We start from the raw sequence: 144179 nt of genomic DNA, 5'->3' as shown, positions 1-144179 counted from the left end.
CACTAGTAGTTCCGCTATTGAGAAATTACAACAGTGCATTGCCACCCACGGTCTACTGGATCAGAGTTTATCGGATAACGGGACTTGCTTCACAAGTGATAAATTCAAGGAATTCACCAGTCAGAATGGAATTAACCACATCCTGACTTCTCCATATCATCCAGCATCGAATGGACAGGTAGAGCGAGCTGTTTGTTTCTTCAAATGGACCACTTCTAAGATGAAAGGTGGGTCCATTCAGGACAAACTGTCTCAGTTATTTTTTCAGTGTAGAATGACACCACAGACCACTACAGGCTTGTCACCTGCTGAAATGTTGATGAATCGTAGACTCAAATCCAGACTGGACGTATTCAAATCCAGACTGGAGATATTCAAGGATGCATTGATGAGAGGTAACAACAGCAGCAGACATACTATGATCGACATGCGAAAAGTCGCACTATATTGATAAAGGACAGGATCTATGTTCGCTATTATGGCAGAGGGTAGAAATGGATACCAGCAAATGTGCAGAAAAGGACAGGACCTTTGCCTTACCGTCGTCACCAGAACCAGATTCGACTTCGCATCAGCGATGACAGTGCTGAAGCCGTGGAACATCAGCCATTCGAGGAGAATGTTGTTGAAAAATCGTTTCCTACATCAGTAACATCATCAGACATCGATATTAAGAGTGGTACGTCTCTTTGTGATAGTCACGAGGAGACTAATATTGTTCCAGAGATAGCACCAAGCTCTGGACATATATATTATTTCCGTATTATCAGTTGTCATTGCTATTGTTTGATTTTTCCAATATTAACATTTTCACATAAATGTAATTCTTAACTAAAGGTGGAGGAACAGTTCATGTACACATATAATGACAGCGCCCATATAGCACGACGCTCGATCGATGTTCACTGTCAATACAAACTTCACTGAGTCCTTTATATACGAACTCTTGTGTGACTTCATTACAACATGATTTTCGTCAAATTTTATGAAAATATGTATTGGCTGGAATTATTTTATGTAATAGCTTATATTGAAAGTCTTTCAGTTTTGTATAGCGAGAACAGTGGAAAGTGGCAATAAAATCATCACGCCAGTCTGTATTTCTATACTGAGTACATTTTCTCAATTTTGATATTTTTGTTCTTCAATTCCCTCAGTGTTAAAGATATCATAGAAAACCCTGGCTCCTTTTTTTCTCTAACGAAGATTTGAAATGAAAAAGGAAATGCTGGTCTCATAAAATCAACATCGTTGCACATGTCTGCGTCCTGGTATTTGATAGGTATTCTTGCTAATAGTTTGTTGTAGTCTAAAAAGGTATCCTTTACGTTATTTCTGCTTCATATGTGTAAATGTTAAAAACTGTCCTGCTGAATTTATTAGATCTCTTACATACTCGACATTACTGCCATACCATTGTTTTATGAAGAATGTTGGGTATTTAAAAAGGCGAATTATGTATCTTTCTCATCCAAGAAATGTTTATTGCTTGTGCATTTCAGATTTTCTAGTCTTGTTAAATAGTTTATAATTAAAATCTGTGGTTGAAAAGTTTATTCCTAATATGTTGAAATCTGTTGTCTAATTTTATAATTTTACAGTGCTTCATTTGTGACGCAGACTGGCATCCAACCCAAACAGTTTCTTTCAATGTTTACTTTTAAGCCTGAGTAGATCTAAAGCCTTCCTTATTTACTTTTCTATGACTCCTCCGGGATGGTTGTCCACGTCGGGTCTCACTGGCCCTAAGCGGTGCATATTATCAATATCAGATGGCTTGATCATCGTATCAAGCTTATTGCTCAATATTGCAATCACTTTGGCAATACATTTCTCTGTAGACTCATTATGTCTATTTTGTTTGGAATGTAAACTTTCTAGTTGTTTATGAACTCTTACTGACTCTTCTTGATCTTGTTCATGTTGAACACTGAGAGAGCTTGTAAACCCTCTTTAAGTGCCCTATTTTCAGCTTCTAGACTGAAAGTCCGGATCTCATGTTGTTCCATCAAATTCGTCATTTTAGTGATAATTTTAGACTCAGTACTCTCTAACTGATCTCTCGAAGCCATGTTGTCAAGTTTGTCCATAATTATCTGGAGTCTGGACAGAATTTCAGATTGTGCTGGTTGTATACCTGGGATATACCCTTACACGTTGCTTGTGTTTTCTCAGCATATTTTATTTTCCTGTTCTTCAGTAACACAGTATGGTCGATAGCGGTAACTGTAGACCTGTGCAGTGTTCACCCACCCGGCGAAACTGGTTTGAACACTCCGCTAGTCTGCACAACTCGCCCTCTCCGACAGCTGACCGCACCCTTCCTGAGTTCTTACATGTCTCCCCACGTACAATTGAAGTTGTCCATTTTCGCACATATTCTACCAAGAAAAAAAAACACCACAGAAAATCTCAAAATCTAACATTAGCTATGCCTCAAAGTAGATCAACGTGGAATTTCAGCGTTCTAATGCCTGTATATCGTTTAAGTAGACAGTGTGATCGGAGCCGTTATTTCGCCTGTTACACACCTTCCCCATCTTGAAAGAAGAGTTGAAAGAGAATCTTAGGTAGTTAAAATAAAACACTGACTGAAGCAATGAAGTGCCCTGATGTCAATTTTTTTACCCTGATGCCAAATTATTGTGCTCTGATATCAAGATGACGTATCCTGATATTTAGTTGAGGTGCCCTGATGCTAAGCTCATGTATCTTAATGTCAAGCTGCCATATCCTGATGCCAAGTTGTTGCATTCTGATGTCAAGTTGCCATATCCTGATGCCAAGTTGATGCATGCTGATAAGTTGTTGCACCATGATGTCCAGCTGCCATATCCTTATGCCAAGTTGTTACACCATGATTCCAAGGTGTCTCATTCAAATGTCAAGTTTCCATATCCTGATGCCAAGTTGTCGCATCCTGATGTCAAATTGCCGTGCCTTGATGTCAAGTTGTTCCATCTTAATGTCAAGTTGTTGCACCACGATGCCAAGTTGTTGCATTCTGATGTCAAGTTGTTACATTCTGATGTCAAGTCGCCGTACTTTGATGTCAAGTCGCCGTACCCTGATGTCAAGTCGCCGTACCCTGATGTCAAGTTGCACCCTGATGCCAAGTTGTTTCATCTTGATGTCAAGCTGTTGTATCCTGGTGTCAAGTTGTTGCACCCTGATATAAAATGTTTACACTATATTGTGACATTTTATTGAGCATGCTGTACAGTTAATAGCGTTAACTCTTTCTGAATATAATACAGTTTCTAGAAATGAAAATTGAGAGAGATCACTGCGGGTGTAGAACAAGCGACCTGAGAGTCATGCACCAAATCACCAGAAATACTTGTCAACCGTCTAAATTACTCGGCCAACAGGCTTCCCAATAAATAGGAAGCAGGCATTACAATGAACGTGCATTTTACCTATCTGATGATCGGCAAATATATATAAAATATAAAAACATATCAGGCTGTTTCAGCAATAGAACTTTGGGTTTCTCTAGAAAGTTGTTATCCTAAACAGTAATGGGGAACTCAGCACTAAACACCACTTTCTAAATGATATCTACCAACTAGAACTCTTGTTTCATTTTTGTCTGATTTTGGTTATGGTTCTCCTCATATCGAAATCCATAGTCGCTCTAATACTGTCCAGCCATGATGTGGAATCAAACTCTGATTATTGATTCATTTATTCATTCGTTTCACGAAATCGGGAGACCAGGGATCAAAGGAAGTTCGGGACATATCAAAGACCAAAGCCTCGTTTGGCGCTCAGTGGCTGGGTGGGATGTCATACCTGATGTCTTCGGCATGATATTCAATGTTGGCAGCACTTTTGGCGGCTTACAAGGACTCGTCAAGAAGACACAGAATAAGCACACACACATGAGGTCATTAATCGCAAGGTCATGTACGACCTAAAACCCAAAGCATATAGACATACATATTCATTCGTTTCAAGTTCATCGTGATATGGAGGGGCTTCCGTGGCTCAGTCGGTTAGCGCGCTAAAGCAGCGTAATGACCCAGGAGCCTCTCACCAATGCAGTCGCTGTGAGTTCAAGTCCAGCTCATGCTGGCTTCCTCTCCGGCCGTAAGTGGGAAGGTCTTTCAGCAACCTGCGGATGGTCGTGGGTTTCCCCCGGGCTGTGCCCGGTTTCCACCCACCATAATGCTGGCCGCCGTCGTATAAGTGAAATATTCTTGAGTACGGCGTAAAACACCAATCAAATAAATAAATAAATCATCGTGATATGAGCTTCAAGGAGCATAACTCTGCTAGCAATACAGCGACGACAAATGCAAATCGGTCTCGGCAGCATGAGTTTGTCTGCTGAATACTCTCTACATTCACATACATGTAGAAGGTTGGTTGGTATATGTACGAGTAACTACATGTATTTGACTGAAAGGTAAAGACCATTCAGAAATAAAATAGCTGCAATTAGAAAGACCAGTCAAATGTCAAAATAGTACCAAAAAATGACAAATGTATTCGTCGCATATCTGGCTGGAGTGATGCGCCATATTATTCGATCGATGATAGTTTTTAAGCATAAAGATGACACATCAATCTTTCACCTACATAAATGAGAGTTTAATATCAGAAGTGCTTTTTGGTTGAGTATACATGACATGAATACAGCTCACAAGAATGCTAATTCACACATCCTTTTCCGATGTAACATTGCGTGTAAATTTGGAGAGCTCTATTAAAACATTCGAGTCAAAGTTTTGAAACTCCTGTCCTTCATCAAGAACGTGAAAGGGATGTTTCCAGTATAGCCAAGATAGAAAAAACTTTAATGCCAATAGGCAAAATTGTTAAGGAAATAATAAATATATTTAATGGATATTAAAGCGAGACAGTGACAAGTGTAAATTTTTCACAGGGCTTTAGATTGTATACATATACGGAGGCAACATTAAAAATTTGTATGTGTATGTATATATCAAGGTTATTCCAATGTGTAACTATTAAGACATTTCACCCTTAGCTTTTAGCCATATATCTTTCAAAACATGTATCAGACTTCTTGTGCCATCTCAGGTGGTTTGAGTGAATTAAATTGAATAGTACAGCATCATTCAATGCTCCATGCCGTTGTCTTATCGTGTAGTAAGGTACAGTAAGCCTTCAAACACAAATGTTTAAAATCATTGATCTGACTGTTGTTAAAGCTATTCTTGTTTTACGATGATGTCATCACTTTTAGAGTGAAGGAAACTGGAGTGAACACTGAATTTGGCTACTGACGAATATTCCCACCTGAAGTATAGATCTGCGCATCACACTGGTAGGAAACATTTGGTACTCAACGAACGTTAGACTGCTCAATCGGCGTCACGAGCGTCGTGGGCGGCTTATTGTCACCAAGGTCACACGAGCGTCGTGGGCGGCTTATTGTCATCAAGGCCACACGTGTGTTGTGAGCGGCTTATTGTCATCAAAACCACACAAGCGTCGTGGGCGGCTTATTGTCATCAAGGCTACACGAGCGTTGTGGGCGGTTTATTGTCATCAAGGTCACACGAGCAGAGGACGAGCGTCAATGCTTAAAGTCGAAAATTATACGCCTAAAAATAAGGACAAAGTTGAAATCCTGTTGCTGAAGATATGCAAAGATATGAATATTTGAATTCAAATACGGGAAAGTTCTTCCGTAATTTCTCAAAGCCCGATGTTTTTTTGTTGGCACTACAACGGTTTCCTTCAACCATGAAACTGACCATGATCGTAAAACTGAAAAATATCCGGAAATGGAGTTGAATGATAATTACAATTTTTTTATACATGTACTTGCAGCATGCACTTGAATCATTTTGATAAAAGACATTAGAAAATGTTAACCAACTTTAATGAATATTTCACAAGAAACTATTATTTAGTATTGTTATGTATGACTATTTAACGTCTTCGTGTACTGTTAGTCTGCGGACCTTTGTGTTATATGTTATAAGCATAACAGGCCCTGTTATATATGTACAGTGCGGACCTGGCCGAAAGCACCTTGTTCAATGCTCTGTTTATTTAACTGGCTGTTCATTGGCTGTTAAATTCTGTGTCTAAGAATAGTTGAATCCACCTGGAGCGTATATAAGCCGTGTTTTCTGTGCAGAGGGGAGGTATTTTTGCTGCATCCACTGGGAGCCAGGAGAGTGTGCGACGCTCTCGTATCGAGTCCATTATTTTGATATGAGCTGGTGATGCCAGTTTCATTTGGGAGGACAGATTTTTATGCCGACACCGTTTGTGTACCACAGTAGTACTGATGTCTGGTTTATGTGAATTTCTGCGGAAGTCACGTTTATTGGTGTTCGGATCTTGATTATGATTATACAGTGTGGACTGTGTAATTTGTTTAACACGCTGACCTCACCTGACCGACAAGGTCGTCAAGGACTCTAAACTGAAGTTTTCAGTTTTGCAAAGGACGTTCGTTCTGCCACAAGGTGACATTACTCTACGTCTCTGAACGGCTCGTTTGTGAGCTTCTGCGGGAGCTGTGACTGATCTGAAGTGGATTATACCTCCATGCCTGTATTTACCCTGTGTTGTGCTCTGCGGGTGTGACGTCATTGAAAGGCTTGACTGTTCCAGTTCTGTGTAACCTGTGTACTGTGTTCGTGTTCGCTAACCTGGCGAAGTACCTGTCTAGGACAATTTGTGACTTGTGTGGATTGTGTGTTTATCCCATGGTCTTTACGTTGGATTTCCTGGAATACATCCCTTGGGATGCAAAGGTGAACTGGAAACTTGTAAAGACCGGTAATACTGATGTGTATGTTGTTGTTGTTGTTGAACTGTCTGTAAAACTGTACGTCTCATTTTATATATAAAGCATTGTTTACATTGTAATATTGAGTCACTGAGTCTGTTTTCTGTTGCCGTTTTCAATACCGTAACAGTATGTTCTGGTACAAATTCACTGCTCATACAGATTACTTTCCAAAAAAAGGAATGATTTGTGAATGTACCACGTGATGGGGCAATGTGCAACTTATAATCCTGGAAATAATATGGCTCACCAGTACTCTGCAAAGTGAAGTAAATCCGGGAACTGGTGGGCCAGTGGCGCCCTCTACCTATTTGACTAACAATACCCACAATTGTCATACGTTATTATATTGGCTTATCTCCAATGGTGATAAAGCCCTGGAGACTAGCTCACGCATCACGGCAATCACAGACATCAGATACAGACTATGTGTAAACCTGCACGCACAGGAATGACGGCAGCGACTGTCACATTCTTATCTTCGCCATATGTGGTTGTTTAAATTCTGCTGGGTTCGTGGGAAGTCCTGCCAGTGACCTGTGGATAGTTGTGGGTCCATACGGGGTTGCTAAACGTCTGTCCGGTTTCCCCAACCATAATGCCTGCAGCGATCGAATAAGTGAAATATTGGTGAGCGTACAGCGTAAAACGGCAATCAAATAAATAAATAAATAAGTCTGCCAGAGAATCCCCAAATCAAGAGGTGTGTGCTTTGGGCTGATGAATAGGCCGACGACAGCGATAAACATAGATAACAGTGCCTATCGAAGCGGGAGAACTCAGTGAATGCTTCATCAGAGCTGAAGTGAACAGAATTCTTAATGAATATTTTATACAACGAGCTCAAATCGTTTATAGTCGCAACTCTCTATTCAGATGCATGTGTCAGTGTGGTTAAATAGGTTAGTAAAAGGAAGAATACTTTTGGCAATCCGGTTTCCTCCAACCACAATACTGAACCCATCGTAAGTGTTTTATAACAAAAAAACTTGTCAGATAAACAAATAAATAAATATCCTGTTTTATATCTACCCGGCCATCCTGCTTCGATGTGAACCTTTGTACAACGACCACTTGTATAACAGAGTCATGTTGTCTGACGTGTCTTGATTTCCCTCAGTGCATCCAGATCTAAACTCTAAGCATACCACAGTTTCAAGCCCATGAAGGTTCGTAACTTATTTATTCTGATTCGTCTGGGTAGAGTAAATGTTGCTATTTATCATTGCATCCATTATATTTACAACCATTTGATACGATTGTTTGCAGGCAGCGAAATTTGGCGCGAACGAAACCGTCGGTCGCGCAACGGTTACGTGCGGTTCAATTTGGCTAACCGGAAAATCGGTTAGGCCAACTGTCCAACGAGAACGTCCTTAGAGTCAGTGTGCATTAGGTAACTACAGATAAACTGGACTGAACAGCTTTCATAATCACAACGCGGTTAGTATGGCAACGCGTCTAACAATAGAAACATCGACTTCAGCCACAGCCAGCTGCCTGTGCTGGTCACATGGAAATGTAATCATTCATATATGCCTTACAGGCTTTGAGATAATACTCAAATTATTTATTTTGACTTATCTTTTCACGATCACGCAAGTAAATAAAACAAGGTTACCTTTTCATGTACATGTAGTTTAACTGCTACTCGAGCCCAAATTAGTCGAGTCTACCGTACAGATTGATGGAACCCTCACCGGCTGCGTTCTGATTTAGAGCACAGGCCTGTGACGCATAGGCCTGTGACGTCAAGGTCTCTCCCGACCCTGTAGCGAGTAAGACTCACACCACGTGCGTTGGAAACTACGTTAATTATCAGTAATCAGGGATACCAAACTCGCTCCCCAATACCGTAATGACACTTACTGGAAGTACTTAATGTTGGACTGGGCATATTGCAAACATATAAGCCTGTATAACGGAATTTCACGTAAAAATGTGCCACAGGAGTCAAGTACCAACCAGGCAACACACAACGTTGAAACACCGTGTGAGTGTAAAATTTCTCTTTCTTTTGTTCACCAACCTTACGGTATGAGCTGCTAGATATAGAAAAGAAAAACAAACATAACATTGAGCTGAATACTTTTATTAATGATCCAGAATGATGCCTGAAACATAAACCACGTAAACAATTAGCGTAACCGATCGGGTTGATAAACGTACGTGGCGTAACCGAATGATCGGTTAGGCGAGGCGGAAAAGACGTAACCGATTTCTGGGTTTCGCCGGCAGGCCAAATTTCGCTGCCTGGTTTGTCTTTGGAATAGGTATGAAACCAGGCAAATGAGGGTAGCACGTGCTCTCATTCTGCAGCACATGTGGTGTTAAAAACCAAACGAATAAATGAATAACCTATTATAAACTATTAAAAACACAGGAGTCAACCTGTGACGTTATTGTTTCGCTTATCAGGTGCAGTCCCATGCTCCATTAGATACATTTCTTATTTATAACCATGCTGACGCAGTGCACGCGGACGGAATGGCAAACTTGGTAGCAAGTTTGTACCAATGCATTATTGGAGAGACTCAAAATTGTCCAGGGGTCGAGGACGTGCCACAACATTCATATACATGTGGCCCGCGGCTTTTTGACTCAGAAGCAACGCTGGACTTGGCCACAGTACTGACCGCACGAATCACCAGCACAGACATAGACGTGAATTTCGTCTAACTCATGAGTGATTTGAACAACGTAACTAATGGCATGGCGGGGTCTAACCTCTTTGCCCAGTGTACTCTTTTTATATTTTGGACAGGTGAAGTAATACTGTTTATTTCAATTTATTGTTTTCTTGACGGCATGAAGACCCTGTCAGTGTTCTCGCTTGGCTTATAAGACATTTATGTGAAAAAATAGCATTAGCCAGGAAAACGAAGGCTTAAACAACCCTATGCAAGGGGTCATACTAATTAATTAAGAGATTGTAAAAAGAGATGTGTGGAAACTTCACTCGGGATGGATGGAAAAGCTAGCTATAAAAAGCTATATAGGGAACCGCTAAACATTTCACTGGCTTTTCTTTGCAGTATTACAACTTGTCCTGGGAACGTCCATGAAGTACGAATTGACGTTACATATAAAAAGAGCGTCTTGGAACACGGCTATGAGTGTTTGCAAGGCCAACGGTGGCACCTTGGTTCAAATTCTTAACAGGGAAAAATCAGACGTCATTCAGTACATGAAACAAAACGACTGGGTGGACGAACTGTAAGTATTTCCCCTTCATGGGAAAATATTCTTTGCTTATCAGTTAGTTTGACATTTACGCGGGACTTCCTTGGCCCAGTTAGAGTGCTAACGAAGCACAATAACCAAAGAGCCTATCACGTAAAAAAAAAAACAGCCATTGGCCTGTCTTACAAAAGCAGCCACAATGCAAAATGCATTTGAATAACATGATATATGACGTATCTCTTCATTATATACGATCAGGTATGGGAGTTATGCAGCAGGAGCATGTTGCAACTGCTTTTTGAAATTGGCCCACAAGAGGCCAGTTTTGTGGTTATAGTCAAGATAAAACGTTGCGACAGTTTTGTATAAAAAAGCCGAAGAATCAAAACTCTTTTAAGCAGATGCAAGTTGCCTAGGATGTTATGTCCACGACAACATTCATAAACTGAGGTTTACCAAGTATAGCGAAGACATACGTCACCATTAAGTTAAGGCGCACGATACAAAGTTGCGATAGCTTTGTAAAAAAAAAAAAAGCAAAGCCCAAGAATCAGAGGCCTCTTTTAAGCAGATGCATGTTGCCTAAGGCGCTATGCTCAAGACAACATTCATATACTGACGTGTAAGAGAGGTAAAATGCGTTTCACGTAGAGGTGGAACAGCTTTGATCTGGTTAGTTAACTTGCTTTACCCACCTGTCTTGAGATAACACCAATAATAATGTTCGCATAACAAAAGCGTACGTCACCAAAGAAAATGTGCACAAACATTAGCACTGTCTGACTGTCTGTGGTAATACCATTCACAAGTGAATTCTCTTAATTTATTTATTTGATTAGTGTTTTACGCCGTACTCAGGAACATTTCACTTATACGACAACGGTCAGCATTGTAGTAGGAAGAAACCGCGCAGAAATCGGGCAAAACTAACGACCATCCCCAGGTTTTTTTACTTGATAGATATTTAGCTCCGCATTAAATTCAAACGCCCTTGCGACACCCACGAGCCGTAAGTGTATGTAAGCTCCATTCTGGAATTTAACTGATTATTTTATAAAATAACAATTACCACAAATGTTGGGAACAGGAAATATACAATGTTGGGATGGGATTATGATGGAATTGTCGACCAGGAGTACAGTACAGAAAGCTATACAGGAAGGAGAGTAAAACCAGAGCAGCGACGACAATGTGACATATGTAAGATAGCAAATGGTCACCCGTTATCGCTGAAATTCGACCTCTTGTCAGTTTACGTCAGGAAATTGCTTTTATTTTTAACTGTTCATGTAAATGCTGAAAAAGAAGCAGCCCAGACGACTAGGAAACCAAATAATTGCAGAATTTTCGAGCTTCGAACTTATAGTTCACAAAGAACCGTTAGTTCACAAATAACCGATAGTTCACAAGGAACTGATAGTTCACAAAGAACCTATAGTTCACAAGGAGCTGATAGTTCACAAAGATCGGAGCTCGAAATAGTTTTTTTTTTTTACCTCAGATCGTTTGGTATTCACTGAAGCAATGAGCAAGTTTATTCACGCTTATTCACAATATCGTTCATTATCATAACATTCACCAACGAAGTGTTTATTAATTTTGAATATATGTTCTCAATTGAGGAATATATTCAAATGTTCCAATGTGAACTCTCGTTGTTTTAAGTTGTAATTTATTTTGTACAATATACTAAAAGACTTCAGAATATAGAGAGTAAACCCAGAGCAGCGATGACAGTGAAAATTGGCTAAATGGACACAAGTATTCGGTGAAATACGATCTCAGTTCACCTCAGGTATGGTTTGATCCCAACTGTTGATGTAAATGCTTAAACAGGAGCAAATTACACGCCTCCTAGCACCATGGCTTAAGCAAAATGAAGTAAAAACATTGGAGTGATTGTGATTGTAAATTATTAGCCGTCACTAGTCTAGAATTACTCAGTATGCTGTATTATCATCACATTTAACATGCAATCACATTAAGGCAAATATATTTGGATATGAATGACCGAAAGTGAGTTACTGTTAGCGAAAGCGACTGTAAAATCATCGGTAGATGGAATAAAATACTGGGGCTGGCAATAACACAAGTATCAGACAAACAACTCTCAATGTGGCTTTGTCGTGTGATTTTTCTTGCCCTATTCTGGTACTCAAAATGAAAGTATCTCCCTGTTGAGGGCACTTTAGGAACGGTTTTATAATGTGCATTTGAAGTTGAACCAGGTTTGAATCTTAACACCCTCTTGACCTAATAAAAAACTTATGGTATTTCACTCCAGACATTTTATTCTTAAGTCTGGAACTCGGTTTTCATGACAGATGATAGCGAAAAATCTTACTTTGCACAAAGGTTCCCGAGCCAAACTAGATAGAATTACATTCCATACATCATACATTCAGCGCACAGACACAAAATGTTTCATGTCCAGCTCGGCATAGCCATTTTTTAAAAAAATACTTGAGTGCCAGGGTTGGGCTGCTTTTTGGACCACACATTATATTTAACCTTTGGAAACTATTATTTAGTTTAATAACGTTATCACTAATGCCCACCTTAGAATTAATATCAGTGCATTTCACTGAATGAATACTATTCATAACGTTAGTTAAAGTTTTACTTTAGCGTTTGCTTTCTTTCACTTTACCATATTCTTCTTGCTCAGGGAAGGCGACTATTGGATAGGGCTATTCGACGACGACGTGCCGAATATGCGGTATACCTGGCCAGACTGTACGCGGTTGGAAGGCAATTACATAAACTGGTACCCAGGCCAAAATAACAGGTTTGTAGAACCAAATGAGCCCGAGACCGAAATGTGTGTTCGTAGCCGGAAAAATCAAGGGGATTGGCGGACCAAAGAATGTTTTGCCGCCTTACCGTTCATTTGCGAGAAAGCTACAGGTGAGTACTTCCTCAGGAAAACATGTAACGGAGTAAAACAAATATGTTAATTTATTTTCCATGTATGACTATTAATATGAAAGACTACATCATGGAGAGTTAACCCAAATTAGTGATGAGAGTGTGATAGTTAGCCAATTGTCACACGTAACCCGTGAAATCTCAAATCTTGTAAATTTATCGCAGTCAGGGTTTTATTCTGACTGTCAATGCAAATGCATAAAACATCAATCAAATAAATAAATAAGTAAAATAGTAGAAACTTTTACGTCCCACAACACCATGACTTAATTGGAATTAGGTTTTTAAAAATGCATAGATGTTAATGGCATTTTATTAGACGTCACTGGTCTAGTATTACTAAAAATGCTCTGTTGTCATCACGTTTAATAAATAATCACATGAAAACAATCCAGGGTGAGGATACTAAGACTGATGAATATAACGAATGAAATGAAACGCAGTGCATGGATACTGCGTTTCTAGTCCATCAGTCTGCTATAGACGCTTTGTTCTTTCGTCTTTTCAAGAATGATTGCATGTACAGCCCTGACTACACTCCAGATCGCAACAAGGCCACAAGTATACACCAGATAATGACTGTACACCAGAGCACAGTTATACACAAGGCCACAAGCATACACCAGATCGTGATTATACGCCAGAGCACGGCTATACACAAGGTCACAAGCATACACCAGATCATGATTATACGCCAGGACACGGTTTTTACACAAGGCCACGAATGTACACCAGAGCACAGTTATACACAAGACCACGGTTATACAGTCACGACCACGAGTATACACCAGATCTTGATTATACAACCAGAGCACTGCTATACACAAGGCCACGGGCATACACCAGATCATGATTATACCACCAGAGCACGGTTATGCACAAGACCACGAGTATACACCAGATCATAATTATACGCCAGAGCAAGGTTATGCACAAGACCACGAGTGTACACCAGATCATGATTATACACCAGAGCACGGTTATACACAAGACCATGAGTATACACCAGATCATGACTATACACCAGAGCAGTTATACACAAGGCCACAAGTATACACCAGATCGTGATTATACGCCAGAGCACGGCTATACACAAGGTCACAAGCATACACCATATCATGATTATACGCCAGGACACGATTTTGCACAAGACCATGAATGTGCACCAGAGCGCGGTTTTACACAAGACCACGGTTATACACAAGACCACGAGTATACACCAGATCATGATTAAACGCCAGAACACAGTTATACACAAGCCACGAGCATACACCAGATCATGATTATACACCACAGCACGGTTATACACAAAGCCACGAGTATACACCAGATCATAAGTATACGCCAGAGCACGGTTTTGCACAAAGCCACGAGTATACACCAGATCATGATTATACACCAGACCACAGTTATACACAAGACCACGAGTATACACCAGATCATCATCATACGCCAGAGCACGGTTACAGACAAAACCACCAGATCATGATTATACGTCAAAGCACGGTTATACACAAGACCACGAGTATACACCAGATCATGATTATACACCAGAGCACTGCTATACACAAGACCACGAGTATACACCATATCATGATTATACATTATAGCACGGCTATACACAAGTCCACGAGTATACACCAGATCGTGATTAAACGCCAGAGCACGGTTACAGACAAAACCACCAGATCATGATTATATGTCAAAGCACGGTTATACACAAGACCAGGAGTATACACCAGATCATGATTATATGCCAGAGCACGGTTATACACAGAGCCACGAGTATACACCAGATCATGATTAGACGCCAGAGCATGGTTATGCACAAGGCCACAAGTATACACCAGATCATGATTATACACAAGAGCACAGTTATACACAAGGCCACAAGTATACACCAGATCATGACTGTACACCAGAGCACAGTTATACACAAGGCCACAAGTATACACCAGATCATGACTGTACACCAGAGCACAGTTATACACAAGGTCACAAGCATACACCAGATCATGATTATACGCCAGGACACGGTTTTACACAAGACCACGAATGTACACCAGAGCACAGTTATACACAAGACCACGGTTATACACAAGACCATGAGTATACACCAGATCATGATTATACAGCAGAGCACTGCTATACACAAGGCCACGAGCATACACCAGATCATGATTATACGCCACAGCACGGGTATACACAAAGCCACGAGTATACACCAGATCATAAGTATACGCTAGAGCACGGTTTTGCACAAAGCCACGAGTATACACCAGATCATGATTATACACCAGACCACAGTTATACACAAGACCACGAGTATACACCAGATCATCATCATACGCCAGAGCACGGTTACAGACAAAACCACCAGATCATGATTATACGTCAAAGCACGGTTATACACAAGACCACGAGTATACACCAGATCATGATTATACACCAGAGCACTGCTATACACAAGACCACGAGTATACACCATATCATGATTATACAATATAGCACGGCTATACACAAGTCCACGAGTATACACCAGATCATGATTAAACGCCAGAGCACAGATATACACAAGACCACAAGTATACACCAGATCATGATTATACATCAGAGCACGGCTATACACAAGGCCACGAGTATACACCAGATCACGATTATAAACCAGAGCACGGTTATACACAAGTCCACGAGTATACACCAGATCATGATTAGACGCCAGAGCACGGTTATACTCAAGGCCACGAGGGAACACCAGATCATGATTATACACCAGAGGACGGTTATATACAAGGCCACGAGTATACACCATAGCACGGCTATACACAAGGCAACTAGTATACACCAGATCATGATTAAACGCCAGAGCACCGATATACACCAGATCATGATTAGACGCCAGACCACGGTAATACACAAGACCACGAGTATACACCAGATCACGATTATAAACCAGAGCACGGTTATGCACAAGACCACGAGTATACACCAGATCACGATTATAAACCAGAGCACGGTTTTACACAAGGCCACGGGTATACACCAGATCATGATTAGACGCCAGACCACGGTTATACATAAGGCCACGAGTGTACACCAGATCATGATTATACGCCAAAGCACAGTTATACACAAGGTCACGAGTGTACACCCGATCATGATTATACATCATAGCACGGCTATAGACAAGGCCACGGGTGTTCACTAGATCATGATTATACACCAGGGCTCGGTTATACACAAGACCACGAGTGTACACCAGATCATGATTAGACGCCTGAGCACGGTTATACACAAGTCCACGAGTATACACCAGATCATGACTATACACCAGACCACGGTTATACACAAGGCCACGAGTATACACCAGATCACGATTATAAACAAGAGCACGGTTTTACACAAGGCCACGGGTATACACCAGATCATGATTAGACGCCAGACCACGGTTATACATAAGGCCACGAGTGTACACCAGATCATGATTATACGCCAAAGCACAGTTATACACAAGGTCACGAGTGTACACCCGATCATGATTATACATCATAGTACGGCTATAGACAAGGCCACGGGTGTTCACTAGATCATGATTATACACCAGGGCTCGGTTATACACAAGACCACGAGTGTACACCAGATCATGATTAGACGCCTGAGCACGGTTATACACAAGTCCACGAGTATACACCAGATCATGACTATACACCAGACCACGGTTATACCCAAGACCACGAGTATATAATAATTATACACCAGAGAACGGCTATAAGCAGAAAGCAATAAGGCTTTCTTTAGCTCTACTATTTATAAAGGTTACCACTCATGGGATGTTACATAATTTATTGAATTACTTGAATTTCTCATTAATAACATCTATGTGGAATTCGGGGATACCATTTACCAACAGTGCACAGGTATTCCAATGGGTACCAATTGTGCGCCTCTTTTGGCAGACCTTACACCTGTTTTCATATGAATACGACTATATACAGAAATTAATATCTTTAAAGCTTGATCCTTTCATTTACCAAGCGGTATATTGATTGTTGATCTACTGGAGTTAAATAACCCTCATATTGCTGAAGCGGTGAAGGAAATCTTCCGCCTATGTTGGATTTAAAGGAGGACAACAGATAGTCCTGATGGTACATCCTTTTTGGATCTATAGCTGTATAAAGATGAACAAGGTTTCCTTTTACGCCGCCTTAACGACAAAAGGGATAATTTCAATTTTGAATATTGTAAATTATCCTTATTTGGATAGCAATAAACCAAAGGGTCTTGCATATGGCGTATACATATCTTGCCTTGTAGCATTTGTCAGATCTTGCGTTAATTGTGATGACTTTAATCTGCGTCACAAGTTGTTAGGTCAAAAACTAGTTTGTCAAGGATACTTTATCAAACGCCTTCACTCTAAGTTTCTCAAATTTTGCAATGAGTATAACAAATGTCGTTGGCAGGTAAGGACAGAGCGTTCAGAATCTCTGGCGATCTGCATTGTGATCAACCACATAGACGGCGCTGTTATCTTATGTACATATCTATCGCGTACATGGTATTTAACAACACGCGTGTACACCAGGTTATGATTATACACCAAAAGCACGGTTATACACAAGGCCACGAGTATACACCAGATCATGATTAGACGCCAGAGCACGGTTATACACAAGGCCACGAGTATACACCAGATCACGATTATAAACCAGAGCACGTTTATACGCAAGTCCACGAGTATACACCAGATCATGATTAGACGCCAGACCACGGTTATACACAAGACCACCAGATCATAATTATACCCCAGAGCAAGGTTATGCACAAGACCGCGAGTGTACACCAGACCATGATTATAAACCAGAGCACGGTTATACACAAGTCCACGAGTATACACGAGATCATGATTATATGCCAGGAGCACGGTTTTACACAAAGCCACGAGTATACACCAGATCATAAATATACGCCAGAGCACGGTTATGCACAAAGCCACGAGTATACACCAGATCATGATTATAACACCAGAGCACGGCAATGCACAAAGCCACGAGTATACACCAGATCATGATTATAAACCAAAGCACGGTTATACACAAAGACCACGAGCATACATCATGATTAGACGCCAGAAAACAGTGCTTTAGAAGAGTGCAATTACTCACACGCTATTATCGACTTGTAAAGCCAAAAAAAGTAACGTATTTCTGGAGCATATTTTCCATTTCTTAATTACTCTTCTGTTTTGTGTATATTTTTTGTTAAAAGTTGGAAATTGCGCCTCATCTGCGGAACTTAGTGGGCTCAGTGCCTACCACTTGGACAAAATTGTTTTCACAGCAGGTTTTATCACCATAAACATCACGACACGTTTGACACAAGTCTACTTACTGCTTGGGGCTTAGGAAGATCAAAAAGTTTAAAACCAATAATGCATATTAAGAAATAAAAAACACAAATCCTCGAAATATATTGTTGACGAATCATGAGGACCAGAAACATGACAGCCACGTTAGATGATCGTGTTTGACACGAAAGACATTTTATTTTTCAAAACAACTGATGTTTTTATTTTGCTCCACTAGGGAATGCACACACTCCTCGATATCCGAGATGGGAATTTCCTGTAACAAGTGACTCCTTATTCCTCCTCTGACGCATACAACACTATAGAGGACTGCCAGGCAAAGTGTTCAGAGGCAGATAACTCAGACACGAGGTGCTGGGCAGTTACTTACGGTGATGTATTGAAGACGTGCACCATTCAATAGAGCATCTAGTCCATTCACGCTCACGGCTTTCAGACGCTGTTCCCTTACATTGATCACACGGCATCGCTACGAATCTGCTATACAGGTAAACACAGCATTCGGTCTGGCTTCGTATAATTGTACTGTAGACTGTTTGTTTTAAGTTGTCGTCTATATTCAGCTGTATATATAAAGTCACACACTCTCGCTACCAAAATGACCTTTTAGGTAGTGATAACTTTTTTTGAAACATAATGATAATGAACTTTAAATCTCTTCAAATAAGCTTCATAAATATTCAGACACAAGTATAGCATGGTGGATAATGGACACACTCCAGCATACACAATAGTTGACGGAGAGATCTGCTACCCATGACACTGCCATATTTGAAATTGTTTTGAAGTTATAATGTCCTTAAAAAATAAGATCTATCTTTGTGAAATCGTGCATTCTTTTTAGTGGAGCGGTGTATTTAATTATTTTTTTACTAATTTTTGGGAAGGGATGGGGTTGATGGTTTTGTTTCTTTTTCTTCGTTTTGTGTTTTCATTCATGTCGGCATTTTTCGGCTTCAGCTGCTTGTAGATCGGGATGATATACGGAGTACCTTGTGGACGAAGAGACAATCCATCCGTGTCATGTAAGTTGGTCAGCAGTCCCGCAACAACACAACTTACGACAGGAATAGAGGTTCAGTCCACTACCCCCGAACCCGAAGATACTGGCCAATCGTCAATCAAGCCGTACATGGTAGAAAGCACGACGGAAACAGCGCGACAGAAGATATGCAACCGCCTCCGGAACAATCCACGTTCCGTGTTTTCCCATCACCCTCCACAGCCAATACCACAACGTCGACACTGTCCGAAAACTGTACTGGTTCAGCATGCACTATCATCAGTCAACAACACATTAGCACCGAGTCAGGAACTACTGCCGAATTAGGAAGTACCGCCGAATCAGGAACTAGTATAGAATTAGAAACAAGCACCCACCCAGGAACTACCACCGTATCAGAAACAACAACCACATCAGAAAACTACTGTCGCATCAAACGTGACGGAAGCCGTACAGACTACGTCAGCTGGACAAGGTAACGTTAGATTGACGTCCACAGCAATCGTTCTAGAACTTCAGCATCTTTTGTATAATTTTGTCTCTTTTCAGATTAGCTTTGTCACTGGCTGAGGGCGCGTTCAGACCATGTAATTTATATCGAGAACAGGGGCGTAGGGAGGAATTTCAAAGTGGAGGGGGGGCAAGAATCCCAGCGAAAAAGGCCTTAGAGACGATTTGCCGTATCTTAGATATGCCAATTGAGGTGTTATTGACTATTTAAACCTGCCTGAAAAAATTGAAATAGACGTTTAGCTCAATTGCTGACGCTTTTACCTGGAGAACCAAAGGTCAACAAAGAACATTGGAACAATTTATCCAGAATTCAAGATTAAATTTATGCATGTCGGGGAAAGGTTGGTGTAGATTGACTAATACAACACGTATGGAGGAGAATCGGTGGAAAGTTTTTTCTGGGCCTTGGTGGTAAACTTGCCGGCCTATAAACTTGCCCTAACTTGCTTTCGATTCTCGGTCATCCCTTTCTCGTCAATAAATATAGGCATATTATCAGAATAGCTTTGTGGGACATAGGTCAGTAAGCCCTATATCTTGAGATTGTAACAGGGGCCTGTTTGTGTTACAAGAATATATAATTTCCGGCACCTGAAAAGTGTGAGCTTTCTACGCCCCTGGAGTAGACACGTCGAACTTTACTGGTCGAATGAAAATAGGGCTGCTCTGTTTCCTTAGAATAAACCCTAAGCTGACTCTTTCTTACGTAGAGTTTATCTTCGATGTCATATTGAATTCCAGGCGGAAAATTTCATTAACTTTTATAAGTCGAACTCGTCCTTATGTGTGATATTCACTGATTCCCCAAGGCATCTGAAGTGCGCTCTTGGCAAAGCTTGCATCGGAAATCATCTTTTAACAGTAATCGAGCCATTTAATCTTTTGAATCGAACAGATTGATGCAATGTTTGCCGTGTTTCCACTACGATTTTAAAGTTTTAGTGCCATATAGGGTAAGAACGGATTCAAGCTGTAAAGGTTAGTGAAATTTTCCGTGTGGAGTTCAGTGGCATGGAAGCTGCACTCTCAGTAAAGAAAGGGTCAGATTAGTTTCGGCAACTATTTCATAAGTCGCGTTCACACAGATCGATTTGTGAAATGTTACAGATCGCATACGATAGCGTTGGTAGTATTTTTATTCGATTTGTCGAATTCGACAAGTTAAGTCGTACCTTACGAGCACTGCTCAAAAGAGCATAAAATAAAATGTATATTATCGACTTGTAAAACTGCGTTCACACAGTGGGATTGATCGTACCGATTTGTCTGATAAGTAGGAAAACATGACAAACGTTGTTTCATATAATTTGTAGAATTCCACACATTGTAGTATAAATACCGTGAGTTGAAACGACAAGGCGTATCGTGTGACTGAAAGGTTATATACTAATTAAACAGATTATACACAGGTTATATACTAATTAAACAAATTTTATTCTGCTTCTGTTCCAGTGAGTTCTCTCCCAGCCCTTCTCTGTACATGTCCTTGCTCCACTTCCTTGTCAAGTGAGGAATCAGAAGTGGTTATGTCCAGTATTTTAAATCAGCTGACTGTAGAGAAGACAAATGTGTCCGCATACAAGCGGAAGTACATCAGCGCTCCAGATGACCGACCGAGTGCGCAGGGCGTTGGATGTTTCGGGGCAGTGATCTTGGGAGTTGTCTTCTGTGGACTTATCGTTCTTGATCTCCCCATGCTGTACGAGGAAATGAAAAGTATAATTCACAACATAAGGAGAATTTAAACTAAGGAAATCTGCGGAGCCGTAAAAGGGACGTGTCGGTTTTCTTTTCTTAACTGTGCGTTTTTCATTTCTTCCACTTTCGCAGTCGGGTTTTTCTTTTTTTAAGCAGGCAACCGAAAAAAAAAGAAAAAGTCTCCCAAAAAAGAAAAACTCCCGTTGGAAAAAAAGAAAAACTCCCAGTGGAAAAAGGGGGAAAAACCCCAAAGGAAGGAAAAAGAGAAAAACTTCCACAAAAAGAGCTCGTGCTCCGACATAATAAGCCAATCGGATTACGCTTTACTTCGCGCTTTTGTTGAAACACGAGTGTTTGTGAGACTGTCATTCGATGACTATCTCGGACCCCTACATAACTAAGTCGGGCCCCGAGTTAATCAGCCAATGGCTGCGAGGCTGTGTGCAAAACGGTCCATCCTGGCGTAGGGGGAATACGGTTGATCTTGGCGTAGGGTAAATATGTACATTCTCTCTAGTTATCACAGGTAACACGGTGGAGGATAGGGCTGTCCCTTTTCAATGCAGTTTGTCATAGATGACTACATTTGGAAACGGCAATGCACTAAAGGAGCTTGGACCCTATCAGAAAACGCATGTGCCAGAAAAAGGCGGAAATAGGTATAAACGCAGACACTGGCTGATTAACTCTGGTCCCGACTTAGTTATGTCGGTGCCCGAAATAATCATCCAATGACAGTGTCACATACATGAATGTTTCAACAAATGCGCGAAACAAAATGTAATTCGATTGGCTTATTATGTCGGGGCCCGAGATCTTTTTGTGGGAGTTTTACTTTTTTTTTGCAATGGGAGTTGGGGGTTCAGTTGGTTAGCGCACTAGCGCGGCGTAATGACCTAGAAGCCTCTCACCAATGCGGTCGATGTGAGTTCAAGTGCAGCTCATCACCTTACGTAGGAAGGTCTGTCAGCAGCCTGCGGATGGTCGTGGGTTTCCTCTGGTCTCTGTCCGGTTTCCTCCCACCATAATGCTGGCCGACGTCGTATAAGTGAAATATTCTTGAGTATGGCGTAAAACACCAATCAAATAAAATAAATCAAATAAATCCAGTGGGAGTTTCTTTTTTTTCAAATGGGAGTTTTTCTGTTTTTTTCTAATGGGAGATTCTGACTGCTAAAGTGGAAAAAATGAAAAACGCACAGTTAAAAAAAAAAGAAAAACGCCATGCCCCTCTTATGGCTAAGCAGTAATCTCGATCTAGGCAAAAGTAATTAGTATAGGAAATGGTACAGGGTATCATCAGGGTTTCTTACACGGATTGGTAAACAAACAAACGAACAGAAAGTTTGATGAATGAATATGAGGAGAACTTTTGATGTGTTTTCAAGGGAACTCTTTTCTAAGGCCCAGCCACACTAGATCTACGACTCTCCATGAACCCTTCGATTCATTGCGGTCAATATCGGATGATTAACTCCGACTGAAACCCCAAAATTGTTCCCAGTCACATTTAATCTGACTGTTCGTTTCGTGTAGAACTCCTGTAGTCAGTTGGTAGCATGATATCAAAGACACTCTGAGAAAAAATTATATATCACTCATGAAGATCGTTTGCGAATCTCATGAGCGCGACAATGTCCAAAGGATTAAGATGAGTCAGTGTTTCTGCACAGATCGCAGCAGATCGGAGCTGGTTTTTGCACATGCATAAAGCTGACCTGCGATCGCTCGGATAACATCGGGATTGTGGGTGATCTGATGTGATCATTCCAAGATTTACAAAGATTTTACCTGCCATTTTACGCTCACAGGTTTCTGTCTTAACTAGTTGAAAGTCTGTGTGTGACTGGGCCCTTACATGGAAATGAGCATACTAAGTAGAATGATTATTTCATTTATCTGATTGGTGTTTAACACCGTACTCAAGAATATTTCACTTAAACAACGGCAGCCAGCATTATGGTGGGAGGATACCGGACAGAGCTCTGGGGAAACCTACAACCATTCGAAGGTTTGTGCAAGAACACTTTTCCTTGTTTAAGCTGTAAGACTGAATGTAAAGTATAGTTGTATAGTAATTGGGTGCACATGGATGTGAATTCTTTTCTAAATTTGACTATGTCTCCTTGTTTACATTCAATAATATACAGAGTAAACCATTTAGAGAAGATAATAAATTATAAAAATGCATATGCCAGCAATCGTATAAACATCTAGATTACCACGGAGATTGTTTCATAAAACAATCTCTTTTGCGTGTGTAAAATATGTTACTAAAAAGACATATATGTCAATGGCAAATCTTCATTAAATATAGCGGCAATATCATGTCTGGTCATACGCAGCTATGCTTGTACAACTTTATATCATGTCTGGTCATTAGCAACTATGCTTGTACACCGGACAGATTGTCTGGTCATATGCAGCTATGCTTGTACAACGTCAGTTCATGTCAGCTTACATGCCGCTGTTCTTATATAACGTATGCAATGGCAAATCTTCATTAAATATAGCGGAAACGTGCGGCTATACTTGTGTACTATCCGTTCATGTCTGGTCATATGCAACTATGCTTGTACAACGTCATATCATGTCTGGCCATACGCGGCTATGCTTGTACAACGTCATATCATGTCTGGTCATATGCAGCTATGCTTGTACAACGTCATATCATGTCTGGTCATATGCAGCTATGCTTGTACAACGTTATATCATCGAAATGATTTTAGGAGATCTGTGGGGCATCCTTATCCTCGAGCATGTATGCATTCAGTAGCTTTTACACAGTTATACTTCTATTAAAAATTAGCACTGGAGATTCGGTCTTTTTGTTAAAAGTACTGCTGAAGATTGAGAATAAGGCAATGGCCAGGAAGTCAGGGACTGTTTTGTTCCCTCTGCTGCAGCGTAATTATAATATTGGTGACAAGAGAATCGCTTCAAATCGACTGTCTTCTTATTTCACAACCGAGTAGCGTGATATAACACCGAAAAACGAATATGGAGCTGACTTTCATATTGACAGCACGCTATTCGTTATTCGAATAACCAATAAAGAAAAACGAATTCGGTATCTTCCGGTTGCCAGAAATCTTCGCCTATATGACACGGGACTGTTTCGGAGGCATAATGGTTAGAGCGTTCGCCTTCGGAGACCTGAGTCGGGTCATAGCAAGGGACAAATCGTACGTGTTGCTGCCTCGCTTTGCCGCTCGGCACTTAGAGCAAGGAATAGGACTGGGCTGGCTCGGTGTCAGCATAATGTGACTGAGTGAGGTGTCATGGTCGGTATGATACTTCAGTGGCGTCACGGATTCGCCCTGTAACAAGAAGACAGAGTATATGTACACACATCTAATTACTCCTCTTCGTCAAATGATTAAGTTAGACTTAGAAAAACTTACATACAAATAAACATGTATGGGGAAATCGGAGTGACATGCCTAAACCACCGCAATCTAATACCTGTCTGAGAAACCTCCGCACTGAAGGCCACAGATACTAGCCCAGAAACGAGTTTTTTTCCCTTCACTTTACAAATCTTGTATTTAAACGGTGAAGGTTGTAGGTTGAGTTAAGTTCATCTCGGTTTCGACTTGAGCAATTTTATCTTTTTAAACCATGGAATAACGGGCAATCGGGTAGTTTCGAGTTCGAATTCTTATATCGCTGAACAATGGAAAAAATTGAGGAGCTGGGCCTTTGTGAACTTAAGAGTTCCTGAAGAGTGGTCTCTTCAAATAGGGGCGGGAGTCAATGAGTGCTTGGGGTTTAACGTCCTACTTAATAATTTTTCAGTCTTATGTGCCTCATTGTTGCTGGACGGATTCCAACGCTCTTTTATCTAGTGCTGTTTCACAGAGACGCCTTACCGAAGGCAAGTAAGCCGCCTGGCCCGAGCCATTATACTGATACGGGTTGCACTATTCCCTTCATGTTAAACGCCTAGCGAGCAAGTTACATCTTCCTCTTTCAAGGTCTTAGGTCTGACTCGACCCAGGATTGACCCTGGATCTACCGCTCCCGAAACGGACGCTCTACCAACAGTGCTATCGGGGCCGGTAAATACGGCGAGAAAGGCGATCGGTAAAGTAACTTCAACAAATGTTGCCTAACATTTTTGACAAGTCACATGATACAAAAGGACTGATTTTACCTTTGGCGACAAAAGAGTTCGAACTCGAAACTCCCCAATTACCACAGCTGACTATTTTGTTCTTAAATGGATCTGTCACATCAGTCACTGAAACCATCGATTGTGGAATAATATATAACGGTGTAATTTAAAGCCAGACAGCTCTTCAAAAAGCCGTTAGTGTCGGAATATTTTGCTGTCTGTACAGATTGGAGTAAAACAATCTAAATGGTGTAGCCTGTGATAAGCCTCACATGTTCATCCCTTTACAGCTGGTGGGGCCAATACATTTGTAGTTCTTAAACTACAGAATAGCAGAAGATAAATCATGATATATTTTTCCTGAGTCTCATCCGATCACGATATAAGATATGTTTTATAAAGCAATATTATTATGCAAATAATAGTTACAAACTAAAACAATCATACAACAAGAACCAAAGAAATAAATACCGTTGCCGTAAGCCAGAAATGTTCCAACAAGCAGGAAAATCCCACATTATCCATGTATATTCAGTTAAATACAACAGGATAACCAATAATATGCTATTGAATGAACCTGAATAATTCCATTATACTAACATGGTGCTTATTTAATGAAATTTTCTCCTCAACAACAATTATTTAAAGAATATTTTGAGCTTTGAGGCATTTTATTTTTCAAAAACACTGATTGAAAATATGCCTAAAGCCGCCTTCAGACGATAGGAATTGTCGAATGAATATAGGGTGGACGATATTCCATATGATTTCTAGAATGCGACAAATAGCATGATGATGGCGCGGGTTATTTTCTTACAACCTTTGAGATACCACACAAAAGAATTGTGTTAACGACCAGCCAATTAGTAAAACCCGAGGGCTGTCAATACAACTGTGGCCAATTAGCCTGCATGCTTAATGAGTTTCTTTTTCCCAAACTCGAGCACAGTCACGAGAGACAGTGATGAGCTTAACAACAGTCTACAATAACCGCTAAACGACCTAAATAAACAATGAGCAAAACGGGTATTTTGACAGGGGAATTGAAAATGAATTTTATAAAAATGAACAAAATCGGTATGAACACTGCATGGAGAAAATCTCTGCGAGGATTAACTGTCAGCGACAAGATGGCAACTAAAAAGTTTCACAAAGTGGACTACAGAGAACTGTGGCTAACATACCTGGTTTTTGTAAGTTAGTTAGCCGACACTTTGTATGGATTGCAGGTCTCAGTGTCGGCCATTTTCTAGACCAGTTACCTCTAATACATTGCATTTAACATCATTTCATTTGTTAGCTAACTGTTAGCTAAAACGATGATGCTAGGAACAAGTAATTTGCGAGTATTTAAGCATTTATCTTAACTAAGGTAAACTGTCAAGAGGCCGTTTTTCACCGGTTATGTGCGATCATTTGACAAGTATCAACATTTGACATTGTCGTCGCCGCTGCGTTTACATAAAAAACCTGCTTGGAGTATAAAGTTTAAGCGCGAATGATCGTTATTCTTGAATCTAAGGTGCGAATTCATTCATGGGCTTGTACAGGGGATATATGGATCTCCTTAGCTCTCACTGTTTTTGTTGGCTTGCTGATAAGCTGGTCGACGACCACTCAACCTCTTCCACCATAGTGTAAACATATGGATTTCGCATGTGAGAAAGTTCGTCAGAAATTTACCAAAGGTCAATGGTTTAACCGTAACACCCAGGTTTCCTATAAAAGTATATAAATGAAAAATTATCAATAAATAATTAAATTACTCGGTGTACTGAAACCGCCGCATCAAAAGGCGAAAAGATAATCTCATATTTAACATGTTCACATTTCACTATATAATCTGTGGTTACCATGACAATAGATAGTCGAGCTTAGTCTATATAAGCTTGATATTATGTTGTAAGTCGTTCTGGGGAACAGGGAAATGTTTTTGTTTTTCAAGAATCTAGGCGTATATATGTATTTCTTTACATTTCTCTTTCATTCAAAAAGAACATAATGCACGTATGTTTTCTTTAATGACGGAAAGCCATCAGAATAAAATAGTCACGAATGTGTGTATAAGTGTCAGAGGATGTAGAGAACGTATATTTGTTGCTACCTAACAATTAGTACTTGTTTCTCGTATCAGTTTTACTAGGTGGCATTTCCTGCAATGAGGCAAAAGAGAAAACTGTATATACTCTGCACACAACGCCTGTGTCTTGGAACACTGCTAAAAGCGTGTGCTGGAGAAATGGCGAGAAATTGGCAGTCGTGGATAACGCTATTGTGTCCAGTGTTCTTCAGGATTTCATAGACACTGACTGGATCAACATAAATGTGTAGGTATTTTGAAAAGGTGTATTTATCTTTATCATAAAATAGAAACCTTGTCATCAGGCCTTCAAAAAATGTAACAACTCCTTTTTTTTTAATTAGAACAATTCATGAACGAAATGAAATGTATTTAAACATTTTGAATTCTAAAGTCTGGTCTATGGACCGAAAACTGAAATGTAAATTTTAACATTAAACAATGTTTATGGTCAGCATAGCTGTTTCTATGAATCACTTCACTGTGCATAATGCAAGAATTTTGTCAATAGCCAAAAAGTAGAGATACAAACATCAGAACGAATTCAAACATATGATTCGTAAAATTCCATTCAAATATTTAAATGGATTATTCATTATTTTAAATAAATGATTTAGTAAACAAATGACGGTAATGTTAGATTAATTTTAGTGGTATGTTGCATCATGGTCAGTTCTATTTTTAGCCCTTTTCTATAAATTCCAGTAGAAATATTTATGTATATTGCACAATGGTTGCTACGTTTTATGTAGATCTGAAAAATGAATTTGTAGAAAAGAGTGGCATATTGTTTTATGTGCAGTCTGCCGAATACATGAAATATTTGGAAACTCAGGGTTATAGGGACAAAACATTTTGAAATATGAACTATAGACATGGGAGAGGGTAATGGGTCAAAGAGTACGACAGAGAATGTGAGATATGGTTAAATTAAGTTAACCAACTCTCGTGAGACTTTAGTACTCACTGTAGTGTCAGTATGAAGCTTAGAAACAGCTTGGTTTAAAAATGCCGCACTTTATGTATTCATGATATATGTATGTGATTTTTTTGTGTCTGCAGATATGGAGGGGGGGGGGTGGAGGGGGGGATGATTATCTCAATGGCGGCCATTCAGACTGTTTATATTCACCTTGGAAACCGTCCGCAGTGAAACTCCCATTTATCTCTTCTATAGTACAGGTTAATTCTCATTCATAAATTATGATGCCATAAAAGCACACAAATGTAACGAATAACTCACCTGGAATAGAGGACCCTTACACTCTGTGGTGCATGTGATTCTGTTTATTTCTGTGGACGGTGGTCTAGTGATAAAAGGTGATTTCCTGTTATTTATTCGGACAGACAAGGCTCAGGTTTCAAACCGACCATGGACACAGAATTTTATATTCCGCCGCTGTCACCGTTCGTTGGGTTTTCGTGACAATAAACTGTCGACGACGATCGTGTGGCCGTTTGTGCGGTCTAACGCATGACGTGCATACATGTAGGTGAACAAATTTGGCAGTATATTGCCAAGGTCGGTGGTTTACACTGGTCTGAGAGAGCCTCTCACCAATGCGATCGATGTGTCGATGCGGTCGAAAGTCCATCTCATTCTGGCTTCCTTTCTGGTCATGCACGGTCAGCCAGACAGACCTTATATCCTCTCTGCGAAAGCCTACCATAGGTATTCTCACGCTTCTGATAACGGAATTCTTACGCGATTTCTTCCTCCATAGCAGTTTATGAAATGGAACAATGAGAAATGGAGGTAAACCGTGCTGAGCTTCATATGTTGCTGGTTCACTTCGGTGGTCTAATGGTTAGAGCGTCCGTCTCGAAGTCAAGCCGAGTCATATTAAAGACTTTAAAAATGGTACTTGTTGCTGTTTCGCTTGACACTCAACACTGGGAGATTAGAGCAAGGAAACAGCACTGGTTTGGCCCGGTGTCAGTATAATGTGACTGGGTTGGGTGTCATGTATGGTGTCTTTGGCATGATACTTCAGTGGCGGAAACACTTTGACAGCATGAATTCGTGCAACAAATTACAAGAAAACACATTACAATTAACACACACCTAATGACTCCTCGTTGTTCATATGACTGGAACATTGTTAAGTACTACGAAAACAAATGCTACATGCATATATGCTTTAGGGACAATGAAGGTAAGAAAGATTTAGGTTTAATGGATAGACAGACGTAGTAACCTCTTTCTTCTTCCAGCTCTACGTCCTACTGGATCGGTTTGTTTCGGGAGGCGGACCGTACCCAGCCTTCTACGTGGTCTGGTTACTGTCAAAATGGGACAAACTATCAAAACTGGGAGGCTGGAGAGTCAAGTTTAGACAACTCTGGCCACTGCACTCGGTGAACTTTACTACTGGGAAATGGTTGAGTAAATCTTGCTCTGAGAAACTGAACTTCGTTTGTGAATCTTTCCAAGGTATGAAGGGAATATAAAGACAGCATTTAATTGTACATTTTTTGTCCTAAAGGAACAAAAACACCAATTTACGAATACGTCAAATGATAGAGTGTTAAACGTTTAGTTTTCTATTTCTTTTTTCTTTTTTTTTTTTTTTTTGATTGGTGTTTTACGCCGTACTCAAGAATATTTCACTTATACGACGGCAGCCAGCATTATGGTGGGTGGAAACCGGGCACAGCCCGGGGAAAACCCACGACCATCCGCAGGTTGCTGGCAGACCTTCCCACGTACGGCCGGAGAGGGAGCCAGCATGAGCTGGTCTTGAACTCACAGCGACCGCATTGGGTGAGAGGCTTCTGGGTCAACACGCTGCGCTATCGCGCTAACCGACTGAACCACGGAGGCCCCAGTTTTTATTTCTTAAAAACTTTTTTAAGAAACAATGTATTCTACGGTAACTGCTTTATGGCCGTTGACCTCACATTAGGTTTTGACATGTTTCTCTCACAACCTGCTAAACCTGCACATCCAACATGCTTATACATATAGCGCTATGGACACATTGGAATGGATCATGAAACGAACTATTTCCATCAGAAATGCGGATGTAATGCCATTATGTCAACTGGGTCTCAACAGACCACCAGAGAACCCGATGTAATAAATACATTTTACATTGCTGTTTTACGCCGTACTCAAGGATATTTCACTTATACGACGGCGACCAGCATTATGGTAGGCGGAAACCGGGCAGACCCAGGTGAAAACCCACGACCATCCGCAGGTTGCTGGCAGACCTTCCCATGGACAATGTTTTATGGTCTTTCACCTAATACAACCATCATTTTATATATTCAAGTGGATGTGCCTACCCTTCAGAGGCAGCAGTAAAGCAAATACATACATATATAGAGAGAGAGTAAATGCAACACCGGATTCCCTAATAATGGTCGTTAAGCGGTCGAATCATGCTGTCACAATCCGGCTGCGGCTTTAAGTCAGAATGCTGAACTAACATTTTGACATAATTTCTAAACTGAAATCGAGGCATCAATAATAATAGGAAGTCGATATACGAGTACAGGTCTAGGCTCGGAAAGAGACATTCGTATACAAGTCGTCAACCATATATAATGGGCGTTAATCTTAGTTGTGGTCAATAGTTGTGAGACCAGTGTCTGAAAGACCACTGAATCCACACCACAGAAGAACTAAAAAAGTATACAAAGTAATAAAGATAATTTTTTTTATTTATTTGATTGGTGTTTTACGCCGTACTCATGGATATTTCACTTATACGACGTTGGCCAGCATTATGGTGGGTGGAAACCGGGCACAGCCAGGGGGAAACCCACAACCATCCGCAGGTGGCTGGAAAAACCTTTCCACGTACGGGCGGAGAGGAAGTCAGCATGAGCTGGACTTGAACTCACGGCGACCGCATTGGTGAGAGACTCCCGGGTCGTTACGTTGCGCTATCGCGCTAACCAACTGAGCCACGGGCCCCAGTAAAGATAATTAGTTACTTTTGAGTAATAATGCTGAGTATTTCTTTGTAGGACCTTGTACATTTAGAGAGTACAGCGGTGTTTACCTCCTAGACTCTTCGCAGTTCAAAGCTGAGCTGAGAAGTTATTCTTCATTCTACACGGAATGTACGGAGACGTTCTGTAACTCTGACTCAATACGAACAAATGGAAAAGAGTGTTGGGGTGTGGTACACAACCAAACAAAGGGAGCGTGTGTGACGTACCTAAGCAGGTCAAAAGAAGCTGTGGCAAACTCAATTCAGCGCGTATCAAAGGTCAACACTGACCTTTACTTACGGGTATGTGACGCAGGTAGGTTACCTTTAAATATTTTTACCTTTTAACTTGTAGGTATATCGGTAAAGTATCAATTAAAAATTTGTTCACAAGAAAGATCCTGTCCATTAATTAATTTATTTGTATGCTTGTTGCTGTTGAGTCTGTTTGTTTTTTTTTTACAAAGTGATAAAGTGGATTATGACGATCACTTCGGTTATTTTATCATTGTCACCTTATCTCTCACGAACCTTGTCATCTATCACATCGCCAGACTTACAGCTTTCTGACGAACCATGTCACCTTACACACCGCCAGACTTACAGCTTTCTGGCAAACTTTGTAATCTTACACACCGCCAGACTTACAGCTTTCTGGCAAACTTTATCACCTTACACACCACCACACTTACAGCTTCGCCACGAGTATATACACCTTAGCTAAATACTCCAAACAATGTAACAAGTAATGAGTTTAAAACCACGGATTCTATAGTGGTCTCTTAGAACCCAATGAGTATCAATGACGTCACATAGATTTGGATCGAACGATAGTTAGTTTAAGGGTCCCTTCGATGAATGCATCCATAACGCTGTGTAAAAATTTTGAATTCAGAATTCTGGCAGCCTGGGTGGATTAGACGACAAACACTTGAAGTGAAATGACTGGTCAATGTGATAGGAAATGGCCGTTAGATAATCCATTGATTTATCGGGCTGAAAAAAAGTTAAATCACACCTAGACGTTGTTACATGTTTATAGGCAAACTTGATGCTAGTGATTTTCTCTTTTTAGCCTTGTTAAAATCTAAGGGAAACTACAAACGATTGTTTCCAAGCCTTTATCTTTAATAACATAATAGTGCTTGTATCTTACACTGGACACAATGACGTTATCCACGACTGCTAACTCTAGCCGTTTTCTGTAGGAAACTGCGCTTTCGAAAAATACCCAAATACGTCCTTGAAGGATTCATATGATTACGAAACGAAGACTCTGCCATGGAATGCACTTGGAGCTGAATGTAAGGAATACTGCGGTCATGCGGTCAAGGACGGTATGCAGTGTTGGGCTGTAGTTGTCAGCAGTTCGTGCGTGGCATTCTTTAGCAGCCATCCAATGGGCCTGATGGATAGCAGTCATCGTCGTGCTCAGGAATCTACAACATTGTATTTACGAACGTGTGACGAAGGTAGGGCTGTCTAAATGGAGGCAATGGGGGAACAAAGCAGTCAAAACCGGTCTCATCGTGTGTTGATCCCTGTAGCACGCGTACGGTGTACGTGTGTTCACAGACTAGTTAGATAGTACATATGCCATCCTGCGTTACAACAGAAAATGCTGTGTTTTTTGTGTCTTTCTCATTTTTTGGGCAAAATTATAAACGTTCTTGTTAGGTGGTGGACTTAGCTGTTGTTTGAACAGCTCATCCCGCTAGGATATACATGTATTGCGAAAGCAATACCGACAAATTTTCCATTTTATGACACTTTTAACTCACCATTGCTATGTTTCTCTTTCTTAAAGCTGCTGGGACATGCCATTTTACTGAATATTCTAACAATATGCTACAAATACCGGCCAATATAACATATGTAACTCAGAATATTGCCCTACAACTTACCTCCAAAGACTGCCTTGATTATTGCACTTCCATGCGGAACAATGCACCCCAATGCTGGGCAGCAGTGCTTATGAACATCAATGGTCAATGTACACAATACTTCAGTTCTGCGCCGGGGAAGCTCCTGGATCGCCGTCTTTGGGTGGAGCAGTCAGATACGAACTTACACCTAAGAATGTGCTACGAAGGTAAATCTATATATAGTGGTATGAGTATAATTAAAGATGTACATCATATAAAGTTTAACTAGAGCAGCGACGACAGTGTGATATCTGGAAATGGCCAGACCTAAACGGCGAAATACGACCTCTTGTCAATTTACCTCAATTAGTTTTTATGCTAACTGTGCATGCAATTGCTTAAATGCTGTTTACAGGCAAATTACACGCCCCTAGCTCCATGGTTTGAGCAGAATTAGATAAAAAAATACCATGATGTTAATTGCAATTTATTAGATTTATTTATTTGATTGCTGTTAAATTGTCCGCCGTCGTATAAGTAAAATATTCTTGACCTCAAAATTTTACTTATACGACGGCGGCCAATTTATTAGACATCACTGGTCTAGAATTACCCAAAAAACATCATATTTAACATACTTTTAATATTAAAACTATAGAATTAAGTCTAATAATGTTTGTAATGAGTGACCACAACGGCTGAAGGGGAGAACAGTTATCAGTCACTAATAATATAGGGAATCATCAATAATTGCATTTTGCTTTGCTGGAAAAGTGTAGAAGTAATATAGATTCTTTTAGTTTCATCTAAACCTTAGTCTTAATGTCTTAGTATATGCTTTGATGTCTAAAATACCCCTTTTTCGGGGCCCGCATGATATACAGGTTGGTATATTTGTGAGGCACCTGGGAAGGTTACGCATTTTTTCATCGCTCTATCCAGCATCAGCCACTCAATATGCTCAGAAAAGGGCACGGTAAAATCCATTGTTTCAGATTCTTTTACTCGGTTGAAAAAAGTCCTGAAAATGTAAATAGATCTGGGAGTTAAATGGTCTTTCATCTGACATATTCTTCATGTGTTTTCTTTATTTTTAACAGTTAACGGATTTAAATCTATGAGAAAAGAACAAACAATGGTTGATTTCTGTGCTTGTAACATGTAATATAGTATGGCAATTGAAATGAAAAATTGATATATTTTTGTCCTGTATACAAGACTACAGCATAGGGAGTAAAATAAGAACAGCGATGACAGCGTAAAAGTTGGCAAATTGTCAAACATAACCGGTAAATCCAATTTGCGTTTTAACTCAGTTAAGGCTTTATTCTAACTGTTCATGCAAATGCTTAAAAAGTAGTAACATACAGGACCCTTTGCACGATGTCTGAAAAAGAATGATGTACAAAATGCTGTTATGTTAACTGCTGCAATTACTAAACTACTTTTACTCAGTACGGTTTGTTGTCATAACATTTATAAACAATAACATGAAAACAAAACTATGTGCGAAATCACTTTACAGTGTTCTTGCTAACATTGGGTGTAATATCCTTTACGAAGTATGGTATTTACTCTGGGCGTATCTCCATTTTTTTATTTGTTTAAGATAAACGTGGAACATGATCGCATGTTTCATGCATGTTGCTAATTTAAGGACGATGTCTGCGGGGAATGGATGTTATTTCGTGTTGTTATTTAACAACATGTAGTCAACACTTCCAAGAAACCCATCTCGACACGAAATGGATGCAGTAATGTGCCGCGCGTTAAGCCATCAGCATTAATTCAGTCATTCATTTATTTCAAAGAAACCTTTTATCACTTGCTCTTCTTGTTCATTGTTTAATGCTATCTCTAAACACATGTGTTTACTTAGGTCGACTGAACATGGAGATCATTCCGGATAGCATGACTGAGAGCAGTAGTCAACCTCAACATCCATGCTACTATTCAAACGACACAACAGAAGAGCTTACTGCGCGGCCCCATACAGACACTGAGGTTACGGAACCTTCCATCGTAATGCTATCACATCCTCCAGTGACCTTCACTAACGCTGAAGCAATGGAACCTTCCACCATATTGGTATCAAACCCTTCGCTGAGCTTCACTGACACTGAGTTCATGGGTCCTTCTACCATTGTGGTGTCAAACTCTCCGGTGAGCTTCGCTGAAACTGAGTTGATGGAACATTCCACCACATTGGTATCAAACCATCCGTTGAACTTCACTACCACTGAGTTGATAGAAACTTCCGCCGTAATGACATCAAACCCTCAGCTGAGCTTCACTGACAGTGGGTATATGGAACCTTCCGCCATATTTACATCAAACTCTCCGCTGAGCTTCACTGACAGCAGGTTTATGGAACCTTCCGTCATACTGGCATCAAACCCTCAGCTGAGCTTCACTGAGAGTGGGTTTGTGGAACCTTCCGCTATACTAGCATCAAATCCTCCACTGGCATTCACTGATACAGACACACATGGCATGGTACTTTCCACAGTATTAGTACCAAATCTTGCGCTGACTGTTACAGACTCAGAAGTCATGGAATCTTCCACTGTAATGTTTTCTGATTATGCGCAAGATGGAATAACACCTACCGCTACCAAAGAGACACCAATAGAAACATCGGGCAGTAAGGATCAGCTATGGCCGTATATGGGTCTCAAAGGTATAGAAGCAAAGTCACTTGCACCAATTAATACTTTCTAAGAATTAATGGATATTAAAATACCCATCGCATCTTTCCAGATACGTAAGGTGATCTCGCGTGACTCTATTCAGCGGTATTAGTTATCTTTAAACAACACCGCTTAACATCATTCCTAAGTTCACCGCTTTTACGTCCTTCCCAACAGTACGAATTTGTTTACCCTGAGTTTAACATCACTTCCAATGTTGTTTTGATCATAACATTGCGCTGTTTTCTTGTAATAGAAAATTGTATTTAAATTTAATGCCTTAATATAATATTTGCACATTTACTTTAAAGGGTTTTAAGAAAATCCAGTACAAAATTATTTTGTTTTTAGTCTCACTTCTAGAAAACAATTTGTGATATCTGTGATAAAATAAAAGACTAAAACGATGAGACATGGCGCGGGTTTTAATCCCGGTCCTTTATAGATTCCCTGCTGTCACATATGTGGAGAAGCTCGCCAGTATAGTTTGCCAAATGTCGATGGTTTATTTCGATTTCCTACACCCATGAAGCTGATCGCCATGGTATAGGTGAAAAATTCCTGAGAAAGTCGTTAAAAACCACATTGTAAACAGAAGGGCTAAACAGTGGGATCAAATAATACGATCTTTACCTCGATTACCGACCTTTAAACAACCTTATTGCAATTTTCTAGCTGTATTACAGTTGGCCTTCAACAACTCGGAAAATTTGTGTGTAGTGAAGCAAAAGTGTGGTTTCTGTAGAGGTGGTTGTTGAACTAATGACAGGCTATACATACTCAGTTAGATGATCCGTTGTTCAGGATGTAATGCCAACGGAATATTTCTTCCTTTCCAGAGACGTCCGAGCTGGTGGTATTACAAAGCGAATCTCTGACTTCTTGTCACTGTCCTTGTTCCACTAGAAAATTCCTCTCTTCTGAAAAATCATCGGCTTTTATGTCAAGTATCCTTGATGACCTGTCTGTTCCCAAAGAGAAGATCTCCAGCTACGGTCGGAAACGTAAAAGTGTGATGGAAAATCGGCCAGTAGCCACAGGCCTCGGTTGTCTGGGAGCGGTCATTTTAGGTGTGGTGTTTGGTGGACTGATTTTGCTGGATTTACCTCATCTACTTGGTGACATAAGTCGGCTAGTACATCAACTTTTACATCGTGATTAGTGACTGGCACATTGGCGAAAAGCTTAATGTTCTTAGTGATTTTGATCACTGAGCAATTTCTTTACAGGCTAACAAATCCTGTTCACAGCATGTCCTTTTGACATTTTTCAGGAAGAGGATTGTGTTTTTGTCTTTGATTCCTGTGCAATATTTATATGTTGTGGTCCTCCTTCTAGAATTCAGAAGTGACTGTGTGATAGAACAGTAGACATAAGCAGAGCAGCGACGACAGTGTAATATAGAGTTGGAAATTGCCACATGTAATCGGCGGCCTCTTGTTAATTTACTTCAGTTACAGTTTTATCCTGTTTATGTAAATGCTTAAATAATGACTTCTTGTTAGAGGTCACAGATGCATTAGACATAAGGTGGGATATCTATTGATTTAAGGGTAGGACAAGTGTCAATATGGTTTAACTGGATCATGCACATAAAGTGAAAAACATGTATTATAGTCTACAATATCACACAGGTGTATATTTTACCAATTTATTCGAGTCAGTTTCTACAATATACTGTAGATGTACCTAAGTAAATTCTAAAGTGAATTAAGTGAATAAAGCGAGATAATGGACACATGTGGTTAATTTTTTGTTGTTTTTTCTCCAAAATAAATGGCTCGTTTGAAATATATTTGTATATTCTGGTCATTTGTGATCACTATTCCATTCATTTGACACATAAATTGATGTTGACAGACTGACCGCAAAACCCTGTACTTTCCTATTCCAGCAGCTGGAATGGGTACAGATGGAAAGTCAGGAGGACGTCTCAGGAGGAGCAGCATCATTGTCCGTGAACTCGTACTCTCAGCAAAAATTTCGAACTTTAGTCATTATAACTTATAACAGACCAGTTCGCAGATGGCATAATTGTAATGACAAGAAGTGGTTATTTTTCAAATATACTTCTTTTGCAAACACGGGTTACTCCAATAAAACTAACTAAGAACTGATATATACTAAGATGCCTATCGAATGAAGTACCTTGCCGGTTGACCTCTTCTGCAGAATCGATATATGTATATCGACTTAGGTCCGGCGAAGGACTTAAGATTAGTTCTATTTTAGACTGTGGCTGCTATCTAAGTTAAAATTTAATATATCGTTGAACAACAACCAAAATATACACCTCCTAGAGTCGAGTAACGTATATGTTTTTATATCGCATCAAAGTATATAAGTCTCTGCTTCATGCACATACGAGTAAACTTAATAGACATTATTAATCACGTACATCAGTACATGACAAGATATGCTTGTACTAACTACCATGGAATCTTCCCTAATGTGTCCACGGTTCATGGTGAAACAATACTTCATCAGTGCTATCGGAAGTGTTAACATTTTGTCTCAAAGCATCCAAAAATTTTACGAAAATAAAATACCAGGTTTTTTCGATTGAATTCTTTTATTTTGACACATTCATTATATAACACAAGTAGCACTGCGAATCAAAAACACCTGGCAACTTTTAAACAGCCGACAATGAAGTGGAAAAGGCAATGGTGGTCCAGATGTCGAATTTGATGGTTAAGTGCACACGCGTCACACTGACTGACATGTGCGTATTTGTCTTGATCCTATTCCTGTTTAAATATTTCACTAGGTGGGGCACATCTCTAAACTTTAATAGCACACTTCTGACATAATTCATTGATATAGAATCCGTCTTTTCGCAAGGATCAAAGATATAGTAATATGTATTGTCTGTCATAATCGCTACAGTGTCTGTTCCAACGCTTAACAATACACCATAATTGTTTTCGGCAAGCTCGCTTTTCAGAGTCTTCTGATTCATTTCTGGAAGACTTCCAGCCTCATTCTGTTTACAGGTTCCTTTAGGAACGTCACACAGGTTTAGTTTGTCGAATGCCAAACTAAATTCCGTGTGCTTGGCGGAGAACTGTGTAGGCAGCTGTTCAGGTGTAAGAGTTCCGTTCTCCGGTCCGGGATTTCGTCCGGTCAGTTGACGGACCCGGGTACTGTGAAGTTTGTCCCCCTGAAGCAGGAGTCTGTCGATGACCTCAGCTGACCAGGAAGACGGACACAACGTTGTGGACTGAAGAAGAGCACTCAGAGATGTAGCGGCGGTCTGACGACCAGGGAACTTGGCGCCGCGGATCTCTGTCAAAGTGAAATGACCTCGGACTGTGTGAATCGGGCGAATCTCGCTGTCCTTCCTTCGTTTAAGGCTAAGCTGACGAACGAGCTTCTTAATACCTATTTTGGTTTTGCTTTCAGTAAGATAAGAAACATAATTTGTTACAATTACGATCGTACATAGGAGTACTTATGAAAAGTGCAATGTTTTAAACATGCATGTCTAAATAACGCGATAATGCCTGATTCATACCGTATTTATTTAGCTAATTATCCATGTGACTGGGGTAGATTTCTGTCTTCAAGAATTGCTCCCTTATATGCATAACTTATCTCCCCTTAGTTTAATCCCATATTACATCTTTAACTATGGCAATGTAACTTCAACCAAATATACAGTAATATACAGTGCCTTATAATCTACATGTATGTCCGCTTCCAGAAATCGTTACATAAAATCTGTAACAAAACGTACCTTTCTTCATGGTATCCATGCTGAAGATCGCAATCGTGAAAACTGATAGAGAAATTTAGTTTCGGTGTGCGGAACGAGAATGGCCTGAAATGAGCCAAACTTTATTCACGACTCCCAAATTAACATATTCTTCACATCAAGCACGGTTAACACTGCGACGTTTGCAGTGTTTATAAAAGCTTTGTGGGGCCTCCGTGGCTCAGTTAGCGCGCTAGCGCAGCGTAATGACCCAGAAGCCTCTCACCAATCTACTTGCTGTGAGTTCAAGTCCAGCTCATGCTGGCTTTCTCTCCGGCCATAAGTGGGAAGGTCTCCCAGTAATCTGCGGATGGTCGTGGGTTTTCCCTAGGCTGTGCCCGGTTTCCTCCCACCATAATGCTGGCCGCCTTCATATAAGTGAAATATTCTTGAGTACGGCGTAAAACACCAAACAAATAAATAAATAAATGAAGCTTAGTGTAAGGGTGTCACTATCGGAGAGTAAAGATAAGAAACTACTGGCTTTGTTTAACTCTCAGATCAGCGATCAACTTTGGGCAAGGTCATGGGTCGCCTACCCAACAATCTTTTGCATGCCCTGAAAAACAGTTAAGTTGGGTGGGATAAAATTTTCGCAGCCCATAACCTTGCCCGAAGATGAAAAAAACTCCAAACATGGCAAACGTTGAGTTGTTCGATTCGAAAGTTTAACCGACGGGATTACTGTTATAAGATGCTTTACCAAAGATGGCTTTGACATGTTACATCTGGGGCGTTTGAGGCAATCGGTGCACAGGAAAAATAAGGTAGGTTCGAACGGGTTGTGTGAGTGAAATTGTTGGCAGGGAAGTCTATACGATCAAAGCTTGGCCTTACGATAGGAAGATCCAGCTTAGCTTTTGGGCTAAATGCTCGCTACAATGTACAGGGGGCGAAGAATGTAGGTCAGACACAGACAAATTAAAAAATATAATACAATATTTAAAGACGGGCTTGGTAACACTGCGTGAAATATGACTGACCTTTTTGGGGAAAATCCTTAACTTTGCACCCCTAAGCAATCTAAACACGAGGTCGCGCTGATAAATATTCATATGTTGATCAATCCATAAAGTCGTTGATCTCATCCCGTGTCACTCAGTGTTGATGAAACTTTCCATATGAATCCGAATTTTCCATTTCCCGGCGACTTTCGTCTTCCCATCCACTTAATATGAACAATTAAAATAGCAAATATAGCCGGCGCTCACCACACTCACAGCAATCGTCAGTAGTTTCCTCATTAATTTCTACCAGTGCGCCATGATCAATGTTCGCTGTTTTGAAACTTCCCAGTGGGGTCACCGGAGCTACAACAACACACCTACACTGCCGCACGAGGAGGATGTTTTTCAATAAAAGCAGACTTTACATCACTTTCAGTCTTTCATTCCAGCCAAACTTTCAGCCCAGGTCATTATCATGTAATGTGGCCGTTCCTTTCAAACATCAATGTGATTTTAAATCATACCGCACGCTGAAACTTTGCAGCATAACCCATGTCTCTCTCACGTGACGGCTGAGAATGAGGGGATTCCGGCCTAACAATGGTCTAATCTCGTGAATCACAACGTTCTAGGCGATGAACAGATCGAATGTCAAAGTGAATGGGTATTTACCAACCTTCTGTATATTAAGCATTCAAAAATAAACCAAAGCCTCTGCAGAATTCTTTTTAATTACTACAATGTTTTTTTAAAAAACGCTATATAACGCTCCACTGTTTGCTAATACTTCATGTATTTTTTAAATATCTTCGTATCAATATCATAAATTCATAGAAATTAAAAAAAAATTTGCATTTAAGTTCAAGGCTTCGTTTTCCTTAAGTCGTAATCAAATTTAGTTTCGTATACTAATGTACGTCTATATAAGTCAGATTGGATCACGTGAATTTCCTATGGGTGAGGTGTTCAAGTTGATTTTTTCTTAATTGGGGTCTACTTATTTATTACATTGGTGTTTTACACCGAACTCAAGAATATTTCACTTATAAGACGGCACCCAGTATTGTGGTGCAAAGAAACCGGGCTCAGCCCGGGTGAAACAACCCCCATCCGCAGGATGCTTTTTATAGGAGAGCTTAAACCTTGGTAAGATTTTGCGGCACTGGGAACAATGATTGTGATACATCAGCAGATGTACATGATATGCTTGTAGCAGTATGGGGCCATCACTAAGTGAAACAATACTTCATCAGTGCTGTCGTAAGTGTTAACATTTTGTCTCAAAGCATCAAAAATAAAATACCAGGCTTTTTCGATTGAATTCTTTTATTTTGGCACATTCATTATATAACACAAGTAGCACTGCGAATCGAAAACACCTGGCAACTTTTAAACAGTCGACAATGACGTGGGATAGGCAATGGTGGTCCAGATGTCGAATTTGATGGTTACCTGCACACGCGTCACACTGACTGACATGTGCGTATTTGTCTTGATCCTATTCCTGTTTAAATATTTCACTAGGTGGGGCACATCTCTAAATTTTAATAGCACACTTCTGGCATAATTCATTGATATAGAATCCGTCTTTTCGCAAGGATCAAAGATATAGTAATATGTATTGTCTGTCATAATCGCTACAGTGTCTGTTCCAACGCTTAACAATACACCATAATTGTTTTCGGCAAGCTCAGTTTTCAGAGTCTTCTCCAAATGATTCATTTCTAAAAGACTTCCAGTCTCATTCTGTTTACAGGTTGTTTTATGAACGTCACACAGGTTAAGTTTGTCGAATGCCAAACTAAATTCCGTGTGCTTGGCGGAGAACTGTGTAGGCAGCTGTTCAGGTGTAAGAGTTCCGTTCTCCAGTCCGGGATTCCGTCCGGTCAGATGACGGACCCGGGTACTGTGAAGTTTGTCCCCCTGAAGCAGGAGTCTGTCGATGACCTCAGCTGACCAGGAAGACAGACACAAGGATGTAGACTGAAGAAGGGCACTCAGAGATGTAGCGGCGGTCTGACGACCAGGGAACTTGGCGCCGCGGATCTCTGTCAAAGTGAAATGACCTCGGACTGTGTGAATCGGGCGAATCTCGCTGTCCTTCCTTCGTTTAAGGCTAAGCTGACGAACGAGCTTCTTAATACCTATTTTGGTTTTGTTTTCTGTAAGATAAGAAACATAATTTGTTACAATTACAATCGTACATAGCAGTACTTATGAAAAGATCTAAGTGCAATGTTTTAAACATGCATGTCTAAATAACGCGATAATGCCTGATTCATACCGTATTTATTTAGCTAATTATCCATGTGACTGGGGTATAATTCTGTCTTCAAGAATTGGTCACTTATATGCATAACTTATCTCCCCTTAATTTAATCCCATATTACATCAGTAACTATGGCAATATAACTTCAACCAGAGATAAAGTATGTGCCTTATAATCTACATGTATTTCCGCTTCTCGAAATCGTTACATAAAATCTGTAACAAAACGTACCTTTCTTCATGGTATCCATGCTGAAGATCGTAATCGTGTAAATTGATAGGGAGATTCAGTTTTGGTGTGCGGAAGGAGAATGGCCTGAAATGAGCTTCCAATCACTTTTATAAAGCACACCGACCTGTAAAAACAACATAACGCACGTGGAGTAGCATTCTTGTGCACTGCATGAGATCGCGGCACGCGCCTTGTCGCGAGTGTAGGATTGCATGAAGTGGATTATAGGGTGCCGAGTAGCTCGTGGGATAATTCTGTATTTAGATGTGAGTAGCAGGTGAGCGATTTAATTCACTAAAGAACCACATAAACGATAATAAAGAATGACAAAATGTGGATTTGCAATGTGAATTATGTGAATCGGGAGATGATGACAAAATATACACACATGAACACAAGCTGGTGTCACGTCTGATAAGAAGACAGAGAAACTGCCAGGCTATTCGTGATTGCAAAATCTGAAAGTTGAAAATGGCTTAAACATAACCGTACCAGCTCTGATTCCAACGTCTTGAAAACCTAACCATTATCATAAACTCCACACTGAGGCTAAATTCAACAACGCTTAATAAATTTATTTATTGGGGTACATACTGCTCCATTCTAAAACCCGGTAGATTAGGTTAGCCTCGATGAAGCTAATCAAAAACAGATTTCAAAGTTTTCCATGAACAAAGTAATGCGTTGTTGATGATTTATTTTCCCACCAAGATTGAAGCAAATCACAGTATGACACGGGAATCCCGTCATACTGTTTCTTTATTACTTATTGTTTTCCTATCCTTGTCCGTCTTAGGATTCTTTTGATTTACACATTCTTTAACGAACACTGACCATAAGTGGATTATTTTGGTATAAGCCTTGGATAATCTGACCACTGTTTGCTAAGGAAGTAAACGTCTCGGAATAAGTTTTTCAATCCTTGTACTGTGTGACATATCTGAAAATATTTATATACATACATAGAAATTTAACATGCTAGGTTAAGTAACAAATTAAGTAAGGAAAGCCTTACACATACAGAGAGTAAACTTTTGTTGGTCACTGTTTTGGATCTTTTTGTTTTCCAAATTTATCTGTAAATCGGACCGTTCTGGTATATCAGTTTAAGTACACCGAAAGATATCAAGTAATTCAATAAAAAGGTAAAGGGTCAGTGTCCATAAAGTAATCATTTCGCTACTAACACAAGAATGACAGTAACTCTCGTAAAGCGTTTCAAATGGTTTCCCGCAAAGCCAGTGTGAATTACAAAGACTATTTGCAGATTCTTACACTTACGAATAATAATTTTAAAGGATAAAAGACATTGCTGGTTCAGAGTTGAAAATGAACATAATAATTCATTTAGAATCAATAAAACTATTCCATATATAGATGTAAATAACAGGTGAGCGATTTAAATCACTACAGTACTCAATGATGAGAATCTTTTCCTGATTCTTTCTTCAAGAACAACATCAGCAATACTCATTACTGAAGAATTAGAATGAGTGAAAATTGCAAAATGTGTATTTGGTGAGTTATGGTTATGGTGAGAAGATATCAACAAATCAACATAAGTAAAAATTGACTATGGTGTAAACATACCCACAAGCTCTGGTTCCAACGTCTGAAAAACCCAATCATTATCATAAACCCCACCCCAATGCTCAATTCAACGAGGAATAAATATGTTTATTGATGTATATACTGCACATTAGGTGTTAATTTCGATAAACCGGTAGATTAGGCTAGCCTTGATGCAGCCAATCAAAAAAGATTTATTTTCCTACCAAGATTCAAGTAAGTCATAGTACGACATGGGAATCCCGTCACGTTTTTCTTCTTTACTTATTGTTTTCCTCAGAGTCAATCTTAGGATTATTTTGATTTACAAACCCTTTCCGGGATGCTGGGCATACGTTCATTACTTTGGTATAAGTCTTGGATAATTGGACCACTGTAGTTGATTTTTTTTGATTTTTTTTTTTTTTGATTGGTGTTTTACGCCGTACTCAAGAATATTTCACTTATACGACGGCGGCCAGCATTATGGTGGGAGAAAACCAGGCAGAGCCCGGGGGAAACCCTCGGCCATCCGCAGGTTGCTGCACGACCTTGAAGAAAAGAAAACTTTCGATAAAGCTTTATCAGTCCTTGTTTACTAGTATGTGGTAAATCGGTACATATATTTGCACATGCATTGAAAGTCCTATACAGGGGTGATCTCGGCTTAGTCCCCACCCCTATAACATATTAGGTTAGGTAAAACATGGTAACATTTAGTTTTAAATTAATAAAGAAGGTCTTACACACTCAGAGAATGGACTTCTGCTGGTTATATACTATTTTGGTACCTTTTTTTAAATTCCTTCCCGTACTCTGTCAGATTTCCTCTACATATAAAACTGAGCCCTTTTATACAAATGAAATACTCTGTAAGCAAGGACCAATAAATCTGTAAAATATGTGTGGGTGTATGGGGGGGGGGGGTGAAATCCAAAACTGTTATCATTTTTTTTGGAGTCTTTTGATCGAAAACTAGTTTGCACAATACTTTATTTTAAAGCATGGATAATTCTTCCAGAAGGGACTGAGTCATTTCTTTCAGATGATCTCCCGCAACGTCATTGTGTATCACATGAGTTTAATTGCATGTGAATATTAAACTTAAGTGATAAAAAGACATGGCTTATTAAGAATTCTTTTAAAGATTAATATCATAATCTATTTAAAATCGATCAAACTTTCTCCAGGTGAACTGGGGTTTAAACGGATCACCACGTGAAGTCTGATAAACGAACAATGAACAATCACGCAGCGGAGTGCTGGGAACCTTCAACCTCCCACGTTTTAATGTATTGTTTTATAACTTTCCAAAATGATGTGTACATACGTACTCTGTCTACTAATATTCAGTCAGTTTTGATATGTAGTTTAATCTATGACCACATCATTTAGAAATATCCTCAATTATTCTTGAATGCCAATTTAACAACTGACACAAAAACGCATGAGAAAGCACGACAAAACACACAACACGCAAGTTTCTACGCCAAACAGAAAAAGTCCAGAAGAGCAGATATTTCAACGAATATCACATACACGCGTGTGAATTACCTATCACAACTTAGTCTGCTTATATATGCGACATCATAAAATAACAAAATGAAAAGGTATTCGACCAGTTAGTCCCTGTGAATGTTATATTAGTATCCAGGTACTTACATTTCAGAGGGCATAGGATTAATAAAAGTAAGGTACATTACAAAGGAGAATGTCAGGGGAATTATATGGTGCAATTCAAGAGATAATACATGTTTATCATACACCTATGGCCCTCACCCACGTGATACAGAGGCATCCTATATTTTTCCTTATATGCTTCCTCTGAAAACAGGGACCACTTTCAATGTTTACGTTTAAAACGCCATCTTCCGGGAAATGTTCCGAACTAACATGGAAATTGGTGTGACATAACTACCACAACATCATTAAACTGTAAAGAAAACACATTTGATGATCTTCGTTTTAGCACACAAAGAAACGACAGGCATGCTCCTTAAGTCTGTGCGAAATTATGTATCTTTTAAGACCAAACCTGACCAAACTTTAATCACGACTCCCAAATTAACTTATACTTTACATGAAGCATGGTTAACACCGCGACGTTTGCAGTGTTTATAAAAGCTTTTTGGGGCCTCCGTAGTTCAGTTAGTTAGCGCGTTAGCGCAGCGTAATGACCCAGAAGCCTCTCACCAATCTACTTGCTGTGAGTTCAAGTCCAGCTCATGCTGGCTTTCTCTCCGGCCATAAGTGGGAAGGTCTCCCAGTAATCTGCGAATGGTCGTGGGTTTCCCTTGGGCTGTGCCCGGTTTCCTCCCACCATAATGCTGGCCGCCTTCATATAAGGGAAATATTCTTGAGTATGGCGTAAAACACCAAACAAATAAATAAATAAATGAAGCTTAGTGTAAGGGTGTCACTATCGGAGAGTAAAGATAAGAAACAACTGGCTTTGTTTAACTCTCAGATCAGCGATCAACTTCGGGCAAGGTGATGGGTCGCCAAAGTTGTATCCTACCCAACATTCTTTTGCATGCCCTGAAAACAGTTATGTTGGGTGGGATAAAATTTTCGCCGCCCATGCCCGAAGATGAAAAAATTGCAAACATGGCAAACGTTGAGTTGTTCAATTCGAAAGTTTAACCGACGGGATTACTATTATAAGATGCTTTACCAAATATGGCTTTCACATGTTACATCTCGGGCGTTTGAGGCAATCGGTGCACAGGAAAAATAAGGTAGGTTCGAGCCGGGTTGTGTGAGTGAAATTGTTGGCAGGGAAGTCTATACGATCAAAACTTGGCCTTACGATAGGAAGATCCAGCTTAGCTTTTGGGCTAAATGCTCGCTACAATGTACAGGGGGCGAAGAATGTAGGTCAGACACAGACACTCAGTGTTGATGAAATTTGCCACACAAATCCGAAATTTTCCATTTCCCGGCGACTTTCGTCTTCCCATCCACTTAATATGAACAATTAAAATAGCAAATATAGCCAGTGCTCACACACTCACAGCAATCGTCAGTAGTTTCCTCATTAATTTCTACCAGTGCGCCATGATCAATGTTCGCTGTTTTGAAACTTCCCGGTGGAGTCACCGAAGCTACAACAACACACCATCAACGACTACACTGCCGCACGAGGAGGATGTTTTCAATAAATGCAGACTTTACATCACTTTCAGTCTTTCAGTCCAGCCAAACTTTCAGCCCAGTCATTGCCATTTAATGTGGCCGTTCCTTTCAAACATCATGTGATTTTAAACCATACCGCACGCTGAAACTTTGCCAGCATAACCCATGTCTCTCTCACGTGACGGCTGAGAGTGAGGGGATTCCGGCCTAACAATGGTCTAATCTCGTGAATCACAACGTTCTAGGCGATGGAACAGATCGAATGTCAAAGTGAATGGATATTTACAAACCTTCTGTCTGTGAAGCATTAAAAAATAAACCAAAGTCTCTGCGGAATTCTTTTTAATTACTACAATGTTTTAAAAAAAACGCTATATAACGCTCCACTGTTTGCTAATACTTCATGTATTTTGTAAATATCTTCGTATCAATATCATAAATTCATAGAAATTAAAAAAAAAAATTGCATTTAAGTTCATGACTTCGTTTTCCTTAAATCGTAATCAAATTTAGTTTCGTATACTATTGTACGTCTATATAGGTCAGATTGGATCACGTGAATTTCCTATGGGTGAGGTGTTCAAGTTGATTTTTCTTAATTGGGGTCTACTTATTTATTATATTGGTGTTTTACACCGTACTCAAGAATATTTCACTTATAAGACGGCACCCAGTATTGTGGTGGAAAGAAACCGGGCTCAGCCCAGGGGAAACAACCCCTATCCGCAGGATGCTTTTTATAGGAGAGCTTAAACCTTGGTAAGATTTTGCGACACTGGGAACAACGATTGTGATACATTAGCAGATGTACATGATATGCTTGTAGCAGTATGGGGCCATCCCTAAGTGAAACAATACTTCATCAGTGCTGTCGTAAGTGTTAACATTTTGTCTCAAAGCATCAAAAATAAAATACCAGGCTTTTTCGATTGAATTCTTTTATTTTGGCACATTCATTATATAACACAAGTAGCACTGCGAATCAAAAACACCTGGCAACTTTTAAACAGCCGACAATGACGTGGAAAAGGCAATGGTGGTCCAGATGTCGAATTTGATGGTTACCTGCACACGCGTCACACTGACTGACATGTGCGTATTTGTCTTGATCCTATTCCTGTTTAAATATTTCACTAGGTGGGGCACATCTCTAAATTTTAATAGCACACTTCTGGCATAATTCATTGATATAGAATCCGTCTTTTCGCAAGGATCAAAGATATAGTAATATGTATTGTCTGTCATAATCGCTACAGTGTCTGTTCCAACGCTTAACAATACACCATAATTGTTTTCGGCAAGCTCAGTTTTCAGAGTCTTCTCCAAATGATTCATTTCTAAAAGACTTCCAGTCTCATTCTGTTTACAGGTTGTTTTATGAACGTCACACAGGTTAAGTTTGTCGAATGCCAAACTAAATTCCGTGTGCTTGGCGGAGAACTGTGTAGGCAGCTGTTCAGGTGTAAGAGTTCCGTTCTCCAGTCCGGGATTCCGTCCGGTCAGATGACGGACCCGGGTACTGTGAAGTTTGTCCCCCTGAAGCAGGAGTCTGTCGATGACCTCAGCTGACCAGGAAGACAGACACAAGGATGTAGACTGAAGAAGGGCACTCAGAGATGTAGCGGCGGTCTGACGACCAGGGAACTTGGCGCCGCGGATCTCTGTCAGAGGGAAATGACCTCGGACTGTGCGAATGGGGCGAATCTCGCTGTCCTTCCTTCGTTTAAGGCTAAGCTGACGAACGAGCTTCTTAATACCTATTTTGGTTTTGTTTTCTGTAAGATAAGAGACATAAATTTTTACAATTACGATCGTACATAGGAATACTTATGAAAACATCTAAGTGCAATGTTTTAAACATACATGTCTTAATAACGCGATAATGCCTGATTCATACCGTATTTATTTAGCTAATTATCCATGTGACTGGGGTATAATTCTGTCTTCAAGAATTGCTCACTTATATGCATAACTTATCTCCCCTTAGTTTAATCCCATATTACATCATTAACTATGGCAATATAACTCCAACCAGAGATAAAGTATGTGCCTTATAATCTACATGTATGTCCTCTTCCAGAAGTCGCTACATAAAATCTGTAACAAAACGTACCTTTCTTCATGGTATCCATGCTGAAGATCGTAATCGTGTAAATTGATAGGGAGATTCAGTTTTGGTGTGCGGAACGAGAATGGCCTGAAATGAGCTTCCAATCACTTTTATGAAGCACACCGCCCTGTAAAAACAACATAACGCACGTGGAGTAGCATTCTTGTGCACTGCATGAGATCGCGGCACGCGCCTTGTCGCGAGTGTAGGATTACATGAAGTGGATTATAGGGTGCCGAGCAGCTCGTGGGATAATCCTGTATTTAGATGTGAGTAGCAGGTGAGCGATTTAATTCACTAGAGACGATAATGAAGAATGACAAAATGTGGATTTGCAATGTGAATTATGTGAATCGGGAGATGATGACAAGATATACACACATGAACACAAGCTGGTGTCACGTCTGATAAGAAGACAGAGAAACTGCCAGGCTATTCGTGCTTGTAAAATCTGAAAGTTGGAAATATCTTAAACATTACCGTACCAGCTCTGATTCCAACGTCTTGAAAACCTAATCATTATCATAAACTCCACGATTAATAAATTTATTTATTGGGGTACATACTGCTCCATTCTAAAACCCGGTAGATTAGGTTAGCCTCGATTTAGCCAATCAAAAACAGATTTCAAAGTTTTCCATGAACAAAGTAATGCGTTGTTGATGATTTATTTTCCCACCAAGATTGAAGCAAATCACAGTATGACACGGAAATCCCGCCACGTTTCTTTATTACATATTGTTTTCCTATCCTTGTCCGTCTTAGGATTCTTTTGATTTACACATTCTTTAACGAACACTGACCATAAGTGGATTATTTTGGTATAAGCCTTGGATAATCTGACCACTGTTTGCTAAGGAAGTAAACGTCTCGAAATAAGTTTTTCAATCCTTGTACTGTGTGACATATCTGAAAATATTTATATACATACATAGAAATTTAGCATGCTAGGTTAAGTAACATGGTAACGTTAAATTTCAAATTAAGTAAGGAAAGCCTTACACATACAGGGAACAAACTTTTGTTGGTCACTGTTTTGGATCTTTTTGTTTTCCAAATTTATCTGTAAATCGGACCGTTCTGGTATATCAGTTTAAGTACACCGAAAGATATCAAGTAATTCAATAAAAAGGTAAAGGGTCAGTGTCCATAAAGTAATCATTTCGCTACTAACACAAGAATGACAGTAACTCTCGTAAAGCGTTTCAAATGGCTTCCCGCAAAGCCAGTGTGAATTACAAAGACTATTTGCAGATTCTTACACTTACGAATATTAATTTTAAAGGATAAAAGACATTGCTGGTTCAGAGTTGAAAATGAACATAATAATTCATTTAGAATCAATAAAACTATTCCATATATAGATGTAAATAACAGGTGAGCGATTTAAATCACTACAGTACTCAATGATGAGAATCTTTTCCTGATTCTTTCTTCAAGAACAACATCAGCAATACTCATTACTGAAGAATTAGAATGAGTGAAAATTGCAAAATGTGTATTTGGTGAGTTATGGTTATGGTGAGAAGATATCAACAAATCAACATAAGTAAAAATTGACTATGGTGTAAACATACCCACAAGCTCTGGTTCCAACGTCTGAAAAACCCAATCATTATCATAAACCCCACCCCAATGCTCAATTCAACGAGGAATAAATATGTTTATTGATGTATATACTGCACATTAAGCGTTAATTTCGATAACACGGTAGATTAGGCTAGCCTTGATGCAGCCAATCAAAAAAGATTTATTTTCCTACCAAGATTCAAGTAAGTCATAGTACGACATGGGAATCCCGTCACGTTTTTCTTCTTTACTTATTGTTTTCCTCAGAGTCAATCTTAGGATTATTTTGATTTACAAACCCTTTCCGGGATGCTGGGCATACGTTCATTACTTTGGTATAAGTCTTGGATAATTGGACCACTGTAGTTGATTTTTTTTGATTTTTTTTTTTTTTTGATTGGTGTTTTACGCCGTACTCAAGAATATTTCACTTATACGACGGCGGCCAGCATTATGGTGGGAGAAAACCAGGCAGAGCCCGGGGGAAACCCTCGACCATCCGCAGGTTGCTGCACGACCTTGAAGAAAAGAAAACTTTCGATAAAGCTTTATCAGTCCTTGTTTACTAGTATGTGGTAAATCGGTACATATATTTGCACATGCATTGAAAGTCCTATACAGGGGTGATCTCGGCTTAGTCCCCACCCCTATAACATATTAGGTTAGGTAAAACATGGTAACATTTAGTTTTAAATTAATAAAGAAGGTCTTACACACTCAGAGAATGGACTTCTGCTGGTTATATACTATTTTGGTACCTTTTTTTAAATTCCTTCCGTACTCTGTCAGATTTCCTCTACATATAAAACTGAGCCCTTTTATACAAATGAAATACTCTGTAAGCAAGGACCAATAAATCTGTAAAATATGTGTGGGTGTGGGAGGGGGGGGGGGGGTGAAATCCAAAACTGTTATCATTTTTTTTCGGAGTCTTTTGATCTAAAACTAGTTTGCACAATACTTTATTTTAAAGCATGGATAATTCTTCCAGAAGGGACTGAGTCATTTCTTTCAGATGATCTCCCGCAACGTCATTGTGTATCACATGAGTTTAATTGCATGTGAATATTAAACTTAAGTGATAAAAAGACATGGCTTATTAAGAATTCTTTTAAAGATTAATATCATAATCTATTTAAAATCGATCAAACTTTCTCCAGGTGAACTGGGATTTAAACGGATCACCACGTGAAGTCTGATAAACGAACAATGAACAATCACGCAGCGGAGTGCTGGGAACCTTCAACCTCCCACGTTTTAATGTATTGTTTTATAACTTTCCAAAATGATGTGTACATACGTACTCTGTCTACTAATATTCAGTCAGTTTTGATATGTAGTTTAATCTATGACCACATCATTTAGAAATATCCTCAATTATTCTTGAATGCCAATTTAACAACTGACACAAAAAACGCATGAGAAAGCACGACAAAACACACAACACGCAAGTTTCTACGCCAAACAGAAAAAGTCCAGAAGAGCAGATATTTCAACGAATATCACATACACGCGTGTGAATTACCTATCACAACTTAGTCTGCTTATATATGCGACACTATAAAATAACAAAATGTAAAGGTATTCGACCAGATATTCCATGTGAATTTTATATTAGTATCCAGGTACTTACATTTCAGAGGGCATAGGATTATTAAAAGTAAGGTACATTACAAAGGAGAATGTCAGGGGAATTATATGGTGCAATTCAAGAGATAATACATGTTTATCATATACCTATGGCCCTTACCCACGTGATACAGAGGCATCCTATATTTTTCCGTACATGCTTCCTCTGAAAACAGGGACTTCTTTCAATGTTTACGTTCAAAACGCCATCTTCCGGGAAATGTTCCGAACTAACATGGAAATTGGTGTGACATAACTACCACAACATCATTAAACTGTAAAGAAAACACATTTGATGATCTTCGTTTTAGCACACAAAGAAACGACAGGCATGCTCCGTAAGTCTGTGCGAAATTATGTATCTTTTAAGACCAAACCTGACCAAACTTTAATCACGACTCCCAAATTAACTTATACTTTACATGAAGCATGGTTAACACCGCGACGTTTGTAGTGTTTATAAAAGCTTTCTGGGGCCTCCGTGGCTCAGTTAGTTAGCGCGTTAGCGCAGCGTAATGACCCAGAAGCCTCTCACCAATCTACTTGCTGTGAGTTCAAGTCCAGCTCATGCTGGCTTTCTCTCCGGCCATAAGTGGGAAGGTCTCCCAGTAATCTGCGAATGGTCGTGGGTTTCCCTCCCACCATAATGCTGGCCGCCTTCATATAAGGGAAATATTCTTGAGTGTGGCGTAAAACACCAAACAAATAAATAAATAAATGAAGCTTAGTGTAAGGGTGTCACTATCGGAGAGTAAAGATAAGAAACAACTGGCTTTGTTTAACTCTCAGATCAGCGATCAACTTTGGGCAAGGTCATGGGTCGCCTACCCAACATTCTTTTCCATGCGCTGAAAACAGTTAAGTTGGGTGGGATAAAATTTTCGCAGCCCATAACCTTGCCCGAAGATGAAAAAAATTGCAAACATGGCAAACGTTGAGTTGTTCGATTCGAAAGTTTAACCGACGGGATTACTATTATAAAATGCTTTACCAAAGATGGCTTTGACAATTTTTGTGAAAATTGTTTTTCAGGGAAGTCTATACGATCAAAGCTTGGCCTTACGATAGGAAGATCCAGCTTAGCTTTTGGGCTAAATGCTCGCTACATTGTACAGGGGGCGAAGAATGTAGGTCAGACACAGACAAATTAAAAAATATAATACAATATTTAAAGACGGGCTTGGTAACACTGCGTAAAATTATGACTGACCTTTTTGGGGAAAATCCTTAACTTTGCACCCCTAAGCAATCTAAACACGAGGTCGCGCTGATAAATATTCATATGTTGATCAATCCCATAAAGTCGCTGATCTCATCCCGTGTCACTCAGTGTTGATGAAACTTGCCATATGAATCCGAAATTTTCCATTTCCCGGCGACTTTCGTCTTCCCATCCACTTAATATGAACAATTAAAATAGCAAATATAGCCGGCGCTCACACACTCACAGCAATCGTCAGTAGTTTCCTCATTAATTTCTACCAGTGCGCCATGATCAATGTTCGCTGTTTTGAAACTTCCCGGTGGAGTCACCGGAGGTACAACAACACACCATCAACGACTACACTGCCGCACGAGGAGGGTGTTTTCAATAAATGCAGACTTTACATCACTTTCAGTCTTTCAGTCCAGCCAAACTTTCAGCCCAGTCATTGCCATGTAATGTGGCCGTTCCTTTCAAACATCATGTGATTTTAAACCATACCGCACGCTGAAACTTTGCCAGCATAACCCATGTCTCTCTCACGTGACGGCTGAGAGTGAGGGGATTCTGGCCTAACAATGGTCTAATCTCGTGAATCACAACGTTCTAGGCGATGGAACAGATCGAATGTCAAAGTGAATGGATATTTACAAATCTTCTGTCTGTGAAGCATTAAAAAATAAACCAAAGTCTCTGCGGAATTCTTTTTAATTACTACAATGTTTAAAAAAAAAACGCTATATAACGCTCCACTGTTTGCTAATACTTCATGTATTTTGTAAATATCTTCGTATCAATATCATAAATTCATAGAAATTAAAAAAAAACTTTGCATTTAAGTTCAAGGCTTCGTTTTCCTTAAGTCGTAATCAAATTTAGTTTCGTATACTATTGTACGTCTATATAGGTCAGATTGGATCACGTGAATTTCCTATGGGTGAGGTGTTCAAGTTGATTTTTCTTAATTGGGGTCTACTTATTTATTATATTGGTGTTTTTACACCGTACTCAAGAATATTTCACTTATAAGACGGCACCCAGTATTGTGGTGGAAAGAAACCGGGCTCAGCCCAGGGGAAACAACCCCCATCCGCAGGATGCTTTTTATAGGAGAGCTTAAACCTTGGTAAGATTTTGCGACACTGGGAACAATGATTGTGATACATCAGCAGATGTACATGATATGCTTGTAGCAGTATGGGGCCATCCCTAAGTGAAACAATATTTCATCAGTGCTATCGGAAGTGTTAACATTTTGTCTCAAAGCATCAAAAATAAAATACCAGGCTTTTTCGATTGAATTCTTTTATTTTGGCACATTCATTATATAACACAAGTAGCACTGCGAATCGAAAACACCTGGCAACTTTTAAACAGCCGACAATGACGTGGAAAAGGCAATGGTGGTCCAGATGTCGAATTTGATGGTTACGTGCACACGCGTCACACTGACTGACATGTGCGTATTTGTCTTGATCCTATTCCTGTTTAAATATTTCACTAAGTGGGGCACATCTCTAAATTTTAATAGCACACTTCTGGCATAATTCATTGATATAGAATCCGTCTTTTCGCAAGGATCAAAGATATAGTAATATGTATTGTCTGTCATAATCGCTACAGTGTCTGTTCCAACGCTTAACAATACACCATAATTGTTTTCGGCAAGCTCAGTTTTCAGAGTCTTCTCCAAATGATTCATTTCTAAAAGACTTCCAGTCTCATTCTGTTTACAGGTTGCTTTAGGAACGTCACACAGGTTTAGTTTGTCGAATGCCAAACTAAATTCTGTGTGCTTGGTGGAGAACTGAGTAGGCAGCTGTCCAGGTGTAAGAGTTCCGTTCTCCGGTCCGGGATTTCGTCCAGTCAGATGACGGACCCGGGTACTGTGAAGTTTGTCCCCCTGAAGCAGGAGTCTGTCGATGACCTCAGCTGACCAGGAAGACGGACACAACGTTGTGGACTGAAGAAGGGCACTCAGAGATGTAGCGGCGGTCTGACGACCAGGGAACTTGGCGCCGCGGATCTCTGTCAGAGGGAAATGACCTCGGACTGTGCGAATGGGGCGAATCTCGCTGTCCTTCCTTCGTTTAAGGCTAAGCTGACGAACGAGCTTCTTAATACCTATTTTAGTTTTGTTTTCTGTAAGATAAGAGACATAAATTTTTTATCAATTACGATCGTACATAATAATTCTTATGAAAACATCTAAGTGCAATGTTTTAAACATACATGTCTTAATAACGCGATAATGCCTGATTCATACCGTATTTATTTAGCTAATTATCCATGTGACTGGGGTATAATTCTGTCTTCAAGAATTGCTCACTTATATGCATAACTTATCTCCCCTTAGTTTAATCCCATATTACATCATTAACTATGGCAATATAACTCCAACCAGAGATAAAGTATGTGCCTTATAATCTACATGTACGTCCGCTTCCAGAAGTCGTTACATAAAATCTGTAACAAAACGTACCTTTCTTCATGGCATCCATGCTGAAGATCGTAATCGTGTAAATTGATAGGGAGATTCAGTTTTGGTGTGCGGGAAGGAGAATGGCCTGAAATGAGCTTCCAATCACTTTTATAAAGCACACCGACCTGTAAAAACAACATAACGCACGTGGAGTAGCATTCTTGTGCACTGCATGAGATCGCGGCACGCGCCTTGTCGCGAGTGTAGGATTACATGAAGTGGATTATAGGGTGCCGAGTAGCTCGTGGGATAATCCTGTATTTAGATGTGAGTAGCAGGTGAGCGATTTAATTCACTAAATTAAATCCACATAAACGATAATGAAGAATGACAAAATGTGGATTTGCAATGTGAATTATGTGAATCTATTCGTGCTTGCAAAATCTGAAAGTTGGAAATAGCTTAAACATTACCGTACCAGCTCTGATTCCAACGTCTTGAAAACCTAACCATCATCATAAACTCCACACCGAGGCTAAATTCAACAACGCTTAATAAATTTATTTATTGGGGTACATACTGCTCCATTCTAAAACCCGGTAGATTAGGTTAGCCTCGATTTAGCCAATCAAAAACAGATTTCAAAGTTTTCCATGAACAAAGTAATGCGTTGTTGATGATTTATTTTCCCTCTAAGATTGAAGCAAGTCACTGAAGGACACGGAAATCCCGTCACGTTTCTTCATTACTTATTGTTTTCCTATCCTTGTCCGTCTTAGGATTCTTTTGATTTACATATTGTTTAACGAACACTGACCATAAGTGGATTATCTTGGTATAAGCCTTGGATAATCTGACCATTGTCTGCTAAGGAAGTAAACGTCTCGGCAGAAGTTTATCAATCCTGAGCCACTGTTTTTCTCTTTTCCTAAACCAGTCTGATATTTTAATTTACCATAGCCTACACCATTCAAGGACAGGATCACTTATCAATTTTTTCATCGAAAATAATAAACATAAAAACATACGTGTATGGATTACAAAACTTTTCTATTACACCTTCACTTGTTTGTTGACTGGATTGTTTAAAACATCTTCAAACTTTGGGTGCACCTGTTCTGGTCCTATTAGACAATATACAGGATTTCTCACATGGTTTAGTTTACTTTTTACAATAAACTGAAAGAGAGATATAATCTTTTGCTTTCAGCGCTACTCAACACAAGGATGACAGTAACTCTCGTACAGCGTTTTAGATGGCTTCCCGCAAAGCCAGTGTGAATTACAAAGACTATTTCCAGATTCTTACACTTATGAACATTAATTTTAAAGGATAAAAGACATTGCTGGTCAGAATTAAAAATTAACATAAGAATCCATTTTAGAATCAATAAAACTATTTTCAGGTAACTTGTTATTTGAACGGATCGCCACGTGATAACTGATAAAGAAACAATGACCACTCAACAGCTTGCTAGCAACCTGCAGGCTCCACTTGATCAAACTGGGACGATGTTGTTCGCCTAGAGACCTTCAGGAAAGTATGATCTACCAGATACTGAAACAAATAACGAGAAAACTATGCTGCTGACTTTATTTTCTGTTACATTTTGATTTGTAATAAGAAATGTATGTCTTTGGTTATTTCCCTGATATTAATTTTCAAAGCTACGTGGGCAGCACTCTGCTGATATTCAGCTAGTTTTGATGTGTAGTTAAATCCATAAACATTTTTTGTCCCAAATTATTCAAGAAATGACTTAACCACTCATTTATAGTCGTTGATATCACGATTCGGCCAGCACCAGATAAAAGAGCGGTGGAAATCCATCCTGCAACAAGGAGGCACATTACATGCACTCTAAGATTCCTTTGTGGTCATATGACTGAAAAATTGTTAAGTACGACGTTAAACCGCAAGCACTCACTCACTCACAATTCAGTCGGGTTGAATCTTTGGGGTCATGAACTTCACAATATGAATAGGCATTCGCCTAATTAGTCACTGCCTTATATCTGTGAGGCCAAAAGCTAAATAAAGTTGCATACATGTACATCTAGTTGGATAGGGTCATGTGACTTACGTACAACAATTCAAGGTAATAACTTCACGAGGTTTCATAATGACACTACATTATGTCCATTTCGATGTTTACAGTTATCGTAATTCTAAAATATTTTCGTATTGAAATCATAAATCTGTAGAAACGATAAAAAAATTTACATTGGAGTTCTAAACTCCGTTTGTTATTAAATCGTAAGCAAATTATAGTTCGTGCACTAGAGAGTATAACCCTAAGCTTTCCTACCTTAGGAACGACGATTGTGATCATATCATATATGATATAATTTAATATCATGAAATTAAGGTATAAATATTGTGCGCTTTGAATGGGTATGTGATTCTTCCTTGAAAGAAAAAAATCAGGATGCTTTGTGTCTTGTGAAACTTCACACCCGACGAACTGAAAACTTGAACTTGAGTTATACATAGTGTTGTGAGTAACCTGGTAATCAACACACCTCTGAATTCCAGCTGATTCACCTGATGTAACATTGGTTCCTCCTTCCCCCTCCCCATACTATCACATGCTGGACACAACACTAACCAGCGCCAGAAGGGTGTTGTTTGTGGGAAACACCGATCATAAAAAGGAAGCCACTGTTCTGTTCAAGTCATTCTCATTTCGAGCAACTGGTCTGTGTATTCAAGAACCCGTCTCTCTTATTCGAACACCAACTAGATGCATCATGGAATCAGGGAAGAATGGAATGTAAGATATAAATAAGCTAGGCTATAAACTTTTGTGTCAATTCCACAAGGTAAAACGATGGCTCCCTTGTGTTAAAGACTTGAGTGATATTTTTTTCGCACGGCATACATATAATGAATACTGGGATAATAGTTGAATTGAAAACTTCATTTTCTTCATATACCTGTTAAGCTTATTCACTGATGTTATATGACACCTCATCAAACTCAGCTTCGCTTCCAACATGCAACGAATAGTACGGCGAAAATCACTAAATCAAGTAAATAAATCATGTTAAATCAGGTTATACATGGTCTTGCAGAAACCAAACCGAAATCAATCATGAAGAGGATTGCCCGCCAGCTGAGCGTTAGGCCAGATCAATCATGAAGAGGATTGCCCGCCAGCTGAGCGTTAGGCCAGGTCAATCATGAAAAGGATTGCCCGCCAGCTGAACGTTAGGCCAGGTCAATCATGAAGTGGATTGCCCGCCAGCTGAGTGTTAGGCCAGGTCATTCATGAAGATTATTCCCGCCAGCTGAACGTTAGGCCAGATCATTCATGCAGAGGATTGCTCGCCAGCTGAGCGTTAGGCCAGATATCATGAAGAGGATTGCCCGCCAGCTGAGCGTTAGGCCAGATCATTCATGAAGAGGACTGCCCGCCAGCTGAGCGTTAGGCAGATCATTCATGAAGAGGATTGCCCGCCAGCTGAACGTTAGGCCAGATCAATCATGAAGAGGATTGCCCGCCAGCTGAGCTTAGGCCAGGGTTGAACAGCTCGATTCACCCAATCCACACTTTTCATTTCAGGTCATTTCTTTCTGACGGAGATCCGCGGTGTCGAGTTCGCTGGTCGCCAGATCACCGCTACATCTCTATCTGCCATTCTTCAGGACCTTGTGTCCGTCCACCTGATCAGTTGAGATTATCGACAGACTTCTGTTTCACGGGGACAATCTTCACAGTACACGGTCCGTCATCTGAACGGACGGAATCTCGGACCGGAGAACGGAACCCTGAAATCAGAACAGTTGCCTACACTGTTCCCGGTTAAGCATATGGAATTCAGCTTAAAACTACACACATTCTTTAACGCCTTTACCCAGAAAAATAATGTACACAAGGCGTAATATCTTCGTAGCAAAACCTGTTTAGAATAAAAGATGTCTGCAGTCACAAGAATGGCCTATTACTGACCTTCGGACAATACGTATTGTTACATTTTTGATCCTTGTGAAACGATCGACAATTTGTCCAAAAAATCCGTCCAGCCTAAGAAGCTTAACAGATCAAACACACGTACGTCGGTGAGCTTGACTGGAGTTGATGTGACGATCGCGCTTGACATATGGACGAATACTCTTTTCTCCACACCCTTAGCGGCCGTATAGCAATTATTTTTATATGATAATAATTAGAAAGGTTATTGTGAGAAAAGTGTGTTACAGCTGCCCCTGTAACTTGAAAAGAGGTTAGACAAAGCTAATCGGCTGATTTGATTCCAGTCAGTGTCGTTTTGGGCGTGGGACAATATTATCTTCTTGTCCGTCACACGTTAAAATATGTCGTAAAATATATAGCTAATAAAGAAACAGAGTTATAGGTTGTAATCTTACGCATTTAATGGTCAATTCATATATATCTGACCACATCTTCACATCACGTCAAGTGCCTGTTCACGTGACTTAGGATGTGATATGAGGGAAGTACAACCAAGAACAACAGGTATGTGTCTGTTACAGTATTGGATTAATCAGATAAAATGAAAATAAACAATATGGCAAAGAATGAATTTAAATCATCAAATGTTCTGACCCAACACTCAGTGTGGCACGCGAGGTTATTAGCTTTCAAGGAATTATATGTCAGAGGAAAGGTGCATATTGAGGTATTTCGCACTTTTATTTTCCTTCGAACACGTTAGACTGATCTTCATATGTAGGCCCACATGTAAAACCTCTTCTACACTACTCTTCTACGAGCAACGTAAAACATGGCTAATATTTTATTTTCCTACCAAGATTGTAGAAGTTGTCAGCAGGCAAAGACATTTCTAGCACACTTATTTACTGCTTATTGTTTTCTTATCTGAGTCCGCGCTAGGGATCCATTCTTTGAATCACAAATCATTTCCAGAATATTCGGCATAAGCGGGTTAGTTTGGATAAACCTGTGGTTAATCCGACTATCGTCTTCATAGAACATATGATACCGATACAAGTGTATTACTTATTTTGTTATATGACAGCTTTATGTTTGTGAATTATATACATATACTCTCGTGAAACAAGATTAATCGTTTAGCCTGTCACATTCTGGATTAGGTGATACCACATCAACATGCTCCTAGGCTAGTTTGACCGAACAGAGGAACTGCTACTATACTGCTAGAACACAACTGACAGAGATGCTTTCACGATGCAACCAGACTAGTCGTAAAACTTTAATCCAGCTATCGTCGGCTATCTAAGACAGATCATTTGTGTGATAAGCACTGTACATTGGGTCCGTTCTACCTAACAGAGTAATGTCACTTTCCAGATGCAACCAGGTTTGCTGTAAAACTTTAGTGTGACAGTAATTGTCACTGCTAAATTTAGTTGAAGCTATACACGACCTTAAGACTTCCAGAAATTTGTAGGTATGTACACGAACACGAACTACTGTATATGTTCACTCGTACACATACTGAAAAAATTATCCAGGAAATTTAATACCGATCCTGAATTCTGACATTTAATACGTAAACCGACATGATAACAATAGTATAAAATACAACAATTTGGTTGAATCCAAAATTGGTTTCAAATCACGAGTTCAGAGTAGAGTTTGAATCACATTAAACACTAATCTACAGTTGGCGTCTGAGCGACTGAGAGAAAATTTAGAACCTTGAGTGCATTTCAGCATGAAACATGTTTAATTTTTTCAGAAGTGGAAGGGACAAAAATTACATTTGTAAAGATACAGAAGAAGATTCACAAGTTGATTTCTTTTGATTTTATCATTAATTATTATGTTCGTTAAATTCTTTCCAAACTTCGTCAATTCCGGAAATGGTACAAAATATGACACAGATGATATATTCAAGTATCAAATATTCTATTTTTTTAAAGACTAAAATCATGAACCATTCGTAATACAAAAAGCTTTCTCCAGGTGACTTGTAATTTACCTTTAAAACAAACCATGGCCAATCAGAGGTGTGCTGGGAGCCTTCAGGCTTAACGTGATCAAATTGGGAGGGTATTGTTCGCGAAGAGACCTCAAAAAACGTTTGCTCTGCAATGCACACAATTAAACCGCAATTATAAATATATTTCTGCCTTTCTTTTCTGATATGTTATGAATTGTAACAGAAAATGCACACCTTTGTTAATTACTTGCACTGTAAAGTTTTGGCGTATATTACGTTCCAAAATACAGAGACTTAGAGTCTGCACACCATAATTATTTCAGTCAGCATTCAGCAGTCTTAATTTTTTAGCTGAATCAGTCGATTTAATATTATATTAAACCGCCTGTGTATAAATTATTGACAAGTACTAACCACGTAACACACTATACATTTAAGGCCAAATGAATGTTTGATTTATTTGATTTGTGTTTTACGCCGAATTTAATTTGAAGATAGTAGATATTCTTCCTAGTAGATCACTCGTGCATTTGGATTACATAACACAATTCATTATTTTCCATGTCAGTGTTAAGGTAATTTGAGAGTGCTTACGGCTAGTGAAAGCAAGAGATATTCAGATAGAAGCGGTAATGTAAATCAGGTTACATTTCAGGTGCTAATATACGAAGCCACAAAAATGGCTAAAAAGGAGAGGAAAATCCAGCTAACACACTGTGTGAATTACTCAGTACAGTTCATTGAAAGCTGGTACAGTTAAGTTTAATAAGCTTCATTGGCGTTGTCTTATTTAAAACGTAGGGAATCGCCAGAAAGCAAGCATTAACATTTTCTTCGTAACGAAAATAATTAATGTATTTGTAGTGTTTATATGACTGGACCACAACCCAAGGTAATAGGTAGGCAGTTGTTAGAATGCGATTGTCAGTTTCTTGACAAATGTGTTTTTAATTTTTTTTGTTATAAATGGAAACTTTGAAATCTCCCTGGAAACAAAGCGTCCAAATACAATGTGAAGTGTGTCTCACGGAGTGTTATTGCTAAGATTTTTAACTCTTTGTCGGTCTATCAGCCTCCCGTCAGCCTCCAGTTTCACGAAAGAAGCACGAAAAAAACCTTAAAACTGATATATAGTCAATATTGCTATTGTTCTGATTGGCTTTTCTAGCCAGTCCGAACCTCTTATGTTCAACAATTTTTCACCATCCGGCCTTTTTACAAAAAGGCGATCAATATATAACCATTGTTATAGTTTGGGCATGGTGAATCTCTATCACCGATACAATTATAGGCTTATCAATGTTACTATAGCGAAGGCGCATTTCACAGAAAAAACAAACTTAATTGTATACATCTTCATTCATATGAATGGAACTTTAGGTGGTGACTGTGCCGTGTCATAGATAAATGCACCATTGTTCAACGTTTTATTCATTTCTTTTGTTATTGTTATTGTTGTTGTTGTTTTTTTGTTTTGTTTTTTTTTCTTTTGTTTCATTTATGTCCAAGACATACCTGGCACTCTCGTTAGTTATCTGACAGTTACTCGATGCTCTAAACACCTCTTGACAAAGGCCAGTCTTTTAAGACGATCAATACGCAACTGTAACTCCGTTAATCAATAGGCGCGTGACAGATGTAGCAAAAGGCATTGTTTGAAGCATCCTTATACCTATCTTTGGTAGTTAGAGCGTATACCGCAATTAAGTTTTGTATTCAATAACTGTGCTAAGGCTGACCATGAAAGACAAACTTCTAACAACGATGTCACACGAACAGTTGTCGTACAAATATGTTCCATGATATAGCTCGATCAAAGATGTTCTTGCCAACGTTGTTTTTGGTGCTTTTGTGTTTTGTGTTTAGTTTTGCGTCATTACCAGAACTGCAAAAGAGTTGGCTTTACAGCTTGCTGGCGTCACCGAATGAACTACCGTGGGAGGGTATAGATACTCTACAAGGCATCAGTAAGGTTCAGTGCGCAGCGAACTGTGGTTATATCAAAGACTGTGTTTCAGTGCATTATAATGCTAGCTCGGCCACGTGTCTATTGTTAAAACCGCAAACTATCTGTTCTTCTGGATGGACGTTGCCTGATAATGTGGAAATCCTTCGTAGACTTGAAGGTACGAATAATTATATTTTACCAGTCGATATATAGAAAAAAAACGAAGAACGTTTATCAGAAACTAAACTGCGATAGCTTTTACCCATCTCTTAAGGTTTTGAAAGCAAATGCTGACTGTTGACAAAAGGCTGACTTGATTCGTGCACAACTCGCTTGTTCTAAGGGGATTCTGGCAGCAAAACTTATCGTGCGTTTTGCAGTTCTATTAGGGAGTTCTGGAAACAAAAGCTTGACTGCTCATAATGTACAGCTCGCTTATATTGGGGAAAAGGGATTCTGGAAGAAAAATTCTCCTTTCGTCGTTTACTTTCCGCTTGTATATTATGGAGATTCTGAGAGCAAATCTTGACTGTTTGTGTACATCTCGCATGTATTATAGGGGGAATCTGAGAGCAAGTCTTGACTGTTTGTGTAAATCTCGCATGTATTATAGGGTGAATCTGAGAGCAAGTCTTGACTGTTTGTGTAAATCTCGCATGTATTAAAGGGGGAATCTGAGAGCAAATCTTGACTGTTTGTGTACACCTCGCATGTATTATAGGGTGAATCTGAAGCAAATCTTGACTGTTTGTGTAAATCTCGCATGTATTAAAGGGGGAATCTGAGAGCAAGTCTTGACTGTTCGTGTAAATCGCGCATGTATTATAGGGGGAATCTGAAAGCAAATCTTGACCGTTTGTGTACATCTCGCATGTATTATAGGGGGAATCTGAGAGCAAATCTTGACTGTTTGTGTGCAGCTTGCTTGTATTATAGGGGGGATTCTGAAAGCAAAGCTGGATTGTTTGTGTATATCTCGCACATATTACAGGGGATATGAAAGAAATCCTTGACTGTGTACGATTCGTTTGTATTATAGGGGGAATCTGAAAGCAAACGTTGATTGTTTGTGTACATCTCGCATATATTACAGGGGAGATTCTGAAAGCAAGTCTTGACTGTTTGTGTAAATCCCGCATGTATTATAGGGGGAATCTGAGAGCAAGTCTTGACTGTTTGTGTAAATCTCGCATGTATTATAGGGGGAATCTGAGAGCAAGTCTTGACTGTTTGTGTAAATCTCGCATGTATTATAGGGGGAATCTGAGAGTAAGTCTTGACTGTTTGTGTAAATCCCGCATGTATTATAGGGGGAATCTGAAGCAAATCTTGACTGTTTGTGTAAATCTCGCATGTATTATAGGGGGAATCTGAGAGCAAGTCTTGACTGTTTGTGTAAATCTCGCATGTATTATAGGGGGAATCTGAGAGCAAGTCTTGACTGTTTGTGTAAATCTCGCATGTATTATAGGGTGAATCTGAGAGCAAATCTTGACTGTTTGTGTACATCTCGCATGTATTAAAGGGGGAATCTGAGAGCAAGTCTTGACTGTTTGTGTAAATCGCGCATGTATTATAGGGGGAATCTGAAGCAAATCTTGACCGTTTGTGTAAATCTCGCATGTTTTATAGGGGGAATCTGAGAGCAAATCTTGACTGTTTGTGTGCAGCTTGCTTGTATTATAGGGGGGATTCTGAAAGCAAAGCTGGATTGTTTGTGTATACCTCGCACATATTACAGGGGATATGAAAGAAATCCTTGACTGTGTACGATTCGTTTGTATTATAGGGGAGATTCTGAAAGCAAACGTTGATTGTTTGTGTACATCTCGCATATATTATAGGGGAGATTCTGAAAGCAAATCTTGAGTGTTTGTGTGCAGCTTGCTTGTGGTATAGGGGGGGATTCTGAAAGCAAAGCTGGATTGTTTGTGTACATCTCGCACATATTACAGGGGATCTGAAAGCAATCCTTGACTGTTTGTGTACGACTCGATTGTATTACAGGGGAGATTCTGAAAGCAAATCTTTACTGTTTGTGTACATCTCGCATGCATTATAGGGGAGGTTCTGAAAGCAAATCTTGACTGTTTGTATGCAGCTCGCTTGTATTATAGGGGGGAATCTGAAAACAAACCATGGCTGTTTGTGTGCAACTCACGTGTATTATAAGGGGGTGTCTGAAAGCAAAACGTGATTGTTTGTGTTCATCTGGCACGACTATAGAGGGGTTCATTCTGAGACTTAAACCCGACCGTTTGTGTACGACTCCCATGCGTCATGCGGTGGATCTGAAAGCAAAGCCTGATTGCTTGTGTGACAACGCATGTATTATGGGGTGGGTGGGGCTGGGGTGACTGTGTGCTACTCGCATGTATTATAGGGGGTTCTGAAAGCAACCATGACCGTTTGTGTGTGTGATATTGTCATAGTTTGCCACATGCATCTGTTTAGATTGTTACGTCAAAAGACGGTAACATAAAAGTATTACAGTGTGCATCCCGCATATATTATATGGGTGTCTGAAAGCAAAACGTGATTGTATTCATCTTGCGTGTATTATTTAGGAGTAAATACTATTTGTGTACATCTCGCATACATAATATGGGAGAGGGTCTTGAAAGCCATGCTTAACTGCATGTATTATGGGGGATTCTGAAAGCCAACTATGACTGACTGCACACAACTCAGGAGAAAAGCGTGCCTCTTTATCATGTACAACAACTTGCTTTAACAAGTTTTACTATGGTGCAAAACTGAGCGGATCTTTATTCACGTTTTTAATGTTTAATGTTTTATATTTTAGCTAAAAAGTTTTAAAATGAGTAAAAATTTATTTGCCCAAACCTATTTCTGTTAATGTTTCCAATTTGCAGAGACTTTGGTAAAACTGGACGTGTTTCGCGTTTCATCGGGCCTGGGTTCACCGGTATTTAACGCTTGGGTGCAAAGTTCTTATCAATCTACCTGTGACGCAGCTGTGTATGACCTCCACCAGAAGATTAACTTTACCTACAAGCACCCTATTGTGCAGCACTGGAATACCATAAAGAAACACCAGGTAAGACTATGACACATAAAGTACATTGTTAAATAATTTAATTTTTGAATTCTATATTTGCCTTTACGGACCACAATGGTTGCGAATGATGTCACAAAAGCTCCTTTGTAAGAGCTAAACATAAAATGTCGTCAAAAGATGAACGTAAGAAAGTGGAATATCTGTTGTGACGGATAGAATGTATTCTGTTATTATAACATAATACTTAACGTATCCCTGTTCACATCCCGAGTTCTAATATAATAAAAATAATAATAAAATATGCGTGCGATATTTAAGAGAATAGTCTATGTTGCAGTAATAGAATACATTCTAGCGTTCACCGTTAAATTTCACAGCTTAGTTTTTGAGAGTATAAATAGTATTCAAATCTTATTTTGAAGAAAACGTTTAAAACTAGTGCAGGCATATTAAGATACAGTTTTGTAGAGTCTCATTGTGATGTCTGTTCTAGTGTCTCATGATGATATCTATTTTGTTCTCTCATGAAGATGTTTGTCCTAGTATATCGTGATGATATCTGTTCTGGTGTCTCATGATGATGTCCGTTCTAGTGCCTCATGATGATGTCTGTTCTTGTGTCTCATGATAATGTCTATTCTAGTGTTTCGTCATGATGTTGTTTTTAACGTCTCATTATGATGTCTGTTCTGGTGTCTCGTGATAATGCCTGTTCTAATGTCTCATGATGATATATGTTCTTGTGTCTCATGATGATTCCCGCTCTAGTATCTCATGATGATATGTGTTTTAATGTCTTATGATAATGTCCGCTCTAGTATCTTGCGATGATGCCTGTTCTAGTGTCTCGTGTTGATGCCTCTACTGGTGTTTCATGATGATGCCAGTTTTGGTTTCTCGTGATGATGTTCGCTTTGGTGTCTCATGGTGATGTCCGCTCTAAAGTCTCATGATAATATCCGTAATACTGACTCATGATAATGTCTGCTCTTGTGTCTCGTCATAATGTCTGTTTTAGTGTCTCATGATGATATCTGTGCTAGTGTCTCATCAAGATATCTGTTTTAGTGTCTCCTGATAATGTCTGTCATATATTCTCATGATGATGTCAGCTCTACAATCTCGTGATGGTGTCTACTGTAGTATCTTATGATGATGTCTGTTCTACTGTCTCATGATGATGTCTGTTCTAGCGTCTTATGATGACGTCTGTTCCAGTGTCTCGTTATGATGTGTGTTCTAGTATTTCGTAACGATTCCTGTTCTAATATCTCAAGATGACGTCTGCTTCAAGTGTCTTATGATGATGTCTGTTCTAGTGTCTCATGACACTGTCTGCTCTAATGTCTCGTGGTGATGTCAGTTTTGGTGTTGCGTGATGGTGTCTGTTCTACTGTCTCATGACAATGGTTGTTCTAATGTCTCGTGACAACGTCTGTTTTAGTGTCATATGATGACGTCTGTTCAAGTGTCTCATGATGACGTCTGTTCTAATATCTCATGATGACAATTGTTCAAGTGTCTCTTGATGATGGATGTTCTAGTGTCTTGTGATGATGTTAGTTCTAATATCTCGTGATTACGTCTGTTCTAGTGCCTCGTGATGATATCTGTTTTAGTGTCTCGTGACGATGTCTGTTCTAATGTCTCGTGATGATACCTGGTCTGTTGCCTCCTGATTATGTCCGTTCTAGTGTCTTGTGATGATGTCTGTTCTAGTGTATCATGGTGATGCCCATTCTTGTGTCTCGTGATGATGTCTGTTCTAATTTCCCATGATGATGTTTGTTCTAGTGTCTCATGACGATGTCTGTTCTATAGTCTCGTGATGATGTCTGTTCTAGTGTCTCATGATGATGTCTGTTCTAATGTTTCGTGATGATGTCTGTTCTAATTTCCTATGATGATGTCTGTTCCAATGTCTCGTGATGACGCCTGTCCTTATTTGTTTCCACAGATATATTATACACTCTGGAAGAACGCAACAGAAGTCGTTCGGATTGTCTTTGATGGTACGGACAGCACCGTACTAAACTGGTTCACTCACAGTCGCATCCTTCAGACGTCTTTCGCCGATCTCATGGGATTAAATGTCACCACATTTTCTATAAAAGGCTATAGAAGGTAAGGTTATATTGTTCTACATTATAACAATGAAATATGAAAAATATATATATTCATATATTTAGTTAGTTATAGGTAGTACTTTAAGCCATATGCGCCTTATTTCGATGTCTTGCAATGATCAGATATTGATTGATTGGTTGATTGAATGATTGATTGATTAAGCGGCAGACATGCTGGCTGGTTGAGCCGTTAATTGAGTGCGTGGGGTGTGACTAACTGACTCACTTACAACCTCGCATTCGCGAATACCATTTGTCAGCAATCATATGCATTTCTGTAATTATTTTTAAACTGTTTTCAGTGCTCGGCGATTTTACATATCATATCTACACAGAGGATGCCATGGTGACTCAGGCTGGGTGTGTGTTATGGAATTTGAACGCGCCTGTACCTGGGAAATACAACCTCCATATCCAGCCCTCATTTATTCTACTTCCGGTCGTTACACAAAATGGCAACCCTGGAACGGTAAGTGGAGTTCAGTAATAGAAAAATTATCTGTGTGGAAATCCACATACTCAATACAGGTATGTACAGTAGGTAAAACCAAAATTTGGAAACCAAGATTTTCCAATTCATAGGTAATATGATACCGGTATCAATGAAAGAATTCGGCCAGTCCGCAACGTTGTTTTGCCAAATAACACCTTTGCGGTGTGGACTGCAGGTTATTTAATTTGTGGATTGTGGCTTACAGCAGGTAAGCAACAGTTAAGCTGTTGATTATTTAGGTTATATAATTTCAGTAATACACTCTGCCCGAAAAAGGTGTGTAATTTGAAAATTGAGACCCCTGGATCGTCACATAGGTGTGTAAAGCAAATACAAAGTCTCGTAATTCTTACAAATGATCTGTGCATAGGGCGTCTTACGTCAAAATATGTCAAGTTGCTAAACTATGAGAGTCCAAATTAACATTTAGTCGAAAATTATCGTTATGGATAAATAAATCATCGATTAATATATAATCGATATCGCTAAATATTTACCAATATCGCCTATTTATTTATCGATATCGATGATTCATTTATAATTGAGTCACCGTAGCACTTGCGATACAAGTACCAATATACATGTAATACCTGTAAAACTTTTATTTTTTACGTTTTAGTCGGTTCGGATAAAAATTTTCAAATTTCCAGTTGAAATATTACGAGATGTCAGGAAGGAGTAGTAATTATCAGAGCGCTAAAAAACCGAAATTTCTTATTTATCTATATCGCTAATTCCATAATTAACGATCAAATGTTAATTTGGCCCCTCATACTAAACACCCATTTTATGTGATTTTTTTTTACAAATTTCAGAGTTTGGATTCGCCGATGACATGGTAATACCTGTGATGATTGAAATTAGAATGAACAGAATTTTTAATAAATATTGATATTTATCGATATCGCTAAATTTATTTATTGATATTGATATTTCATTTATCGATATTGATAAATCATTTATCTATAAATGAATCCCCAATAGCAGTAAATGATATATTGATATCGATAATTCTCTATTAAATGTTTATTTGGCCCCTCATACTAATTTTAAATTATATTTTTCTTCATGTTTCAGAGCTTGGATTGGCCGATGACCTGGTAATATCTGTAATCATTGAAGCCTGAATAAACTCTTATCGTGATTCGCTTCATTTCCGAATTGTGTTTAAAATAATGTAGTATTGGTCTAGAAAACCATGTATATTTAAATCATTGTGACAAAATGACGAATTTTGAATTGAAAAGTGTCTCAAAATTTCGTCCATGTACAAAATAAATATAAACCTGCGTTCTTACTTATTCAGTGGTAACTTGACAATGACAGTACATGTAATACAAGCGAGATGATTCCAAGGCGGAGACGTTGTAGTTCTAATAAGAAAGTAGCTTCTTTGTCATTAGCCTACAGTATGTCTGATAGATTGATCAGGGTGTGAGATAAATTGATCAGCCAAAAATAAATCGAGATTCATCTCTACGTCCCGAGTTTATTATTTATTTATTTATTTATTTATTTATTTATTTATTTATTTATTTATTTATTTATTTATTTATTTATTTATTTATTTATTTATTTATTTATTTATTTATGTATGTATGTATCTATTTTTTGGAATGACCGAACAAACCTTTTTGATTGTATCTTTTATTCAGATCTATCTCACTGTGCGAGAAAAATCCTGATTTTATTCTATTTTCCGGAGGGGGGAATGAACATAAAACATATTTTTTGCATGTACCTTTTCAAGGCTCCGTACTCGGTAGATAATATAAAACGCCAGGAGCCTATCGCCAGTGATGTCGCTCATGTTGGCTTCCTCTCCAGCCGTACGTGGGAAGGTCTGCCAACAACCTGTAAATTGTTGTGGATTTCCCCCGGCTCTGCGCGGTTCCCTCCCACCATAATGCTGGTTGCGGTCGTAAAAGTGAAATATTCTTGAGTGCGACGTAAAACAAAAATCAAATATACAAATAAATAAATCAATCAATCAATCAAAGCTCAGCATATGATCATCCCAATAGATTACATGATAATATTTTGTACTTGTGTACAGTCTTTTTAATTAACGTTTTTATTTAAAATTTTATATCGTAAAGATATAAAAAAGATATACATAAAATATTTAGAATAGTTGTTATTAATGTAATTCTCTGGAAACTAATAAAATTACACTTTACACAAAAGTTCTAAACTCTGTTTTTCATTAAACTCTTACCAAATTTAGCTTCGTGTACAAAAGAGAGAATGTGTAATGTTTCAGACCGAGAGCTCAAAACTCGGAAGCATCTTTGCCAAACTACGTTACTGTCATTAAACCTAGTTTCATTACCAAACAGAATCAGGTGTACATTCTACATGGTTGTAGAATATTCTCCATGGGATCAAGAATCCAAAAGAAAAAAAACAAACTAATCACAATTCATTTGCTACATTATTTCGAATCACTGAACATTGCATTTGTCCACTGGACACCAAGTGACGACAGAGATACGAGAATCCACGAGAATATTATGTCTGACACTAGAAAGCTTTTCTGTTTCGGTTCTTTTGAAGCCACGTTTTGAATTCGAGAAGTCTGAATTTGTTGATTGCCAACAAACTGAGCGCAAACTTTCATCTTCCGATATATATGCTATTTAGTTATTTCTTGTAATGCCTCACACTTTTTGGTGTATACAAAGAGTTATTACTACAAATTGGACCTCTTTGCGTTAGCCTCCCATTGTAGGGAAGAAAGAAAAAACATTAAACCTGATAGTCATATAAACTTGGTATTGTTATTGATTGCCTCTCGGGGCAGTCCACGTCGCATTCGTTCAGCATTGATCAGTTTTTGTTACTGCACAGCAATCATTAAACACCATTCCTTTAGTTTGCACACTGGAAAAATCAATGACAGAACTATCGGCTTATCAAACTTCAAGGTTACTCTATCGAATGCACATTTCAGAGAAATATTCAAATCCCTCTATAACAAAGCAATTATCTAAAACAAAAAAACGGGTGAAACATACACATAACTGTAAACTTCTTATATGAATGGAATTTTAGGTCGTGGCTATGCCGTGTTATAGAAACAAGGCTTTAAACGCACAGTTTCTCGGTGCTTTCATTTATTGATATCTGAGGCATACCTGATGTATTAAGAATGCTGAGCAGTTATCGGATATTTACTCAGTATTCTGAACACCACTTGAGTAGCAGCAGGTATTGGGTCATGTTGGGATACTTTGTCATTCAATGTCTTTTAAGACGCTCGATAGGCGACAAAAACTAAGGTCCATTAATCAATAGGCGTGTGAGAGATGTAGAGAATCGCATCGTATGAAGCATTCTTATACCTATCTTTGATTGATAGTCAGCAAAACATTATCACGTTTTATATTCAATAACGGCCCAAAGACTGACCAAGCAAGACAAACTTCCAACAACGATGTCACACGAACAGTTGTCGTACAATTATGTTCCATGATACAGCTCGATCAAAGATGTTCTTACCAACGTTAGTTTTGCTGATTTTGTTTCTTGTTTTTAGTTTTGCGTCATTGCAAAAAAGTTATCATTACAGCTTCCTTGTGTCATCGAATGGGCTACCGTGGGAACGTATAGGTACTCAACAAGGCATCAGCAAAGTTCAGTGTGCAGTCCACTGTAGCTATAACAAAGATTGTATTTCAGTGCATTATAATGGCAGCTCGTCCACCTGTCTTTTGTTGAAGCCGCAAAGTGTCTGTTCTTCTGGATGGACGTTACCCAATAACGTGGAAATCTTTCGTAGACATGAAGGTACGGATAGTTATATTTTACCTGTCGATATATAAAAGGCTAAAAGAATTACACGAGTATTGAACATTATAGCTGTGTGAAATTAACCAGATACTTTATCAAGAATTAAAATTGTGTTAAAATTATTGCAGAGGTCTTTCTGTGGAAGCTCTAGAAATAAAGTTTGGCTGTTTGTGTACCACTCGAATGCATTAGGGGGTTCTAGATGTAAAGTTTGGCTGTTTGTGTACCACTCGAATGCATTAGGGGGTTCGAGAAGTAAAGTTTGGCTGTTTGTGTACCACTCGAATGCATTAGGGGGTTCTAGATGTAAAGCTTAGCTGTCCATCGCGTTCAATTCGCATGCATTCGTGGGTTCTAGAACCAAAGCTTTACTGTTTGTATACCACTTGCATGTATTAGGAGGCTCTAGAACCAACGCTTGACCGTTTGTGTACCACTTGCATGTAATAGGGGGCTCTAGAACCAAAGCTTTACAGTTTGTGCACCACTTGCATGTATTAGGAGGCTCTAGAACCAAAGCTTTACAGTTTGTGTACCACTTGCATGTATTAGGGGGCTCTACAACCAAAGTTTTATTGTTTGTGTACCACTTGTATGTATTAGGGGGCTCTAGAACCAAAGCTTTACAGTTTGTGCACCACTTGCATGTATTAGGGGGCTCTAGAACCAAAGCTTTACAGTTTATAAGGTACCATAGGGAGTTCTAGATGCAAAGCTTGCCTGTTTAAGACGTCTGGCTCCCAGAAAATATTCCTATAGGAGCCGTCTAGGAGAAAAAAAACGGACAAGATTTTAATTTTCATTGTTGAACGTCTTATGAATAATGAATATAAGTAGGAGTATATGTTAGATCAGAAGATTTGAAACCTGTAAAATGTATTTATCCAATCTATTGCAATTAATGTTTCCAATTTGCAGAGACTTTGGTAAAACTGGACGTGTTTCGCGTTTCATCGGGCCTGGGTTCACCGGTATTTAACGCTTGGGCGCAAAGTTCTTATCAATCTACCTGTGACGCAGCTGTGTATGACCTCCACCAGAAGATTAACTTTACCTACAAGCACCCTATTGTGCAGCACTGGAATACCATAAAGAAACACCAGGTAAAAACAGGAAAATATGGGTTATATCAATATCACTGACAGTCTTGTGAGAGGACAGTCTAAGTACATGTATTAACTGGCTCTGCATCGCTACAATCTAACCGCATAGTGCGTCGTGGCTGGAACCTTCGACATTGCCTTTTAGTGAGGCAGCACAATAAATAATGTCGGCGTAGAGACACACTCTTGTCACATAACCCAAATTTTGTTGAAAATCAAATTAAAGTCGAAGCAACCATCCAATCAGGACTAACCTAATTTATAACTTACTACTTTGTTAAGATTATCAAATCGTGACACAAAGTCATAGATACAATCGGCTATTTGAATTTCAATTTGGGTTCTAAAGACCACAAAGATGGCGAGTGAGATGTGTTTTTCTTGTACATTAAGCCATGTATTTCATGTCAAAATCGCTCCTTTGGAGACATTATATAATGAACTTCACTCGACCTTCGTCAAAAGATAAACGTAACAAGAAATACAAAAATTTGTGAATAGTCTGCACTCAGTAAATAATGCGTTGATTTCGAATATTATTATAACATAATATTTTATCATACATACATGTTATGTTTTGTCATTTTCACAAAAAAACTGTTAAACCTGACAGAAAGTCAGTTGTTCGAGTGATGCTAGAATGTATTCTGTTATTGTGGCAGACTATTCTGTTTAATAGCATCACTCAGAGAACAGGCTTTCTGTTAAAATTAACAAATTATTTTTGAGAGCAGCCTTATACAGTTTTCATGTTGAATGAATAGAATAAGAAAGTCATCTTGTGCAGTAACACAATGTACTCTGGCGCCACAGAGACAAGAGACTTTCTGTATAATTTCATAGATTATGTATTGAGAGCCTAAGGCCCACGTCAGTGATTTGCTCTGACGTTTGCTCTGTGACATGTGTCTGGTGGTAACGTCTGTTCTTGTGGTAACTGCTCTCCTGGTGTCCCATGGTGATATCTGATTATGTAGGTTCTATTGTATCGTGATTTATAAATTCATAAAGCCTACAGTATATTGTTTTAAAGAAATGTTTAGAAAAACTGGGCTTAACTATATTAAGATACAGACTTCGTTGGTGCCTGCTCTAGTCTCTCATGATAACGCCTGTTCTAGTGTCTCATGATAACGGCTGTTCTAGTTTCTCATGATGATCTGATGTGGTGAACTAGTATTCTAGTGTCTCATGATAACGCATGTTCTAGTGTCTCGTGGCCATGTGTGTTCTTCTGTCTCGAGGTGATGCCTGCTCTAGTGTCTAATGATAACGCCTGTCCTAGTGTTTCATGACGATGAATGTTCTAGTGTCTCATGACAACGCCTGTTCTAGTGTCTCATGATGAGGGTTGTTCTAGTGATAACGCCTGTTCTAGTGTCTCATGATAACGCCTGTTCTAGTGTCTCATGATAACGCCTATTCTAGTGTCTCATGATGATGTATGTTCTTTGTCTCGTGATGATATCTGTTCTTGTGTCTGGTAATAACTTCCGTTCTAATGTCTCGAGAAGATGTCTGTTCTAGTGTCTCATGATGAGGGTTGTTCTAGTGTCTCGAGGCCATGTATGTTTTTCTGTCTCGTGATGATTCTAGTGTCTGGTAATAACGTCCGTTCTAATGTCTCGTGGTGATGTCGGTTTTAGTGTCCAGTGATGTCGTTTGTTCTAGTGTCTCGTGGTGATGTCTGTTCTAGTCTCTCCTGTTAACATCTGCTCTAGTGTCTCGTGATGCTGTCAGTAGTAGTGTCTTGTCATATCGTCTGTTCTAGTGTCCCAGCATAACGTCTGCTATAGTGTGATATGGTCTGTTCTAGTGACTCGTGATGATGTCTGTTCTAGTGTCTCACGGCGATATCCGTTCTAATGTCTCGTGATGATGTCTGTCTTGGTGTCTCATTATGATGTCTGTTCTAGTGTCGTGTACTGATGTTTGATCTTTAAATATGGACGACATAATAGACATTTCGATTGTTCTCCCCGTGATTTTGTTGGCTTAGAGACAGATTCAGAGCACGTTCATTGCGAGCAATCCGTCGCATTTTGTTAGGGGAGTTCAGTGGAAACTTTATATCGCTAAAGGTAAAATATTTACTATTACATGGGAGTCAGGAAGTTTAAAAAACCTAGCTCTCTTACTTTTGTGATGCAGATAAAAACCGAGATATCCCAGTTCAAAATTTGTAAAATTGCGCACGTTTAGAAAATCGAGCGAGTGAGTGTTGTGGTTTAACGTCGTACTCAACAATTTTTCAGTCATATGACGACGAAGGAATCCTTAGGGTGCATGTACGTGTAATGTGCCTCCTTGTTGCAGGACGGATTTCCACCGCTCTTTTATTTAGTGCTGCTTCACTGAGACGACTTACCGAAGGCAAGTAAGCCTCCCCGCCCGAGCCATTATACTGATACGGGTCAAAAAGTCGTTGCACTATCCCCTTCATGCTGAACGCCAAGCGAGGAAGTTACAACTTCCTCTTTTAAAGTCTTAGGTGTGACTCGATCAAGGATTGATCCTGGATCTACCGGTCCCGATAGAAAATCGAGTGTGGCGTTATGTTATACATTTTAACCAATTAGCCGCGCCTTGTTTCTGTGAGCAGATGACGCGCCATTTTCCGCTGACGTCAAATGGGCGCTGTTTTACCTTTTAACGATGTGAGCGAGGGGTACGGATGACGCGACACTGTGTGTCCAGTTTCCCTAACTTTGCCTATCCCATGGTCCCCTATAAGAATTCCAGATTAAAGGTCGATTTATAGAGTTACCAGTCACGTCAGAACGAAATGGCAGTGGCCGTGTAGGCCTGCTTCCATCCCGCATGCGGCATAACGAGTGTGATCAGTTATATTATATATAGTCATTTCATTTAATGAATGCCCCGTCACTTTGTCCACAGGTACATTTTACACTCTGGAAGAACGCAACAGTAGTTGTTCGTATTGTCTTTGACGGTAGGGACAGCACACTACTAAACTGGTTCTCTCACAATCGCATTCTTCACACGTCTTTTGCCGATCTCATGGGATTAAATAACGCTGACGTTTCTTTACCTGGCTTTAGAAGGTGAGCCATTGGGTTATATAATTATACATCATAACAGTATAATTCAATATGGCGCAAAACATCAATCAAATAAATAAATCATAACGGTATAGGATATAAAATATATTTTATATATTCATTTAATCGTTGATTCAAATTTCAAAAAGTCATAAATTGCGCTGTATTTCGATTAAATGTATGATAAATTCAATAAAGTATAAATTAAACAACCAAAAACGTTTATTGATGGTTGGTGAATTGATTCGTTGGTGAAACGGATGACTGATTGGTTAAGTGGTTGGTGGACTGTTGGTGAGTGAGAGAGTCAGTGACTATCTTACTAACTCGCTAACAACGTGGCAGTGGCTAATAATATTTCTTAACAATTTTGAACTGTTCTCAGTGCTCGGCGATTTTACGTAAATTATGAACATAGAGGATGTGCTGCGGACAAAGGATGGGTGTGTGTCATGGAATGGGAACGCATCTGTGCATGGGAAGTACAACCGCCATATCCAGCTTTCATTTACTCCACGTCTGGTCATTACACACAGTGGCAAGCCTGGAACGGTAAGCTTCCAAAAATACAAAAATTGTCCTTATGTAAATCTGCATATTCAGTACAGGAATTCAGAATGTGTGAAACTGAAATTTGGAAGCCTGGGCTTTCCATTCCAATAAAGTTTTTTTAGTAGACAATATTGTTACATTAGTAAAGTATTTGTAGTATTGAGTTGGACATAAATGCTTTATCAGACAGTTTTGTGGTGTACAGGTGTTTCCCCCTTTCCCGCAAAGAACAAAGCTACGAATGTTTTATGCTTTTGTATGTTAGGACATATGCATGGCACGAAATAAAAACCATACGTGTCACGTATCCTTTAAGTACAATATAATACAACAATATAATAATGCATAAAAACACCGCTTCTCCTCATCAAGATTTAATTCAGTGTGAAAGGTAAGCTGATTGTTCTGTTGATGTGATCTTAGAAATATACTCTGCATCCAATATTGTGTAAATCCGATAGTAAAGCAATGCTCCCAGGGAGTCAAATAGCCCTACAGTGCACGTATTTTGAATCTCGCTATTCTTACAAAGGGAAGACCACGTGTAACTGGTCTCTGTTCAAAATACCGTAAGCTAGTAAACACACATTTATAAGTGATGTTTTCTTCATATTTTAGAACTTGGATTGGCCGATGACCTGGTGATATCTATGATCATTGAAATCTGAATGAATTCATATCGTGTTTCCATCGACGATTATTATATTTCAACTAGGCTGTCGTCTGTTCCTGACTGTTTTTACCAAACACCATTGATGTCAACCATTATTGTTACAAGAAATGTTTGGGTAATTGTGCCCCTGCTCTGGCAGCTATTTCTTTCTTGATTTTAAATAATGGATGCACATATCTGTACGATTTCGCGACACTTTTGTTATTTTACTAACTTTTACTTTATTTTGTAATAAACGTACACACCTACAACGTTATCTGTCTGTGAGGAATAAGCAAGGTGACACTGGAATATCACCAATGAAACAAAATCAATAGCCTCTCTAGTCTAGGGGTCAAAGGTAATAATTAAACCGTTATCGCTGTCAAGGAGTAAGGGTATAATTTTAAAAAACTCCGGAACTTTTTCTTTTGTTTCAACAAGACTCACCCACCTAATCATTGTACACTTCGATAAAGAATGCTGTATTTTTGCAATAAATTTGCTGATAGTTTGTGCTACCCTGCATTCGTCTGATAAACAGCTTCATTCTGGCTGTAAATTCGTTTATTTATTTGATTGTTGATTAACGCCATACTCAATGATGGCCAGAACTATGGTTTGAGGGAGCTGTTTATATTGTTACCAGTGCCCCACATGGAATGAAATTGGAGGGGAATCTACAGACTCCCTGCCCAAGGCCGGGTTTGAATGCAAGCGCATCTAATCACCAGAATGAAGCCCGTCCCAACTCCAAATTCACGGCTATTGGCGCAGCTTAAGGAGCACGTGGCAGTAAATGATATGACATCTCCTCACGTCTGTTTTTTTTTTTTCACTGTCAAGGTGCTGTGAAGGTACATTTACAAACACCAATACAGCATACATCAGTATTATGTAATGTTACAGTTACCGATACCCGAGTGCACGTAATTCGATGATATGCCAACACTATCAGCTTGCATTAGGTACTTGAGTGAGTGAGTGCTTGGGGTTTAACGTCGTACTCAACAATTTTTCAGTCATATGACGACGAAGGAATCATTAGGGTGCATGCACGTTTAATGTGCCTCCTTGTTGCAAGACGGATTTCCACCGCTCTTTTATTTAGTGCTGCATCACTGAGACGACTTACCGAAGGCAAGTAAGCCGCCCCGCCCGAGCCATTATACTGATACGGGTCAACCAGTCGTTGCACTATCCTCTTCATGCTGAACGCCAAGCGAGGAAGTTACAACTTCCTCTTTTAAAGTCTTAGGTGTGACTCGACCAAGGATTGATCCTGGATCTACCGGTCCCGAAGCGGACCATTAGGTACTTGAATGTGTACAGTTTGTAGATCTACTCTGTTTGTCTTCGTAATGTGATAACAGGAATTTCACCTCTCGTTGAATACAGAAAAATATTTTGTGTATATATGCAGTAGATACATATTTATGGGGAAAATATCCCTTTCTGAAGTCTTCCTCTTACTGTATTATATACAAAAACTAAATTAATAATATTGTACATACTTATTTAAAGTGAAATATTTTTTCGCTTATATATGACAATGGCCAGGTTTATACTTGGAGGAAGCAAGAATGATCCGATTAAATCTGACAAATACCTCTTGAAATGAAGTCTCATGCAAAAAGCAGAGTCTCAGGATGGTAGTGCGCGTTGCTCTGCAAGATTTCCTTCTGCCGTCACATGTGTGAAATATCAATACCCATAGCGTAAAACACCAATCAAACAAAGAAGTAAACTGAAGTCGCATGCGATAGAGAAAGCAGGATTAAACAAACAAAATGAAATAGGCGTCAAGACAAGACAGGGGAAGAGACCTTTGAAAACTATACCTTTAACTATTTTGCTTACTTTTGCTTGAATTTTATTGTGGCCTCTACTAATCATGTTTATGTTGTTGGATGTCAGTGATGTTAAACCCAGTTTCTAATCGTACCATTGGAAGAAATTATTGGTAAGTTTACTGTGTATATAATGTGTATGACTGTGTGATTGCGCATTTTCACATTCAGATATCTACACAAAACATTGCTGTAATATTAAGCGTGATCATGTGGTTACCTCTTAGATTGAAATGACCTTAATATTTAGATCGTGCATGCTTTCCACATAGCAGTTTAACCACAAATCGATCAGTGGGTTGGTTATTGCATTTATTGATCTTTCTGTATACACATACTCTATCGGATATTCGTTCAATACTTCTGTGTCCTAGCAGTGGGCACTAAAACGACAAATAAAGTACGAGCGGGTAAACAGAACTCTTTAGGTGTCTCATTGTAGTATTACTACTCATCTATTAACTTAACTTGAAACTGTTAGTATAATAGATTTCACTGACGTCTAAGTAGCAGATTAGTGGCAATCTGGTTACAAACAAAACGCGCCACCTCCGGCACGACGTCACATAAAGGAAGGCTACAGTAAATACAGGAGATAAGGTAAAAACTTGATGAGGCGAAAGACATACGTTGGCAAAATATATCTTAGACCAATCACCGTTGTTTGAGTGGACCGACGACAGCATAACAGCGTGGTTTCAGACATCCATAATCACATTTGTAAATGACTTGATAACCACGCTACGTGGTTCCAGCGAAAAGCTCAAGGATTTAAGACCGATTGGAAAGCTAATTTCGCGTGTACTGCACAGGTTGTTATCGGAGCAGGAATTACCCCCAGCTCACCAATTTTAATCACATCATTCAGATTAGTGGCAATATCCATTTCTTTTACTTCGCTACTGTTAGTACTCGATACACACTGTGAGGAGTATGGAAGTGTTTCCGAAAATTGCAGTTATTGAAACCTGTACTGTAAGGAGTATGGAAGTGTTCGAAATTGCAGTTTTTGAAACCTGCAGTATAAGGTGTATGGAAGTGAGCCTGAAAGGTGTAGTTTTTGAAACCTGTACTGTGAGGAGTCTGAAAGCATATCCAAAAATTGCAGTTGTGTGAATATTGTGGTGTAAAAAAATGGTTCGCAAAATTGGAAGGAAAAAAGTAACAAAAAAGGTGAATAAAAGATGAAAAAAAGAAGGACACTAGCCGTGCTCAAACATCTGTACCCATAAGCGGACTGGCAATTGAACGGGGGGGGGGGTGAAGGGGGCTTTCACTCTTATTGGTAATATCAGAAATCGTAATATATTCTTGAGTATGACATAAAGCACAAATCAAATTAAAGTCTTGACCTTCCGGAGTTTAATCGCAGGTTTTTGGTCTGAATGCATTGGAACTGGCCTCTAAACAGTGTCAGTAAACAGCTGTATGTATTCAACGAAATAACTCTTCCCATTGCTGTCTTGATAATATTTTGTGTCACATACAGCTTTGACATTTCTAGAACAATACAGGCAACTGGATCGAGTTCCAGGTTAGTGAATATAACGATTCAGAGCTGTTAATGTGGAAGCCATAAGCTTGGAACATGGCCAACCGGTATAAGAGGTATCTCTGACGCGTTCCCTCTGCAATGGATTGCTGTTCTGGGCGTCCGGAAAATGCTTAGTACTGTGAAATGAATGCAGTTATCCAGAGCTATAGTTGTAAGGATTTAAGTACATGCATTAAATACATAAAATGGGGTCTTCTTTGACTTCAAATCCAGTTCTGCACAAGTATATTTTGAATTGTTTATGTCATTTAATTGTAGTTTTGTGCCATAAAAGGGAGATGTGAATGCAATCGTAGTGTCACAATTATGGTAAAGGGGTGCTCCTTTTCTTGTTTTGCTTTATTTTCCTGATAAACACAAACTTTTCTTGAAAATTATACGACCATTTCTGTAAATTTGCTAGTCATTGAAAGTTGCCCTAATTTGTTGCCGTTGACCTTTATGAGATTTGATGTATTTTCATGTAATATCACATTCAACCTTTATAAACTGTAAATAGAAAAGTATGGAAGACCATTTGTGTTACAAACCCCATACAGTTTATCGTTAACTGTGTTTACCAACGGCACACTCGCCACTTACAAGCTAGAGATGCGACTCGTGTGCCTGTTGTTACACAGAATAAATTCCTGTTCAACAGGCTGTTGTCACGTACCCAGTTTCTGTCTCACTTCCTTCACCATACCATTGTTACATAAATCTTGTGTCGTTTAGTTACTAGCCGAACAGGTCTATGTATTCTTCAGCACGAAGTTTGTCACCAATCAAGTACATACATACGAAATACCCAGGTGAAGTCATTCAAGGGCAACTTGGTAAGCATCACAACATAACAGATAAGTTTACCTCTTTCTCACATGTATGATGTTGCCAGTTAAGTCTGGTATATTCTACAATAACTAATAAATAGAACACGCTTAAGGCCTAAATATTTCCAGCTTTCAGGCACTGTATTAAGGCTAGATGTCTATCCAGACTGGTCTAGATTCGCCTGTATGTGACGCTTGAAAGAACAGTAGCTACCGACCCCCCTGTCACGCGTATAGCTTATCGACCGCACTTTCAAACATCCCATAATTCAACATTCAAGACTATACAATGAATAATGGTCAGTCTACATGGTCTCCAATTCTTAAGTATGTAAGCTCTCTCTTTTAGATGTTCAGGTTAACTGGATACTACATCTTTGACAGATGCTAAATAGATTATCCCAAAGCCTTTTGATACAGACTTTCGTTTTTGTCTGCTAGCCCCGCAAATATCTCGTACTATTTCACGTCATCAGATTTTACCGGTTACTTGTGATCATTTATGAATTATATATCACGCTGACGTCACTGTGACGTCACGGATATTTATATACGGTCATCCTTTTTGTCAATCCAGTTCACTTGTTCGAATGAAATATTGCTAACATAAATACACTGGCTACTCTGGTATTGCTCTCTGTAGTGTGGTCTTTTATGTTATATACTTTGGTCTATAAGCTTAGCCGCCGGTTGTAAGCTCATCCTGGCACTCCGAAGACATGTTAAGTTTATCTTCCGCATGGGAAGGGTATACTTCAATCATGATATAGAAGACTACAGCATAGAGGGTAAAACCAGAGTAGTGACGACATTGTGACAATTGGCAAATGGTCATGCGCATGTAATCGGTGAAATGCAGCCTGTTGTCAATTTTACCTCAGTGTCATATTCCACCTGTTCTTGTAAATGCTTAAATAGTAGAGCATATAAACTACGCGTCCCTTAACACCATGGCTTAAGCAGAATTAGGTAAACAGGAAAGAAGGAAAATGTTGTGATGTTACTTGGAATTTGTAAAACGCTACTAGTGTAAAAACCCTAAAAATACTATGCTGTCATTACATTTAATAAACAGTAACATGAAAACAATGCAAAGGGACCAGATAACGGCGAGGCATCGGGACAAAGTGCGCGTTCAAACCCCGCCTTGTACAGGTTTGGATGCTTGTGGAGCCGTTTGTTCAGTGCGTCGATCTTTAAAAACAACTTAATTGTCTTTCATTAATATGGCGTGCAAGTATGTACGTCACGTGCGAGACAATTCGCCCGGTTTCCCCCGTCCATAGAATTGGGCGGCATCGTGCAAGTCAAAAGGTTTGAGCATGGTGTATGACCACTGTTTCTTGGCGAATTTGTTGAAGCAGACTTTTGAGCTTGAAAGACCACATACATTCTGGAAAATCTGGAAAAGGTAGCAAATAAAAACGCGAATGTCCCGACGAATTTTAGGTCTTAGGACACTGATCGTCTTACCGGCATCATTGAAAACCATCCAGTATTCACTTGGGACGACTTTTAAATTACTATTTTCGATGGAGATGTACACACTCTTGAAGTAATGAAGGAAATGAGTAAATGACTTTTACCAATACGTATAATCAAAAGATGGTTTACGCCATATCACAGCCATATCGTGGCAACATACAGCCTTGAGCTAGTTTTCTACAATAGTTTGCAACAAAAATCTAAGCTTGTTTTCAGCATTGCAAAGACACTAGCTACATACTACTTTACTGATATTTGAATAGCCATTATTATATCATACTTGACTGTAGCACTAATCGAGTCCTTAGCTACGATGAGCAGGTCTCGAGGCGAAGACTTTGTTGTCGTTGTTGTTGATGATGATGTTCCGGCGTCGCAACTAATGCGTCATTTTTCCTTGTTTATTATCTACTTTTTGATTGCAGTGAAAGGCGATTTTACATAAATCCTCACCACAGCGGATGTGAAAATGATGAAGGTTGGGTGTGTGTGTGTGTGTGATAGAAAAAATGCCCCTCTGTCCCAGGGAATCACAGCCGCCTTAGCCCGCCTTTACATACTCCACAGCAGATTTGGTACATAAGGTGGGAAGCCTGAGACTTTAAGTAATATCTAATGCATGGGTATTCACCTTGAAGAATTCATGACAGGTAGTGAGCGGGTGCGTGTGCGTATATTCGATATTTTATTTACGACGTTCTAACAGGCTTTTGGGCAAAAAAAGCGATAAAGTTTTCGTCTAAATCTCTTGAATCATTTAAAATTACCAGTCAGTATGAGTATATTTTATGTAGCCTAGAACTCGCCATTGTTTTGTTCGGCTTAGGTATTACAGACGGATTTGTACATGCCCTCTGTAATCATCTTCTGTATGTTTTGTCATCAGGAAGAGGAATTTGTTTTTCAAACAGATATTGATGCGTTGAAGACCAAGGTTTACATCTTAATGCCGTAGCTTTTCAAACAAACTTTGAGTCGTTATAGTGACAGTGGGTTATTTTAGTGGCATGTAGGCACAATCCTTTAATTCGTTGCGTTAATCTCAGCTTAATGGCCGCTGTTTATATACTTATATTGCGTATTCTTACGCAAAAACATTCAAACAGTAAGATTACATGGATCTATACGCACGCTATACACATTCTTACAATAAACTTACAAAATTCAGGGGCCTCCGTGGCTCAGTTGGTTAGCGCGCTAGCGCAGCGTAATGACCCAGGGGCCTCTCACCAATGCGGTCGCTGTGAGTTCAAGTCCAGCTCATGCTGACTTCCTCTCCGGCCGTACGTGGGAAGGTTTGTCAGCAACCTGCGGATGGTCGTGCGTTTCCACCCACCATAATGCTGGCCGCCGTGGTATGAGTGAAATATTCTTGAGTCAAATCAAATAAATAAATATACAAAAATTATCACGGTTTCACATGTCTACATCGACCTGATTTTGGATATGAGCTCAGGACATCGCATTTTATGTTCTGGACTGATGTTCACGTTGAAGTAAGTTTAGATTTCTACGTTCAGGTAGAAAAATAAAATGCATTGCAATGCAATTAATATTCACCCATCATGCCATTAAGTTGTCGTTAATCACCATGCTCCGGATTTTTTTCACTTATTCCACAGCGCTTGTATAACTGATGAACCTCTGAACTTAATGCCGAGGTCAAACCAACGAGGGCTGGATTCGAACCTTGCACCACATTGACCACGGGGGCGAGAACGAAGCGTGGTAGGAGAATCATTTAACATGGCATTTCTTTCCTTCAAGAGCTCGGACTGGCCAATGACTTGGTGATATCTAAGTTTGAAGACATCCCGTGGAGTTTAACGACGCTTTTCCCATTATCATTGTTATTCTATATCATTTCTTGAGGCTTATTATTCCACGCGATGACTTAAGATTTATTATTCCACAGGATTACTTAAAACTTATTATTCCACAGGATTACTTAGGAATTATTATGCCACTTTATTACTTGAAAGTAATAATTCCAGATGATTACTTATAACTCAGATTTAGTCCACCGTTTCGAAAGACTCTACTAATAAATAATGTGAAATGCTCAATGTCTGGGCCAATTTGTTATACTTTTGTAATAAACAAATATCAACTTGTTATTTGTACTTACTAGACAAATATTCTCGCTTCATAAGTTATGCAGACAGTGCCATTTGGTTCCATGTGTAAATTTATTACAAACATATGTCAACATAATCATTCATTTGTATTGTTATGCACCACTGTTTTGGACGAACCTTTCCATTGTTTGGGGATTTGTACACCTCTTTTGTCTCGTCACAATTTTTGTTATCTGGAATGGCATGTGACTAACAGAATGTTTCGATCAGTTTATATTACATGTAATATAAATGTGATTATATACTGAACAAAAAAGAGAAACTCTACATGTGTTACTTCATGTTCCAAACATACCTATATAGGACAAAGTGTGTTGTTGGTGGATAAATCTGGTTTAGTGTGTATGAATGAGGCATTAAAGTGTGCTGGTGCACCCTCCACTGTCCTCAGTAGCACGATTGGGCCACTTTGTGATTTCACAGAGACTAGCCATCTGTGCTGGGACTTGTTCAGTACCGAGTATGCCCCCTCTCGCATTAATAACAACAAGGCGACGTCGTCTCATTGCCTGCCAACCGCCTATGAACAGAGTACAAAGCAGCTTGCGCCATTGCTGTACCAAAGTGGCGCCAAGCTCTTGAACATTCTGAAGTCAACATCTAAAGGCACGAAAACTTCTTGCAAGAGCGTATCCCATACGTGTTCGATAATTGAGGTCAGGGGATCTCGATGACCACTTCATGGCATCAGTACAACGTGATTCGTCACTAAACACAATCCTATTCCACTGTCTCTCCAGCTCAGGTGAAATTGTACCCAGCGGTGGCCTGTGTAAATGGACAATGTACCGGTCAATAACTTTTCTTGCCTTGATTTTCAAATGAGTTCTACATCACAATGATACAGCAACTAGCAACAACAACGTGTGAAAATGTTCATAGCATCCTTTTAAGACGATTACGTTGCACATTTTGAATTGTGAATTGTCTCAAGGATTGTTCACGTGTTTTTCTAATCTCCAGCGCAATCTGCACACGTCCTGATGCTCAGACACATGTCAAATGACTCCACACAGCAGTTTCGCGGTTTTACTAAAGAGCATGTTGCGTGCAATCTGCGTAGTACCTTGGTGGCTAATTTGGATGAAACATATCTATAACACTGAACGTTGTGTTTCTTGCGTTTAACTCACCACGATTGCCGAGCATGAAAAAATCAGCATTAATTCGAATACATTTTATAGATGAAAGAAAGATAACTGCCGTCATTATTGACAAATTTATACCCATGAGTTTTCGATATTCGATATGCATTGCGCTTTCTTGGGTCCCCAGCATTACACATTGATAAGCGTGAAGTTGATCGGATGAGCCATAGATTCAACCAGTTTTAGTCAAATATCTCGACTATATAGAGATTGGACCTTCAATGGTCTCCCTTTTACGAGATGGACATTATCTTCTCAACCAATGTCTTTATCTATGCATGATTTTCTTTTTTTTTTGGCATTTTGTTGTTTTATCTTTTGCATGTATTTTGTGTCATATTGTTAATTACACTACGATACAACTTTTCGACAAACATACCTGTACATTTTTCCGGCATACATAACACTAAACACCTTCCACTTAATTGTAGAATATGCAGGCGTTTTGCAGAATGCGTTACACGAATCAAAAGTGATCAATTAAGGGTACAATGCCATTAGATTATGACTAGCGTTTCACTTTTTTCACTCAGGGCACTCAGTTTTTAAAGGGAATGAAGCCGAAATGCCCGAAGTAAACCACCGACCTATACAAGGTATCTAACAACTTAACCCCGTTGTAGTTATTGATTATTGATTGTGTAGCTAAGGTCGATACCTAATAGTATCCATTTTACATGGAAACGTCAGCAAAGACAAACACATCTCGTCCGGGTTTGATTTCCATTTGTGTATTGAACGTATACACATTATATTTAGACATTAATGCTCTTGTTTTCAACAATCGATCGTACCTTCGTCTCAACTCCGATCGCTGAACTCGGCCAAGAACGCGGACAAGCCTATCAGGTGGGTTGAACGGAGGGGAGGGGCGATGATGGCAATTAATTCATACAAGACAACAGTCACAACAAATTGTAGGGTAGACAAATTCCTTCACAAAAGGAACAAAACACTTTTAATTACATAACTTAGCGACACTTATCTCAAATGTTATGTGTCCGCCTTTTCCTGGAATCACTGACAAAAGAAATACCTTTACTATAAGAGTTATTCCATCCGGCCTTATATATAACCCATTGCCAGGAAGCAATATTTAATCAATCAATCAATAATCAATCATTTAATATTGCGGCGTTGTTTCCGTGTCAAAATATCTTCGCCCATAATTTCCCCTAGCAGTAGATGAAAGGGGGCATCTTCAGGGTATTTCAAAGAAAATAAATAAAAATTTATCGACAAATATCGAAAGTATTGCTTGAAGATCATGGAGCATGGCCAGTGAGCAATTTGAATGCTTGTATATTGAGCAGACAGAAATTTTCCATGACGACGTCTGTGTGTGCATACAGACGACCGTTACACACAGTGACGGCCTAAGTACCATGGCTATGTAAGACGTTCAGATTGCGCATGCGCAATTCGAGATAATGTAACCAGCCACATAGGTAATATAAAGGTTAGAGATACACCATCAATCTTGGACTGTTGTTTTTTGGTAGTTGACTAATTTAACTTCACAAATACTACGGAAACCAATGAGCTCGTGCAGCCATATGGACTCCGCCATTATAATCAACCGCACGTGTTTTGTAACTTTCGGGCCCAGTTGCCATGCGCAGTTCATGGCGTAATTTGTTTTCCTGGAAGGCGACCCACCTGAAGCCGAATTAAAACGTTGCCTTAGCAATTAAAGAGGTGACAGATGGCTTGGGACTTCTTGTAAGTAGCCCGGAGCTGAAAGACGTAACTGACACCCGAGAGGCACTCGTCATTTTGTTTGGTGTTAAACGCGTAACGAGAGTTGGGTTATTGCAGCAGTTTCTAAAGCTGGGTAACCCGGGCATATCTACATGAGCGTCCTTTCGCGAAGTCTGGGTGTAAAGACTCAAATAAAATGCATTTCCGCAAAATGAAACTTGTTCTTGAAAACTGGTCCCCAGTTTGAATCCACATATGCTGTATTTGGTGTTGATTCCTGCGGTGTCAAGTTTGATATCCTCAACAAACGGTTGCCTCTGTTGGATCTTGTAGCATTCCGTTGCCTGTCTGACCTAAAAGAAAAATAAAACAATTAAAATTTCGGTCAAAAACACCATTTAACAACTCAGTGCTCATTTAATTTACTTAAGTACATTGAGACGGGGTTAATCAGTTTTCTTATCAAACCCAATAATACATGCGGACAAATTGACTATACCGTTACAAGCTGTGGCGCACGCGTGCCTCAAAAAATGCACCTAACCGTTAAGAAGAATAACGCCTTCCACAGAGTCTTTCATCTAAACTAAAAACACTGCAAAGTCATTTTAACGAAAACAAAAACGATAGTGTGCTATATATCTGAAATCTAGATACACAAAACCGGAAGCACATTATAACGTTCATGAGTCATAGTCCTTATCTTTATATGCAGCTGTTTAAGCCGTAACTTTTAGGAAGTGTCTCAGCACAGATTCAAACTACACTAAGAGAGCCCCAAGAGCGCAAACCTCCGCCAACACAAAACGTACAAATCCCCGCATTACAAATTATGGGATGATGGCCTGCATTTCTGTTATATTTGCCAAAAGCTAGCCTTCAACTATGAGTTAATTTAGTCAGTTTTAAAGCGATCGCGATTAATACTTACATTCTGTTAGTTAAGTCTTAGGTTGAGATGTGAATAGGGACAAATACACAGAAGACACAGCGCTATCTCATAAGCTTTCAGGTTCATATGTACTTTTCACGAGGATCCTTGTTAGGCGTGGATATAATTTGAACACGACGCTTATACACAGCGAAGAAAGTTTTGAGCCGAAACTATTGCAGTATCTGGCTGAAAGTTACGGCCTTTAACGGCGGGTAAACGACAAAATCAATGATCTTTTTTTTAGTAGAATATTTTAAAAAATTGAGATGCTGACTTCTAATGCAGCGGTGCAAGCGACTCAGTACAAACTCACTGTCCGCCACGTTAAAGAACAGAGAAGCAGTAAACCGTGGAGTATACTGGCCCTAAAATTGCGCTAACACCTGCTGGCTTCAACTCTGTATAAGTCGTTCGTTCTACATAGCTCACCTTTAATTGTATGTATTATAAATAGAAAAATTAAAGTGGAAGGCAGGTTGAATTCAATACAACATTTAATCACTACTCATATTAGCTGGCCCTGTTCTCGCCACGATATAGTTGAAATATTGCTGATGTAGCGTTAAACCATAATCATTCATTCATTCATTCATATTAGCTGGTAATGCCGGAGCATGAATTTAATATAACATTTGATCCTAGCAGACGATGATAATAGCGTTAACAGGTGCCAGCAGATGGGGTTGTGTAATTTTTGCTCGACATCTCTTTGTGTGCCCGACTTTATAAGCTGACTTTATATGCATGTGACCTGGTGCACACACGCGGAACACCTCGCCTGTATCCAGTCCACGCACACTTTGGTTCACGTGTATACAGGTCACTGTCAAGTGTCAAAGGGTCACAATTACAGCTGTTTTACTACAGTCTTCAATGGATGACCTATATAGCAGTGCCCATGGTAATCACGTGAACGTAGCTGCAGTCAACCAACCAGGGAAGAGCTTTCATACAAACTTGACCTACATATAGGCAATGTAGAAAAGGTCGTAATTAAAGCTGATTCGCTTTCTCTCGTATTACTCACGGACAAACAGTATCCATGTACCGTAGCCGTACCTTTATTTTTTCGCAACTTCTCTCGATGACGTTATGTAATATATCCGGGTTGAGCTGTACCGAATAATGGGTGCCGTGGAAATCGATGGTGATGCACGTGTAGTCAGGACAGGGATCTAGATCAGTGTGTAAAGCTAACTGTCACAGCAGCGTATTTTCAGTGACAAAGTACAAAGATACAACCAAGAACTACTAAATGTGGAACGTTCATATGTATCACAACAGCCTGTGGCCATCACAATGGGTTATAGGGCCATATAACTGAGCCTAGCAGCGTATCATGCAATTAAGTTCATTGTCAGTTGAACTACACATTCGTATAATGCAGTCAGGACGACTTGGTATGCGCTCTGTAACTTATTCCGTATATCCTTATTCCCTGTAGCATTTGTCTCCGTGTGTTATCAGTTATGAGTGCGAGTCACACTAACCTAAACTATATAATAGGATGTACGACCTTCATTTATTTATTTATTTATTTGATTGGTTTTTACGCCGTACTCAAGAATATTTCACTTATACGACAGTTATAAGACTAGGTTTTATGCCAAATATACACATAAATATAGCATGATTTATCACTATAGAGACAAGCATATCATTCTGACTGTAGATTCTTAATATAACTATAGAAAAAAGCATACCTCTGATAGTCGATTCTCAGCATGACTATAGAAACAAGCATACCTCTGACTGGCGATTCTCAATATCACAGGAGTAACAAACATACCTCTGTCTATATATATCTAAAGTAACAAGCATACCTCTGATTGTCGCGTTGATTGTGAGTGAACTCTCTTCCTCCCATTTTCACGCCTTTCTACAGAAACCGTCCAGAGTTTGATACAACTGCACCCCTCGTTCTGTGTACACCCAGGACTTCTCTTAGCTTCGGTTACCCAAAACTTGTGTGTGTAGGTCTTCCCTGTGATGAGCAGAGGACCATATAATATCCCCAGCTTAGAAGGCTGGCATATAGAGTATTTATAAACACACTATGCAGGCTTCATTAGTTTGCTTCGTGCGACATATAATAGCATATTCAACGGCTAGCTATGTACGTTTATACACGCAGCCGGGCCTACCAGTAAAGAAGCGAGTATCTTAAGTACTCAACCTTTTCGCGTGTGACAGATCAACTTTCAGTGCAATTTATGCACATTTTTGATATGATTTTGGAGACAAAATTATCTTGAATGGATTGATCAGTTTCAGGGCTACACAAAAAATATGCTTTTATTACTCAACATAGAATTATGCCTTCAGAAATATGCTTGAATAAACATCTTGCAAACATGCGAAACGGTTGAAGAATTACAGTATACATGGCTGAATGGGTATAGAAAGTAAATAACAAACAGCTGTAGTGTGTACATCAGACTAGATGACGCTTAACAAATAACTCCTGTCCACTGAAACATACGCACGCTCTCTAAGCTCCATCGCTTAAGGTAATATACAAATATCATTTTCTTTATTATATATTTGCAGCAAACACGCCACGTTCTATATCATCACGTTAGCTGGAAAGCCAAAGCACACTAGCCAACAGATTCATATTCTAATGTACAGAAATAAAATCATCAATTTTTGCCATACCCATTACTTTTAGTCTGTTCCCAACACCGTATATACATCGAATAAATCGAAAGTGGGAAGAGTAAGTTCTTCGGAAGAATGTTGTTCTGTCAGCAGGCAACGATCGACATTACTCACACAGATTTATACTCACCACGTTGTCCGCACACTTCGGGCGTCTGTAAGATGAATACTTTGAAATGTGTAAGCCTACGATGCTCCTAGAGTATGTATAAGGATTGCTGATCCGACTCCGTTTATATTGTACAATGATGACCTCCTCTCGTGAGTCACGTGTCAAGCCAAGCCTGATAGCCACACAAACTCTCTAAAACCAGCTGGTGAGGGCAGGGGTTCACACAAGGAAGTGATGCGCGAGCTATCAATGTGGGCAGTTTGATGTTCTATCCTGAAGCACGTTGCTGTCGTGGAGGAGTGTATATTGAACATAGCTGGTAAAACGTACATTTCCGTGACAGATTGACCAAACCTGTTCCCCGCACCTGACAAATTAATGCACTGCTAATTAGCGAATAAGAGCCTTTTACAAGATTTAATTTTTTTTTAAAATTAGATTTATTTTAGGTATTCTTTTTCCGTTTATCTAGACTAATCGACCAGGCGAGAACAATACCCTGCCAGCCTTTAGCGGGTGGTATTGTTTTCCCGCGGGCTTTGCCCGTTTACCTCCCCCGTAAGGTTGGTCGTATAAGTAAAATATTCTTGAATACGACGTAAAACTCCAATCAAATAAATAAATAAATCCATATGTATCAATAATAGTGGCATGTACTTTATCGGGACAAACCATGCTGTCTTGTCATATCATCAGCAGAGAAAACACTATCAGAGAATGGGGAACAGTTCATTTTCAGAATGATGATAACGGACAAATATACAAATAGACCGAAGTTGAACAGCGGGATCATTTACAAAGTAGGGTGGGGGAGATCTTAGGTTAAGTGTCCAAGGGCCTTCTAAGAAATATGGTTGCTCTTTCAGATTAGAAAAAAAAAGTGAGCAGCACAGGGTGGGGGACTACCGCAGAGAAAACCTTGCACGGCTAAGAGAACTTTTCCAATGGGGAGAAAACGTATATACCTTGTTACGGTATAGAAAGCAGCAACAGAAAACAGACTCAGTGACTCAATATTACAATGTTAACAATGCTTTTATATATAAAATGAGACGTACAGTTTTACAGACAGTTCAACAACAACAACAACATACACATCAGATTACCGGTCTTTAAAAGTTTCCAGTTCACCTTTGCATCCCAAGGAATGTATTCCAGGAAATCAACGTAAAGACACATGGGATAAACACACAATTCACACAAGTCACAAATTGTCCTAGACAGGTACTTCGCCAGGTTAGCGAACACGAACACAGTACACAGGTTACACAGAACTGGAAACAGTCAAGCCTTTGAATGACGTCACACCCGCAGAGCACAACACAGGGTAAATACAGGCATGGAGGTATAATCCACTTCAGATCAGTCACAGCTCCCGCAGAAGCTCACAAACGAGCGTTCAGAGACGTAGAGTAAATGTCACCTTGTGGCAGAACGAACGTCCTTTGCAAAACTGAAAACTTCAGTTTAGAGTCCTTGACGACCTTGTCGGTCAGGTGAGGTCAGCGTGTTAAACAAATTACACAGTCCACACTGTATAATCATAATCAAGATCCGGACACCAATAAACGTGACTTCCGCAGAAATTCACATAAACCAGACATCAGTACTACTGTGGTACACAAACGGTGCCGGCATAAAAAAAACTGTCCCTCCAAATGAAACTGGCATCCCCAGCTCATATCAAAATAATGGACTCGATACGAGAGCGTCTCACACTCTCCTGGCTCCCAGTGGATGCAGCAAAAATACCTCCACTCTGCACAGAAAACACGGCTTATATACGTGCCAGGTGGATTCAACTATTCTTAGACACAGAATTAACAGCCAATGAACATCCAGTTAATAAACAGAGCATTGAACAAGGTGCTTTCGGCCAGGTCCGCACTGTACATATATAACAGGGCCTGTTATGCTTATAACATATAACACAAAGGTCGCAGACTAACAGTACATGAAGACGTTAAATAGTCATACATAACAACCTGAATTTAAAGGATTTTCGCTGTATATTTACAAAAGTTATAGCTGTATGAATCTATCATTTTTGCAGCCCAGCTTTCACACATACTTGCACGTCTACAACGAAGAGTAGACATCACAAAAGAGGCACGTACCGTCGGCTGCCTGTTGTCACCAACGGCAGTGATAACAGGGCAATTTACAAATTCCGTGTCCAAAGCTGGACTTAGAGTCGCCCCCCTTACTCAAGGATTGTGTATTCTGTTTTGTGACAACCCAGACAGATTTCAGTTCCAAACGTCTGCACACTTACTGAAGGTGACCTCTGCACATGCACGTCTTTTCGTTGTAAGGTATTGGCAATACCGACGCTCAGGCCATATAGACGGATGCAGTTTTTACAACCGTCACCTCGGCCCTACATCTACAATATTTTTATACGACAAATAGACCTCAATTAAAATACAAAGAAAGAAACAGGTATAAACATTGGTGTGCCGTTGAAAGCCTGCACGTTATCTGAGAAGGTTGCTGTCACAAATATGAAAGACATGAGAAGTGTTACTGACGTGTTTAACAGCCTCCAACCACCCAGTTTTTCATATTGCTAGAAGCAGGTTACGTCAGGGAAATGACGTCATATAAACTGTATATAGTGGCACATCAGTGCCAATTAAAATATTTCAAAATTTTAAAATTATACCTTACAACTTACTATCAATAGGTTTTATTTTTCAAAATATATCACAATGAACAAACAACATTGCATCTACAAAAGATATCCTCATATAAATAGGTCATTAAAGATGTCATCTTTTGTTCGAGCTGTCTATGGCCTACCTCGGTTCAGGCTTTCACTCGACTCCAGCTCTTGTTGGCTCCAACTAGAGAGTTACTTTCGTCCACCAAAGAACTAAGAAAGTATATAAAGTACGAAATTAAGACGGAAGCAGTCAACAGTACTAGTTGATGTCGGCAAAGCGCAAAGTAGATTCTAGGCGAATGAGTGAAATCAGTACTCAAATCGTTTACCATGCTAATATATATATATGTCCTTTGCTCTAAATCATCACTGTTACGTGACACCTAGATCCAGTCAAGAGTTACTTGTCCTTGTCTTCTGTATGTCACGACACAGTCACAATGACGTGTGATATATTCCATGCACCATCATAACCAGGTCACACGTGTTCATCATGTCATGAGTTATATTGTACAGCATGCGCAAATCGTCAACAATAACAAAAACTGTATTTCAACATAAATTCAACAATATCATACATACGGTGAGGGAATTGTGAAGAAGTGGTTGATATTATTCTTGACTGATTGTTTGTCAGCGCCATGCCCAAGAATTTTTTTAGCCCGAGATGTTCGATTATTCACCAGTTATCTTGACCGGCTACATCGGCTACAACTTCTACATACCGGTACGGAAATACCTTCATTCTACCAGAATTAGAAAGTGTAGGCGGGACAAGAAGTACTTATTTACTTATTTATTTATTTATTTATTTATGTGATTGGTGTTTTAGGCCGTACTCAAGAATATTTCACTCATACGACAGCGGCAAGCATCATGGTGAGAGGAAACACACGATCATCGCCACAATAGGGTGATCACGTTATCTCCAACTTTAGGGCCGTCTTGCAGAATTAGGTGTGTGTGCCTTTTAGGTGTGTATTCTTATGGCATAGCAAGACCATGTCGCCAAAGTGATGTCGCCACTGAAGTGTCATGCCAAAGACACACGACATGACACCCCATTCTGTCACATTATATTGTTTGACATCGGGGCAATAAGTCATGTTTCCTTGCTCTAAGCCAAAACTATAAGCATACATACATAACCCTGTGGCTTTGAATAAATAAATAAATAAATAGAATGAAAATGTAGGTCTCTATATATTGATATACTCACGCCATGTTGAACAGCTACGCGCATGCCCTGCTTTATAGTCGAGCGGTGGGAAGGTGACGGCATTCGCCGAGAAGTGTATACCGTGGCAGCCTTCATGGCTATAATAAATCTATTCTCAGTCGAGTAGGGACGTATGGTGGCAGTGCGGCAGGTGCGGAAAGCAGGCCTTTAGGTTGGTGTCTTTTATTTGCGCGATACTTGTTCGATAACAAAGACAATCGGCCTGGAAATTCGTTGAGTACGAAATTAACACTGTAAGCGTCGAGACACCAACAATGCTAGGTCAGTATAAGAAAACGAGTCTTTCGGGGCTAACATGACATATGTATTGGTATCGTAGTTGTCTCCCCCTACTGATAGGACAACAACATCTCAATCTGGAAGAGAGAGGGTAAGAATTAGGACGGTTGTAAATGAAATATTTTTTCTCAAAACATGCAATATTATTTGAACTTGAGATTTTAGCACTGTTTTATGTGTTCTTAGATGTAGATGTTTGTTTGTACTAGGATACAGGGTCTTTACGGGTTTCTCCTGTAACATCTCGCCTTATAACTCAATAATCAGCAGGCCTCCTGTAGCCATGCATATGTAGGTCACCATCATTACATCAATATGGCCACAGACACCCATTGGTTTTCCATGAGCGACATTGTTAACGTTTAGCGCTGTACCTCAGTCCCAAATATTCCGTGGCCAATAAACTTTGGTGCATACTTGGCCCACCCTGTGAGAAAGAAGCCATAAAAATCTTGAGATAGGTTGACCATCAAAATCTGGACCTTTCTATGCCGGTAGCTGGGAGGGGTGCCTGGCAACGCCAAGGGGACGTCACTCGCAGCCTCATCACCACCTGTCTCCTTGTGTCCCCTCGCCCAGAATTTCAAACTTTCATCATTAAAACTCATACCTGCCCAAAGCTTAGACAGTTTCCATCATTTTGATACCAAGCATGCACCTGTACACCAAAAAACGGCAGGCTGGCAGCAAAAAAAGGCTTTACACCCAAAAATACACAGAATTACATTCGTCCCTACCAAAGAACAGAAGTTGTAATGGGGGTCTGCGTCCTATCACACCAGCCAACTTTTGTCAAAATCGATCATTTTTGCACTATATAATTCCTACCACCTGTCAACCTCACACACAGCGTTAGGGCTTGATACATGCAAAAACTTTTGAGTAGGAGGAATTTAACTTACGGTACCCCTATCTTGGAAATGTGTATTTCTGAAAGAAAAATCAAAAACTTCCAGTGATCAAGTATTTTACATTTTCCAATAACAAACATTTAGAAAATTATAGATTTTCAAGTAAATTTTCTTGTTTACAGCAGTGCTAAGAAAATAGTTAAAGGCCAAAAGTTTCAAAATATATATCAAAAGATAGGCAATTTATTTCACAATTCACTTATAGGACATGCCTTTTAGCACCTTTGTGTAAAGTTTGACTTACAGTGATATAGGGGGTACCAAAGCGGATTTTCAAAATTCCAGGAAAGTCCAACATCAAAGTAAGCATATGCATCCAAATTGATATGCTCATAGGCTCAGTTTCCATGGATAGGGCTTAAGAAAAGACTAGTATCCCTTTTACATACTGATTCACATGATAAAACCCTTTAAAAGAACACACACTCCCCCACCTTCCCCGCCTCCCCCATGGCTGCCATTGGTTGGCTGGCTTACCTCAACTCACAGTGGAAAAGAATCCCACCACCTGTGTTGTTGCCTCAAACCAAATTAGTACTTTTCACATAACAAACACCAAAGTGTGACACTGACATTTACAAGAGATAAACAGAGGGGAGAAATATGAATTCGCCACTTTAACAAAAAGAAAGCCACACAGTACATGCACATTGGTCATTCAGACAGTCAGCAAGGCAACCTTCCCAAGACATGTTCAAGGGACTCAAAAGGAGGGGAAAAGTTATACTTTTTAACCTGTAACAACACAGAAATCCTCAAATAATCAGTGAGAATTTACATCTGTAATCAGGTACATATATGTGAAATCTGTGAAGTTTCCCCGGGAGAGAGTGGGCAAAGGGGGGGAGGGGGAGTCTGAAGGCATATGTGTCAGGGCGTAGTACCGGACCAGTGACGGAGATTCTAGGTTGGCCAAGGTAGTGGAGGACTGCATCCGATTGGTCAGGCCTTTGAGGAAGCTGAATGGCTAGCAGACCCCACTCACCTAGATAGATCCCAATTCAATATATGCATAAACCAGGCAAAGTTCACTGAAGCCATGTTTGAGAGACAAGGTCGAAAGAGAGAAACCAAGAAGAAAGCTCAAAAGGCATTGAACTAGGATGTGAAAGCCATGTGTAGTTGTCTATTTTCTCAACTTGTGTGTGAGGACATTGGGAACATTAAAAAAATCCTAGCTGCCCAGGGAGGTGGATGCCACACTGACCCACATACTACAACAAAAACTGCTTGAGGTGTGACAGGAACAGCATACCATGTTCCCTGGGAGAAACAGACACCTAGTGGGGCAGAGATTCATTTTCAAAAGGGCAATATTCAACAGATCACACTTACATGTATGCTAGATACTTGAAATTGATCATTTTTGTTCCATCGCCGTACATAATGTGTGAGTGTTGGAGAAATGAATACACACATGCAATGACAACTACGTGCCTACAGTGGTTTATTTTTAAGTTTAAAGAGCAAACTTCAAGCCTATGCCCAAGACAGCAGCCAGTGTTGCTGCAGAGATGCCTGTTTTTGATGTTTTGTGACTGCAGGTTAATTTGATGCACATTTACCTAGTGTGTGGTGGCATACATGGGAGGAACCTGACTTGGTTTGTAAATTAAATACACACTGGCCCTCTCTACTACTCTAGCCAAGTAAATTAATCTGCTGACGTGTTTTTATCCAACTGTGTAAGGCTGGGCCTTTATATGTGATGCAAGGCCTTATTGACCATCCTTAATCACACACCCTATCTACCAGCCACATACTCCAATTTCACTCGCAGCACTCAAATTTTGCATTATTTATCCAATGTCAGCCCAAAAAAAGACATTTTAAAAACCAGGAACAAAGGTGTTTGTTCCAGCCTGCTCATGCACCTGTACTACCCTCGACTACCCTCGACCACAGAGCGTTTTAGCAGATTTTTAGACAAAACAGATATGTGGGGAAACATTGTCGCGCCCTACCCCCGGGATAATTGTTATTGTGGGAAATTCTTGTAGGAATAAATCTCCAAACATAAGATCCCAGGAGAAGAACTGACATTAGAGTTTTAGGTACTCTAATGACCTATAGGGTTCCTGGGTGCTATAATAAATATAAGACAGTATAATGATCTAAAGAAATAACAGACTCATAGAAAACAGAGATTAGGAATACAGTTATTGATGAACATTTTATTACAACAAAATTAACAAAGGTTCACATGAGTGGAATAAACGATTCACGAAAAGTTAAAGTATCCCTTGGGTGCTTCTATCATCTTCCTCCAGGTACCAGAAAGGCAGGGTAAGCTTCTGTAATCTTCCGGTTCCTAATATGGTGAAAAGGAGGTAGTGCATAATAAACTGGATATTGAAACTAATGTCACCATAAATGGTGGTATGTTCAATTCAGATTAAATAATATGCATCTCCATATAACTGATTTCCAAGGTCATAAACAGGCCTATGTATTTATAAATGCTGGAGACACGTACTGCTAGTACAGAACAGAATACACCGAAATTAGTGGCATGTTCAGTCCATGTTACCTAAATAACACATCTCTTCAGTATCATCTCATCCTCAATCGTGGCGATCTCTACGAACACTGGCATGAATCACGGTGACACCTTAACAAGCCGTAATCAGCCAAATTCTCTCCCGAACTTCAGTCTATAAACAGCTACACCCGTAGGAAAACCCCCAAGAAACATCCCCCATCAACATCCACCACTGGATTTGGTGGGGCTGACTGTACATTGGATAAACTCCGACTTCACCTTTCACGTATTGTTATGGCTAAATTACTCTTAAAGGATCTCAAGATTGGTATGGTGAGTAGCAGGTTACTAACTACCTCCCCGCATAGACTCGTAGTATCGATATTAAGTTATAAGGCCAGTGTAATCGCTGTCTGTATGGTAGACAGTGAAATGTACAACTGGGATTCCACCGAATTTGGTGACGTCGTAATGATCTACATAGCATGAATATTATAATTAGCTATGTGCTTGGTGTACCGATATTTCTTTACCAGTAACAAACCATGTGCTGTAATTTAGCTTACAGTGGGATGGCCATCACCCACACTCAGCTGTCGCTGTGCCATCTCTGGTCGGATAACTTTAACTAAGCTGTGCTTTGGCTAATTTTCCGAAAATGCCGACCTTGAGCTGCGCGGGCTCCTTATTTATACTGAAAGGTCATAAGCCATGACCTAGCATTGAACCAATCAAAATCCTTCATGGCAGTCAACATTTCAGTCCCTGTTCTCTATGTAGGAAAAAGAAGGAAACCAGAAAAAATAAAGGCTTCAAATAGGTATTTCATGTCGAGTTGAAATCGGCTTGAAATGTTCGTTACTCGAACACAAGCAGTTTGTATACACCAATCGTAATTCCATAAAAGTTGCTGTGTGTTTGACAAGCCAGTACAACAACAACCTGAATAGAAATCGAACTAAAACTCCGTTGATATGTCAGACCAACAACTTTAATAATTAGAGTTGGAGATCAGCCCGAGGTAACGCTGATAGTCCTGTCGTTACAATATAGAGCTATAAAAAAAAAATTTAAAACTGCTCAATCAAGTTCCATGCCCATGCAAACCACATCGCAGATGTACCCATCAAATATTATTAGCCTGCTGCGAAATCTGAGAACACAGTGACATATTACGTGTTTTGGCACAAGTGGGCAGATCAGGCCACAGACCCCCATTAATTTCCCATAAGCGACAATGTTAACGTTTAGCACTGTAGCTCAGCCCCAAACATTCCGTGGCCAATAAACTTGGCCCACCCTGTGAGAAAGAAGCCATAAATATCTTGACATGGGTTAACCGTCAAAATCTTGACCTATCTATGCCGGCAGCTGGGAGGGGTGCCTGGTAACACCTAGTGGACGTCACTCGCAGCCTCATCACCACCTGTCTCCTTGTGTCCTCTCGTCAAGGATTTCAGACTTTCACCCTTAAGACTGATACCTGTCCAAAGCTTAGACAGTTTCCATCAGTTTGATACCGGTACCAAGCATGCACCTGTACACCAAAAAACGGCAGGCTGGCAGCAAAAAAAAAAAGACTTTACACCCTAAAATACTCAGAATTGCATTCGTAATTCCCTCCCAAAAAACGGAAGTTTTTGTGGCCGGATACGAAACGGCCGACCCGTACTAGCCTAATTTATAGCGGTCACCATGTCAAAACAAAGGCACGTGCGATGGTTTGGTTCCCTGTACCATCCAAAGCCAAGGGGACTAAAACGAGCCAGCAACAAAAGGATTTCGTAACCTGCATAATTGAACGGAGTGATGCGCGCCGTTTTTATGGCAGCCCCTTCTTAAATGATAAGTCAGCGGAGAATATGGATTGATATTTACCTTTGGGATGATCGACATCTCGGAATTATAACAATCAGGTGTCCTATGACCCTAAGCATTGTCAAACAGTGGTTGGATGGGCATGGTAGGTTAGTAATCGACTGCTTTCCCGAAATTTTACAATTCATCCTTCCGGGCTGATGGGAATGACCCATGACTACGTGAGGCCCTAGGAGCGTTGCCATCCAGGGCTAGTGCCCTTGTTTGAATTTCATTTGATCGTTCATTTCTCAGCCAAATCGTCTAAATCTCCACAGTGACAGTTAACGAGGGTTCTGGGTGTAACACGTCGTCAAATTTCGCAGCTGTTGTGAATTTGCACTTGTTTTACACTTTTCCTTCTACGTACAAAATTTATAGGCATGTTGGCGCTTTGGATCCTTGAGCTAGGTGTAGGCCTATATGTAGGCCTATACTGTGCTCATTTTTCATTTTGGGGCCCCTGCGGCCTCCGTGGTTAGCGTTCCAGCACGACGCATTGACCCAGGAGCCTCTCATCAATGAATTCATGTCTAGCTTATACTGACTTCCTCGCTGGCCATACGTGGGAAGGTCTTCCAGCAACTTACGCTTCGCTGGCCGTATAAGTGAAATATTATTGAGTACGGCGTAAAACACCAGTCAGATCAAATCAAATCAAATAAATCAACTACCGCCATTGAAAGAAGGGGCACTGGCCAATAATCTAGGTGACACCCCCACTGTGAGGAGTATGGAGGTTTGTCCGGAAATTGCAATCGGTGAAACTTGCACTGAGAAGTACCACCCAAGGTGATACACAGTGTGTTAGATCATAGTAGCGCAGGCTTCTAGTTAAGATCAAGGAATATCTGTATATAATACCCATGCACAAACCGTTTCTTGACAACATGGTCTCATTAATACGTTTGTTTGTGGTCGACAATAAGGCCTCATTTAGACACTTATTTTTGTTTTTGTTCAGTACAGTGGTCATTGCATATAAACTACTGGATTATAGCCCACTGACTTGTTAATTCACGTATGCTTTATTTCACTGTATTGCTGAGTTTAGCACGTTTTAAGTGACACACTTGCTTAATTTCTCGACTTATATGGCCACTGATGATGTTCTTGTGACGTTTGTTTTGTGAAATTTCTTATCAATAAACTGAAGTGTTGCCCTCAAACGTGTCATTTTAGAGCCTTTATGTGGTTCTGAAAGAGCATTTTCACATACCAAATTTCAGGTCAAATTTTGTACCTTTATGTTCACCGTATATAGATCTACTCATTATATAAATGTGTATACATAGTGTCATAGTCTCTGCCTTCACTCTGCAGTTTGCCACATACCTGATAATGGGAGGGCCTCTGTTTAAAGCTTGTGATAAGGGCGACATCATGTTCAAGGCTTTTTCTGTCTTGTTGTTCATCACAGTTGTGGAAGTATGGCCGATAATTCGAAACACTGATATGAAAGAAAGAAAAAGTCGTCACAATGTGGACGGTAAATGAACCTTTAGTTCGGAGGGAAACATCAAAATATTTTATAAATAAGTACAGAAATAAATGTGCCACAGGTCTGCAGTATATTCACTAAATCATTACTGAATGTAAACTCATGGCATTTTCTTTCTTTTTAGCGCCAGATGATCGACATGATTGAGTGGACATAAGCAAAATGGAAGTCAGTCTGACGTTGGGTGTGTTCAGCCTCGTCCTGGGTGCAGTGGTCACGTGGGTCTTGTACCATCTTGTACATTTCTACATGCAATACCGAGCCCTGAGGAAAGCTGCTTTACAATTCCCCTCCAAGGAGAGACATTGGTTTTGGGGGACTATACACCATGTATGTGGAATGAAAAAAGTCATTTATGATATGCTCCGCTTGGTGGCGTCCACGTGATGTAATTGTCGACAGTCAAATAGAACACCGCTGTTTCATATACGTCTCGCAGAATTCGATAAATCGCATGGTGTGAACTAACACGAAATAGAACTTCGACGAGTCAATACAAATTAACCTAACACATTGTAAGAACAGTATTTTCACCACAAACTAGCCATCATGAGTAGGGAATGGTTTATTCCGTCCCCCACACTCAAATCCATCCGAAGGACAAACTTATAATTATCACTTACTGGGTAGTATTCAAATCGTACTCAAAATTTTTCACCTATATCGCGATGATCAGGTCTATGGGTGGAGGAAACCTGACGAAGCCTGAAAAAAACACCTCTCTTTGCCGGATATCTGACTTATGAAATCTGCCGAACCAGCAAAGTTGCGTTCGAACCTGCGACCTTTCTGTACAAAGGCCAGTCAGTTACTACGAGGCCAACGCTGTATGTGAACGATCTAGGAACGGTCCATTTCGTATATGTGTTAATTGACTTTACATGAGTAACATCAAATTTACGTATTTAAAATTTAATATGCTGCTGATTATGTTTTTCATTTCCATGTTAATTCGAGATTATATATTCTGGACAGAGTAATATACGTTGCTGTGGAGTAGTATAAACATATATACTGAATTACCGAACATCTAATTTTAATACTTCACCGGCACATTCAGCTTTAGATTGTACAGAAGGGCTTCCTGTGTGCCTGACATGTTTTTTCTATGGATATATAGCACTGCTGCGTAAATAGTTCTGTATACAATCACACTTTGATTGTATACACTTATTGCAGCAGATTGCTCTGTTGAACATAACACCCATATTCTGTTAATTCAACAGAAACGATTCTGTTAGACTAACAGGATAATATGTTGAATATGAATATTATGTTACAATAACAGAATACATTCTAGCACCACTCAGGCAACTTTCTCTTAAAATTAACTTTTTTGAGTGTACGGATAATTATTTTTTGTTTCAGGTGAGAGCGGGTGGGATTGACGATGCCATTAATCGCTCTTTGGAAATGGCTCGCGTAAACAACAGAGTTTTTGCCTCATGGCGGACCAGTTTACAGCCAGTTCTTTCTCTAGTTCATTCCGACACAATAAAGCATGTGATGAAAACAGCGGAACCCAAAGCCACCAGAATGATGGCAGGCTATACCTTCCTCAAACCGTGGTTAGGTAAGCTATTGCAGACATATATAAAAGTCCCACCTAGATTTTACTTCAGACTGATAGGCCATTTACAACCCTCCATAAAATAACACCTGCTACACAGGATTTCTGTATCATGGTCATTAAATAGTATACGCGCAAGAAATCTTAACTAGATCTTCGTTCAAACTGATAAAAGAAGGCCATTTACAAGCCCTCCATAATCATACCATATAAGTTATTGTTCGTAGATAAATACCACTGTGGTGGTTCCAAGAAACATACGTGTATAGTTGATTTTGTCTGACTCGATTTTCTCTGTGTCTGTTGTTAGATCTGTGTATACTGATATTTTTGCCTTTACGCTTTAACAAGGAGACGGGTTACTGATCAGCAGTGGTGCTAAATGGGAGCGGAACCGGAAATTACTGACTTCGGCGTTCCATTTCAACGTGTTGAAACCGTACGTAACGATCTACAACGAGGCTGCTGACGTCCTTCTGGTAAGACTGTGTACACACGTTATATTCTTTATCATGCGTTGTTTCGAAGTGTTTTGAAATAGTTGTCATCCTCTGTTAGATGACATTTTAGAGGACATACTGGCCACAAATAACATTTTACGAATGTAATAATTTATTTATTTGATTGGTGTTTAACGCCGTTCTCATGCATATGTCACGAAGGCGGAATTACAATTGGAGGAAACCGGGCAGAGCTCGGATGAAATCCATGACCTTTCGCAGGTTGCTGAAAGACCTTCCCACGTACGACCGCAGAGAAAACCAACATGCGCTGGAATTGAACTCACAGTGACCGACAGATTTTTTTTCCAAAAATGATATTGCACTTCTATGCTTTCAGCTTTTATTTTATTCTTCATTTTCATGTCACAGGGAAAGTTGGAGCGATTGTCAAAAAGAGGCGAATCAATCGAAGTGTTCAATCACATGGCGTTATACACCCTAGATGTCATGCTACAGTGTGCCTTCTCCTATAAAGACAACATCCAAGACGCTGGGTAACGTCATTGTTATTACGTTTTGCAAGCGCTAATATATCATTTTTCATCACACTTACTGATTGCTTACATTTTAGTATTGCTAACACTACTATGTCATTATAATTACTTTTTTATACTGGTGATATCATTGTGTTGTCGTGACAAATTTTAGCTGTAATCATCATTATCAAGAATTGTATTAATTGCTACTGTATTTGTCTATTATGTTAAACATGTAAAGTGAAGGCTGGGTGGGGGATCAAGTGTATAGTTCATACAAGAAAGTCGTCCCGCTCTTATGTAAGATCACGAAGCTGACTGGAGTCCAAAACTAAATTATATTTATTATTATTATATTTTACATGATAAACAGGTAACCTCAGCTATATCCCCAACCTCTGCAGTCATTGGGGCATTGGTGTGAGTAGTATATAAGGGAGCTTACGTTTCGTTTTGGTGTGGCGTCGGAGTTATGAGGCGGTGGCGTCGGAGTTGTGAGGCGGTGGGATTGGTGGTGTCGAGCGTGTTGTGGTAGGCTTGTAAAGTTTGAGTGTTGAGTTGTGCGGCGCTAAAACGGACCAATGAGGTGGTTGGGTTGGGTGTGTGTGTGTTTTCCCGCTCGCTCGTTGAGGTCCGCGCTGCGTCGTCCAATGAGCGAGGATAGTGAGGGCGCTGCTACACACCAGTGGTGGTGGTGGTGTGTGTGTGTGCGGGTGCGTGTGCGTGTGAGTGCGTGTGAGTGCGTGTGTGTGTGTGTGTGTGTGTGTGTGTGTGTGTGTGTGTGTGTGTGTGTGTGTGTGCAACCGGTGACAGCCGCGGCAGACAAGTTTTATCAGCAGTGGAGAAGAATACAAGCAGGTTACTGGGAGATCTTCCCACGTACGGCCGGAGAGGACGGAGAGGAAGCCAGTATTAGCTGGAACTGAACCCACCGCAACCTCGTTGTGAGAGGCTTCTAGGTTATTGCACCGCGCTGGTATGCTAATCACCTCAACTACAGCTTTTATGTTATTAGACTTGTATTTGTTCTTCTAGAGAGATCCATCATCCCTATGTCACGGCTGTAAGACGACTAGCCCGGTTGGTACCAGAACGCCATCTGTAAGTGCAACAAGCTGGTCACCCTAAATAGACAGCATGCAGGCTATACTAATTGTTGCTAGACTAGGATGAAAGAGTACGCTGTAAATTACCCTTCCAGGTGTTAGGTCAAACTAAATTGCTTATAAATAAACTCGTTGTGACGTGGCACTAATAAAGGATGAACATGTAGGTGCCGTCTGGAAAACACCGTATATTCAAGGAGGCATGTTCTACCGGCAGTAAAATAAGAAGACACTTTTTTTCTTAGGTTTACTTTTTTGATAGGTCTTGTTGAAGATTTTGATATTTGTAATATTGTTGTAAGATTTTAGAGGAAGCACGTAAGCTTATGTTCGTAGAATATGCTCTCTGTTTTAGATTTTTAATAATCAAGAAATAAATGCTACATTATACCGGAAGTCATATCACATGATATTCATCGTTTCACGACATTAAGACATATCTTTTATTTTGTTGCAGACGCCCACATTTGTACGTAGACTTCTTCTTTTCACTGAGCAAACTTGGTAAAGAAAATAAAAAGCTCCTAGACTACGTTCATAGCTTTTGTGAAAAACTCATTTCGGAAAGAAAAGAAATGCTGGTACGTCCATAGATTCTTTGAATGTCTTTTCCATCATACACGAAATTAAATGTATTCATTTTGCTGTTGTTGTTGTCTTCCTTTTTTTGACCGATGTTATCATAGTTGTTTAACACGATGCTCCAGGATTGTTCACATATCCTAAAGCAGTCAGATTTATGTGTGAACAAAACTGCACATAGTCCAAAGTAAACTACAACACTTCTCCAAATGCCATTCAAACCTCCTGACTCAAAGCCGCTGCGAGACATACAGTGGAACCAGTGACTTCGTTTTCTCAGAGGTCTGTTTAAATTAGGACCCTATAGTTCAACTGAACAGTTTTGCTCAACATCAGTGGAATTGTTCAATATTAGGATAAAGTCTAAAGATGCTTTTTTTTTTCATTTTAAAGGGACAAAATCCTGATGCTCCCAAAAAGAGTCATTTGGATTTTCTCGACATTTTGCTGACTGCCAAAGACGAGAAAGGAGTTGGCCTAAGCATGGAGGACATTCGTGCAGAGGCGGATACGTTCTTGTTCGAGGGTAGGTGAAACAATAAAAGTCTCTGAGCGTCAGTTCTTCTCTGCTGTATTCTCATTCTTTATGCCAGAATAATAATCTTCTATAATAATGCTATGACGTTCTTTTCTGTTTTCACAATGTTTAGGTCATGACACTACTGCCAGCGCCACCTCGTGGACATTGTATGCATTGGCAAAGTACCCGGATATGCAAGACAAAGTCAGACAAGAAGTGGACGAGCTGCTTGGTGACAGGGAATATTTAGAATGGTAGATAATTGTTTGTCTTTTAGATCTCCAGCCAGCCAATATGCAACCACGTGAAACATTCGCACATTGTCTCGGCTGAAAGGACTAAACAAAACGAAAGTGAGCTACTAAGAAAAGCACAAGAAGAATGTAAACATATTTTCTTCAGATTTTGTTGCGAATATAAAAACGTGGTCTTTGTCGTTTCATGGTTGCATTGTGTAGTGTAACACTGCTTTTACCTCTTCTTGATAAAAATATAATGCACATATTTGTGAAAATATATACCCAGTATGAATAAATACAAGTACGTATTTTTTGGCAAACTTTCAGGAATGATTTACCCAATTTAAAGTACACCTCCATCTTTCTGAAGGAGGTGTTGCGTATGTATCCACCTGTGCCCTCGGTCTCTCGTCAAACCACGAAACCGTGTGTTATAGACGGCGTGACAATCCCACCAGGCATGATCATACATCTCGCTATCATGCTTGTACACCACAACGCAGACGTGTGGGAAAATCCAGAGGTGAGGACATGTGGTGTGTTATGTCCAAAAAAAAAACAAAAAAAAAACACGACGGAGCTTTTGTTTCCATTTCGATGGTGACATTTTGAATATGGTTTGCTAATACTATAACTATAATTATACTATATCTCTATATAATGTTGTGCTTAAGGCTAGTTTTTACATCCGGCTGTCCGGCTTTCCGGTTTCCACCACCCCTAAAACTGACTGCCATCATATACATGTAAGTGAAAAATTAACTAGTATGGCCTTAAGGAACAATTACATAAATAAATCATTAAAAATCACTTGGCTAATTTGATTTCGATGTATGCAGTATGCAGACAATGGTATCTGCATATAGACCCAAGCATGGATACTCCTATTTTCGGCAGGGATATTGTTCATGATCTAATCTGATATGTTGCAAGTGAAAATGAAGTTTGTTAAATGTATAGCAGAGGGACAAGGATATACATTGCAGTACTTGATATTTTGTATTATGTATACATGACAAAAGCGTAGACAATCACATTATATATACAAAGTATACCATGAGTAACAGCTATTCCTACAACGATGAGTTCGACCATTTTAGTAGCTCTTGGCGTTTCAGGAATTCCGACCAGAACGCTTCTTGTCTGAGACTTTTCTGACGCGGAATCCATATTGCTATGTGCCGTTTTCTGCCGGACCAAGGTATGATTTTCATTGGAATCTCACAAGTCTAGAATACAGGCAGGTTTACATTACTTACATCTGGAGAGAATATTAATGACGAATCTCCTGGTGGTTCGAAAACATGATTAACCTGAAATTTGTACGGGAATGAACATTTATCACCATGTATGGTGCCAACTATAACCCTGTGCAGATTTGGTTACCATCATGTGCACATTTCTCACACTTTCGTGGTGGCAAGAATTTCCAGGCACTTGAGTCTTCACAAGAAGGTTCCATTTTATTTTAATGCCACAATTTACAAAACTATATGTGTATTAATATACTATGGAAAGAGAAATTTTCAGTAATCGGAAGGACAAAACGGTTGTGAACAGGAAAGTATAATTTCCTCAAGCCATATTCTATGAACTGTATTCTATAGGAAAACAAGATGGCCGTAAACGTGTAAGAGGCCGTAGGGTGTATTGGTTTCATTAACGACTTACACTCGCTTAGAGGTTATGAAGAGTTGAGACATGATCTCTGTAAGCCAGATAGCTTCTTGGAAGTGGTGCTTCAGTGCGCATGTGCTTATTTGTCATAAGTAGGATAAGCACATGATCATTTATGCTTATGGCGCAAAATTACAGTCGTCGGAGACAGCTCAGAATTCATCTCCAATCCAATTTCTTAAAATGTATTTTTCTAAAATTTCGACTTTAAGCCGTCCTCCAACCCATATAAAGTCTCAGATGTCACAACGAGTGGAATAAAATACACAGATTTTGTTGAACTGTGTGTAAGGGCGAAAGTCTTGATAGCTTTAACAAGGTCACGTGGATTTGTTTGTCCCGCAGCGATGAAATCTCGATCCTGCGCACTGCACACAGCTGTCCAGCTTATTGACATACTCCTCTTTTAATCTGCAGGAATTGCATTGGACAGAACTTTGCCTTCAATGAAGAAAAAGTTGTTATCAGTCGAATTGTTAAGAGGTGAGTGCTTTACATTACACATTAGCCAAAGATTGCTCATTAATAGTGAAATTTCTTACAAACATATCTAAAGAATCGACATTTTACTGTGCGTGTCAATATGTATGAGTGCTATAAAAGCCCCAAAACTCGGAATCATATGATTTACGTCTAGTCATCTTTTGACTACGCGGGGATTTCTTCTATGTATTATTAAAGAAGAACATATCGTGTACTGATTATCGAAACCGGTGTTTCATGTGACAAGCAATAAAATTAAAATCAGTTTTTGAAATATTAAGTCTATATTTATTTCCTTCCATTCAGAGGTCCAGATTTGAGTGCGTGCTAAAACTCCGTTTGCTCCAATCGTTTGACAGGTTCAAGATTATTCTTGACGAGTCCCACCCAGTCTCTCTTGTACCAGAACTGGTACTCAGGGCCAAAGACGGCATCAAGCTCAAGTTTATTCCTCGCTCATCCTAAATCAACATGTTTAAAGCGATTAACAAAAAATGGAATCTTTTGCTTGGAACATTTCTGACAGAACAGACTGAGATCAGACCAGTGTCTCGAACAGGAACACCGAATGAATGTCATGGAGAGATACATTTGTTCTGGTTTCCAAGCTTGAGGCTTTTAGTGTGAAAAGACAGTGTGCACACAAACCTCTAATACAGTTAAACATATTTCCACAATATTGTTAGGTAAAAAAAAAAAAATCTGTATATGCCACGGCGAAATCGTATGAACGAGACTTAGATACGGCGAATAAACCTCCCGTGTTTCACGTTTCATATAGACGGCGCGAGAGAAGCATGCGATGTTGAAATACCCGTAATGTTCTATTGCTTAAGCGGAACTCGTCATGTATTATTGTTAATGATGCATATTTACATGTACATGAATATGAGTAGTCTATTATTTGCTTTTTTATATTCTTAGTAAAACTGTTGTGTATAAAGGCAGTATAAATTTATTATTGGTGTATTTATTTGTTTGGTGTTTTATACTCAAGAACATTTCACAAATACAACGGCGGCCAACATTATGGTGGGAAGAAATCGGGTAGAGCCCGGGGGAAAGTCAGGGCCATCCGCAAATTGCCGTCAGACCCTCCCACGTACGGCCGGAGAGTAGGCCTGCAAGAGCTTAACTTGAACTCGTAGCGATCGCATTGGCGAGAGGATCCTAGGTCATTGCGCTGCGCTGGCGTGCAAACCATCTCGGCCACGGAGGTTCCCTCGAAATTGACCGCGATCGTTTACTGTAAGTGGAAATTTCTTGACTGTGACTTTAAACATCTGTTAAATAAATAAATGAATATATCGGCTTCAAACAAAAAGCTATGCTGACTTAAGCTTATACTCGGAAACATTATCTGAATGACAAGAATGATATAAAATTCGTGGAAAATATGATAATCTATTGATGACAAACACAGCTGTATAACAAGAGAGCATGTTGTGTACACAGACAGTAGAATAGGTAAATATTTGTTTGGATAATGTTTCAGATAATCCCGTTGTGTGTATGAATATACGCGAGAAGAATAATTAGTTAGTTTATGAATGTCGGTTTATTGTAAAGATATGCTTGCGCAATTGGGTTGTATGTTTTACTCATCTAATGAGGTTTTGTCCCTCAAGTCTGTTTACATATATGTATATTCAAGGTCGAAATTTCTGGTTGTACATGATATATTGATGAGAATTCCTTCGTTGTACATTTTGCATGAATGTCTAGTGTATAGTTGACTCGATTAGGATATTCTGTTTCTAATTAATGACGCCAGAATATTTTTCTTGCTAAAAATCGAGTAAAATAACAAATTATTTTCTGTTTCATTTTAACGAAAGTATATAAGTGAGATAAAATCATATCGAAAGTGAAAAAGTTGTTCTCTGGACAAATTTATATACTTTTGATTATGTTTCAAATTACTCAGAATTAAATGTTGCATTCAGGAAGGTATGTGTTGAGAGTTATTTATTGTATATTTCTTAGGGTAAGGTGTTCAACATGGGATACAATACTCATATTACATCACAAGTTAAGAATGTTTTTCAGATATTACCTATGGTAGGGGCGTAAACGGAAACCACCACTTCGTAATGTAAGGAACAAACTTTATATCTTTGAAGTTTAGCACCATTTTAAAGATCATGTCACTTACACAGTGGCGACCAGGGTATTGAGTACTGCAATAGTTTAGTTACCTAATAAACGTTAGACTGAAAACCACCACAAGTCAACAGCAAACAGCCCACTAGTCTGTAAGGCCATTTAAGTAACATGTAAACAATAGGGGTGCAAGTACTGGGCCACAACTGATAACACGCGTGAATCTTTCCTTACGAAACTCTACCAGGGCATGGAAGTCATGTTTTTAGTATTTTAACGGCAATGTCTCGAGCCCGGTCACGCTGAGAATCCATGCATGACTAGGAGTTTAAAAAATCAACTCCTGTGGTTCTAATGTAGGTACTGTAAAACAACCATTTTCACTCTGCATTCATTTTCATTCTGACGCATTTACACGTATACAGTTTTTAATGCTTTCAAAGGCCTCAATAAATATGTCATTTTCTGAGCCTTATCTAAATTCACAGCACTATTTACGGCACTATCTGCACAGCTTTGGGGCTCGTATATAACAACAACTTAATGACTTAATGTCTGCTGATGCATAGGGTGATTGTATTGTCTTGTCGCGAAAACCTGGAATACAGTATCTCACTTTGTTCCTCAGCATAAACACACGCACGTTATAATTATTCTGTAAAACCATGCTGGGGGCCTCCGTCGCTCAATTGGTTAGCCCGCTAGCGCAGTGTAATGATCCAGGAGCCTCTCACCAATGCAGTCGCTGTGAGTTCAAGTCCAGCTCATGCTGGCCTCCTCTCCATCAATACGTGGGAAGGTACATGCGGATGGTCGCGAGTTTCCCCCGGGCTCTGCCCGGTTCCTACCACCATAATCCTGGCCGCCGTCGTATAAGTGAAATATTCTTGACTACGGCGTAAAACACCAATCAAATAAATAAATAAAAGTATCTTTATTACTTTGTATACTTTTTAGTTGTTCTGTGCTTTGGAGCATGCTCGAGAATTTTTCACAGAGACGATGACGTTTAGTTTTATGGGTGGGGGAAGCAAGAGTGACCGGCGTAGACCACCGATTTTTGACTTTAGTGATGAATATTACCGTTGGTGTGATGTACAGATATGGACACCATTGGTGTGGTCTTCAGCGAACGTTAGTCTGCGCAAACGGCCCGCCGATTATCACCAAGACCTGTCCAAAGGCGGGTTTTAACTCGTTCCTTCTTGCGCGGGACCAAAAAGTTAAGTCTTGCTTACTGTGACCTGATATGCATCGATATTTCAGACAAAAAAATTCTTTTTTGTGGCTCATAAATGCATATATCATATATATTTACCAGGTTTCATGTTGATCATTTTCTCTTTTCATTAGTTTTGTTTCCTGTTGCTTTTTTCAGTTGAGATTTTGTGGTATTATGATTTTTTGGGGGGGGGAGAGAGCTGTGTTTTAGGTTATCACCTTGGTGGAATGCCGACATTCCAGTTTGTCTGTGCTAGGCCTGTACTCATTAGTGAGGGTTTTATTTATTTAGTAAATAACAGCAACCCGACTATGTATTGACCAACACCGACCTTCCATGTCAGCAGCCATTTGCCTCACGGAAGCAAGGAAACGATCGCATGACTTTACACCCGAATAAAAAAACGTCTAAACAAGACTTAAAACAAAAGAAATACAAAATTTATTTAAAAGAAAACTCCAGTCCGATAAAGGTATAAATGTTAAAACAGAAAAGAAAAATAAGACACAAAATTAAACGTATGGCATATGCACCGCAGTAAATTCCCTGTCTTCGAAAATGACGAATTTAAGATTTCTCAGCTTACAAACGTTTACATTCCCGACAGATTTTTCTAACCAGTGAGACCGGTAGATCCAGGATCAATCCTTGGTCGAGTCACACCTAAGACTTTAAAAAGAGGAAGTTGTAACTTCCTCGCTTGACGTTCAGCATGAAGGGGATAGTGCAACGACTGGTTGACCCGTATCAGTATAATGGCTCGGGCGAGACGGCTTACTTGCCTTCGGTAAGTCGTCTCAGTGATGCAGCACTAAATAAAAGAGCGGTGGAAATCCGTCCTGCAACAAGGAGGCACATTACACGTGCATGCACCCTAATGATTCCTTCGTCGTCATATGACTGAAAAATTGTTGAGTACGACGTTAAACCCCAAGCACTCAAGCACTCTAACCAGTGAACACGTTTACCTCCCTTTAGAGTGTTAAACTAATCATTCAACATTTGACCTGAAAAGACTGAGGGTAAGAACTAGGCCGGATGTAAATCGTGGGCTGTCACAAACCCTCTCAGCCGTCTGCTGTTGTCTGCTATAAGTAAGTGTTGTTTGTAAAACAGAAATTGTGTGTAAGATTACATCTATGGTAGTTTCAACATCGTACGCAAACAAGTACGTACGGTACCCACTTTAGTCTAGGGCAAGCAGTAGCTATTGTGTAAAGGCCTTAGTAATATTAGCCGTCTCAGCCAAGCGCATTATGAGTCAACCCTACCTAAGCCTTAGTCGGTTTAGTTTAGGAGGTTTTGACTATAGGTCTACTGTTCACGGTCAGTCTAACAAGATTCGACATAACTCTCCCATGAGTTGTAACTAGCTGTGGTATCCTCATCGTTCACAGTCACAATTACAGCAGATTTAATGTGGTCATTTTTATATTGGTTGGCCTACTCGGCTCAGAGTGACCGTGTTAAGTCTTCACTATTTAACTGTATGTACACGCGCATGCTTCAGGGTTCGTCCAGGTGTATCCGTGAGAATACGGTCTATACGGGTACTCGATTGTATTTGACCCTTCCTTTTATCCATACGCTTATCTGATCAGTATAATGTGTAGGCGCCTCCGTGGTTCAGGTGGTTAGCACGCTAGCGCAGCGTGATGACCCAGGAGCCTCTCACCAATGCGGTCGCCGTGAGTTCAAGTCCAGCTCTGGTTCAGTCCGTGGGAAGGTTTGCCAGCAACCTGCGGATGGTCGTGGGTTCTTCCGGGCTCTGCCCGGTTTCTTCCCACCATAATGATGGCCGTCAGCGTATAAGTGAAATATTCTTGAGTACGCTGTAAAACACCAATCAAATAATTGAATAAATAAATAAAGTGTTATGTCCTGCAGTAGCGAAAACGGAGGGGCGATAACTCTTAAATAATACGTGTGTTTGTGATTTATGTTGACACCCTATCCTAGGGTACAGCTACAATATATTAAAGGGCGCCTGAAACAGGCCCCATACAATATATGTTCTAGAACAGGCCAAATCTCATTTTTTTGCATTATTTCATGCAATACAGTTTGTCACTGAGTGGTTAAGATGCTTAACTTTAAGTTACAAGAACTGTTCGTTGGGCCATGGTGACATGAAGTGGTGGACGACGCTTGTGTCGCCGTTTGCTCAGTTTATTGGCAACGGCTTGTCTCCCACCTATATATAGTGTGCATAACTGAATACTTCACCGGCCGATGGGGGTTAGCGGGCCAGGACGGCCCAATAACCCAGCAGCCTCTCCCCAACGCTTACAGTCCGGTAGAGTCTATTTATCTTTATTTATTTATTTGATTGGTTCTTTTACGCCGTACTCAAGAATATTGAGTCTATTTATAGTATATTTACATTTAATATTTCACTTATGCGACGGCGGCCAGCATTATGGTGCGTGGAAACCGGACAAAGCCCGAGGGAAAACCTCGACAGGTTGCTGTAGACCTTCCCACGTATGGCCGGAGAGGAAGCCAGCATGAGCTTGACTTGAACTCACAACGACTAAATTGGGTAGGGTCATTACGCTGCGCTAGATCGCTAACCAACTGAGCCACGGAGGCCCCATGATCTTATGTAAGATCTTCTTGTAAGATCACCCGAGTACTGCCTATTGGCCTTGTCGTTTAACCTGCTGGACGTGAGATAATTCTTAGTAAATTGTATGTATACCAGAAGAATTGTAAAAGCTAAAGATGGCCACTTGTGAGTTCACCTAGCTAGTTGACTGTAGCTTCGTTTAACGCATGTTGATTAATAGTTTATTTAGTTAACCATTTACTTGTATGACCGTCATGTATAAAGACGGATTTCGCTGACAATATTTTACTTATTTGACGGGGTTGGGTTTATGGACCATGTAAAATGAGCACGTCAAGCAAACCAGACTGAAACAGCCGCATCTGGCAAGTTGCCTGACGTAAAGCCACAGGGAAACTCCGGATGCTGGTGTCCAGCACCTGAGTTCATTCACATCAATGAGTATAACGGACCGCTTGGCCATCTAGCACCTTCACAAAGTCTGACGTTCTTTTTTGCTGCGCTGCAATAGGACCCTTGATTGTTTTGAACATTACATGTAGTTCGGTTCAGTTGTGCAGGTTATTCTTAACTTGTTGAGTTTTTCAGTTCTACCCAAAACAGGCAAAATTCTGATATATTTTAACTAGGTGCAAGATAATAGTGCAGAAATGTATAGTGTATCAACAACCTAAAATGTCCGTGTGGCAGTATAATCCAGTCAGTGCTCCTTCACGCTTCAGTTCGAAGGCAAATCTTGGACCCAATTTCCCATGTGTAACCTTCATTCACATGTTGCCATAGATATCTAAGTCATGTGATCATGTGACCCCAAGTTTGCACACTTACGATACTCTGATTGGTCACAGCAGCCCCTTTGTTCTAGCACTTCAATGGTCGACACATGCCACATGTATTTCAATTGAACTCGAATTAACCACCAGATACCAGAGTCAATCCAGAAGAGAGCGAATCTCTGGTAGTCTGCGAATGCCTTCAAGGGACAGCTGTGCTTTATTTCGGAATTATTGATTTGACCATTACCGGAACTTGAAGAAAAAGGGGGACTACCGCTTTCCTCCAATCGGTTTTCCCAATCTGTAAGTATGATGACCGTCGTAATAGTAAATAAAGAAGGTAAATAAAGAAATAACACAAGGTAAATTGTTTATGTTTTCAGAGTTAGGACAGTGTCAAGTCCTAAAGATACAAACATGGAAGTCAACCTTAATTTGGGTGTGCTCAGTCTCATTCTGGGTGCAGTGGTCACGTGGCTTTTATACCATATCGTACCGTTCTACATTCAATATAGAGCCTTGAGGAAAGCAGCATTACAGTTCCCGTCCAAGGAGAGACATTGGTTTTGGGGAACACTGCATCATGTACGTAACTAATCCTTATAACGGATTCTGTGTTCTTATTGGACTACACTGTAGTTGTCAAAAGACAGACAACAATACTATTTTTAAGACTGATTAGGTTTTTCAAGGACAGACATGGTTTGGTTGAAAGCTTCATCATGTATTTAATGGTTTGAAAATTCGTAGTTTATCATTATAGGATATGAAAGTTGTGCGTTGTATTGATCAGTACCGAAGGCGACACCCCAACTCGCTGGTTTTGTGTACCATATACACAGAAGCCGAAGTGTGTTCAAATGAAGCACACATCAAGCACATTGAATGTGAGGTATTCCTTGAACAATGTGGTTTAGAATAATACTACAGCCTGGAAAGTAAAATCAGAGCAGCGACGACAGTGTCATGGTAGGCAAATGGTTGCATGTATAACTGGTGCAAAACGGCCTCTTGTCAGTTCACCTCTTTCGGTTTTTTTTTCTTCTAACTATTCATATAAATGTTTAAACAACAGCAGTTTATAAGCAACCTAGCAGCATGGCTCAGCAGGATTAAGTAAAAAAACTTGATAGCGCTATTATTTGTTTTAGCTGGTTAGAAATATTCAAAATGCTGTCTTGTTTCACTGCAGTTGAGAAGTTTTGGTATCATTTTTTTTATTAAATTTAATTTTTAATTAATTTACAAAAATGGAATTTTTGTATGCAGGCAAGAGCAGGAGGCATTGACAATATGATCAGCCGTGCATTAGAAATGGCCCGCGATAACAACCGAGTTTTCGCCACCTGGCGGACTAGTTTACAACCAGTCTTATTCCTTGTTCACTCCGATACGATTAAACATGTGATGAAAACAGCGGAACCCAAAGCTACCAAAATGAGGTTCGACTACTACCTCCTCAGACCCTGGTTAGGTAAGCTAAATAATCGTTGTACAATTTAAGTGGGACTTCTGTAGGTGAAGCAACGCGGGAGTAATAATTGGATTTCTAAATAACCCTTTTCATGGACGTATCGGTTATAGGCCTTTGTACAATGTTAATTATGAATGTAACACTTTGTAGCAATTGCAGGCAATGGTTTGGCTTTATTGATTTTCACCTAGGATATATAAAATATAATAGTACATCTGCAAAGCTGTAAAATATGTTTTTCCAGATGTAATGATCATCTCTTCTGGGAAAACATTTTTAAGAATTATAATATAGGCCCTTTTCATCAGATGTGACAGAGGATGTAAAACACCTTCAAATCTCAGAACCCATTCATTGGAATAAAGAGCATCGAAAAACTCCTCGCTTTTCTACATGAGGAAACTTTATGTCGCCTCTTAACTCTGCCTCCATTTTTATGCTCATCAGGAGACGGGTTACTGATCAGCAGTGGCGCTAAATGGGAGCGGAACCGGAAATTACTGACGTCAGCGTTCCATTTTAACGTTTTGAGGCCGTACGTAACGATCTACAACGAGGCTGCCGACGTCCTTCTGGTATGTTTTACACTAACAATATGTTAAACTGTACGTGAAAGTTCCTGCTACCTGTATATAAGCCGATGGATGTAATGTAACACATTGTTATAGCTATATTCAGGCTTATCTAAGCAGGATGACAAACATTTTCTTGTATAAGAATCATCTTATACTGCAATCCCTTCAGAAATTTATTCTCATGGGTCATATTCATGTCGTGCCCTCCTTGGCCGAGTGGGGAGAGTGCTAGCGTAGCAGAATGAATCAGCTATAAACTGTTGTTTTTCTTAACTTATCGCCTAATCGGCTATCTCTAAAATCACTCATACTCACTATAATTTGCCTTTAGTCAGTGACAGGTAACAGCAAATGCTCTACACATTGATAAGTCTCTATTATTGAAGGAAAAATGCAGTTCGAATACTTTTTCTAAATATATGATGTTAAACTTATTAAGCCCGTTTTTCAGACATATACTCCAATGCCTCGGTTGACGTCATAACTATTCAAAACCATTGGCATGCTGGATAATGGGGGTGAAGAGTAATGCGTTACCATAGCAGTCCCATCAGCATTTAGAGCAAAATCCACGCAGAAACAAAGCCTATAGTGCTGCGAATAAACTTTCTCTTTTTTCTCTTATTTTATAACAAAATTTCCTAACATTAAACTCTGACGCCGTACTAGCGTGAGACCATATGGTTACTAGAAATAAAATAAATTTCATTTTGTATGGTTGTTTTCTACCAAAACTTAAAAACGATTTAAAACATGGCATTGTAAAAAGTAGGACTTAAAATGAAGTCAATTAGACATTACGTAACATTTATCTCACTCCGCCAAATTATGCTTGACAACGCCCATTATTCAGATTGTCACCCAACGCACCTCTGACAAACAGTCTTCATGGGGTTTAACGTTAAGATTTAAAGCAGAACCTGAGGGTTCTACCCGGCTTTTCCCACCATAATGTTGGCCGCCGTCGTATAAGAGAAATATTACGAATCCGGCGTAAAAACCACAGATAAGTAATAACTATTTTCGTGTCACATCGGTTTAACAGGCTAAGTTGGAACGACATGTCGAGAAGTGGGGAATCGATCGAAGTGTTCAATCACATGGCGTTGTACACCTTAGATGTGATGTTACAGTGTGCCTTCTCCTATAAAGACAACATCCAAGACGCTGGGTATGTGTTTTGTATTGACTACTTCCTCCTTGGGATCCCGGGCAAGGCTGTTAATGTAATGCAGCGATCTATGTGACACAGCTAATATCTAATTCTGCTTTGCCCTGACTGTATATGGACTGTATTTTATCAACATTTTGCTTTAATGAACAGCTGCAATTGAAGCGCAACTGACATACGTTTATTTGGATTCGAGCTGTAAATTGTCCAGGACTGCGAACTTGAAATTTGAATTGTGTGTCATGCCTGGACTATGGAATGTCTTCTCTGCATAACTGAGAGCTGCTGACTCTTTCCCTCTTACTGACTTCCAGCTTCATGTATTATTTATAATATTTCTTACATATTCCTTGGAAACGGGTGTTTTAGGTTGTATTGGAAATACGTGCGATTATCGACTGAAACGCCCCTCTTTGGCCTGAGTGGTATAAGAAACTTGACTCTTAGATTCTCTTGTGTCTTTGAAGAGTTACATGTAACTTTAAACCAATTAACGTATCACACTCTCGTCTCTCCAAGTTCTAGTCTTTTGTTTTGTTGTGATACCGCCGCATATTTTTGTGTATCAGATTTTGATACAAAATGTACTGAATAGTGAAAAAAACAAGGCAAGTTAAGGCAAAGCAGCGACTACAGTGTGATTACTTGATTCTGATTAAGTTGCCAAACTGTTATCAATTGACTATTGGGTAAAAGAGTTCGAATCCAACTGATGAGGTACGCGAGCTTTTCCACTCGGGTTCTGTCCGGTTTCTTGTACTCATAAACGTTGGGATGGATATATAAATGAATTATTTTGCTGAGTACGCCGTAAAACACCATTTATTTATAAATAAATAAATATTCTGTGATGAACACAATCCTGGAAATGTCACTTTGGCCATCTTATGGATGCTATATTGTTTTAAATGTAAGACTTTGTCGGTTGTTCAACAGCGCATTAAATTTAACCCAGGCCTAACTATCAAAACCTGTTTTATCCTTTAAAACAACTATCAGGGTTTTAATCCAGACCAATTGTCTTTTGAAACAACAGGCGCAGGTGTAATCAACTCGTTACAATATATCCATTTCGATTTCTGTCTTTTTTGTAGAGAAAATCTTCATCCATATGCTAAAGCTGTCAGGCGCTTGGCGAGATTGGTACTGGAGAGGACATTTGTAAGTGCAATAACTTTGTACTGAAACCTTTGTGTAGCCCTTTTACAATTTTGGCGATTCAAAATCACAACCCTCATTGGTTTATTCCACTTTTTTGAATTAACCTTTGTTGCTTCGTGTAAAACGGTCTCGTGGTTCTCTTATCCGCTGCCTGATGTCGGCACATGACGATTGCGACAATAGCAAATCTATATGTTATAGGTTACACCAGATTTAAAGAGATTATTGATGTGTGGTTGGGTGTTGGCCTAAGACGTAAGGCGACATAATCCATATAGATCGGTACAGATGTCCTTCCGTGAATATTGCACCAACGATTTTTTTCTGTTAACTTCACGTGTGCTTAAATAGTAAATAATTCGTCTAGATTTGTCATTTTAGAGAAAATTTTATGTGAACAAGGGTATTAAATGTTGTTAGATCATGCCATTCAGTAACAGGGAAAGCAATGTTCAGCAAATGTTAAGGGTGGTGTTTAATAAGCGCTACATGTATTGAGCTCAAGTTTTGCACACACGTAGAGCGCAATACCGCAAAGGGAATGTTCCATCGCTGTGTGCATATTAAATACCGTAAATTACAAACTTCATGACTTGGCGTGTTGTGTATTAGAATGTTCAACAAAATGTTAGGAATCGGTATCTTAAAGTGTATTGTAATAAATGTTAAAGTAAATGTGAAATGGTAATATTTAGAAAGGTACTATATGTATTGACCTGAAGTATTAAATGCATATAAAGCTCAATGACACAAGGGGGTGTTTCATCGCAAATGCTCTGTGTGCGTATTACATACCATGAATAACAAACTTCACGACTACAGTACTTTATTTATTGAGCTGAAGTTTTACTTTCATGCGTCCTCCGATCGGCGTGCTCTTTTATCAAGTTCTATTACCCTATGCCATTGACTTTAGATAATTAGTTACTGTTCGTTATTAATACTCGCTTAAAACGATTGTGTACAAATTTGCGCATCAACAGTGACATGTGTATCAGTTGTGCACACATATATACACAGGTCACTTTGGATGTGGCACATGAATCACACAATTATGTAGATTTGCATTTTTCCACAACACTGTGTACTGCTGGTACACAAAATTATGTAGATGTGCATTTTTCTACAACACTGTGTATTGCTGGTACACAAAATTATGTAGATTTGCATTTTTCTACAACACTGTGTACTGCTGGTACACAAACTTATGTAGATGTGCATTTTTCCACAACACTGTGTACTGCTGGTACACAAAATTATGTAGATTTGCATTTTTCCACAACACTGTGTACTGCTGGTACACAAAATTATGTAGATTTGCATTTTTCCACAACACTGTGTACTGCTGGTACACAAACTTATGTAGATGTGCATTTTTCCACAACACTGTGTACTGCTGGTACACAAAATTATGTAGATTTGCATTTTTCCACAACACTGTGTACTGCTGGTACACAAAATTATGTAGATTTGCATTTTTCCACAACACTGTGTACTGCTGGTACACAAAATTATGTAGATTTGCATTTTTCCACAACACTGTGTACTGCTGGTACACAAAATTATGTAGATTTGCATTTTTCCACAACACTGTGTACTGCTGGTACACAAACTTATGTAGATTTGCATTTTCCACAACACTGTGTACTGCTGGTACACAAAATTATGTAGATTTGCATTTTTCCACAACACTGTGTACTGCTGGTACACAAACTTATGTAGATGTGCATTTTTCCACAACACTGTGTACTGCTGGTACACAAAATTATTTAGATTTGCATTTTTCCACAACACTGTGTACTGCTGGTACACAAAATTATTTAGATTTGCATTTTCCACAACACTGTGTACTGCTGGTACACAAAATTATGTAGATGTGCATTTTTCCACAACACTGTGTACTGCTGGTACACAAAATTATGTAGATGTGCATTTTTCCACAACACTGTGTATCACTAGCAACACTGAGTAGTTCCTATATGCGATGATTAAATTCAGCCAAATAGTTTCGTGTTATCAATTGCGTTCTTCCATCATGCTACAGGCGTCCCCATTTGTACATAGACTTCTTCTTTTCACTGAGCAAATTCGGCAGAGAAAATCAACAGCACCTGAATTACGTTCACACATTTTGCGAGAAGTTGATCCGGGAGAGAAAAGAAATGCTGGTAAGTCAATAAAATTTTATGAATAAGAGGTATCCACTGTCGTGAAATTAAGCAACGTATAACTAACTTTCACGGATTCCAAAATATAGCACTCCCTGTTTCAGCTGACACGATTGTTTATACTTATAACATATTTTTCTTCTTGAAAGGAAACTAACACAATTTTTCAGCTTACATCACTGCTTACACCAAATGTTTTAATGTAAAATAGGACAAAAATCCTGATGCTCCCAAAAAGAGCCATCTGGATTTTCTCGACATTTTGCTGACTGCTGAAGACGAGCATGGAGTTGGGCTGAGCACGGAAGACATTCGTGCTGAGGCCGATACGTTCTTGTTTGAAGGTAGGTCAATGACTCTCCAAGGGTCTCCTATTCATAAGAACATGTATTTTATATATCCTGTAAACCTTTGTACTTCGGAATACACTGACTGTGTACATTGGTATATTTGCCAATGATGGTTTAAAATGCGATAATTTCATTTTACATGCACATGCGTAAATCCACGGAAAACCGATAAATACAATAGAATTGATATAAATAGTTTCTTTTCCTCGTCAGAGTACATGATTTTCTATATACTTTCACTTCGTACTGCTCAAATAGGTCATGACACCACTGCCAGCGCCACCTCGTGGACATTATATGCGTTAGCAAAATACCCGGATATGCAGGAGAGGGTCAGGGAAGAAGTTGACGAGTTGCTAGGAGACAGGACGTATCTGGAATGGTAGAGAATGGTTCTTCACTTCATGCGCACGTGAAACTACTGGAATGTCCTTGTATGTAGCCATCTTTAATGTCTTACATATAACTAACAACCACTTCACAACACCGTAAATCATATTTTTCACAGCTTTCCTTGTCAATCACAGCTTTCCTTGTCAATCACGTCACATTTGATATGGTGCTTGACTAAAGTGCTGCATTAACACTAAAAGGGGAGGATGGAGGTAGGTTGGCATCAGTATCAGTTAATTCTAAGTGAAAACTGTTTTGCGAAGCAGACTCCAGGTAAAAAGTACATTATGTCACTTTATATGGCGCCTTGAATCATGAAAAATCAAAAATATTTATAGGCTGCTTTTTGTGTTTTAGGAACGACCTCTCTAACTTGAAGTATACATCGTTGTTCCTGAAGGAGGTGCTGCGTGTGTATCCGCCAGTCCCGGTTGTCTCCCGTCAGACGACAAAGCCATGTGTCATAGATGGTGTGACGATCCCACCAGGCATGGTCCTACAACTGGCCATCATGCTGGTCCATCGTAATGCGGATGTCTGGGAAAACCCTGAGGTAGGGCCACTTGACATATGCAAATTTATATTACTGAAGATAATAGCGCAAACAACTATACACAAAAAGTGTAAACGAAATGGAAGCGGGAATCTTTCTACCTGAACACTGCCTGAGTTCAAAGCTTTCGACCCTTTGACCCTTTCCAGTGAAACATCCCGCTCTTTGTGTAAGTCGGGAGAATTAGAGGGGAAAAATCTAAAAGAGCTTACATGTACCTTACTGCAAGCTATGAAAGACCAACGTAAAGGCGAAAAGTCCTAAATGGGGCGTAAGGTCTTCCTGCCTAAAGGCTGTGTTTGCACATCTATATGGTAGCATATAACATCACTGCTCCACAAGCACGAAAGATAGAGGATACTCTCACCATAATGTTGACCGCCGTTGTATAAGTGAAATATTCTTGAGTGCACCAATCAAACAAATAACATCTGAACAGTAGTGAGTATATGTAGGCCTATATGAATAAAGGGGGCCTCTGTGGCCGAGTGGTCAGTGCGGCGCAATGACTCAGGGAATTAAAGCTGTGAGTTCAAGCCCAGCTTACCCTGGCTTCCTATCCGATCTTCCAGAAAACTTGCGGATGTTCGTGGGTTTCCTCTGTCCATTTTCCCCACTGCATAATGGTGCATGACCGCCGTCGTGTAAGTGAAATGTTTTTGAGTAGGACCTATAAGGCTGATCAGTTAAATCAAATCAGTGTATCAATGAGTAAAATCTTAAATCACGTATAGGTAAACGGTAAATAAAGATAGGGTTATCAACTATCTTATTAGCTTACAATTGCCGATACCGTAATGAGCAATTTTGCTAAAAGCTGCATGAAACGTTGATTTTTCAGGAGTTTCGACCCGAGCGGTTTATGTCAGAGACTTTCCTAACCCGAGACCCGTATTGTTACGTGCCGTTTTCAGCCGGACCAAGGTATAAAATGAAAAGATAGTATCGAATTTCAATCGTATATCTAGATACACGAGTCCTGACGCTTTATGTTAAAGTATTGATTCTTTTCCCCTCGCTGGCGTTTGTCGTTTACAAATATTTTGGAAAGAAAAATAATTTAAAATTTGGTATGCATAGGTGCCTTTCACAAAAACTTGAAAGCTGGTACAAACTGTACATTTTGCAAACTTAAGTTGTTTTTTAGAAAAAAAACAAAAGCGTTACCGATTATTATATCGTCCCAACATCCATAGCGTTTTCGCCTTACACAGCAGGGCACAAGAACATACATGTGCAATCGGCTGGTTTTCTATTTCTTCCACTTTAAGAGACATTGTTCGACCATCATCAGTTTTGCTTTGATTCCCACGTGATTGCTATCATATAAAGGCCAATACACATTTCACTTTATATATACATATATAACGTACAGTATATGGAACTACTCAGGCTAAATTAAGTATAACTGATCATTCCTTGCAAATCGTTTAGAAGCCAAGTTTATCGACAACGTGAAGCTAAAAGCTCGGGAAGTCATGTTTCTGATCAATGGAGTTATCATAATTAGAGTTTTAGTCAAAAACGCTTCAAGGTGCCGATCTAAACAGACAACATTGTCCTAAACGCAAAAGTCGTTGATAACACCTTTTCCAGGCGCAGTGTGTAGTACAAACATTCATATTTCTTGCTGGAACATAAAATGCTATTTAACCTATTTGGATGATAGTCAAAACTTTATATACTCAGCATGACCAAAAGTTTCATGTCGCGTTACACAAATGACATGTTTTTCTCCACTCGTCAAATAAAACATAAAGAAAATAAAAAAGTATATATAAACTCATACGCAAAATAAAGAATAATACATGTGACAAAAGACAATCTTCGTATGCTTCATGCGCCCACAAACTTAAGATGGTGTAGTTGGTGGCATGGGGGCGGGGGTGAGATGATTGAACTTACCAACTGGTTCTTTAAGTATGTCCATTTCAACCGCTACTGTAATCGGCTCGGCACAAGCACGATCGATCGCAAAGGGGTAATTAAGGTAACTCGTGGCTGTTAGCTGAATTACTTTTAGAAACGTTTCTGATCAGTGTATATTACGCCCATCGCGACTGTTTGCTTCGCGTTTTCGCCCTTCATTTCATTGGCCATGAACGCAGCAAGCGGCTTTCCAGTGATATCTCTTTGAATACGTTGGACCAAATACAAACCTCTCAGTGTCCTCTTGTTTCAAACCGCGATTCAGCGAACCTACTTTTGACGTCGTGTTGTTTGCCATGTGACAGGTGTCACGTGATCCGATGGTGCTTTTTCATTGGTTAACACGTACAACTTGTTGGATGAAAATAGAGCCGATTCTGTTTGTTGCAACTCGCATGCAACGTGTTGCATACACTTAAAATTGCCGCAATTTCTTGGTTTACACATGACAATTTGTTGCATACAACTAATTGATACAGTGAACGGGCCTTTGGTGAATATTTATTTTGTAAAGCGTCACGCCAAGTCACACAAGTAAGTTTGATAGAGGCAGGCGTAACCTTTCAGCCCTCTCTATTTGGACTAATCCACTTTAACAGTGCGCGTTTTTGGAGGGGGTGGGGGGTGGGGTGGTTCGTGTGAGCTCCATTCCGTGCTGCCTGACAAAGAAGCAAGATGAGCCGGGTAAAACCACAATTTTGATGAAAATCGCAGCCCATCCATTAGATTGTTTCAAATTATTCACACTTTCTTCTTTTGTGATTTGTATTATGCAAGACGAAGTTACTTACATTTCTTGTTCATTATAAGGACCAGGCGATACATTACTCAACTTGTAAAACATCCTCTCCCAACTCTTCATATTTTGTCGTCAGTGCATGTACTTTATTCTTGGTTTCCTGCATATTATATTATCATATTATACATGTATAATACAAACAGCGAAGTTGAAGCAAGATTTAAGAAATCAACTCATTTCGAGTTAGATACTAAACATATTAAGTAATATCTTGGACGTGAAAACGGCGTTTCATTATTTCTCAACTTCTTTGATTACTGACTATAGACCCATAGTATGTGCAAATCGTACAGCGAGTTCGCAGTTCGGACGTTGCAGTTCACTCGGAAGTCACTCTAGTCACATTGATTTCTCAGCAATCACTGTGTTATTGATACACTGCACAAACAGCGGAAATGAAATATGTTATACCTTCGGCAAAAAATTTGTTTCGGAATTTTGTAGCATTTATTACCAGTTCCTCAGATTACAATACAGGGGCAAGAATCAAATAATACACAAAATCGCTTACACAAAACTACCACTCCTGACAAAGAAAGCATTCGCCGAAGAGGAACGCACAAGACACGTATGCGAAATGAGACACACAAAATTTCGGAATACCTTATGAAATCTTCACATCTCGTGAAATCTCCCAAAGTCTCTTAAAAATTCATGACATGCTGTGAAATCTCGTGAAATTTTATGCAATCTCGTACTACGGGCGTGAACGGGTGTTGAACGCGGACGTTAACGCCCATGTAACAGCTTCAACTTTTTGAACTTTCGTTTCACTGGAAATGGAAAATTGATTCACTTTGTAAAATACTCGGTGCAATAAATTCATCTCACCGCTAAAGGAGAACCCAGTAGTGAAATAAAAACCAGCAAAATCAGCCAGTAATGAAAAAATCTCATTTTATGTCACAACTGGTTGTTCTTTACTTCAGGACTGGCATTTCATAACTGGTTAATTTTTATTTCACTAGTGGTTTTATTTCGTTACTAGGCGCTTTCTATTTCACTACCGATTGTTTTTTGTGAGTTGTTTTATTAAGGAATTTTGTGTCACCACTGATTGTAACAACATCCGCAATAGCTAGGTCAGCACTGCTCTCATCTTAGAAGCCATCGCTACAAAATTGAAGAATAAAATCCAGCGGTAGTCGAATGCCTACATCAGCCTCAGTAGTGCCTAGAATAATTTCTGTCTGTTTCAGAATTGAGCGTGAATCTAGCTGTACCACAGTCCTATTGTAATTTTTTGTAAACGTTTAAAAATCACCACCATATCCCTTCCGAAGGCTCGCTCCTGAACGAGGCCGTGCATCTGCAGCCAGGCTATTTAAACTGCGTCGCTCCAGTTCCTTGTAAATTATAGCTAGAGTAAGCGTGACGTCACCCTGCTCTAGATAATAGTGACGTTCTGAAGCTGTGTCAAGACGAAGTTTCATTAAATTTGTACTGGGTTAAAAAAAATCTAAAAAAATATTTAATGCCGGTTTAAGATATTTTGAACGGTAGTCTTTCAGTGGACATAAACATTAGTCAGGTGCTGTCTTTCATTTGAAATAAATGTGAAGTACATGTAAACATATAAAATAATGAAACACAAACTTGTGTTGAACCAGAATGAGGTTATTTATGCATATCTACCTCACTTGTTTTGGTATAACAAAAACCTTTGTTATATTGTGTGTAACATCCGACGCACCTTGTGTTCAATTCTTTGAACAGAAGACCTTGTGTTAATTCAACACAAGATAGAGTTGTTCAAATATGACAAGACTTTTGTTGGAAAGAAACTTCATACAACACAAGTGTTTTTGTGTGTCCGCTCGCCGTCGACCGCGTTTTATCATCAAGGCCCCTAAATCAGGGAGACAGAAGGGAATCTACAAATTCATTTTCAAAGACCAGGATTGCACTTGCAACGTGTGTGCCACGTGGATAGGGCAATCAAGATATCATCTAAGTGGTGGCATAAATAAGTCATCGGATGATAGCTGTGGTGAATCCAGCAATGTGTGAACCTTCGTGAGATATTGTGGCGAAAACTATAAAGCTGACAGGCCCGATCGAGTTAATGAGGCAAACAAGTCCTAACAACAAATGACGCCCAAAATCAGAAAAATTCTGACGAAACAGTAACAATTTTAAATGTGCATGGAATGGAGAGCGATATTTACACATAACCTTCCAGACCTTCCGTGACCGAGAGGTTAGCGTGCTAGCACAGCACAATAACCCAGGTGCCTCTCACCAATGGGATTGCTGTGAGTTCAAGTCCAGCTCATGCAGGCTTCCTCTCCAGTTGTACGTGGGAAGGTCTTGCAGCAAACTGCGGATGGCCGTGGGTTCCCCCCTCTGCCCGGCTCCTTTCAACCATGATAGTGGCCGCATGTGAAATATTCTCGAGTATGGCGTAAAACTCCAATCTAATATAAATAAAGAAACATAAACTTGCTTCGTCGATTACGATGGCAGTTATTTGTTTGTGGTGTGCCTATTTGATGTTAACGCCAACTCGGCCAATACATAGCTACAGAAATGCCATAGATAAACCATATCTAATTTGCCATACACGTTATAACTCTTCCGGTATCCCACCAGTACACTTTAGCTTTTAAATACATGAGTTGTTATAAGCGTTAATATGACAGTCATCCCTTTAAATGCTCGTTTCCGGTACACGCGCACCTAGACTGTTAGCGAGAGCTATAGGTTGTCTTACTTGGATACGGCATTGTGGCAGATGTTTTGAGTACGCATGCGAACACGTGCACAGAACTGGTAATGTACACGTGACAGTGTAAAATAAATGGCGATTTATTTCTATGTTTCATCACTGGTGACTTTTGGCGACAGCTCAGTTTTATTTTTTTCTGTACATTTTTTTTTGAAGATTTCGACTTGACACTACGTCTGGGTCCATGTTAAGTCTCATGTGTCATAAATGAACTGCTCAAACGTGCGATAATTCTCTCTGACTGGTAGTACCAGTGCTTGAGAATAGAACACGTGCCTTAAGACCCAGATGTGCCATGCTCACATTAGGCTTTCAGTTGACGTCAGACTGCAATTGATTATCCATTTACTTATACGTTAATGTCCATGTAGTGGTGCTGAGAAGTCACTAAATCTCCAAGATCCATCCCATCTTAGCCTCGTGGTTAAAATTTGAGAGGGAGCGGGACGTGGCGGAGGGGGTTAGGACGCCAGCGGGGCGCAATTACCCAAGAGTCTCTCGTCAGTGCGGTCGGTGTGAGTTCAAGTCTAGCTCATGCTGGTTTCCTCTCCGGCCGTACGTGGGAAGGTCTGTCATAAACCTGCGGATGGTGGTGGGTTTCCTCCTACCTTAATGCTGGCCGTCGTCATATAAGTGAAATATTCCTGAGTACGGCGTAAAACACCAATCAAAACAATAAATAAATAAAAAAAATTAGACGATGTAAATTTAAGGCCTCTCAAACACAAGCGAGGCCTCTGGGTGTCACCTTGATAACAGTGGTTTAAGCAAAAGCACATAATTTGAACTGCTTGGTTTGGAACTTTTAATGACCTAGGATTATTGTGAGCATCACGAGATAACATCCATGCATGTGTTCTTAAATTTCAGAAATTGTATAGGACAGAACTTTGCGTTTAACGAAGAAAAAGTGGTTATATGCCGAATTGTCAAAAAGTGAGTGCAATTCTTTCCAAGTGTAAGACTTGTGAGTGATTCTGTTGGGTAGGGTCCCTTTCCACAAAACGATTGTGGATTATACATGCAATACCGAAGGTTTTTGGCACAAAAAGTCGATGAACGCAAATGCTCTAGAATTTTTATCATTATTTTAGAAAAGCCCAAATAATTACCTTTTACAAATTGTCAGCCTCGTCTATGAACGTGTTAACGTTGGAAACGGGCTATTAAGTTCCCAAACTTCATGAGGGTTCGCATTATAACTTTTTCAAACTTGCACTATAAATAATTCAAGTACGAGTCTGAAAATTATTGAAAGGCACATAATTTGAACTATTCTTGGTAAAGAGAGAAATTTGATTTGCTTATCAATTATGGAAGCCGGCCTCAATAGCACAGTTGGTAGAGCGTGCGCTGCGGGGGGCGGTAGATCCAAGGCCAAACGTGGGTCGGGTCACACCTAAGACCTTAGAAGAGGAAGTTGTAACTTCCTCGCTTGGCTTTTGAGCATGAAGGGGATGGTGCAACGACTGGTTGACCCGTATTAGTATAATGGCTCGGGCGGGGCCGCTTACTTGCCTTCGGTAAGTCGTCTCAGTGAGGCAGCACTAGATAAAAGAGCGGTGGAAATCCATCCTGCAACAAGGAGGCGCATTACATGCGCTCTAATGATTCCTTCGTCGTCATATGACTGAAAAATTGTTAACTACGACTCCAAGCACTCACTTACTCAAGTATTGAATTTTTGCCAAAAATCCCCGGTACATCCTGTTTAATATGTATATGATATACATGTCAAAAATGCATTGTCTTGATAGTTACAGTTATCCCAAAATCTTTTGTGTGGAATGACCTGTGTTCGATTCCACAAAGCCGTTTCCGACTAAATGCCAAAATTTTAATACTCTTTATGATGCTTGGTTTCTGGTACTGAAAGTTGAAATTTGGACATGTTTCTCTTAATATAACATTGATAAGGTGGACAAAATGTTAAGGTGTTAATCCCGAAACTAAGCTTTAATAATGTATTTCAAATTTTGACTTAAGTCAGAAATGGCTTTGTGAAATTGGCCCCAGCAGTGAATATCTACAAATATCTGCTCGATGAGAGGTGCATGTTTAATAATCTGGCTCTTAAAACAAATCCGTTTGATTTAACATAAGCCAAATAACGATAAATTTATTTGCAAAATACAAGTACGTATACCGCATTTAATAAAAGATTCTGCTTTGATGTTTATAGGTTCAAGATTGTGCTTGACGAGTCGCATCCCGTTACCATAGTACCAGAGCTCGTGCTTAGAGCAAAGGAAGGCATCAAACTCAAATTTATTCCACGCTCGTGACTTACCCCACATGTTTTCAGACAAACATCATGTAATTTCTTCTTGCACTATTTCTGTAAATAACTGAGTAATTTATTCGCACATAACTCAAAAAAGACAGTTTTACAGCAATGTTCATTATAAAAGAAAACACAGAGTGAAAGCAGAGCATTGACGACAAAATGTGTTAGTCGACAAGTGATCACACGTATAGCTGGTAAAATCTATTCTCGTCAGTTTACATAAAATGAGGTTTGTCTAACTGTTCATGTGAGCCCATCCACAACGACTTGGGCGATTCTTTTCCATCAACTACATTTTAAAGATTTATTTATTTATGTGGTTTATTAGTGATTTACGTCTCAATCATGAGTATTTCATCTCTAAATACATGCAAGACAGAGACCTACGAGGAGCCGATTGCACCAGGTCATTTCAGACTAAAGTCGAAATTTGAAATATTCGTTCTTAAAAGCATATTTTTCGGCTGTAGAAATCAAAATTTTGTCCAGCTCATTAAAATTGTCTTAAGACGAATTTGTCCAAATTTCAACTTCCAGTATCAAAACTAAGCATTGTGAAGAGGTTTTAAATTTTGAATCCGTCCCTCGTTTACACGGGTGGCGGGAAAGTCGGGGCTGGAGAAAACCACGACATTGATTGTACAAGACAAAACCTCCTTCTAAGTCGCTGCCGGATATGAGTTAGAACATTGTAGAAACAAGTTTTGAAATACCAGCCAGATTTGAAATAGAACCAACTTTTGAAATAAACATTGACCAGTTTTGAAATAAGTTTCTGTTTTAAAAAACAAATTTACCAATTTTGAAATAAAACAATCACTTGTATCCTAATTCGTTAATTTGTTTCCAGACGTGGAACTTGCTTCTAAAAGTGGTCGATTTGTTTTTCAAAATTACCTTCATTATTTTTCCAAAACAGAAGTTAGTAGTATTATTTCAAAAGTGGTCTCTATAAACCTCATGATTGCTTCTTGGACTTGTGGCAAAATGATGTTTCGCTGTAAACCCAGCTTGTTTTATACATATGACGGAAAGTGTATAAGGGCTATGTATAAGGATATAAGAGATTTTAGCTTCTACTCCTAATTTAAAACAATGATGAGGCATTGCCACTGCCTGTCGATTATTTGGTTATTTTTTGTTGTTGTTGTTATGTGAATTATGTCATTTATCACCATTGTGTTAATTTATCAGAAGTAGATGAACAGAAAGCGCTATGCTCTTTTTGTGATTCCCCCTAAATGTACATTGGCGCATAAATGCTTGGAAACATCCAGCTGATCGGATGTGTCTTTACTTACAGGCAATTGCGCCATTGGTGCATTCTGGGAAATGAAGAACGAAGGGTTTGATTTTTGCGGTAACATGCCCTCGATAGCTGTAACTTTATACAATGTACTTATGATATTATCTAATAAAAGATATTTATGCTGGGATATCTGCGTATATACAGAGTTATGCAAATTACATCAACAAATGTTTTACACTGCTAAAATGACACAATTTGTATAACTGTCAAATTTATAATATATACCAGCGATCGTTTCACATGTTTTCTGGGATATTGTCTCGTTTGTAACGTGCGCATCTGGTTTTGATTGATATGGCTGCGTAATCGTTTGTGACTGATATGTGTAATCCTATGTGCTTATACTTGTTTCCTTCGGTAAAAAAATATGATAAAAAATACCTCACTTTGTGCTGATTTTGAACAATTTCGTGCAAAATATTACATTCTTTGGTGTATACTGAAGTAGTGGCTTTTAGTGCACGGGCAAATACACATTTCAAGTATACTAAATAATATTTCACGAGGAACTGCACGAAAAACACTTCAATTCGCGTGGTGCATTGGTAATAGCTCTATGTGTTCTACTCTGGGAAAAGCAAAGGGTTTAATTTACCCTCATTAAGTGCAAATTACACCACGGTGCAATACTGATTTTATTTGATACAAATCTGAGTCATATAGGTGTCACATCCATTTCGCTTCTTGACCGTAACCTGGCTGGGTATAAGTAAGTATATTAACAAACTCTGAATGGTATGTTATATGGACAAATAGTTTATGATTGTATTTCTGTCTCTTTTTTTGTATGTTTGTTTGAGGCTTATTATTGGTTTCATCATCATGTCACCTGTAAGGTTTCCATATTTCCATATGGTTTTGAGTATATTTTTAGATTTACAGTGAATAAAATTCTGAATTCAGCAGAAATGTACTTTCCTATCAATTTAAGCACAACAAAAATTGTTTATTCCAATACTGCATTTGTAATATACTGGAACTGTACACACGACCAAAATTTGGTGCTGCGCATTTGGGATATTTTAGTCATGGAGAAAAGAGCCTTTATCTGAAAATCCATCCTAAAGTGAAGACATTACTTGTATACGGGTTGGTTATCCTTAATACTCTTTGTCTGATAAACCAATAATTAGTCGACCAGAATGACTTCACGGCCAGAATGAATAAATAAATACTTTGGGAGTATTTCTTGCAATATTAGTTTTTGGACCTACTTCTGAACGGCTGGAGAGAACCACGGACGCCTAATGCACAGGCCAATTGTTTTTGTTTTTTCCACATAATAAGAAAAATATGGATCGACTGAGAAATTTAGCCAGTATACATGCATGTTAATATAGCAAATAAAAATTTATTTTACCTTCCAGATAGGTATAAAACAATTGTATATATGCAAAAGTAGATATCAAAACGGTTTGCATAATCCATATATGTATAATAAACTTTTAAACATAGGGATATATATATATATATATATATATATATATATATATATATATATATATATATATATATATATATATATATATATATATATATACATACGTGCCAAAATGATTTGTACACATCAACATATGTACACAATATTTCCACTTATATAGAAAACAATTTTATGTACATACATACAGAAATAAAAATAGGAACGGCTTGCCATAGTTGCTTCTCAAAGGCATCTGTTCCCAGGTCAGTCCGTGTATATTACAAGATAAAAGTGGAAGTAAATTAGCTGTATATTTCAACCTACACCTGTTGGCTGCATCTGCGGATAAATTCGTGATTTATACTTTTCTTATTTTTTCCGCTGACCGCGCCACCCCATTTTCACCTCAATCCCAAAACCCCAACTCCGGTCATATAGGGATCTCATGCCTTATAGCCCCTGAGGTCACTTTCACAAAACTTCATTGATCAAGTTTTCGTAACTTTTCGCGTAAATTACGCGTTCATGGATAGAGTTTTTATCTTGATAAGGTCCCTATATGTGTCCGTTACAAATACGAAGGTAAATGAAGCTATTTTTGTAAGACGTGAACAAGACTGCCATAAAAAAACAAGCGCAAAAAATGGTAACAGGGTCGTTCCTTGCTTCATCTTTTCAAAGGTTTCAAATATCATTGAGCATCTGAATATTTCCCATAAAGCACCTTTGCAAAGAAACTGGATAAGATTCTAGTCAAATCGTTCCATCAAGAAGCCAAAGAGGTTTCCATTAGCTTGACTCTGAACAGGCTTTGTGATTCACCCCCAAAACCCTTTTTGCCTTAAGAGTGACTTATATGGCGTTGCCTCATTGTCAGGCGATTTTGATTTAGGCATTTAGGCTTGCAAACATCTAGATAGGTTTTAAGATCGAGATGGGTTAGGTGTGTAAGACTTGGACATCTTGGCACTTTTTGTCTTGGGGTTAAGCAAATGGGAATGAATAAGTTGGCCCTGGGACAGGTATGCTGCTGCATGGAACGTTAGGAGATATGTGTCATGATCCACTCAATATGGTGAAGAAACCAATAATAAGCCTCAAGTAAACATACAAAAAAGACAGAAATACAATTATAAACTATTTGTCCATATAACATACCATTTAAAGTTTGTTAATATACTTACTTATACCCAGCCAGGTTACGGTCAAGAAGCGAAATGGATGTGATACCTATATGACTCAGATTTTATCAAATAAAATCAGTATTACACCGTGGTGTAATTTGCACTTAATGAGGGTGAATTAAACCCTTTGCTTTTCCCAGAGTAGAACACATAGAGCAATTACCAATGCACCACGCGAATTGAATTGTTTTTCGTGCAGTTCCTCGTGAAATATTATTTAGTATACTTGAAATGCGTATTTGCCCGTGCAATAAAAGTCTCTACTTCAGTATACACCAAAGAATGTCATATTTTGCACGAAATTGTTCACAATCAGCACAAATTGAAGTATTTTTCGAGCAGGTGTCAGTGATGTTAAAACTTCACGATTTTTGTGAAGAGCAGTTGGAAGACAGCTGTCGGACAATTGACGTGTAGTTTTTTGGTGTTACTCTGTCAGTAGTGTGAGTGGTGAAATCACAGAGTTGGATGAGTACTACTGTGAAACAATTGCTACTGGTCAAGCAGTCCGTGCTACCTGTTGCGCTCTTTGACACAATAGATTGTTGTAGATACGCTAATCTCCGGGTATAGAGAATGGTTGCCGAATGCTGTCACCAAGCTTTGTTGTCAGTTCGAGCCACAAGGTGTAAATTACATGAAATGAAACAGCCTCTCCCAAAACCTTGTTAGGGGCTTGTCGCTTTCACTCAGGTCGAGTCACACGTGTTCTCGCACAGTCGGGAACTATTTACGCCTGTAGACTGGCTTTCCACACCTTCGCTGTCACCGTTCTCCAGCCCAGCAGGCAGCACCGATCATCCCCCAGTTGTGACGGAGAAGCCCCCAGAGTGTCAATTTCTCAACTAATCAAGTGTCAGTTTCACGTGATCCAATGAGGCTATATGTGCAAGCCACGCGCTTATAAAGCAAACTCACGTTTTGACAATTTATCCAGAAGCCCGACAAGTACAGTTCAGACAGGTTGTACCATTAAGCACATGCTTCACACAAGACAATACTTGAGTATCCTTAGAACCAACATTTAAGAATACTAACTGAAGAGAAAAACTTTTATTTACCACCATATTTACAACAAAGAACGCCGTACGTCATTCAGCTGAGATCGGATAATACTAAGGATGGCTTGTCAGGTATGAGGTTTGTTTTCATTTTCAGTGCAGTCAATTGTGCAGCTTTTTGAAATACATTTCTTCAATACTTGTCCGCAGAATTCAATTATTTGGGCGCTGTGCATGTAATATAAAGGAGATATCAACGCTCTTGCCAATTTGATATCATTTAATTTCACAGTTACTTAGACTCGGAAGTTATTTGGACGCCAAAATTGATGTGTGTTTTATGATCAAATTTGAATGTTTTGAAAACTGTCAAATATCGCCTTCCGATAAATTGCCATTTCCTGGTTCTCTATTTTTTTGGAGAAGAAAAACAGGGGCCTTTCAAGTTTACATCTGATAGTATAAAACTAAAAAAAACAGAATAAAATAGTATACCTTTATTGTAAGTGTTGATTTAAAAATGTATATGAAGCATGGAGTTCACAAATGTAAGTTTCACAAACACGTAGTGGTTCATGGTGAATTTCTTAAAGTTCAGATTAGGCCTACTCTTGCAGTCTGACAGAAACGTTCATTATAGAATAATGTTAGCCAACAAGCACTGATTCGGCGTGATTTTTTTAGCTTTATGATTTTCTTTGTAAAATTGTAATTGTATTTCTCTCTGCTCTTATGACTGACATTCTGACGGGAATATTGACTATTGGGTCATTTTAGTCAAGAAGTGTTGAAAAATTCCAAGTGATCAAGAGTGGCTTTTGGGGAGAGCACGACTTTGTACTGCCAGGCATGCACCTGGTGCGCTCGTGTTTACTGACAGGTGTTCAGTCTGGTGAGAGGTTTGTTCCAACCAGTCCTTCGAGTGTATTATTCTTAACAAAGGGCAAACAGACAGCTGTACCTAAGTATCGTATATTAAAACCATTCACGTCTCATGTAGGTCTTTTGTACAACGTGCTTCTTAGCAGTCATTATTTTAGGGTAGACCTATCATCATTTAAGAAAATATATATTTGACTCAGGAATTGTTTCGACCATAAAAAAGGCATTTCCATATTTGTCCATATTTTGTTATGAGTGTGCGGATGTTTTTCTGTTAGATTAAAGGGAAAATCTAGCCACGTTCTGTAGGCCTAGTATTTCTTCTCTTTGTAAATATACTAATGGGTTGATTTCGTAAGTTTAAAAACAAGCAACTGCTGAACAGTATATATATATATATATATATATATATATATATATATATATGTGTGTGTGTGTGTGTGTGTGTGTGTGTGTGTGTGTGTGTGTACAGGTTCTTAATTACGCATTTCGTGTTAATTTAATTTCACTTGCGATTTAGGGCCTACATGTTTTGAAAAAATCGGTGCTCTTTTCTCTTTGAAGACTGAGGCTCTGGACTTGACGAAATCAGGAAGCAGTTCTGAGGACACATCACATTCTCCAACGAAAGAAGATGTTTTAGTAAGTAGAAAGAAAAAGTTGGAAGATGTGGAGGAAGAACCCAGCAAACGGCCTCGACTAGCAGACGACAGTCAACACAGTCACGTGATACAGTGGCTGGCGAAAAACTCTTTCGAACACAGTCCGCCGAGCTTGAACTCTTCAATAGACTCGACGGACGGGACTAAGAGAGACCCTTCCCCACAGCTGTTATCTCCTCACCCAGGTGGAATATCTCCCTTGACACCTGTGCCGCTCATGCCTGCCCTGGGATATCCGGTGCCACCCATCGGACGAACGCTCGAGGGGGTCTCTGTCACACTTCAAGATGGTCACCTGTGGAACGCTTTCAACCACACCGGCACAGAAATGATAATCAACAAGTCTGGAAGGTGATTATTTGTTTCACAATTTCATACTTCTTTGTGGTTAATCCATTACTTCATTAACGCGCGCACCTGCCTTTGGAAAACAGCTTTTATTTTGGATTTAATTAATAACGGCTGTTATGATGGAATTCGTGAATAGGTTTGACTCAGAGAAGGCGTCGTTTGTCAAAGATTTAATTCTATACATTTACCAACACTAAACTGAGGTGTTTAATTATAACAGAAAAATGCTCTTGATCACCTGTTTGTTGGTAACTACAGAGATGATTTTTATGTGAAATGCATTAGTAGTACATGTGTTTAATGCATTTAAGATGTTGTTATCCAACTAAAACAGGCCTATTTTATTTTCACAGGAGGATGTTCCCATATGTAACCATTTCAGTCCAAGGTTTGCTCCCGACTGAGTTGTACAGTTTTTACCTTGAAGTAGTACAAGTTGACGATAGTTGTTATAAATACGTCAATAAACAATGGGCTCCAGTGGGCGTGGCTGAAACCATAACAACCAACCCGCCAGTCATCCACGCTGACTCACCAAAGCCTGGGTCGTTCTGGATGAAAGGAAACATCAATTTTGCTTCGGTGAAACTAACAAACACAGCTGATAGGACCTCAAATAAGGTAATTTGATTTTTTTCTTTTAATAAAAGAAAAAGTTATAATGTCCAAATTAAAGTTAATTTATGGATGGATATGTATTTCCTCGATCCTATACCGGAACTTGCACCATCAGGCGTCTAACTGGCGCAAATCTCAATAGAATTTTTAAATTTGACAGTTGCCTACAATGTGATAAAGTCCAATTATAGTGGTGAACACTTTCGATGCATTTTAAGTAAACAGAGACCACTTGTTATTCCTAGTGTACGTATTATCGAAATAATTGTAATTGTTGCCAACAAAACCATAACATTATTTTGTTTGGATACACAGATTATTCTACAGTATATACAGGTCAATCAGAAAGTCAAGCAACTGACAGTCATTGGGTTTGTTTGCTCATTGTCCCAGTACGTAATGCAAAATAAAATACTATTAACGAGCACCTTGAGTTTATATTATAAACACAGTAACGGAAATATTACTCGACTTTTACTATTGTTGCAGTACGTGCATGAAGTTGGGTATATATAGTATAAAATTATATCAATTGTCGTTTGCAGATATTTCTGCGCTCTATGCAGAAATACATGACGCGTATCCATATCGTGAAAGGAAGTCCTGGTATCCAAGACATCACAACGTGCCCAACGCACATCTTCAACCTGCCGGAGACGTCCTTCATAGCCGTGACAGCGTACAAGAACAAAGCTGTCACCGTGATGAAAATCATGAACAATCCGTTCGCCAAACCTTATCGGGAATCCTCGTCGTAAGTTCAGTTCTTCTCTACACAAAACCCGATATATAATCGACCTCCTTCACGTTAAACGATTTCAATTTTCTGTCTGACGTGCTCAATTCTAAACCAAATTTTATTTACTTCCGCGGTGTATTTTCTTTCCCAGTTACACACCAAACAACACAGCCAAAGAGATGTCCGAGAAGGGAGTATATAGATGTAAACCCTGTTTTTTGCTCTAAGAATAGCAAATATTGAAATTATTTTTCTGAAAAATTGTAAACGATGCATTTCCAACGTGCTCCGCAAATCACAATCAGCAATTTGTATGTATTAATCAAACGTACACAGTCCATAATCAGGCAAGTCAAAACCAATGTTCTCTTTCTGTATTTAATCCGTTAATCATACGCACTTTGCATGAACATATTTAGGTAAAGCTGCAAGTCACCGACAGCTGTCTTTTGTTCCCTGTACACACCTGTTGGACTGTCACATGGAACAATAATACAGCTAATTAGAGAGCGATTTTCACACAATGGACATTTGATTAGCAGACTACAACCGTTGTCAAAAGGATCAGTCACACAAGCCAATGTGTGAACGCTAAACTTATCAATACGTGGCTAAAAACATGGCGACTGTGACATCTGACATTTCGCTGTGTGAAAGATATAAACTTGTGTAAAAACATATTGTAATTCGCCAACTATACATTGTGCTTAAATTAGCTGTAACAAAAATGTACCATTTGAACTGGAATGCTGTGAAATGGAAAGATGAATGACCTGGTACGTCCTTTTGTGATTGACGATTAGTATACGAATATCTGTTTCCACAAAAATAATTTCATTTTAGTATGAAAACGCTCGAACAAAAAAAAAAATGCCAGAACAGAAGGTATAGATGTCTAGTTTCATTCACTGAAATAATTTCATTTTAGTAGGAAAACGCAAGAACAAGAGAAACACGTGTTAGAAATCTTGATGTATATTCATGCAGTACTCTCTATATTAAAGCACTGTTAGATTTACATAGTGAGTCATTTGTGTATAAAGATATGCTGCATTGGAGGGCAAATGTCGGTTGGCTGGAAAACTGTTCATAATAGAGCCTACTGTAGCCTCATCATACACAAAACAAACTCATGCACAAGCCATCAATCTATGGGCAGTAAGAGCATCATGTGTTAAAATCATCTTTAACTAAACATCGGGTTTCTTTTGTTTCACAGAGAGGCCCCTCCACGAGCAAGATGTCTGAGAAAACTCTTCAACGCACAGAATGCAGGTTAGTAAATGTGTAACTTAACTCACGACGAGTTACATAAACGCTTTTGATAAGAAACGCCATATACAATTTTCTAAAAAAATAATTTCTTGGTCCAGTACCATGATGATGTATTTGTGTCAAGTAAGGCTTCTGTTTTCGTTCAAGTTACAAATACAGGCAAAACGCAAGATTGATAAAAACGTGATCATGACTGAAAAAAGGGTAACCTCATAAACATACACGCCCGATTGTGTATTTAGAAATATGTGGGCTTATAAGTGTGCACAGGATAACGAATCAATGATTGCAACTGATTTTTCTATTACAGAAGAGAAAAAGGAGGCCACAGAGTCCAAACCCCACCCTAACCCGATTTCAGTG

At 39.3% G+C, this 144179-nt stretch overlaps 5 protein-coding genes and 1 long non-coding RNA gene across 10 annotated transcripts in view; 5 read left to right on the top strand and 1 right to left on the bottom strand.

Moving 5' to 3' along the window:
- The first annotated feature begins 2706 nt into the window (after positions 1-2706).
- Positions 2707-3210, top strand: LOC135467048 (neuroblast differentiation-associated protein AHNAK-like). Its single transcript, XM_064744809.1, has one exon. The coding sequence runs from the start codon at positions 2707-2709 to the stop codon at positions 3208-3210; it is 504 nt and encodes a 167-aa protein (XP_064600879.1).
- An 86123-nt stretch (positions 3211-89333) lies between these two features.
- On the bottom strand, positions 89334-96889 carry LOC135468172 (uncharacterized). 4 transcript variants are annotated; one of them, XR_010444210.1, is made up of 5 exons: positions 96829-96889; positions 96012-96412; positions 94045-94991; positions 93077-93237; positions 89334-90672 (listed from the first exon to the last, which is right to left on the bottom strand). It is a non-coding gene; the product is annotated as an uncharacterized LOC135468172 (long non-coding RNA). The 4 variants fall into 4 exon arrangements; XR_010444211.1 differs by lacking the exon at positions 96012-96412 and having other exon boundaries at positions 94045-94393; XR_010444209.1 differs by lacking the exon at positions 96829-96889 and having other exon boundaries at positions 96012-96759.
- A 1071-nt stretch (positions 96890-97960) lies between these two features.
- LOC135467618 (cytochrome P450 4F2-like) lies at positions 97961-114059 on the top strand. Of its 2 annotated transcripts, none has more exons than XM_064745395.1 (13): positions 97961-98192; positions 105086-105291; positions 106330-106534; positions 106883-107010; positions 107404-107528; positions 108546-108611; positions 109074-109197; positions 109592-109724; positions 109849-109972; positions 110285-110480; positions 111076-111158; positions 112052-112117; positions 112477-114059. In XM_064745395.1, the coding sequence occupies exons 2-13, from the start codon at positions 105124-105126 to the stop codon at positions 112580-112582; spliced, it is 1524 nt and encodes a 507-aa protein (XP_064601465.1). In that variant the 5' UTR covers positions 97961-98192; positions 105086-105123; the 3' UTR covers positions 112583-114059. The 2 variants fall into 2 exon arrangements, with proteins under 2 accessions (XP_064601465.1, XP_064601464.1); XM_064745394.1 differs by having other exon boundaries at positions 97961-98301.
- A 2436-nt stretch (positions 114060-116495) lies between these two features.
- LOC135467620 (cytochrome P450 4F2-like) lies at positions 116496-123207 on the top strand. Its single transcript, XM_064745398.1, has 6 exons — positions 116496-116536; positions 119171-119372; positions 120057-120261; positions 120709-120836; positions 121882-122007; positions 123102-123207. Exons 2-5 carry the CDS (start codon positions 119205-119207, stop codon positions 121984-121986), a joined length of 606 nt encoding a protein of 201 aa, XP_064601468.1. The 5' UTR covers positions 116496-116536; positions 119171-119204; the 3' UTR covers positions 121987-122007; positions 123102-123207.
- A 2018-nt stretch (positions 123208-125225) lies between these two features.
- Positions 125226-136460, top strand: LOC135467619 (cytochrome P450 4B1-like). Its single transcript, XM_064745397.1, has 7 exons — positions 125226-125336; positions 125548-125680; positions 125945-126068; positions 126437-126632; positions 127474-127556; positions 132959-133024; positions 134271-136460. Exons 1-7 carry the CDS (start codon positions 125331-125333, stop codon positions 134371-134373), a joined length of 711 nt encoding a protein of 236 aa, XP_064601467.1. The 5' UTR covers positions 125226-125330; the 3' UTR covers positions 134374-136460.
- A 3362-nt stretch (positions 136461-139822) lies between these two features.
- Positions 139823-144179, top strand: part of LOC135467046 (T-box-containing protein TBX6L-like) — a 4540-nt gene continuing 183 nt past the window's right edge. The window contains exons 1-6 of the mRNA XM_064744807.1: positions 139823-139837; positions 140736-141184; positions 141538-141805; positions 142348-142556; positions 143761-143816; positions 144127-144179. The exon at positions 144127-144179 is cut by the window's right edge and continues 183 nt beyond it. Coding sequence (XP_064600877.1) covers positions 139823-139837; positions 140736-141184; positions 141538-141805; positions 142348-142556; positions 143761-143816; positions 144127-144179 — 1050 coding nt within the window. The remainder of the gene's footprint in view (positions 139838-140735; positions 141185-141537; positions 141806-142347; positions 142557-143760; positions 143817-144126) is intronic.

Source organism: Liolophura sinensis, chromosome 6 (genome assembly GCF_032854445.1).
Source record: "Liolophura sinensis isolate JHLJ2023 chromosome 6, CUHK_Ljap_v2, whole genome shotgun sequence".
Classification (NCBI taxonomy): Eukaryota; Metazoa; Mollusca; class Polyplacophora; order Chitonida; family Chitonidae; genus Liolophura; species Liolophura sinensis.
Note: the sequence above shows the minus strand (reverse complement) of the source record. Positions and strands in the feature narration are given on the sequence as shown.

Bases quoted from the DNA above. Each gene is read 5' to 3' on its own strand.
- LOC135467620 (XM_064745398.1), top strand. From the start codon at position 119,205: ATGGAAGTCAACCTTAATTTGGGTGTGCTCAGTCTCATTCTGGGTGCA. The intron at 120,262-120,708 runs GTAAGCTAAATA...TATGCTCATCAG, and splicing joins CCTCCTCAGACCCTGGTTAG to GAGACGGGTTACTGATCAGC. The intron at 120,837-121,881 runs GTATGTTTTACA...TCGGTTTAACAG, and splicing joins AGGCTGCCGACGTCCTTCTG to GCTAAGTTGGAACGACATGT.
- LOC135467619 (XM_064745397.1), top strand. The intron at 126,069-126,436 runs GTAGAGAATGGT...TTTGTGTTTTAG, and splicing joins GACAGGACGTATCTGGAATG to GAACGACCTCTCTAACTTGA. The intron at 126,633-127,473 runs GTAGGGCCACTT...TTGATTTTTCAG, and splicing joins ATGTCTGGGAAAACCCTGAG to GAGTTTCGACCCGAGCGGTT.
- LOC135467618 (XM_064745395.1), top strand. From the start codon at position 105,124: ATGGAAGTCAGTCTGACGTTGGGTGTGTTCAGCCTCGTCCTGGGTGCA. The intron at 105,292-106,329 runs GTATGTGGAATG...TTTTTGTTTCAG, and splicing joins TTTGGGGGACTATACACCAT to GTGAGAGCGGGTGGGATTGA. The intron at 112,118-112,476 runs GTGAGTGCTTTA...ATCGTTTGACAG, and splicing joins ATCAGTCGAATTGTTAAGAG to GTTCAAGATTATTCTTGACG.
- LOC135467048 (XM_064744809.1), top strand. From the start codon at position 2,707: ATGTATCTTAATGTCAAGCTGCCATATCCTGATGCCAAGTTGTTGCAT.